Source organism: Uloborus diversus, chromosome 1 (genome assembly GCF_026930045.1).
Source record: "Uloborus diversus isolate 005 chromosome 1, Udiv.v.3.1, whole genome shotgun sequence".
NCBI classification, from domain to species: Eukaryota; Metazoa; Arthropoda; class Arachnida; order Araneae; family Uloboridae; genus Uloborus; species Uloborus diversus.
The window spans coordinates 61,026,478-61,170,656 of record NC_072731.1 but is presented as its reverse complement, the minus strand read 5'-3'; the positions used below and the strand labels follow the sequence as shown (position 1 = coordinate 61,170,656).

General features: G+C 34.0%; 1 protein-coding gene across 1 annotated transcript; it reads right to left on the bottom strand.

The window, feature by feature from the left end:
* Positions 1-59,700: 59,700 nt before the first annotated feature.
* On the bottom strand, positions 59,701-114,017 carry LOC129234602 (outer dynein arm-docking complex subunit 3-like). The gene is made up of 13 exons (XM_054868631.1): positions 113,930-114,017; positions 110,211-110,380; positions 108,462-108,583; positions 97,706-97,783; positions 94,392-94,571; positions 87,048-87,152; positions 83,698-83,928; positions 82,505-82,642; positions 71,427-71,587; positions 70,743-70,905; positions 62,280-62,423; positions 60,106-60,169; positions 59,701-59,985 (listed from the first exon to the last, which is right to left on the bottom strand). Exons 2-13 carry the CDS (start codon positions 110,335-110,337, stop codon positions 59,861-59,863), a joined length of 1,638 nt encoding a protein of 545 aa, XP_054724606.1. The 5' UTR covers positions 110,338-110,380; positions 113,930-114,017; the 3' UTR covers positions 59,701-59,860.
* Positions 114,018-144,179: the final 30,162 nt, after the last annotated feature.

Sequence of the window (144,179 nt, the reverse complement as noted above, 5' to 3'; positions counted from 1 at the left end):
GCCATAACTTTTTAATTACCGTTTGATTTGCAAATTATTTTAATTTGAGCTGGTGTGTTGGTAGGAAAAGATCAAAATAAAATATTATGCTAATCAAACAGTAAATTAAAAAGTTATGTCAAAAAAGGTCACGTTACGGACTCTACATAAATGTCAAAAATACCTTGGAATGCCCCAGTAGCTTCGCATTGGGTGCCCTTGTCTTAACTTTAAGATATTACCTCGCACTCGTTTTATAAATAATTTCGTCGCCTGATAATTCTCCAACATAAGACTAAAAAACAGAAAAATAAAATAATAGTTTAAAAAATTAAAAAAAACACGCTTTCGTATCAAAATGAACTAAAAAGTGAAAAATAATCTTTGGATGATAGTAGTTGACCAATCACTTAATTTTCATGTAATAGAAAAAAGCGTGGGGGGGGGGGGGCTTCTTATCAGTTGTCTTGAAGTTCTTCCATTTGTTGTCCATGCAAAAATGTAAATAGACAGCACCCCACGCTTTTTTGTATTACATTAAAATTAAGTGATTGGTCAACTACTATCATCCAAAGATTATTTTTCACTTTTTAGTTCATTTTGATACGAAAGCGTGTTTTTTTAGTTTTTTAAACTATTATTTTATTATTATACTCACATGTTTGCCAAAAGTAGCTGTCATTAAAAAACTTAAGTTTTTTAATCGTAGTTATTGATTTTTTTTCTATTTAACCCTCGACACACAAAGGAAAGGGGTTATAAGTTTGACGTGTCTGTGTGTCTGTCTGTGGCACTCTAGCGCCTAAACGGATGGACCGATTTTGAAAACAAAATATTTGTTCGAAAGGAGAGTTGATCGAGAGTGTTCTTAGCTAGGTTGCATCTTTGGATGACATTAATTAACGAAGATATTAATTAAAAACCTCTAAAAGGTTTTTCGCGATTTTTACAGTGAAAACATAGTTAATTTTTTTAAATTTAATACCAAAATAAAGAGAATTTTTTTCCGTGTCTGATGGAATGTGTTTGTAACTTCCATGTTTCATAGAATTCTAATTATAACGTTTTTTTAATAACGGCTAAGCCTTTATTCACGCGATTGATAACCGAATTCATTGTTGGCCGACAACATGGACTAAGCATTCCAAATCTTGCTGATGAAGAAATTGGTTCAGAGATACATCATGTGACTGGTGTGTGGCTTGACGAAAATTTTGGTAGCATGGTTGCTAGATGGCGGCTTTATCTATAGTTTGGCACTCGACATGTATTTTAAGACGTAATGAATTTTCATTATAAATCTTTTTCTAGGTGCAGAGATTGAACTGTTTTTCTTTTAGTTATGAATTATTTTGACATTAGTAATGAGTTTTACATCACAGTTTTCAATAACTTTTATTTCATTTGGAACTAATCATTTTAAGTGTAATGTTATGTGGTAACTAAAACTATTCGCCACAAACAAGTTGAAACAAATTGCCGTCTATATTGTGCTGAAACAATTACTACCTATGCTACATTTCTTGCAAAAGTGAAAGAAATTAGGGGATACTACGTTTCTAATGATTGCCGAAGGAATTTAGAATTTCAAAAGTTTGCTGTCTACGGAAGTTGTCTGCCGTAAGCTATACTAGATAGTAGCCAATTTAGAAATCAACCACTGTAGTAAACTAAACACTGAATTATTTTCCCACTTTACTTTCTTAAATCAATATGATAGAAATAAGTTGTCTTCTCAAAACGAGTTAGGTATTTCAAACTGTCTACATAACGTCAAAGTATAATTAAATGGATGTCACCACAAATTAATATGGATCAAATTTGATAATCTCGGAAATTTTAAAATTTCGACATAGAAATACTAATTATTTAAAGACGGTATGTTTACATAAAAGAGAAAACTAAAAATCAAGATTGTTTTCAGTTAAAAAGGGGATCTTTCAAATTGGCGGGAAAAATTGACGCCAACGTTAAGACTAACTTGCGACTAACTTAAAAACCTTTTCAAAATGCATTTCACTTCTCTGAGGATAAAAATACTTCCAGAAGTTAGCAAAATGGTGTATAAAATGTATTCCTATGTGTTTCACTACTAAAACTTAATATTTAATACAGATAGTTATAAACCTCACAGCAAAACACGGCTCAAAAAAGAATTGCAAAAAATTAAATAAAACCTAATATTAATAATACTGCGAACTTGTGAAATGTTACAGCTAATTCTTTTACGTATTTATGTTTGCAAGAAAATGCACAGCAATAGTGAACCATTTTTCTTACACTTGGGTATTATGAATAAGAAATTAAAACTCAGCGCTTGGCAAACATGATTTCTTAGAAATTCATGATATGGAGGACGTCGTCTGCTACGATCAATGCCCGCCGTTGATAGAATACACACCAGTCACATGGTTTGGTTTGTGAGCGTCAAAAGGGTTGCCATAGCTCGGTCTACTCTTATTATTTGTCTATGGCCGACATGGAAATAAAACGCAATGACTTAAAATTTTTATCTGTTGCCAGTTTCTATTTACTAGCAAATAAAATACCTGACATTGATTTTTAATAACATAAGGCTTTTAAAAGGATTTTCAATTTTCCCCCTTGATTCTACAGTTGCGTCTTAGTTGGGTTTTTTTTTAATTTTTAATTTTATCGTTGTTTAATATATTTTCGCGTAAAAGTAAAAGAAAGAAAAAGTATAAAAGAATGCCTAATGCATCCTAAAACTAGTATGTTGTGGCCATCACGAAACTTTCTTTCATATCTTTCTTATGAATTCTGATCCCACCCAATGCTTGACCAGAAAGCAATATTCGCAGCAAAAATAAAATTACGCACATAAAAACTTGACGACCGTCCCAATTTCCGAATTGTCGCAAAAGCAAAGCAAAGAGAGAAAATTCGCAACTCCAATAAACTATAGGGGCGTTGCAACCACTGTCTAATGGCGGATGAAAAAGGTAAAACAAATGCATGCCATAATTTATAAATTGCTTAGATGCATAATGGCAGTAATTTTTCATCGTGTTTGTGGGAAGCTTTCTTTTCTATTCTTCTGAAATTACATAGCACTACAAACTGTCTGAAGCCTGTAATTTACCCCAAAGAAAACACGTGGAATGGAATGTTTTACCCTTTTCTTTAATATTGCTTATCACCACAAGGTAGCGTATTCAAGCTCTGGAGTTACGAATTGAAAGTTATATTAAAAGCCTTGCTTGAACTAATTACAAATATTTTATTTGCTAACAAACATAAGATGGCAATAGTTCAACAGTTTAAATAAGAGAGATAATATTTCCGATCATTTCCCACACATTTATTATCATGCGAAATACGCAGACGACAGTCTATTACGATTTATCTTTCACTAGCTGCATTGCCCGGCTTTGCCCGGTCTACCTTGAAAAAAACCATTGCCTCAAGTGAAGTATCTTCAATAACCAGGATTAAATGAAAGAAGAAAAAAAATCATCATGCAAAATTTTCTAGCCAAACAATGACGACAGATACTAAAATTCTTTTAAGAAATTAAAATAAAATGAGAAAGATGGATTTAAAAGGCATAACCATGGAAACACAAAATAAAATAAGTTTAAGAATTGAAAATGAGAAAGATGGAAATAAACAATGGATTCAAAAAGCGTTACCGTGGAAACGCAAAATAAAATGGTTAAAAACTTGAATAGAGAACAGATTTTTGAACTTCATTTAATTCGCTTGTAACTTTTTTTCTAATAGAGATAGAGGGTTAAACTTTCGAACTTAGGTCGAGTTAGATCTGGAGTAAAAAAATCAGCTCTTTCCAATGCTTTCAAAAAGAAAACTGTGGGACAATTCCTTTATTTTTTATTGATGGATTTAATGAAGAAAATATTGCCTAAATTTCAGCTAAGCCTAAAAAAATTCGAACTAAAAACGCAAAAAACTATTGCTATAATATTACTATTTGCGAGTAATTTTTCACCCCCCATATTCGGGAATTTATGTGAAAATTGGGCCTAAATTGGAATTAAAAAAAAAACTATTCATCGAATTGTTTTCGAACTAATCTGCAAACCTTTTCAGGACTTAAAGGAACAAACTGTGAAATTTTCAGCTAAATCGGCCGGGTAGTTCTCGAGTTTTGTGAGTTAAAACACACAGACGCTTTTTGGAGACTGCATTTTATACTATGTAGAGATATTGTTGCATTATAATAGTAAAACTATTTTTTTCGCACAAGAAAAATTAGCCCTCCTTGGAGCGATTGGCACTAAAATTGAACCAATGCCTGTTTACATATAAGTTCACATGTATTCCAAATTTAATCCAGAACGAAGCATTAGTTTTTGAGAAATAGTACTCGCAATGAAAACGAGAGAACATTCGATTGTACCACCTCCTTTTCAGCTATTGACGTAAAAATAGTATCAGCTCTGGTACCCTCTGAGGGCTACTTGTAGAAAAATTTTGGTTTAATTCCGTTTATTACTTCTTGAGACATAGCAGTCACAAGTGACGACAAAAAACGTTCTATAGCTCATACCCTGTTTAAGCTATTGATACTAAAATTGAATCAGCGCCTGTACATCATAGAGCTAACATATGGACCAAATTTAGTTTGATTGAGCCAGTAACTTTCTGGGGAATAGCAGGCATGCATAACTCAAGAAACGTCCCATTGCTCCACCTTCCGTGGAGGAATTCGCGTCAAAAACCAATGGGCACAAGTTCACATAGCGGAACATATGTGTATCAAATTTCGTTCGATTTCATGCGGTAGTTTTTGCTGTAGAGCAGCCACAAAAAACTGTTCACACACATACAGACACACACACTTACGGACTCACAGACAGACAGACATTTTCCAACTAGTATGTTGTGGCCATCACGAAACTTTCTTCTATATTTTTCTTTTTTTTTTTTTTTTTCTGATCCCTCCCCATGCTTGACGAGGAAGCAATATTCCCAACAAAAACAAAATGACACATGCAAAAACTTGACGACTATCCCAATGTCTGAATTACTGCAAAAGCAAAGCAAAGAGCGAAAATTGAAAGTTATTTTAAAAGCCTTGCTTGAATGAATTACAAATATTTTATTTGTTAACAAACATAAAATGGCAACAGTTAAAAATTTTAAATCATTGAGATAATATTTCCTATCATTTCCATACAATTAAAATCACGAGAAATACGCAGACGACAATCTATTACGATTTATCTTTCTTATTGTTGCATTAATAAAAATATTTTTATTCGCAAAAAAAAAAAAAAAAAATCAACACCTCTTGGAGCGATCGGCGTCAAAATAGAACCAAAGCCTGTTTACATATGGATTCACATATATTCCAAATTTCAACCAGAACGTAGCATTACTTCTTGAGATAGGGCACTCAAAATGGAAAAAAAGAACGGATGATTGCGCTACCCCCCTTTTTAGCTGTTGACACAAAAATAAAATCAGTTCTTATACCCACTAAGGGCTACTTGCCGATAAATTTTTCTTTCATTCCGTTCATTATTTCTTGAGATACAGCAGTCACAATTGACGACAAAAAAAAACGTTCTATAGCTCAACCCCCGTTTGAGTTATTGACACCAAAATTGAATCAGCACCTGTTCCTGTTAATACCAACATAAAACCAAATTTTGTTTGATTCCGCCAGTAACTTCCTGAGGAATAGCAAGCACGCGTAACTCGAAAAACGTCCCATTGCTCCACCCCCCTTGGAGGAATTCGCGCCAAAAACTAATGGGCACAAGTTCACATAGGGGCACATATGTGTACTAAATTTCGTTCGATTTCATGCGGTAGTTTTTGTTGTAGAGCGGCCACAAAAAACTGGTCACACACAGACGTGACACACATACATACACACACACAGACAGACAGACAGACATTTTCCAAAAATGGTCGAAATGGACTCAGCACACCTCAAAACGTTCGAATCCGTCAAAATTAGAAATTCGAAAATTTGCACGAATCCAATACGGATCATTCCATAGAAATGTCAACCTCAACCTCAGAAATTTTTTTTCCACAAAGCCGTAATTGTGAACTATCATTTCATTCAGCGTACTTTCTAGGACATGAATCCAGTAACAGTTTGCAAAAATTTTATTCGGTGATTTTCTTCTGGCTCTAAACGTGCGATGTTGTAGAAAAGGCTTAGCATAGGCAAAAAACATGCGTCTAAGTTTTCTTGTGTAATGTAAAAAATTTTGAAAATTTTTAAAGGAACTATATTTATTCTAAAAGATTAGATGTCGGCCTAATGAAATTGACTGCTCTTTTTGCATACATTATAAGATAAGTATTTTAATTAGTTTGGTTATTTCACTGAAAATATTTACGTTACGTTAGTCACGAAAATGTACTATTTTCTGCTTAAAAACTAAACCAGATGATTGAACTGAACAGCATTTTTTATTTTCTTACATCTGTGTCATATACACTTAAAAAGTGAAAAATATTTATTTTAGTATCAGTAGATACAAAATAATTAGTGTGACTAACGTAACATTTGAGCTGTGACTAACGTAACAGTTTGCATGTGACCAACGTAACATTTTAGAAATAACTGCTAATGTTTAAACCTTATTTAATTTAATGTATATTTTCATTAACAATTTTGTATAATTAGACATTCTATATTGATTAAAATTATAAAGGTTGAAAAATGCCAGTAATATTACATTGTAGACCTTCTGTCTGCTTAGAAAAATACTTTTTTAAAGGTAAAAAGATACTTTCAATTTAAATAATTATTATTAAAAAAAAGTGAGTAAATCAAAATTAGTACTCTGTTGAATGTGCATTCAACACAAGAATCCAAGCTAAAGAATTGACAAAAATAGAAAGACAGTCTAACAAAGGAAAATGTCTCTATTTTTTAGAAAATACAACTCCACCTATTATTAAAATGAAGTAACGGCAGCTCGTTGGAAAACATTTGAAAATGTTACATGATACAGTGACAATAGGAGCTAATGCCATACATTTCAGAAAATGCAAGAATGATCATTTTCAAATTCAAACATTTGCGGAGAAATCTGGAATTAAACTGCGTTCTGCAAAAATGTTCGAATGTTTTTTTTTTTTCAATATTACATTTTAATTCAGGATGTACAATACTATTCGTTCGATGAATCAGTAAACCTTAAAAAATAATATGCCGTTGAAAAGTACAACGGAGTTTCTTATGACGATAACTAGTATATCGGCAGAATACTAGAATTTGGTGAAACTATCAACTTGTATAAAGTTAACTTTTTAAAACAGAGATATTTAAGATTTAACTAGCCCAAAAAAGGTGTTATTCAGTTAGTAAAAGCATTTTTTTATTTGTTTATTTATTTAATTTTTTTCGCACATTAAAGTTGAGTTAATTGAACTGAATTCTTCCATTCAATTTCTTACACAAATATAGAAAAAAAAAAACATAATGCAACATAAAGAAAGTTCCTAAAAAGTGTAAAAGTAATATAAGAGCAAAAGATTAATTACAAAAAGTTTTTTATATGCATTCATTGCTTATTATTCGATGGTTACGTTAGTCACGTTACGTTAGTCACACACAGTTTTTCGTAAAAGTACCATTAAGGGCCTAAAAAGATTCATTTGTAATAAATCTGTAGTATATTTTTAAAAATAGACTGTTTACCTCTTACAAATATATCGGCCAATTTTAAATGCCTGCGTAAGTTTCAGAAAAATTTGCCCCGTAACATAAGCATTGTTTTTCAGGGTTGCAAAAATGTTACGTTAGTCACGATGCCTTTTTTGGTGACAAAATACCTGCCAGCGCTTATTTTGCTTCAAATTCTTGGTGGAAATGAAAAATAGTCACCTTTTACATTTTAAATCTGTATATTAAACCAAAAAAACGTTAATTTTCACTCCTGGTGCAAGTAAAAAGAATAAGAAAATCAGCTGCGAATGTTACGTTAGTCACTATGGAATGACCCATACTTTCTTCTATATATTAGATATAGAAGAAAGTAAAAATGGTTGAAATGGACTAAGCACACCTCAAAACACCTCAAAACAATCAAATCCGTCAAATTTCGAAATTCAAAAAGTTTCACGAATCCAATACTATTTTTATAGTATAACAGATATATATGAAAGTAAAAACAAAACAAAAAAGTTAAAAATAAATAAAATTACTAAATAATTATCGAAAAAGTAAGAAATTGGAAAGTAGGGTATTTAAATGGAGAAAATGTGTCTGTCGGTCTGTACCCCCCAACCCCAATAACTTTTGATTGCATTGTAATGATTCGAATAATTCTTTTTTTTTTTTTTTTTTGAAAGATCTCATTAAAGACAAATCTTTCACGAATTCTAATTTTTGATTTGAACAATATTTTGCTCGATTTTTGAACAGTTTAACATTAGCGCCTAAGTGGAAACTTAAGGCCGCTATAGATTCCGAATTTAAAAGCAAATTTGCGTCAAACAAACTTTGTTTGAAAAGCTCTTGATGGAAAATATACAGAAAAGGTCATTTAAATTCAGCTATTTTAAAAATAGTTTTTGATCAATTAAGAAGTTTTTAGCATTAACGAAACTAAAAATTATTTTTTGAACCAAAAAGTTTTAAAAAATTATGCACAGAACTTTTTGGACAGAACGTTTCGTAAAATTTAATTTTAGGCTTTCACTTCTCAAGCCTTTTGCATTATCTGAAGTTTCAGATCTCTATGATTCGTATTTCTAAAGTTCCACTGAATTTTTGAAAATTTTATAATTTCTCTTTTTTACTGCTTTAAAATATGACAATCTCTCCTTACACAGTCTTTTTATTACACAATAGAACTTGTATTAGGTCAACAAAATGCGTAGCCGATTTCATTCTTCAACAACGCGGAGAGCTATCAAATTAAAGCAATAACTGAAGTGCTCCCTTGATTACGTGTTCGATCTAGTCAATTGTCGATGCTCTGACCAGTTTGTTCTTTGTTTGAGTAGCTTTCAGTTGACGTGTTTGGGTTGCCAAAAAATTATTCTAACTATACTTGGGGCAATCCTAACCTGGCAGTGTCGTACTGCTGTGAATAGGATTTGCGCAGCCATCACAATACTGTCAGGTTAGATTTGCCTCAAATTTAGTTATGCAACTATTTTCAAAAGTGTGCTACTTTCTGTGAATAATAATTGTCGATATTATTAATGTTTGGAATGTTGAAATAACGTGGTGTAACCATTAAGTGAGCCATTGAGAGCTCGAGAGTGTGTAATAAAATCATACGGAACCAATGACGTCAGAAAAAAAAGAATCAGCAACAAAGATTCTATCATCGTCACAGTCGGTATGAAATCGGCATTATAGCTACGTTTTTCTAAACTCTGTGATGGAGGTGGGAAGACTCTTTTAACTTTTTTACAGAAAAAAACATAACTTTTTTTAGTATGAGTTTAAAGTATTGCAACTAATTTTATTATTATTATTATTATTATTATTATTATTATTATTATTATTATTATTATTATTATTTTAACTGCAATGAATATTTTTAAATAATTTTAGCAGAGCTGCTTTGAGGGAATACTTTTATGTCGCACATTTTCATGCGGATATGATTCATGTAATTTTGTGTTATAATACATTGCAAATTATAATTTACTCCAGTAGAACTTTTCAACTTTTTGCAAAGATTTTGAAACACAGACCAACAAATCGGGAAAAAATATTGATCAATATGTTGCAAATACTTGAGTCTCCAAATCATTAAAGTTTTACAGACGTCAAAGTTTTACAAACGCACACACCTGTGAAGATTTTTGAGCAAGCTGTAAACAGCGAAACACTTTCAAAAAATTTTGAGCAATGAATGCATTTTAACAATCAATCGAACGATCTGGCGCAGCAAAGCCTAACAAGGCTCTTACTCCAAAAAAACCCAACAGAACCAACCAATCGAATCATCTATATGGTTAGCTTATGATAATACATCTTAATACAGTGGCTCCCAAAAGTGTTTGTACACTTTGAAATTTTTTAGTAAAACCAAAATAACTCAAAACTGATTTCGAATATAAAGTCCAATATTTTTTCACATCATTCCTATGTCATTCTAAATATAACCTACTGGTTTTTTTCAAAATATTGACGGATCTTCTTTTTGAAATGGGTCAGAAAACGAAGAGACAGAGAAATAACACGCCACAAAAGTCATCGTACACTCAAATATTTTCGAATAAATTCATGATTAAAATTATCATATGCCGTTTTATTAGTATTTTTGCATTGTGTTTACCCTTATAAGTCATTTGGATTTAACTTTTTGTTTATTTATTCCATAATATATTGCTTATTACTATAAAATGGCTGGTATTCGTAAAAAACAGCAAACGCCATTAAAATTTGAATTTTTTCCCCACAGTAGTGGTAAATTGGTTTGAAATGTCTCTAAATCAGTTAGTTTATTTGTTTATATGGTAAAGTGCTTGATAAAATGCTTTAAAGAAAGAAATCGGACCGAAAACAAGGTAAGAAAATGTCAACCGGAAAAGTTGACAAAACGTGATTGTAGATTTAAAGTTAAAAAATTTATGAAAAATACACATTTGAGTACTGTAAAAGTTTCTGCAGGGTTAAATGAAACATTTTACGTTTAATTTTCACCTAAAATTGTTCGCCGAGTTCTTTGATTAGCTGGATTAAATAGGACCTCTTCCCGCAAAAATTTTCTTGGTCGTGCGAAAAACAGAAAGCTTACGCTTTCCGTCCCAAAATCAATGATAAATAAGCTAAAAACAGTTTAGAATCATGTTTTACTTTCAGATAAAAAGTAATTCAACATTTTTGGTTAAATTGTTGTATAACTGTAAGTAGAAGAAAAAATTAGGAACTTAATCTTAAAAATTTAGTTGGATCAGTTAATCAGGACGGTGAAGGTGTTTTAGTGTGAGGTGTTTAGTGCATAGCAGCATCAGGACTTGGTAGTTTGTAATTTTTTGATGGAATAATGATTTATGCTGTCCCTTTAAATATTTTAAAAATCAATTTTGAATTCTTAGCCAAAAATTTGGTTATTGGAAACAACTTTGTGTTTTATCAAGATAACGATAAGAAGCACACGGTTTTCAACGTTTGCGTCTAGTGCCTCGAAAATTGTCCTAAATTTTAGAAAATACCACCTCAATCTCTAGATTGTAACTTAATGTAACGTATTTAGAGATATCTGGAGGTTAGATTACGAAAATAGGGCTTTAAAACGAAAATAGAGTTAGAAATAGTAATACTCGAAGTGTGGTAGAACACTTATTCAGAAATTACACTAAAAAAAGAAAGAAAAAAATGAAATCTATTCCCAGACGTTTAAAAGGTGTTATGAATACTGTATGATATTCTACTAATTAATAACTTAATCAAAAGTTAGATTATTCACTAATATATAGACATTTTATAAAGTGTACGAAGACTTTTGTGAGATAAAATTTCCGGCACTTTTCGGTTTTTGATTTTTAAAAATTAAGTTTTAATATTTTTTGAAAACTTTTCATGCAGTTTTGTTAAAAATTGATCATAGATCTTATAATTAAATACCTATTCCGAAATATTAATTCTAACCAATAATTTGGGGCCTATTTCGTTGAAAGTCGTAGGTGTACGAAGACTTTTGGGAGCCACTGTATATAAAAATCAATGTCCTGAGATAACATATATATATCAACGCACAGCCAATACTGTTGAAACCTCAGACTTGAAATTTCGCAGGCATGTCCACATGATTACGAAAGTATCCACTAAGAAAGGATTTTTCGAACTATCAATTAGTTCGGGAGAAACTAATTAAAATCCCTTAATTTCTGTGAAATTAAAACCTGTCATTGAAATTTAAATCCCTTATTTTCGAAGGCTTTCCTCCATTCAAATCATTATTTAGTACTTCATCTCAACTTTTTGTCGATAGCGAATATTAGTTTTATTTCTTACGTGATTGATTCTTCGAGGCTTTTCTCAAGTCAAATAATAATGTTGCTGTCTTTTGCTTTCATTTTTTTCAACATTGGAAACGAAGTTTTTAAGAACGACATTACAGACAAACTATCCTTTTGAATTGAGAAGAGTGCAGTTTCCTGTAAAAGTTTGCTTTACAATAACCGTTAATAAGTCACAAGAACAGACATTAAAAGTTGCAGGGATCTATTTAAGAGAAGACTGTTTACACGGACAATTTAATGTAGCTTGCTCCAGAGTGAGTTCATCAAGCAGCATAATAATTTTAGCACAAAAAAAATGTTGTAAACAAAAAAGTTCTTGCTTTAATATAGGTATAACAATAAAATGTGGATGACCTGCGTTTGTAAAGAAAATTAATACTTTAAAAGGATCGTTAATGACAGTTAAAGAATCGGTTAAGGACAAGGGCATATATATATAAGGAGTCCAGGGTCCCTGGGACCCTCCCACATTAGAAAAAATTATAGGTAACAAGTAATTATTAAAGGGATTTTCTTAACTAGGTGCACCCAAGCACTGTTATCCCCAACTAATTGATTACCCGAGCAATGCCGGGTACAGGAATGCTAGTTAGATATATTTCTCTCTATAGAAGCAGGGCATTTTTATAATGCACCCTACCATATCCAGACAATTTGTAACTTCTCCATTTTTAATTAATGCTTTTAAATTAAAAGAATATATATGCTTCAAAGTCTTATCCTCATATAAATAATAGCCAATGATCGAGTAACCCGCGAGTTTAGAAAATGAAACTCGCGCCACGGGATGATAATTTGACAATATGTTTTAGTGATGTTAAACATGCAGGGAAGGCTTTATTGTGACAAGGCTGAACTCGATCCGGAAACTTTACAGTTTTACTGGAAAGACTGTCATTTCAGGAGAATGAAGAAACGAAAACAATTGACGATATCTACTGGAGTTATGGGTAAAATTTCAAATATCAAAATATCACCAAACAGGCAATTGCTTCGTTCAAATGTAGAAGAGTAGAAGCAGTTTTCACCCGTCATGCCTTGACGGTGACTTTCTAGTTAGATAATAAATTATCAAAATTTACCTTGCCTTTTATACGCTTCAGGTCTTCCAACACTGATGACTCGCTTAGATGAAGATTATCTGTCAGGGAATCTGTTATGAGTTTTTCATCATCCTAAGGAACATCATTATTAAGTTTTGTTTAAAAATTTTAGCTACTTAATATATTACAATTTTATGAATTTTTGTGACGAGGGTCGTTCTATAGAAATGTCAACCTCGGCCTCAGAGTTTTTTTTTCACAAAGCCCTAACTGTGACCTATCATTTCATTCAGCATAATTTCTAATATATAAATCCAGTAGCCGTTTGTAAAAAAATCCATTCGGTTCTTTTCTTTTGGCTCTAAACGTGCAAGGTTGCAGAAAAGGCTTTAGCATACGCAAAAAACATATCTCTAAGTTTTCTTGCGTAATGTAAAATTTTTGCAAATTTTTAAAAGAGCTATGATAATTTTAAAAGATTAGATAGTGACCCAATAAATTTGACTGTTCTTTTTAGATGCATCATAACACAAGTATTTTAATTAGTTTGATTATTTCACTGAGAATATTTGCGTTACGTTAGTCCACAAAAATGTACTATTTTCTGTTTGAAAACTAAATCAGATAATTCTACCAGTCGCAGCCAATACTTTTTATTTTCTTACATCCGTGTCATATCGACTTAAAAAGTGCAAAATATTTATACAGAAGATATAAAATAATTAGTGTGACTAACGTAACACTTTAGCTGTGACTAACGTAACATTTGAAAAATGATTGCTATCATTTAAAACTTATTTAGTTTAATGTATATTTTCATTAACAATTTTGAATAAGTAGACATTCTAAATTGGTTAAAAATATTTAGGGTGAAAAATACCTCTAGAAATGTTAAATATTCTGTCTACTTAAAAAGGCTTTTTAAATGTCTTCTTTAAAAAGAAAACAGTTCCATTTAAAGATGAACTATTATTTTTTTAAAAAGAAGGGTGGGTAAAGCAAAATGAGTTCTCTGTTGAACATACATTCAACACAAGAATCCAAACTGAAGAATTAAGAAAATAAAAAGACAGTCTTAACAAAAGAGAATGTTTATTTTTTTCGAAAATATCTCCGCTGATTATTAAAATGAAGAAATGGCAGCTCGTTGGGAAACATACAGTAACAGTAAACGCTGCTGTAGCATATTACAGAAAATGCATAAATGATGATTTAGAAATGTAAACATTTGCGGTGACATCTGGAATTAAAGTGCATTTTGCAAAGACGTTTGAACATTTTTTTTTTTTTCAAGATGTACAACACTATTCGTTCGATGAATCAGTAAACCTTGAAGAATAATATGTCGTTGAAAAGTGCTACGGAGTTTCTTACGACAATAACTAGTGTATTGGCAGAATACTAGAATTTGGTGAAAATATCCCTTTGTACAAAGTTAACTTTTTAAAAGAGAGATATTTAGGATTGAATTAGTCCAAAAATGATTTTATTCAGTTAGTAAAAGTAGTTTTTTTTTCTGGCACATTCAAATTGAGTTAATTGAATTGAATCCTTCCATTTAATTTCTTGCATTAATGTAGAAATAAGAAAGAAAGAACCATAATGCAACATAAAAAAAGTTCCTAAAAAGTGTAAAAGTAAAGCAAAAAGGATTTATTGCAAAAGTTTTTTATCTGTATGCATTGCTTGTTATTCGATCGTTAAGTTAGTCACGTTACGTTAGTCACACAGTCTTTCGTAAAAGTACCACAAAGGGCCAAAAAATATCAATTGTAATAAACATGTAGGATATTTAAAAAAAAAAGACTGTTTACCTTCAACAAATATATCAGCCAATTTTTAAATACCCGCTAAACTGTCAGAAAAATTTGCCACGTAAAATAAACGTTTTTTCTCAATGCTGCAAAAATGTTACATTAGTCACAATGCCTTTTTTACTGAAAAAATAACTATCAGCGATAATTTTGCTTCAAATTCTCGGTAGAAACGAAAAATAGTCACATTGTATATTTTAAATCTGCATATTAAACAAAAAAAAAAGATTTTTTTTTTAAACTTCAAATCTTAAGTAAAAAAAAGTTAGAAAATCAGCTGCGATTGTTACGTTAGTCACTATGGAATGACCCTCGAATAAGAAATATCCTACCGATTGCCGCTTTTTTTATGTGAGCTTTCAGTTCTTCAATATCCGAGGTAAGCTGTTTTATTTCGGATGCATTTCTTGCCATCATTAACTCATCTTCATTTTTTTCGTGCTTTTTACCCGACTCTGCAAAACAAATATACATTTCTTTCCCGTCATATACAATGCAAAAACAAATGCTACATATCAGAAAGGCTTATAATACGATTATCACAGGCAAAACCATTATGTTATAAAAACTCGTAAGGGCCTCAAAATAATTAGATTGACTGTTAAATCTTCCTTGCTTACAAATGCAGTTGTGGTACCTAAATTGACGTAGCCTGGTAGAGTGATTGCATATTAAGAGGTCTCACTTTGGAAGACAAAAAAAGTAGGGTTACTAGGGAGTAATACCTTAGTATTATATTTCTGAGGGAAATAATGCTTTTTGTATATACTTCATTCAATTAATGAAAGCTGTATGCTTAAAGGGTTATATTTAAAGAAAAATAAATACTAGAGGAATAAATACTAGAGATACTGAGCACCGGGCTCCCTTTAAAGCGGACGTCCTGTCCTCTACCGATGTCAAGTGATTATGGAAGCTTTCAAACTCGCTAATGGAGCACTCATGTAATCCGCTCCACTGATATTTTTTTTCGAATGGTGGCTTTTTTTTTTGTTCAATATAGTATTAAAACTGTGATGTAATTTTGGATTTTTACCCCTAGATACTCGGTAATTAACTCGGAAGCCGTCAAAATAGATATTTCGGGCGTCCATATGTTCTTAGGCATGTATATTCACTTGCGCTCGGATCCAAAAAACAACTTGACATTCATTCGGGGATGAGTAAAAATGGAAGTTTAGGCCGAAATTTAAAGGAACATTTTTTCGCGAATCCAATACTCACTTTATACCCCTCCCCCTCCTATGTAAAAGAAAGTAATACAAAATAATTATTAAATAATAAAGAAAAAAAAAACGACTGCATAAAAACCATATAAACTAAAATGACAAAAATATAAGCCCAGTAGTTTAGAATGTTATTAATTACTACAGAATAACTACACAATTGAAATAGTTTTATAATCGATACACACATAAGACAAATCATAAATTCAAAAGCAGAATAGAATGTTCAACAGTTGGGACCCATTCAAATTTTATGGGGTTCCTTGATTGGTCAAAAAGGAAAAGGCCCCGACTGTTGATCCCTCTATTCTGCTTTTGAATTTATGATTTGTCTTATGTGTGTATATCGATTATAAAACTATTTCAATGGTGTAGTTACAAATTTTGCAGCGCACCCCCCTCCCTTAAAATAGGGAAACCCCAGAAAAATGAGAGTAAATACACGTTCGAGAACCGCCATGAAACTTTTCAACTGCGCATTCTGCTTCATGAATCCCCCCCTTTTTCCCCCGTCTTCGCCGCCATTTTTGGGCACTAATGCTCTTTAGCCATTATTATTGAAATAACGTCTTCGAATGGTTTTCGAGATGGCCGACTGCTGATCTCTACTACGTGTCTTAATATTCAGAAACATTAGGAAAGGTGTTCTCCCCCCCCCCCCCCAGAAACTGGTGACTCCCCCCAAATTTTGCAGCCCCACCCCCCTTTAAAATAAGGAAACATCAGAAAAATGACAGTAAATCCACGTTTAAGAACAGCCATGAAACTTTTAAAAGGCGCATTCTGCGTCATGAACTCCCCCCGTCCCTTCGCCGCCATTTTTGGACACTAATGCTCTTCAGCCATTATTATTGAAATAACGTGCTTAAATGTTTTTCTAGATGGCCGATTGCTGATCTCGACTACGTTCTTAATAGTCAGAAACTTTAGGGAGGGGTTCTCCCCCCCCAGAAAATGGTGACTCGCTGCAAAATTTAGGGGGGGGAGTAAACTTTCCTTAAGTTTCTGAACATTAAGACACCTAGTAGAGATCAGCCATCGGCCATCTCGAAAAAAATTCGAGTCCGTTATATCAATAATAATGGCTAAAGAGCATTAGAGCCCAAAAATGGCGGGAAAGATGGGGGAAAGGGGGGGGGGTTATGACGCAGAATGCGCAGTTGGAAAGTTTCATGGCGGTTCTCGAACGTGGATTTACTCTCATTTTTCAAAGGTTTCTTTATTTTAGGGGGGAGCGGGAGCGCTGAAAATTAAGGGGGGAGTACCCTTTCCTTAAGTTTCTGATTATTAAGACATGTAGTAGAAATTAGCAGCTATCGGCCGTTTCGAAAAAAAAAATCGAGCGCGTTATTTCAATAATAATAGCTAAAGAGCATTAGCGCCCAAAAAGGGCGGCGAAGACGGGGAAAGGGGGAGAGAGGTTCATGACGCAGAATGCGCAGTTGAAAAGTTTAATAACGGTTCTCGAACGTGAATTTACTCTTATTTTTCTGGGGTTTCCTTATTTTAAGGAAGGGGGGGGGGGGTTCGCTGCAAAATTTTGGGGCACAATTTTCTAAGGGGGTTTACCCCTTCCTAAAGTTTCTGAATACTAAGACACGTAGTAGATATCAACCATCGGTCGTCTTGAAAAACATTCGAGCACGCTGTTTCAATAATAATGGCTAAAAAGCATTAGTGCCCAAAAATGGCGGAGAAGACGGGGAAAGGGAAGGGGGTCATGACGCAGAATGCGCTGTTTTTATTTTTGAATCTGATTTTCTAACGTGCTTTTAGTCACGCTTTTAGAGGGTCTTTCTTTTTTGAGGAAGGGAAGGGGGGGGGGGTTTGCTATGCAACATTTAGGGGTGGGTGCCATTGGGGGGGGAGAAACCTCTGGCTAAAGTGTTCAATTATTACTACGCGCAAAAGAGACTAGCCACCTGTCATCTAGAAAATCATTCCAGCATTTTTTTTTCTAAAATCCACAGCTTAATCAGTGGCGGCCTTTATGGTTCAAAATCACCCCCCCCCCTCCCATACAGATCACCCCTTGTTCTGAAAAACAGGAAGAAACACTGTCATGTACGTGTACTACGTACTCGCCCACATATGTAATCTCATGACATAACTGTAACTAAAATACATGTATCTAAACACATCAATGCAAATGCAACTAGTGTAATCAAATCAGTACCACATTTTGTTTTGCGCGAAAATGCCTTATTTTAAACGGGAATAGCAAATGTGCTGCGTTTTCCTCACAAAATCTGCCGAAGTTCACTTGCAGAAATTTTAAAGAATTCTGCAGATGTTTAAAGGATTTGAGGCTTTACCTTCAGAAAAACTGCAGTTTTCATGCAGATACCTGCAGTTTTCCTGCTGAAAATTGGTGATATTTGATACCCCGACAACCCGCCCGGTCCCTTACCCGCCCTGGCAGACCAAGCGATAAATGCTTGGTTATGTATGTACTTTCATTCCATACAGAAATTTTTAATGTATACCTTATGCGTACTTTTTTTGTGTAGCCAGCTCTTAGTCTACAATGGCGATTCTCGAAAAAATGTCCCGCGCGTAACGCTAAGTTTTTTATTTCAAGTAACTATTAACTAAATATGGGATTAACTGTTATGCTTTGATAGTATAATAAAGCATGTATTATTCCCCAATAGCATTATTTTTAAAGAACTGCTAACTAATGAGCTGAACTGCTTATGAATGAAGATTAGATAGCGTACAGATGCCGTTCTGAGAGTTCCGTGAGTTTCCAAACAATTGTATGGGCTTCATAATTGTTTGAAGATGACACTATGAAATAAGTTGTTGTCGAAGGTTACTAAAGTCATTTATTCATGAATTTCACCATCCCAGCTAATTTTGACGTTCAATTTTGGTGTTTCCATCTGCTGCATAAATGCTGTACTGTGAGGTAAATGAAAACAACTAAATTAGTCATTCTTCCTTTTTTGGGTGATTAAATTTTGAAGTAAATTACACTTCTGTGGGCATTATAAATCAATTCAATATGTAATTAAAAAATTTCTATGATTTTTCTTTTAGATGATTGCAGATTACATTTGGGGTCACGTGCGACATATGGGCCGCGAATTATGTGTTGTTTCTGTAGAACTTCTTAAGTTTTTTAACTGATTGTGTACAGAGTAAATACCTGTCAACATAAACCCCATAAGGAAAGAAATCAGTCTGCACTTACTCCCTAGTTTCTCGGGTTAATGGGAACACTCTGGGGTAAATGCAAACATGATTTCGTGCGTTTTCAAACAATCATTAAGTCAAAAATTTCCTACGCTCTTACTCTAATCTTGGGCACACTGCTCTAAATTTTACCTCTCAGTTGATCCAAAAGAAATTAGAGAATAAAACTTCATGATTAAAAAAAATAATAATAAAAAGAAATATTTTATATGCTTACCAGAAAAACGGTAATTTTTCTCCACAGAATCAATACTACTTTCAAGCTTTTTGAGTTCTATTTCGAGTTTTGCCGTGTAAGGATAGCGGTCATCCGAATCGGACGAGACAGACATTTTCTATACAACTTGAGAAATTTCAATACGAATTACCACCTGTCAAAAATTAAGATTAAGAGGTATACACACACTGAGAAGACAAAAGTCATGGGATACCTCCCCAATATCGTGTCGGACCCCTTTTCTCCTCGAAGAAATGCAACTCAAAGTGGCAATGACTCTTGGAAGTTCCCTACCGAAATATTGAGCTATACTGTCGTGACAGGTAAACAGCAGTATCTGCAGAAATGAGTTTTCGAAAGGTTTGAAAAAACGTTCGGAGCGTTCTTTTTTTTTTTTTTTTCTTTTTCTTTTTTTTTTTTTTTTGCAATTTCGAATTAGGGTTGTTGTTTTTTTTTTTTTTTTGAATTAATAAACTTTAGTTATAATTAGCAAAAATACCTGGCGTTGCCTGGGTCAGTAATAATTATGAGAAACAATCGTTACTTGCCCTTGTTTTCTGTTTTAAGCGAAAGAATTTAAAGCAAACCTTTTTGACGTGATTAAAAATCGAGCTTCTTCCTTACTCATTAAACTAAAATAGCAATAAGTATAAAGAACAAAATAGTATTCAATTAGAAACGAAAGCACGACATTTAAGCGTATACAAATTTGAAGAATTTCCGAAATCCTTTATATGTTTAAAAAGATTTATCTGTTAGTACTTTTTTTTTTTTAATCTAAAACCTTCTCTGTATGGCTATTGATGTACGAACTGTTTTAAAAAATGTAGCCGCCCGTGTTCTCCTTATACTTCCTTTAGTTATTTTGGGAAATTTCAATTTTTGTGGGCACTTGGTGCGGTTTAAAATCTTACCAAATTTGCGAGAATCATTTTGGGACACTTTCGATAATACTCCCCCTCCTTACTAATTTTTATTATAGAAATATTGTTGCCAGATGCTGAGATACTTTAGGTCAAAAAAAAAAAAAGGCGCTAAACGGTTTCATCCGAAATGTTTCCAAAATAAGTAGTAAAATTTGGCGATTGTTTAAAATCATACAAAAAGAAAAATTAATGGAAGTTTTTGTGCGGTTTATGGATTTGCCTAATTTAGTTGTTGAATTATTTTACACAGTATTTTTTTTCTTTCAAGTATCTTTGATTGGCGATATTTTGTTTATATGGTGAAAGCTGAGAAACATTATTAAATAGTCTTTGGGCTCAAAAACAGCAACAATGGAAAAAACTACCAAATGCATCAGCTACTGAAATCTTTCTGAAAAATTTCTGGCGATATTTCTGCTGGTTGTTTGGATATAGTGAGCAAGTGTCCAATCAGCATAAATAATAATAATAAACCATTAATTACATAAGTTCCTTTTAAAAGTAAAATGATCAGCCAAATCCATTTATTTTTAGCCAATCTTGTGGAAAAACGTTACTTTAAGATGTGACTTGAGAAAAGCCTCAAAAAGTCAGACGAAACGCAAACAATACAACAATTCTTGGGAGTTGAGATGACACACTAAATAATGACTTGGGTTGATGAAAGCCTTCGAACAGGGAACAAAAAAGCTCATAACTCATCTTTTATACAACTTAGAAACTTCGAACAGATGCTATCTTCAGCAGAAAAATTGGCGCTTTCGATGGACATATAATGTTAATATGTGCACGTGTTTTCCATCCCCATAGTGGGGCATTTATGCGAAAATTGGGACTAAAATTGAAATAAAAAGGGAACTATCAATCGGATTTTTTTCGAACTGGTCTGTAAACCTTCCCAGTACCAAACTGAACAAACGGTGAAAGTTTCAGCCAAATCTACTGAGTAGTTTCTGAGATCTTAGGGAACAAATTTACCAAACTCCATTTTTATATATATAGATTTGTACAAATTGCCTATTAAAAGGTTGAGTATTTCCAACACCCCTTAACATTCTATGCCACTCGAAAGCTTTCTTTCCTGCATCAGATCAAGCTTGTTCAGGTTTTCTGATTTCTCATATGAGGCAGTGAGAAGCAAAGGGATGCAAGTGGACATTTTCAAGTTTTGAGTAAAACACGCTTAAAGATTAGCTCCTAGATAGGCTTCCATTGAAATTTTTTTTCTAAATCATGATGTATAGCAGCAACTACCAGGGCTACTAGTACCATCTCTTGCCCCAAGACAGAGGAGAGGTTCACCTACCATGTGTACTCAAAATTTTTAATTTTGCCATTTACATCCCTTTGCTTCTCACTGCTTCACATATCCTCATATAAATAATAACTGATGATAAAGTAACCCGCGTGTTTAAACACTGAAACTCGCTCCACGGCATGATAATTTGATTATGCGTTTTGGTAATGTTTAACATGCAGGGAAATGCTTTATCGTGACAAGGCTAAACTCGATCCGGTGACTAAGCTGCTTTACTGGTAAAACTGTCATTTTAGGAGAATAAAGAAACGTAAAAATGATCGACAATGACCGCCATCTACTGGAGTTAATGTTTAATCCACTGGAGTTATGGTTAAACTGCAACATTTAACTTAAACTACCAAAATATCACCAAACAGGCAATCGCTGCGTTCAAATGCACATAGAAACAAATTTTCACCCGTCATACCATGACGGGCGACTTTCTAGTATAAATATAATAGTCAATGATCGAGTATCGCTCCTGACGTCTTCAACAATTAAACGCGCGCCACTGCATGATAATTTAATAATATGTTTTGATTGGTTGGTTGGTTGTATTAGTTTTAATGGCGCAAGAGCCTTAATAAGCTATACTGCAACATATGTTTTGTATTCATGATTGGCAACGCTTGCCTACTTGCCATGCTCGTTGTTTTAACATGCACGTGTAGTGTGCTTCGATTCTGGCCATTTTAATAAAATTTGTTAAGTTAAAAAATTTGCTGTTGTGCATTACTGATATCTATATACTGATATAATAATATGAAACAAGACAATACTGCGCCAAACGGTAGTATTAAAGATCTAAGAGAGTGAAAAAAATGCACAAAGTGTAAAATTACTTGAACTGTAAAAGACCTAAAACTTCTTTAATTTATAAGGGAATTTCCGAAAGAAACAAGAACAAAGTTTTAAATTTTGAAAAATAAGCCGAAATAATCAACTGTAAAAGAATCTTACTACTATTATATATGCGAAAGTTTGTCTAGATGTATGGATGTTTGTTACTCTTTCACGCAAAAACTATTCAACGGATTTTGATGAAACTTTACAATAATATAAGCCTTTGCATCAGAATAACACATAGAGTAGTTTTCGTCCCGATATGGGGGGACAAAACCCAGGTAGAATTACGGTAGCCGGGTCGTGGCGATAAATGTTTCATTCTGGCAACCAGCTACCTCAGTTGGCGACAGAGCAATTTTAGCAACCCATAACGAAACTGGTTCGCCATTCGTCTGGCCAATCGGCGATACACAAAATTGTAATTGATTTGTCTCATATATATATATATATATATATATATATATATATATATATATATATATATATATATATATATATTTAATTCTATAGAATTATATTTTTTAATTTCTGAAAATTGATTTTTTTCTAAAAATTGTCAACTTAAACTGTATTTTTTCAATTTTTAGATAGTCGAAATATTTTATCAAATTTTACATCGTGGAATGTTTTTCACTCTTAACTATTTTAAGTTGTTGATTTCAAAATTAGTCATTCATATATTTTGGATACTTTTTTTTTAAAGTTTTTGCTCGCCGTAAGTACTTTCCTTCATGTTTTATTGTTCCATCATGAATTTAAAATTTATAAATTATTTTAATTATTCAGTAAGGAAGAATCAAAATTTGCAATTATGATAACGTTCTCTGACTGGATCTTTTCGTTCGGTTTAATTTATCTTTCGTTTTGCTATTACACTTTAATTGTACTTAATCAGCTCTTTCTGTTTACTTCACGATTTATTTCATACTTAATTGTCGTTTTCGATCCAACTTTTAATCTTGTCAAATTTTGTTAGAGTTTATGTTATATTTTTTTTTTTTTGTTCCTTAGAATTTCTTTTAATGTGTTATGGTAGAGTAATTTAAATTTAATGGAGTTGTTTAATCATTTAATTAGAACGTTATTTTACATTTTTAACAAACGTCATTTTGTAGTATTTTCAATTTATTTAGCTTTTTTTTTTTTTTTTTTTTTTTGAATTTTAACATAATGTTACATATTGTTTCCTTTCCTTTTTACTCATTTCGCTAATTGCTAGTTATGTATTTTGTTCGAATAAAATGTGCACACTAGCCAAGAAGAGCTTAAGTTAATTTTTTTGCATTAAATGTTTTTGACAACTATCAATTATCTGTTCCAAACATCCACTCCCCACCCTTTTTTTTCTTTCAAGTATTTAATTGCTTTCCCTCTTTAAAAAAAATGCTAGCTATGCTCTATGATATCCAAAATTAGATTTAATAATATGTTTCTTTGTATATTTTGTTACATTATCATCATTTAAAAGAGGAAAAAGAATTTTTTGCGGTTACAATCAGAGGAAGAAAAAACTTAACAGACTCTTTGTTACCAAGGTGATAGTTTGAGTTGTCCGGAGCTCCTCCTATTTTCTTTGGGTCTATTCGTATTGGTGGATTTCCTTTGTTTACATTGAAATACTTTGTTTACATTGACTCGTAGGTGCCAAATTTGGCTGTTTTTGAAAAAATCCGCCAACGCGACCCTGTTACCATAATTCTACCAAAACCCCCTTAGGGGGGCAATAAAACACAATTTTCGTACAAATTCTCTAATATGGGGATGAAAAAATACTTGCACATATTTACATTACATGTCCATCGAAAGCTCTGATTTTTCTGCTGAAGATGGCAAATGTTCGAAATTTCTAAGTAGAATAAAAAATGAGTTATGAGCATTATTTATTTATTTATTTGTGTTGACTGGGTATTTAATCGATCAGCAGGAATCTAGCCGAACTTTTTTTGTGGAATCATTTCAATAGCTAAGGCATTTGGAAATTTTTACTTTCTTCTATATCTAATATATACACTGTAAAAAAATTCCGAAACGTTACTGGGTATTTCCGTGTCACGTTTCGGGATTTTAATGGTTTTATCCACTTCTGGAAAAATTAAGTATTCTTGACAAAAAGTTTCCTGAATTGCTACAAGTCGCAAGAATGCATACTTTTCACTGTTGTGAAAAATAATTTTATCTCCCAGTTTAAAGATTAACTGAGCGTGTTTATAAAGTGTATCGGCTTTGTTTATGTTCGGCCCGTCTGTGCTAATTAAGCTCCCAAAGGGAGCGAAAAAGTGTGGACTGCATTGCTTTGCAAGATTTGCAGGCAAGTAAAATTCTCGTTACTTACTTGCTTATGATGACAAGATATTACTTCCACAGATACGGCTGGTTTTAAACGGGAAGATTTCTGAATTTTTCAGGAAGCTTCCAGGATAATATCAGGAAGGTAACTGAATTTTTGCGGAAAAAGTTCCTGGAATTTGCAAGATATGTTACTGGAAGATTTTGGGCACATCAGCTGCCCATTGTTTTCCAGGAACGTTTCTGAATCGTTTTTACAGTGTAGAAGAAAGTATTGGATTCGTGCAAATTTTCGAATTTCGAATTTTGACGGATTCGAACGTTTTAAGGTGTGCTGAGTCCATTTCGACTATTTTTGGAAAATGTCTGTCTGTCTGTGTGTATGTGTGTGTATGTGTGTCACGTCTGTGTGTGACCAGTTTTTTGTGGCCGCTCTACAGCAAAAACTACCGCATGAAATCGAACGAAATTTGGTACACATATGTGCCCCTATGAGAACTTGTGCCCATTGGTTTTTGGCGCGAATTCCTCCAAGGGGGGGGGGGAGGTGGAGCAATGGGACGTTTTTTGAGTTTTGCGTGACTGCTATTCCCCAGGAAGTAACTGGCGGAATCAGACAAAATTTCGTCCATATGTTGTCCCTAACGGGTACAGATCCTGATTCAATTTTGGTGTCAATAGCTCAAACGGGGGTTGAGCTATAGAACGTTTTTTGCCGTCAATTGTGACTGCTGTATCTCAATAAATAATGAACGTAATCAAACAAAAATTTATCGACAAGTAGCCCTTAGAGGGTACAAGAAATGATTCTATTTTGGTGTCAACAGCTAAAAAGGGGGGTGGCGCAATCGAACGTTCTTTTTTTCCATTGTGAGTGCAAGAAGTAATGCTACGTTCTGGATGAAATTGGGAATAAATATGAATCCATATTTAAACAGGCGTTGGTTTAATTTTGGCGCCAATCGCTCCATGGGGGGGCTGATTTTTTTTTATTTGTGTGAATAAAAATAGCTTTTTAATTGCAACAATAAGAAAAATAAATCGTGACAGACTGTCGTCTGCGTTCAGCTCGTGCTTTTAATTGCATGGAAATGATCCGAAATATTATCTCAATGATTTAAAATTTTTAATTGTTGCCTTCTTGTGTCTGTTTACAGATAAATGTTTGTAATTATTTTAAGCAAGGTTTTTAAAATAATTTTCAATTTTCATTCTTTGCTTTGCTTTTGAGATAAATCAGGAATTGGGATGGTCATCAAGTTTTGGCATGTGTAATTTTGTTTTCGTTGGGAATATTGCTTCCTCGTTAAGCATGGGGAGGGATCAGAATTATAAGAAAGATATAGAAGAAAGTTTCGTGATGGCCACAACATACTAATTTCAACTGTCGCCGTTTGTGAAGCTAAAGAGTACGTAATACTGTTTCTCGGTTTTCACCATGTAACCAAATATCGCCATTTCTTTAATATTTCTTTCTTTAAATTTGTTAACGCGTAAAATTATTCGCCAACTAAATCAAGCAAATCCATAAACAGCACAAAAATTAAATTAATTTGTCTTTGCGCACAATTTCAAACAATTGCCAAATTTTTACTATTTATTGAAAACATTTCGGGTAGCAACATTTTATAATCACCAGGAGTATCTCAGTATTTGGCGACACTATCTCTTCGATGAAAATGAGTAACACACAGTTTTACAAAGTATTGAGGGGGCGCCTCATTTAAGGTATCCCAATACGATTAATGCAAATTTAATAACATTTTAAATCGCAGTAAGGGATTACGGGCGGCTAAGTTTTTTAAAAGGTTTTACTTCAATAGCAATATAGAAAAAGTTTTAGCCTATGTTCGAAAAAAAAAGATAAATCTTTTTAAACAAATGAAAATTAATTTTATATTTTGAAAATTGCTCAAATTTGTATATGCTTAAGTATCGTTTTTTCGTTTCTAAAAGAGTACTATTTTGTTCTTCATATTTATTGCCATTTTACTTTTATGGGTTAAGAAGAAGCTCTATTTTTAAACATGTCAAAGCGGTGTGTTTTGAGTTATTTCAGTTACAGCAGAGAACGAATAAAAGTAGCGATTGTTTCTCATAATTTTTACAGACCCAGGCAACGCGGGGTATTTTTACTACGTACCATTATCTGGTAACTAAATAAAGTTATAAAATAGAGTCTGCCCCCCTACCCCCAGTTACCGTCGAAAAAAGATTTATTTTTCGCCAGGAACGGCCAAATACATGCAAACATTTCCTTTATAGCATCTTCTGTTCGGAATTAAAAATAATATCTTATGAATATAGATTAACCAAACATTTTAAGCAGTTTCATAAACTTGGCAAGTCTTAGCCGAATGTATGGTACTGTGGTCCTTTGGCGATTAATAATGGATTTGGATTTATTATTTTACATTTTAATAAAATATACAATGAAACTAAACAAAATGACATTTTAAAAACTTATTTGATAGGAAGAGTTATGATAACATGTTCGGGATATCGCTACAGCCATTGCAAAAGTTGCAATAAAATGTAAAAATTCCGCCAAATTAATTTTGGTAAAAAGACCATTAAGTACTATGAGATATTGAGGTTAAAATTAATTCGCCAAATTAGTGCAACAACACTCTTAAATAACATTAAAACTACTATTAAAATGTAAATTAATCCACCAAATTCATTTTTTATCTCCAGTCTTACCAGACGACTAAGTTAGTGCATTGGCGAATTATTTAAAATTTTGATGAAACTTTTCTTTTTTTGTGTGTGTATTTTTAAGGCTTAATGATACTAATTAGGATTTTGTGGAATTAATGTCCCTATTTTAATGGCGACAATGGAGAATATTGTTCTTTCTTTCTCTCTTTTATTTTGTTTTTGTTTTTTTATTTGTTTTTTATCATATCGGACCTGTACTGATGAAGATTTTTGGAAATAATCATGACTGAGATCATCAGAGGGAAATGTTATTTGAAAACACTGATAGAGACCATTCTAATAGAGGCTTTTGGGAATTTTTCTCTTTGCAAAATGGTTTTTTTTTTGTACTATTGTCCTCATTTAAATGAGAACTTAAAAAAAAAAAAAAAATGTTGTCCTTACTCTGATTTTAATGGTATTTTCACTCTGAACTTTTTGGTATTGTAATCAGGACCGTTTACGTTATTTAAAAACAGTTGATTTCCTTCTGATGGGGATTTTAAAGGTTTGATGTTCTCACTCTAAAGGGACATTATTAGAATCAGGATTTGTAGTGATTGTTGACCCTATTTTGGGACGGTATGTCCGGTAAGAATCTATACATTATACAATATTTTAGATAGCCGGTGTAGCGCTGGATATTATTTAACGGAGATCGGAATTATAAGGGAACTGTTTCACTTTATTTAAGAATAGTTAACCTCATTTGAACTAGATTTTTTGGGAAATTTACCCAAACTAACTTCTTTAGAACTCTTGAACGTTTTCGTGATTTATTTTGTGTGATTTTTTGGGTGTCTTCCCAGTTTCGCCGACATTTTATTTCCCCCCCCCTTCCCCCTGATTTTTAGTTTTAATCATACCTTTTGATACATTTAAAGGGGCAGGCAATTTGAAATGTCAGCGAAACTGGAGACAAACCATTTTTTGGTAACTATTTGACCGCTGCCTGTGTTGACCGTTAACTTGAATCGATTGAAAAAAACTACATCAACGTGAGCGAAGCCGCGGGTAAAAGCTAGTTTTGAATAAATTCGCAACTCCAGCGCTCGAATACGCTACCTTTCGGTGATTTACAAAATTAAAGAAAAAGGCAAAACATTGCGTTCCACGTGTGTCTGTTGGTAAACATAAGCAGTTTGCTATGAGTTTTTCTTAACGCATTCGATGTGTCTTACATTGCTTTCAGCAACAGAAATTGTTTCGTCCCTTCCTGGTATTCTCGAGCTTCTCAAAATAATGTTAGTTTTCATTATTTCCCTCAAAAAATGGAGTTGATTGTCGTAAATCGCTAAAGCGTAAACATAAGAAAACTCAGGGTTGATAAACTTCGCACGTCCGTTCGAAGCTTCTTTTTTTTAAAAAGAGGATAACGTTATACCAGGTAAAAAATTTTATTGTTTTGTGTGAATTTGTAGAAATATGGGTTTTTTTTTCTTAATATTTTAAACTCCAAAGAAGGATTTGATAACATTAGCTGAAGAATTAGGGCTTTCATCTCCGCCTAATTTAAAAATAATTAATTTAACTAACCTTACTTTACTTCGGCATTTAACTGGAATGGACAGTATGAAAAACATTTTCTTCAATATATTTTGATCACCAAAATAGTGCGCCAACTTTACTTTATTGCTTGCATTATCAGCTGAAGAGTTTCACCAAAAATTTGTCTAGAGTTATAGTTTTAGTACTGTGCGGGCAAAGAACCCTTGGCAAGATTTTGCATGCCAGTTATACCATTTTAATTTTTTATCATGAGTGTATTAAAATGGTAGAAAGAAAACAGAATTCGATAAGTGAAACAATGGAAGATCAGTTAAAAAGAAAACTACCACCACATATCCGTGAGAATTTTATTGATGATTTTCACTGAATGACAGAATTAAATCATAATTTAGAAATTAAACATACGAAACAGAAAAAATTAAAATTAACCGGTTAGGCAATTTGAGAAATAACTCAGCTACAAATGTAAATCAATAAGCGCTAGCCAAACATGACAAAGAAACGTCATCTTCCTCTTTTGATAATCAATCGTAATGTTATATAATTAAACTAGAAGAAATACCCGGCGTTGCCTGGGTTAGCAATAATTGTGAGAAACAATCGTTACTTGCATTTGTTTTCTGTTTTAAGTGAAAGAACTTAAAACACACCTTTTTGACATGATTTAAAATCTAGCTTCTTCCTTACTCATAAAACTAAAGTAGCAGTAAGTAAAAAGAGCAAAATAGTATTCATTTAGAAACGAAAACACGAAATTTAAGCGTATACAAATGTTAAGAATTTCCGAAATATGGAATTAAACTTCATATTTTTAAAAAGATTTATCAGTTAATATGTATTATTATTTTTTTTTACATTGAGCCTTATCTTCTCTGTATGTCTATTGAAGAATGAACTGTTTAAAAAAATGTAGCCGCACGCCCGTAATCCCCTTAAACTTGCTTTAGTTATTTTGGAAAATTTCAATTATTGTGGGTTCTTGGTGCGATTTAAAATATTACCGAATTTGCGGAAATCGTTTCGTGATACCTTGGGTAATGCTCCTCCTCCTTACTTTGTAAAACGGTATGTTTCTAATTTTTGTTAAATAGATATTGTCGCCATATGCTAAAATACTTTTGGTCACCATAAAATGGCGCTAAACAATTTCATCCGTAATGTTTCCAAAATAAGTAGTAAAATTTGGCGTTGGTTTGAATTTGTGCACAAAGTCACATTAATGGAAGTTTTTGTGCTGTTTGTGGATTTACCTAATTTAGTTGCTGGATCATTTTACAGTAAAAAAAGTTTTTAAAGATTCTTTGATAGGCGATATTTTGTTTACATTCTGAAAGCTGACAAACATTATTACATAGTCTTTGGCTTCAAAAACCGCAGCAGTTGAAAAAACTGCCAAATGCATCCGCTACTGAAATCTTTCTACATAAATTTTGGCGAGGTTTCTGCTGTTAGATTGGATAATGATTAGGTGTCCAATCAGCACAAATAATTATAAAAAAAACAGTAATTACAATTGAAGTTCCGTTTAAATGGAAAATAATCAGCCAAATCTAGTTATTATTAGCCAATCTTGGGGAAAAAACGTTACTTTAAGATTTGACTTGAGAAAAGCCTCAAAAAGTCAGACGAAACCATAGACTAATAATAAGAGTAGACCGAGCTATGGCAACCCTTTTGCTGCTCATAAACCAAACCATGTGACTGGTGGATATCCTAGCAACAGCGGGCGTTAATCGTAGCAGACGATCGACGCCAGCGCGAAATAAAATAAATAGAAATGATGGAACACGGAAGAATGATCTTTTATGGAGTCCGATTTGTAAATTTGTTATTCTAAGTTGTAAATATTTTGCTAATATAGTGAGTTTTTCGTTTAGATAGTATTGTGCATTTTCTTTAGTCAATTTCAATAACTCTCTAAGCAATAAAAGATGCAAGCGACCAAGAGGAATCAGCAAACGGTAAGATTTTTACCTACAGTTTCAATTTAAGATACCGATTAGTACATTTTTGCGTTAACGCAAAACGTTTACGCCATTTCGTTCACGCCAACTCTGACAGCTCCAAAAGAAATAAAAGTTACCGAAAACTGATCAAAAACTATTACTAATGTCAAAATAATGCATAACTAAAAGAAAAACAGTTCAATCTCTGCACCTGGAAGTTTTTTTTTAATGAAAACACATTGTCTTAAAATACATGTCGAGTGCCAAACTATAGATAATGCTGCCATCTAGCAACCATGCTGCCAAAGTCTTCGCCAAGCCCTTCCACTAGTCACATGATACATCTATGAACCAATTTTCTTTATCAGCAAGAATGAGAAAGCTCGGTTTACTCTTATTATTAGTCTATGGACGAAACACAAAAATATTCAACAATTCTAGCTTTGAACTGGGAGTTGAGATGATACACTAAAAAATGAATTGTATTGAGGAAAGCCTCCGAACATGAAACAAAAAAAGCCCATAACTCGTTTTTCATACAACTTAGAACTTTCTAACAGATGCCATCTTCAGCAGAAAAATAAGCGCTTTCGATGGACACATAATTTTAATAGTGCACGTATTTTTTAATCGTCATATTGGGGCATTTATGCGAAAATTTGGACAAATTAGAATAAAAAAGGAACTATCAATCGGATTTTTATCGAACTGGTCTACAAACCTCCCCAGTACCAAAAAGAACAAACGGTGAAAGTTTCAGCCAAATCTGCGGGGTAGTTTCTGAGATCTTAGGGAACAAATTTACCAAACTCCAAATTTATATATTACTAGCAAAAATACCCGGCGTTGCCTTGGTCAGTAATAATTATGAGAAACAACCATTACTTGCCCTTGTTTTCTGTTTTAAGAGAAAGAATTTAAAGCAAACCTTTTTGAAGTGATTAAAAATCGAGCTTCTTCCTTACTCATTAAACTAAAATAGCAATAAGTATAAAGAACAAAATAGTATTCAATTAGAAACGGAAGCACGACATTTAAGCATATATACAAATTTGAAGAATTTCCGAAATATGAAATTAAACTTTACAAGTTTAAAAAGATTTATCTGTTAGTACTTTTTTTTTTTTAATCTAAAACCTTCTCTGTGTATGGCTATTGATGTACGAACTGTTTTAAAAAATGTAGCCGCCCGTGTTCCCCTTACGCTTGCTTTAGTTATTTTGGGAAATTTCAATTTTTGTGGGCACATGGTGCGGTTTAAAATCTTACCAAATTTGCGAGAATCATTTCGGGACACTTTCGATAATACTCCCCCTCCTTACTAATTTTTATTATAGAAATATTGTTGCCAGATGCTGAGATACTTTTGGTCAAAAAAAAAAAAAAAAAAAAAATGGCGCTAAACGGTTTCATCGAAATGTTTCCAAAATAAGTAGTAAAATTTGGCGATTGTTTGAAATCGTGCATCAGCTACTGAAATCTTTCTGAAAAAATTCTGGCGATATTTCTGCTGGTTGGTTGGATATAGTGAGCAAGTGTCCAATCAGCATTAATAATAATAATAAGCCATTGATTACATAAGTTCCTTTTAAAAGTAAAATGATCAGCCAAATCCATTTATTTTTAGCCAATCTTGTGGGAAAACGTTACTTTAAGGTTTGACTTGAGAAAAGCCTCAAAAAGTCAGACGAAACGCAAACAATACAACAATTCTTGGGAATTGAGATGACACACTAAATAATGACTTGGGTTGATGAAAGCCTTCGAACAGGGAACAAAAAAGCTCATAACTCGTTTTTTATACAACTCAGAAACTTCGAACAGATGCTATCTTCAGCGCTTTCGATGGACATGTAATGTTAATATGTGCACGTTTTTTTCCACCCCCATGTTGGGGCATTTATGCGAAAATTGGGACTAAAATAGGAATAAAAAGGGAACTATGAATCGGATTGTTTTCGAACTGATCTATAAACCTTCCCAGTACCAAACTGAACAAACGGTGAAAGTTTCAGTCAAATCTGCCGGGTAGTTTCTGAGATCTTAGGGAACAAATTTACCAAACTCCATTGTTATATATATAGATAAGATATAGATAATTAAATTATCTTGCATTAAACTTCATTCTTCTCAGTCTTATGGCCACAATGAAAATGTAAATCCATCAAGAATTGATCAATATCAAATTCAACATCGAGGAAATGGCTGCTTAGAACTACGAACTACGTAATTTGGATTAATTTCTGGCGTTTAGTAATGCTTCTTGAATTCTCATTTCTTTCTACATGGACCAGAATATCCACAAGACTTAAAAATTAATTTCAAAAGAATAAAACAAGAAAAACATACATTCAAACAAAAATTCTTAGGCTTATTAGCATTTCTATACGCTACGACGGCATGCGTTTCTTTTACCTTTTTCATCCGCCATTAGACGATGCTGCAGTGCCCCTTATTCGGAACTCCAGCGCTCGAATACGCTACCTTGCGGTGATTTACAAAACTGCAAATGAAACTAAAACATTGCCACGTTGCGTTCCACGTGTGTCTGTTGACGTAAACACAGGCAGTTTGTTCTGAGTATTTATTAACGCAATCGATGTGTCTTAGTTTGCTTTCAGGTACAGAAATTAATTCGTCCCTTAGTAGTATTCTCGAGCTTCTCAAAATAATGTTAGTTTTCATTACTTCCTTAATAATTGGTGAAAGCGAAAATTCTGGATTAACAAACTTGGATAACGTTATACAAGGTAAAAATTTTTATTGTTTTGTATGAATTTTTAAGAATATGGGGGGTTTTTTTAATCTTAAATTAATTAAACTTACCATATTTTACAGCAGCATTTAGTTGGAATGGACAGTATGCAAAATATTTTCTTGAATATATTATCGTAGAACAAAATGAATAACCGAGAAAGAATTTACTTTATTCCTTTTATTCTCAGCTGAAAGGTTTCGCCAAATTTGTTTAGGGTTATAGTTTTAGTATAGTGCGAGCAAAGTAGCCTTTGCGAGATTTCGCGTTTTTAGTTAAACCATTTTTAATTTTTATCACGAGTGGAATAAAATGGTAGTAAGAATATAGAATTCGATAAGTGAAAAGAAATAATGGTCAATCAACTGAAAAGAAAACTACCACCATATATCCGTGAGAATTTTGTTGATGATTTGCATAACATGACACAATTAAATCGTAACTCAGAAATTAGAAAAATCTAAACAGAAAATTTTTAAATTAACTGATTCGGGAATTCGAGAGAAATAACTCAGCTACGAATGGAAAACAATAAGCGCTAGCCAAGCAAGGCAAAAAAGTATAATCTTCTTTCGATAATAATTTGTAATGTCATATTGAGTTTTCTAGCATTAATTGTTATTCTTGTCAGGCCACAATTATTATTTAGTTTTATCAAGAATTGATAAATATCGAATTCAACATCGTGGAAATAGCTGCTTAGAACCACGAACTACGTAGTTTGCATTAATGTTTGACGTTTAGTAATGCTTCTTGAATTCTCATTTCGTTCTACGTGGGCCAGAATATCCATAAGACTTTGAAAATTAATTTAAAAAGAATAAAGCGAAAAAATCATACGTACGAACAAAAATCACAACACTTTTAGCATTTTCTTCGTTACCATGTGCGTTTGTTTTAGTTTTTAAGTCCGCCATTAGACAGTGACTTCAGTGCCCCCTATAGTTCGTTGGAGTTGCGAATAGTTTGTTGGAGTTGCGAATATCTTTTAGTAATGTTTAAAATGCAAGAAAAGGCTTTATCGTGACAAGGCTGAACTGGATCCGGTAACTCACACAACTGTTTTACTGTTAAAACTCTCATTTCAGAAGAATGAAGAAACGAAAAAGTGGTCAACAATTCGCAACTCCAGCGCTCGAATACGCTACCTTGCGGTTATTTACAAAATTAAAGAAAAAGGTAAAACATTGCCTCCCACGTGTGTCTGTTGGTAAACATAGGCAGTTTGTTTATGAGTATTTATTAGCGCATTCAATGTGTCTTAGATTGCTTTCAGCAACAGAAATTGTTTCCTCCCGTAATGGTACTATTGAGCTTCTCAAAAGAATGTTAGTTTTCATTATTTTTCTCTAAATATTGAATTTATTGTCGTAAATGGCGAAATCCTAAACACAAGAAAGCTCTGGATTAACACGAATTTGCATGAAATTAAAAACAAATATGCTATTCGAAGTTTTTTTTTTCTTTTGAAAGAGGATAACGTTATACTAGGTTAAAAATTTTTAATTTTTTGTGTGAATTTGTAAGAATATGTTTTTTTTTTCACTTAAGCTCGAAAGAAGGATTTAATAACATTAGCGGAAGAATTTGGGCTTTCATCTCCACCTACTTTAAAAATAATTAATTTAACTAACCTATTTTTTTTGCAGCATTTGGTTGGAATGGACAGTATGCAAAATATTTTCTTGAATATGTTATCGTAGAACGAAATGAAAAAGGTTTAACCGAGAAAGAAATTTGAAACAAAAACAAAAGCCGAGAATTTTCATCGCCAAAATAATGTGTCAACTTTACTTTATTGCTTTCATTCTCAGATAAAGAGTTTCAAAGAAAATTTGTTTAGGGTTATAGTTTTAGCATTCTGCGAGCAAAGAACCTTTGGCGAGATTTCGCATGTCAGTTAAACCATTTTAATTTTTTATCATGAGTGGAATAAAATGGTAGAAGGATTGCAGAATTCTATAAGTTAAAAGAAATAGTGGTAGATCAATTAAAAAGAAACTACCACCGTGAGAATTTTGTTAATGATTTGGATAGCAAGACAGAATTAAATCATAATTCAGAAAATAGAAATATACGAAGCAGAAAATTTTTAAAGTAACCGATTCGGCAATTTGAGAAAAATAACTCAGCTACAAATGCAAAACAATTAGCGGTAGCCAAGCAAGGCAAAGAAGTATCATCTTCTTTTGATAATAATTCGTAATGGCATATAATTAAATTATCTAGCAATTATTGTTATTCTTGTCAGTCTTAGGGCCACACGAAAATGTAGTTCCATCAAGAATTGATCAATATGGAATTCAACATCGTGGAAATGGCTGCTTAGAACTACGAACTACGTAATTTGTATTAATTTCTGACGATTAGTAATGCTTCTTGAATTCTTATTTCTTTCTACGTGGGCCAGAATATCCACAAGACTTTAAAAATTAATTTAAAAAGAATAAAGCAGAAAAATCATGCATACAAACAAAAATTACTAGGCTTATTAGCATTTTCTACGATACGGCATGCGTTTGTTTTATCTTTTTCATCCGCCATTAGAAGGTGTCTGCACTTCCGTTGTTCGAGTTGTGAATGAACGCTATTAACTAATGTTTAGAGGGAATCTACTGGAGTTAGGGTTAAAATTTCAACAATCAAAATATTACCAGACAGGCAATGGCTTCGTTCAAATCTAGAAGCAATTTTCATCCCTCATATCTTGGCGGGTGATTTCTTAGTTACTATTTAGAATAACCGATGTAAAGATTTTAGCGAAAGTCCTAGGCTAAACTCAATTCAAGAATGGAGCTAAAGTGCAAACTTCTCAAATGTTCAAAACTGCTGTTTTGCAATGTTCAGGAGTCCCTTAGCATCTATAGCTGGTCTAGTCTAAGGCGTATATATATACGAGCCGACGCATCAGCTTAAGATTAGCCATTTTGGATCGTAGCGCGTGTTTGAGCGGTTGTCTTTTCTGGCGAGTTATCGCGTTTGGTGATTGTTCACTGTGGGCAATTATCAGCGGCACGTGAAATAAAATATTATTTTCGACGAATTTGGCGAAATCCGAAACTTTGCTGTGGTAACTTCTAGCAGTGCAACAATAAAAAATTCGATCTAAAATGGCTAAACTTAAGCTGATGCGCCGGCCTATCTACAGTGGCTCCCAAAAGTGTTCGTACACTTTGAAATTTTTTAGTAAAACCAAAATAACTCGAAACTGAATTCGAATATGAAGTCTAATATTTTTTCACATCATTCCTATGTCATTCTAAATACAACCCATTGGTTTTTTCAAAATATTGACGGATCTTCTTTTTGAAATGGGTTAGAAAACGAAGAGACAGAGAAATAACACGCCACAAAAGTCATCGTACACTCAAATATTTTCGTTAAACATTCATGATTAAAGTTATCATGTGCCGTTTTATTAATATTTTTGCATTGTGTTGACCCTTATAAGTCATTTGGCTTTAATGCTTTGCTTATTTATTCCATAATATTGTGCTTATTGCTGTAAAATGGTTGGTATTCGTAAAAAACCGAAAAAAAAACATTCAAAATTTGTAATTTTTTCCCACAGTAGTGGTAAATTGGTTAGAAATGTCTCTAAATTAGTTAATTTATTTGTTTGTATAGTAAAGTGCTTGAAAAAATGCTTTAAAGAAAGCAATCGGACCAAAAACAAGGTAAGAAAATGTCAACCGGCAAAGTTGACAAAACGTGATCGGAGATTTAAAGTTAAAAAATTTATGAAAAATACACATTTGCGTGCTGTAAAAGTTTCTAAAGAGTTAAATGAAACATTTTACATTAAACAATTTTCACCTAAAATTGTTCGCCAAGTTTTATGTGATTAGCTGGATTAAATGGGGCCTCTTCCCGCAGAAATTTTCTTGGTCGTGCGAAAAACAGAAAGCTTACGCTTTTCGTCGCAAAATCAATGATAAATAAGCTAAAAACGTTTTAGAATCACGTCTTACTTACAGATCAAAATTAATTCAACATTTTTGGTTAAATTGTTGTATAACTGTAAGTAGAAGAAAAAAATAGGAACTTAATCTTAAGAACTTATTTGGATCAGTTAATCAGGACGGAGGAGGTGTTCAAGTGTGAGGGTGCAATATCAGCATCAGGACTTGGTAGTTTGTAATTTTTTGATGAAATAATAAATTATGCTGTTCCTTTAAATATTTTAAAAACAAATTTTGAACTTTTAGCCTAAAATTTGGTTATTGGAAACAACTTTGTTTTTTATGAAGATAACGATAAGAAGCAAACGGTTTTCAACGTTTGCGTCTTGTGCTTCGAAAATTGTCCTAAATCTTAGAAAATACTCCCTCAATCTCCAGATTTTAACTTAATGTTTCGTATTTAGAGAAATCTGGAGGCTAGATTACGAAAATAGGGCTTTAAAACGAAAATAGAGCTAGAAACAGTAAGACTCGAAGTGTGGTTGAACACTTATTCTGAAATTACGCAAAAAAAAAGAAAGAAAAAGAATGAAATTATTTATAGACGTTTAAAAGATGTTATGAATACTGTATATTCTACTAACTCATAACTTAATCAAAAGTTAGATTATTCAATAATATATAGACATTTTATAAAGTGTACAAAGACTTTTGTGAGATAAAATTTCCGGAACTTTTTAGTTTTTGATTTTTTAAAAATTAAGTTTTAATATTTTTTAAAAAAATTTCATGTAGTTTTGTTAAAAATTGATCATAGATCTTATAATTTAATACCTATTTCGAAATATTAATTCTAACCAATGGATTGGGGCCTATTTCGTTGAAAGTCATAGGTGTACGAAGACTTTTGGGAGCCACTGTATATAGCGGCTCTAGGTTAGTCAGTACAGGTGGTTAGTTTAAAACCCGGGGTAGGGGGATGCTCTTCAAAGTTCTTTTTTTTTTAAGAAACACTTGGTTATGCGTATTTCCATCTTCCAAAAAAAAAAAAAAAAAACCGGGAGCCTCTTATTTTCAGGTTTTATGTTCATGCGTGGAAAAACTAAAATTTAGTCTGATATAAAAACTGGAGGAATTGTCATTACGCGGAATACTTGGCAAGAAATGTTGCTGAATTTTGAAATTAAATCTTTAATTTTAAATAAAGCAAGCCATTGAAAAAAGCATTGAAATGAAAAATAATCCGCCAAATAAATATCTTAATTCATTGAAAAATAATATTTCCATTGAAATGTAAGATTAAAGCATGAGAAGTGAAAATAGCTATTTCAGCACCGGGAAATCTTTTCGCCAATTTATCATGTTCCACATAATAATAATAATGATAGCCGAAATTGGCTATATTGGGAAGATTTCGATAGTTGAGAGTTTGGCGATCTTTATCCATTGGCGTTAAACTTTCGGCGCCTATGCCAGCCATGATGAATTGAGGTGGTAAACGCCACCGCAGCAGAAGTTACGCTAATGCGCCACTTGTTGTTCGCAGGCGCAAGCAGTTATCTTTTGCATTCCTTGATACCTTGTTTTGGCAACCCGCCAAATATTATCAAAACCGCCAAATCTGTACCTGCGGTAGCGTTAATACGCAAGTATGAATGTGATTAATGTGATTAACATGATGCAATGGAATTTATCCTACTAAAACTATAACAGAATCAATCTAATTAACGGAAAAAGCAACGGTTTGTAAATTAAATTGTCTTCGCCAAAAAACTGACGACCGCGCCAAACACCAAATTATCAAAAATCTCCAGCGTTTGTTTTGCTTAACGGAAAAGGTTGACACAGAAACAAGCAAATACTAAGATTAGCTTTGTAGTAGTAGCATATAAATAGTGAATCATTAATATATAATTAAGTAAACGTATCTTTTAATTGTTGGTTTGATTATAATATAAAAGCAGCTTATAGAAAAAAGCAAAATGTATCAAAACTTACAATATTCAATTACATAAAGGTAAACGACATTAATAAGAAGTAGAGAAAACTATTAGCATTTTACATTCCATTAATACTGTTTGTGAATTCAGTTGCCAGATTTGTGAAACGCAATTTAGAGCCCGGACCTGGCTGCAATGGCGGAGTCTTGTGCAATAGGTGTATTTGGGGACCTCGAACACAGTGCGCCGTCATCTTCCTATTTATAGACTACTAGTGGTACCCACACGACTTTGCCCGTAATCCACTATAATATTAAAATCTGTTCGCGTCCGTCTGTCTGTCTGTCTGTCTGAAGATCGATCTTCTCGAGAACCACTGCGAATCGGGAGTCAAACGAGATACCGATCAATTCGAAATTTTCCAAAGAAAACAATAGGACCAATCTCATAATTGTACGACTTTAATTAGCGGAGATATTAATTAAAACGTTAATTAACATAACGCTATTCAGGAATTTTTATTTCTTTCCTGTTGCCATTTTGCATATGGGTGAGCAAATAAAATTCTAATAATTGTGTCAAAAGAGATTTTTTTGGCTGCTGTCCAAATCTTAAAACAACGTTTCCATCTAGAATTTCATTTTTAATTAGTTTAAAATTGGTTGCTCTATTCGGACATTTATCGTCTGTCCTTTCTTATTTTTTCACATTCAACGTTCTTAACTCTTTTCAGCATATGAAAAATGTTTCTTTAGTAATGTTTACTGATTGAAGTGTAAGTTTATCATTCACCGGCCTCATATTTGGGTACATTTAGGATGTGCGACTAATTATTTTTATTTTGTTGAACTTTTTTCCGTCACATGGGTGAGTTTTCGAATTGTAATAAATCTCTTTTTCCTTCCTGTTTCGATTTTTGCAATACAGTTTGTATCGTTAAAAGAACACGTTAAATTAAGATTGTTTGGATTTCTTTAAGTGAAACAGAGTTGAACAAAAAAGATTGTTTTTAAGGATTTTAACTAAAGCTTAATTAGAATCTGATGGCTTGATATTAAATTAATGCTTATTGGTATTTAATAAGTCTTGGTACTTTAGTTTCACGTAATCAACAAAAAAGTGTGTGTCATTTTATGTAAAAAGCTGATTGTAATTGTACATAAATATTTCAAATATATTCTATCAGATTTAATTCAGTTTAAAGTGAGCACATATTATATTTGAGAATGCATATATTTTCATCTTTTGTGCTAATTGAAAATACTCATAACTTGTATTATTGATAAATATGATTAACGTTAAAGAGGTTTTTGCCAAAAATATGCTCTACTGGTGTTTTGCAAACCTTGCATTACGCGTAATTATTTACTCCTTAGCGCTTTAGAAACTGATGTCAGAATAATACAAAAACATCAATTGAACAGCTCTTTCATTTTTTAAGTAGCCCGTGCAACGCCGGGCACGCAGGCTAGTAGGAAATTAAAAGGTGTTTTGCTTTGCCTGTATATTTACAAATAATGTATGGTGAATTTTCTCGCCAATTGGCTTGTGCCCATGTTACGGTTCCACGTAGTGATAATTTCGTAATTTACTTGTCCATCTTATGAGAATTTTGTTCTTAAAATTGGAATAAAAAAGAACCACATCGAATTTTCGAAAAATCGCTTCGAAGTGCACACCCCCATGCTACAAACTATGTGCCAAATTTCATGAAAATCGGCCCAACGGTCTAGGCGCTATGCGCGTCACAGAGATCCTGACAGACAGAGGGACTTTCAGCTTTATTATTAGTAAAGATGCCATGGAGATGAAATCACAGAGTTTACCCTGTACAGTCAACGCCCACGTAATACCAACGCCCCCATAATACTAAATGCCTATCGCTTTCTCGCTCTTAGCATGAAGCAAAAATGAACTCAAAACGAGGGAACGAAGACCAGTCAATGTTAGTACAGAGACCACTGCCATCTGTCGAAAGTATTTGAAGTTAATAACGAAGAAATTAACTACTGGTTAATTTCTAAATTTAAACTTAGAAACTAACCAATTAAAAATCTGATTTGAATTGTTCGGATCCATCGCCATAGCAACGCCTTTGTTGAATGGCCGCTGGGTTGTGCTGTATTAAGAACTATTACCATATATGAATAGAGACAGGAGGTGAATGTTTGCATCTATTGCCATAGCAACACCGTCGTTGAATTGCCATTAGGTAGCGCTGTCCTCCGTTCCGGACGTCAACACGAGCGTTGACAGAAGTTCACTTTTTGAAGGAAATGTGATAGGCATTTGTGTTACGGGTTCTCTCGGGTATTGCAAAATCTAAAGTATTAAAATATCTCATCGATCATCACTAAGAGATTAATTAGCCTCTAATGATTTTTTTAAACAAAAGCAAAATTATTATGCAACAAATTTGTGTAACAATGAGCATTATTCTAATCTACTTTAAACTATTCGAAAATCCAATAAACTATAAGGGGCACTGCAGCCACTGTCTAATGGCGGATGAAAAAGGTAAAACAAACAATGCCGTAACTTATAACTTGCTTTGACGCTTAGTGAATGACAGCAATTTTTCATCGTGTTTGTGGGAAGCTTTCTTTTCTATTCTTCTGAAATTACATTACACCACAAACTGTCTGAAGCCTGTAATTTACCTCCCCCCCCCCAAAAAAAACACGTGGAATATAATGTTTTACCTTTTTTTAAGCATTGTTAATCACCGCAAGGTAGCGTATTCGAGCTCTAGAGTTGCGAATAGCGTTTCATCTATTTAAGCCTTTGCATAAAATGTTACATGTCACTGTCCAACCCCTAATAATTGTTCAACAAAATGTTCAAATGTGGGTGAAAAAATACACATAAATGGGAGTGGAGAAACTCGATCCCCCAGGAGATTTGCCCCCCCCCCCCCTCTCTCGAACCTTGACACAGCTTTAACGCACAATTTCAATGCTGTCAGCATTACTGAGCCACCATGGTAGGTTTACATCCCAAGTGTCACACGACTCGTTTTGCGCATGCTTTTGAGATTGTGTGTCATTGTCAGTTTTCAGCGAAGAGATTTTTTTTTTGGAATGTGGATTAAAATGTCGCTAGCTTTTATAAAGGTGCTACTGTCCAACCACGGATTGAATGGGATTGGCAAACGTCCATTTGAGATGAGTCTATCTGAATGAGGGGGAGGAGTAAAAATTTGACGTGCGTTTTCCGCTCATTTGAATGAAACTCTGCTTATTTTAGAAGCTAACATACATCTGCAAACTCTGGCATCCCTAAAAATTAATAAATGCGTCCGTTTCCGCCTGTAAACTGAATGTTTTCCTTTCCATACGATCCGTTGTCAGTAAGCAGTATACATTGTTTTTATAACATGGTAGAGATAGAATATTCTAAAAGATGTTAAAGTGTCAGAAGTACGAATTTAGCTTTTTTTGCTATAATTTTGAAATATGTTCGAAAATGGGGAAGCGGATACTTGATCCTGTCGAACCACGGACATTTGATCCAGGATCAAGTGTCCTTTAAATGAACTTTCATAAATTATATGCTATTTATTCTACTTTTTGTTTAACAGAAATACTGCAGCGTTACAAAATATAGACTACAACTTAAATAAATCCCCCTTTACAGCGAAAGCTGAAAGAAAACTGTTTTGGGGTGTTATGTTGCCATATTAAAAAAAAAAAAAAAGATTAATTTGAATTTTGACATCTTGAATTCAAATTATGTTTTTCGCAATCACGAGTTTGTGTATGTAGGCGTGTGTGTTTGTGTGTGGAGGGTATGCGTGTTGTGTGTAGGGGTATGTGTATGTGTGTTTGTGCCTGTGTGCAGGCATAAGTGTGTGAGTAGTTGTGTGTATGAATGTGTATGTGGGGGGGGGGGGTATGTGTATATGTGTATGTGTGTGTAGGCATATGTGTTTGTGACTGCGTGCAAAATTGTTTAAAACTTCATCTTTAGGGATTCAATTTCAAGAAATATCAGATGCAGAATCTTCGAGCTTAAACCGTTCATAAAAATTTCTGAATCTCTCTTTTTCCTCCTAACCTCACTAGATTTCGTGTAAACTGCAATTTTAGAACTTCAATTTCGAACATTTTCCGGGTTAAGACCTTCGCGTATGTTACATTTGCGACTATAGGTTCATAATTTTAACTATATTTCTTCACTTTTATAACCCACTAGAGGACCCGACAGACGTTGTTCTGTTCAAACTTTGCAAATTGAAAAGTTAAAAAATTTCAATAAACTATCTAGTGTTTGAACCGTTTTGTTGAAAAAAATAAGTAAAAAGAAAATGATTTAAGCTGCTTGTTGTCAGAAAATGCGTATATTTATTACAACTTGATTTATCTAATGCCCACTGAGCAGTTGTTTTATTAACTACTAGCAGTACCCGCACAGCGATGCCCGTGCTAAAAATTTAATGGAAGTCCGTTGAATAAAAAAAATTGACGCCCCCTCCCCCTCTGATGTAAAATGATAATATTTCTTTGTATAAAATGCGTACACACCATTTCAAAAAAAAAAAAAAACCTATTAAAGTTTTTTTGGAATTTAAAACTTTTCGTCAAATCATTAAATTATATTTACAGTTACTTTAAAACTCTATTTAGCGAGCGAAGCGGTTTTTACTGCAATTTAAAATATTTCGCCAAAAAAGCAAAAAAAGACATGAAATAATATTTTTCAAATGTAAAAATAGTTCCGCAACTCTATTGTTTATCGCCAAACTCGCCCAGCAACTACTATCTCATAATCCATCCGTCTTAACGAAAAAAAAAAGAAAAAAAAAAAAACATCCAGTTTAACATTTAAAAATCATCGTCAGAAAAAAAGAAGAAAATGTCGTACATTTCACTCGGACAAAAGCAAATCAAAAGTTTATTTTCTTCCAAAACAAATCGCCAAAACAATGAATTACATTTACGGTTGCTTTAAAGCAATAATCCTGGACTGAACTGCTCAGCGGCTAACGCGCCCAGTGACCACGCTACCGGAACCAAGACCTTTTGCAAGTGAAGCGGATGTTTTTTCTTTGGCAAAGAAAAATGTAAACTTTATCACTCATTATGCCTCATTCATTATGCGTTGGGGGCTTTCGTGGCTTTGTGGTAGAAACTTCGCTTCAAATGCCGGTAAACGTGGTTCGATAACCTCGGATGCTCTGAGTGGTGTATTTCATTCTTTACGCTGAAAATCTTTCTCATGTTGTCTTATATGCGAATAAATAAAAAAGTCCAAAATCTCGAGGCAATGGCCCTCAATCCTTCCATGGTTATTAACTGGGGTTTGGCGCTATCGTCAATTATGGGCTATAATTATTTGCTTTTGTCACTATCAGCAAGGCCATGACCGAAGTACATTAGCCCTTGGTCTTTGGCGTCCACAAATTTGGCGACAATTGGAAAAACTGATAAGACTCCTAGTTTTCAAACTCTTCCCGCAATTTCTACATTGTTTGGGGGAATTTATCATAACGTAGATCGTAAAATATGCAGAATTGGCGAAAACATTTCCCCATTGCTTATAATTCCGCGGCGCCAAGTTTGTGGACCTTTAAGAAATTAAAATGAAGCGAAGCTAAAAGACGTAACCATGGCAATGCGAAACAAAACATCGGTAATTTTAATGGAGATTAGATTTATTCGAACTTTATTTTTAACGGCTTGTAACTTTTTTTCCTTTGGAGATAGAAGGTTATTTTTCCGACCATAGGTCGAGATATTTCTGGAGTAAAAAATGTCGCTTTTTCCGACAGTGTCAAAAAGAAAACTGTGGGACGATTCCTTCACTTTTTATTGATAGATTTAATGTAGAAAGTATTGCTAAAATTTCAGCTAAGCCTAAAATGATCGAGATAAAAACGCAAATTGCTCCCGTCGTAATGACGTTAGAGCATTGAAACAAATTGCTTAGAACGCGGAAAATTCTACCCTTTTCAACGATATATAATATTAATATGTGCAAGTAATTTTTCACCCCTTTAATAGCCAATAATAGGCAATTTACGTGAAATTTGGGCCTCAATTTTTGTAAAAAAGAACTAATTATCGGATTTTTTTCGAATTATAGCCTATGTTACTCAGTAAGAAAGCACCTTCCATATAGTGAAAGAATTTTTCAAATAGGTGCAGTGGTTCCGGAGATTACCTTGAACATATAAACACACAAAAATCCACCCTCTCTCTTTATAATATTAGTAAAGATTTCTCTTAATTTGATTGCTCATATGCTAGTAATGACACCCAGCCCTACAAGCAAAATTCTGGACTCTCCTTCTTCCTCTCTAGCTATACATAAATTTGAAAAGTATTGATGACTATCAAACCCACTTCTCGCAAGTTTTTGGCCTCGCGACGGCCTTGTTGAAAGAAAATGCATTCATTTACTTCAATGAAAGTTGGAAAACTAAGACTATATAAGATTGTCATAACCTCAGCTCCTCCAAATAGCAAATCCTGCATTCGCCGCTGCTAAGGCGCAAGACTTTTCAAAGTGTCGAAATGCATGTTCAATATTGTAGTGACTATGTTTTTTTTTTTTTTTTTTCATTTTTACAATCATTGTGTTTTACTCATAAATAATAAAATAACTCAAACTTCTTGAGTTATTATGTAAAATATACTGTTACAAATCCTGTAAATAGTAATTATTGTAGTAACGTAACCTGTAAATAGTTTCCCGTAATGAATATACAACCCCTTAACATTCGGCCGAAGTACACAACCCCTCTATTCTTTTTTTTTTCTTATTTCATTCACTGATTTTATCAATGAAAGTGTAGTTGTAGAACGTTGTAGCATTTTCTGGAATCTTTGAGATTTCTTTTCGGTGTGTATATATAAGCCGTTAGCGATGGATAAAAAGTTCAGTTTCGATTGAGAATTTGTTCTGAGAGTGTATTAGCTCTGTTTATTGCGAGGCATTTCGCTGTGTTGTTTTCGTATTTGGAAGTAAATACGTGTGTAAACGTTGAGTTTACGGTGTTGTGTGATAATTGCTTAATTGCTGATGAATAATTTAGCAGTTGTTAACGATTTCTCCTGTACATAGTGTAAATAAAGCTCCTGTGTTTTTATCAAGAACTGTGTCGTCCTTTCGAGAAGTTGGAAGCCTCACCGAATCCGTTACAATTTGGCGCCCAACGTGGGGCTACTTTAGGACTTTCTTGGAGTAAGTGTGACTTTGGACATTTTTTCATAAAAACTTTTTGAATTTGGACTTTAATTTTATGGTGATTACTAGCGCAATGGATGAACAATTAAAACAACTTCTTGATGCAATCAACTCTGTTAAAAATGAATTGGCGGCTAATCAAGACCAATTAAAAAGTGATTTGACTGCAAGTTTTACTGCAAATCAAGAACAATTAAAAAATGATATGGCGGCTAATCAAGAACAATTAAAAAATGATATGGCGGCTAATCAAGAACAATTAAAAAATGATATGGCGGCTAATCAAGAACAATTAAAAAATGATACGGCGGCAAATCAAGAACAATTAAAAAGTGATCTGACTGCAAGTATGTTGGCAAATCAAGACCAGTTAAAAAGCGATTTAACGGTGCTGAAAAAGGACTTAACGTCTAACCAAGAAGAAATTAAAAACGACCTTATTTCGGTAAAGACTGTGATGGAAAATAAATTTAATGACATAGAGCATCGAGTTGATGCTATTGAAGAAAAATTTGATAACGTTGAAAGCCGATTCAATGCTGTAGAAAATAAATTTGAAGAAGAAGATAGAAGATTTCATCTACTTAAAGAAGAGATCTTTAAGTAGTCGATGAGAGAAGATATAGCCGTTTTCCCCGCAGAAAGTGATGTAAAATCCGCTCATCAAATAATAGCCCAAACAGATTTATCGATTCCCTCAAGGTCAGAATCATTAATACCTGGCTCCATTGAAGAAAGCAATAGTTTTCGATTTGGACTCATTGAATACCCCAACCTAAACAATAACCTAAAAGGAGTGCTGGTAGCATCTACGCTTGTGGACCTTTCTAAGGATGTAATTCCTGTGAGAGTCGCCAACGTGAGTGAAAGACCAAGGAATATCCGAAAAGGTGAAGTGTTGGCAACTTGTACTCCAGTAAACTGCATCATTAGAAGAATCAATTCCCCCGAGACTGTGTCTTCAGAGTCCTTGACATCGAAGTTAATTGGGAAAGCGCCATTATCGAAAGATCAAAGAACTGCTGCGGAACAATTGGTGGACGACTTCAAGCATCTGTTTTCATCTACATCGGAGGATGTGGGCCGGACGAATTTAACGCAGCATAGGATCTACACTGGAGAACACCTCCCTATTAAACAGCATCTAAGACGACTACCGTTCGCCAAGAAAGAAGAGGTTGAGACCCTCCTGAAAGAGATGAAGGAGAACGATGTCATCGAACCTCCGTCCAGTCCTTGGGCCTCTCCCATCGTCTTGGTCCGAAAGAAAGATGGCTCCACCAGATTTTGTGTCGATTACCGGCGGCTGAATGAAATCACCAAGAAAGACAGTTACCCTCTTCCACGGATAGACGACACCTTGGACACTCTTTCCGGACACAAGTGGTTTTCGACCCTGGACTTGGAAGAGCGGCTACTGGCAGGTTGAGATACACCCTGATGACCGAGAGAAGACAGCGTTTACAACTGTACAAGGCTTATGGCAGTTCAAAGTGATGCCCTTCGGCCTCTGCAATGCACCAGCTACGTTCGAGCATCTTATGGAGACAGTGTTAAGAGGACTTTCCTACGAATCCTGTCTGGTCTACTTAGACGATATCATCATCGTGGGACGTAGTTTCGAAGAACATCTGGCAAATCTTAGGAAGGTGCTGCAGAAGCTTAAGGAAGCCAATCTGAAGTTAAGCCCGTCCAAATATAATTTGTTCCGCCGGGAAGTGAACTACCTTGGTCACATCATCTCTTCTGAAGGTGTACAAACCGATCCAGAGAAGGTATCTGCGGTCAAGAGTTGGAGTCGTCCCGAAAACATCCATCAGCTGCGAAGTTTCCTGGGGCTCTGCACGTACTACAGGAAGTTTGTAAAGGGTTTTTCCAACATTGCACGACCTTTGCATAAGCTGACGGAGAGCAAGCAAAAGTTTGAATGGTCCAAAGAATGCGAAGATGCATTTCTACGACTGAAGGAGGCTTTAACATCAACGCCTATTCTCTCATTTCCTCAGCCTGGAAAATCCTTCATCCTAGACACTGTTGCGAGCCAGGAGGGCATCGGAGCTGTTTTATCCCAAGAAATTGACGGCAATGAACATGTCATCGCTTACTGGAGCAAATGCTTATCAAAGTCGGAGCGAAATTACTGCGTCACCACAAAGGAGTTACTGGCCATAGTGAAAGCTGTAGAGCACTTCCATCATTACCTCTACGGCCGAAAGTTTCTGCTTCGGACAGATCATGCCTCGTTCACTTGGCTTTTGAACTTCAAGAATCCAGAAGGCCAGATAGCCAGGTGGATACAGCGGCTCCAGGAATATGACATGGAGATCAAGCACCGAAAAGGGTTGTCTCACGGTAATGCAGACGCTTTATCAAGGAGACCCTGTCCTGAGAACTGCAATTATTGTTCCCGAATCGAGAAACAGTATGGAACGACTAGCCCTACTGCCTATCAGGTAACAGTGACTCCAACATCATCAGAACCTGATCCATGGATTGATGACCAAGTTCGAAAAGATCAACTTGAAGACCCCGACATAAAACCAATTTTGGAGTTCATGGAAAGTGACAGTCGACGCCCTAGCTGGCAGGACGTTTCCATCTTCAGTCCTGCAACAAAAAGATACTGGGCTTTATGGAACTCACTCCATTTACGGAACGGCGTACTGTACCGAAAATGGGAATCTGATGACGGCAAAGCATCTAGGTGGCAGTTACTACTTCCCCGATTAAGGATTTCAGATGTTCTGAAAGAAATACATAGTAGTGCGACTGGGGGACATTTTGGTGTCTTGAAAACCCTCAATAAAGTTCGGGAGCGCTTCTTCTGGAGCAAGGCGAAGGATGACGTGGAGAAGTGGTGCCATTCTTGTGACGCCTGTGCTGCTCGTAAAGGACCGAAGAAAAGAAGCAGAGGGAAGCTACATCTGTACAACGTTGAAGCTCCTTTCGAACGAATTGGGATCGACATCCTGCGTCCTCTACCAAGAACTGCTGATGGGAACAAATACATTCTTTTGTTTCCATCGACTATTTCCGCAAATGGCCCGAAGCGTATCCCATTCCAGATCAAGAAGCTACAGACTCTAGTCCAACATTGGATCTCGAGATATGGAACACCTTTGCAGATTCATTCCGATCAAGGGAGGAATTTCATCTCTGCTGTGTTTAAGGGCCTATGCCAAATTTTCGGAATTGAGAAAACTAGGACAACACCACTACACCCACAATCGGACGGCATGGTGGAGAGATTTAACCGCACAATCCTGAACAATCTCTCGCTTATGGTATCCAGAAATCAACAGGATTGGGACAAGAAGCTACCGTTCTTCCTGCTGGCCTACCGCAGTGCTGTCCACGAGACTACCAGATTTGCCCCATCTCAGATGCTCTTCGGATGAGAGCTTCGGCTACCTTGTGATCTCGTCTTCGGTCGTCCTCCGGATGCGCCTGCATCGCCTGAGGAGTACATCCAGGACCTCCAGGCCCGGTTGGAAGACGTTCATAACTTCGCACGAGAGCGAATCAACATCGCGGCGGAGAAGATGAAGACCCGATACGACACAAGGTCTACTGGACATGAATTCAACGCAGGCGACAAGGTTTGGTTGTGGAATCCCATCCGACGGAAAGGTCTGTCACCCAAATTGCAGTCGCATTGGGATGGACCCTACAAAGTCCTTAACCGACTAAATGACGTCGTAGTGAGGATCCAAAAATCACCTAATGCAAAACCTAGGTTTGTACATTATGATCGGTTAGCCCCATACTATGGCCATTGTTCATGAGTATTAAGTAAACAACCATTGTTGATAACATAAAAGTTGTAGATAATTTTTGCTTTTAATGTTTAGTAATATTTCTTGTTATTATTGTGTTTTCTGTATCTGTTAGTTATTAATTAATGTGTATATTTGTAAACTTGTGATAGAAGTTTGGCACCCTTTCTGGGGATCGTACTGCCCGGGACGTGCAGTCCTTGGGAAGGGGGCAATGCTACAAATCCTGTAAATAGTAATTATTGTAGTAACGTAACCTGTAAATAGTTTCCCGTAATGAATATACAACCCCTTAACATTCGGCCGAAGTATACAACCCCTCTATTCTTTTTTTTTCTTATTTCATTCACTGATTTTATCAATGAAAGTGTAGTTGTAGAACGTTGTAGCATTTTCTGGAATCTTTGAGATTTCTTTTCGGTGTGTATATATAAGCCGTTAGCGATGGATAAAAAGTTCAGTTTCGATTGAGAATTTGTTCTGAGAGTGTATTAGCTCTGTTTATTGCGAGGCATTTCGCTGTGTTGTTTTCGTATTTGGAAGTAAATACGTGTGTAAACGTTGAGTTTACGGTGTTGTGTGATAATTGCTTAATTGCTGATGAATAATTTAGCAGTTGTTAACGATTTCTCCTGTACATAGTGTAAATAAAGCTCCTGTGTTTTTATCAAGAACTGTGTCGTCCTTTCGAGAAGTTGGAAGCCTCACCGAATCCGTTACAATACATACACAATGTCTACTCATACAAGCACACACACACACACACACACAGATATATAGTATAAACATTGGAAGAGGATATATAGGGGGTCACGGGTTTTTTAGTTGCCGAAAAAGGGGTCGCAACGTAAAAAAGGTTGGGAACCATTGCTCTAAAGTGGTCTAGTTGCTGAGATATAAGTACAAGAAGTTCTGTCTAGAACTAGACGAGCCTACTTTCCCGTATACCCATACTAATTTCTAGTACCTGATCAATATTCTCAAAAATAGCTAAAATTGCAAATTTTTTCAAACATATTTTTAAAATACTTTAAGCTGATTTCTAGGAATAAAATATCCTCACTCATCTAAAAAAATTAGATGCGTAAAAAAAAGCAGCTAATACACTTTTTGCCATTAAAAAAATCTTTAACAGCTTTCAAATTAAAAAAATAATAATTAAAATTAATAAGCTCATTAAAATAAATTCATCATATCAAAAAAAAAATCGTTTCTTTTTCCCCTGTTGCCAAAAACAATTTTTTAAATGATGAATTAATGCACTCACCAAAATAAATTAAAACAAAAAAATGTCACCTTAAAGAAATAATTTTCATTGTCAAAAAAAAAAAAAAAAAATCGTCTGCGCATATCTTTATGTAGAAACATAAATGACTTCGAGTTTATTCGCCAAAAACTGAATACCTAAATTAAAACTTTAGCGTAAAAATAAAAACAAGTCAGATCAACAATAATTATTTCACAGTCAAAACCATAGCTGCGGAGTCGGAGTCAACCTCATTTTGGAGTAAAAGAGTCGGAGTCGAATATCTAAGAATCGGAGTCTGTCATTTGTCCTCCGTGTATAAAATTTTGCCAAAGCTACGAAGTCAGAGTCGAAGTCGGGGAGTCGGAGTCCGATTAATTGTCGGGCACAGGAGTCGGAGTCGGGGTCAAGTGCCCTAAAATTCTCGGAGTCGAAGTCTGGAGTTTGGCGTCAAGAGCTATTTCCAACAAAATTTGTTTGAAGTAAATCCGCCTTCAAGTACGGAATCTACATTGACTTTCAGTTTCCCCATAGACGCTAATGTTAAGGGATTTGAACTGTTCAAAATTGAACGGAAAATTGTTCAAATCAAAAAGATATTTTACATACAAGTTTTTCATCAAACGCTTTTTCCTACAAAGTTTGTTTGAAGCAAATTCGCCTCACAGTTCGGAATTGCCTTGAATTTTCCCGTAGGCGCTAATGTTAAGTTTTTTTGAACTGTTTAAAATTGAACAAAAAATGGTTCAAATCAAAAAGTGAAAAATGAGAATGAGATGTCCTCGCCGAGATCTTTCGAACAAAAAAAAGTTTGTTCGAATCGGACTGATCATTCGAAAGTTATTAGGGGGGGACAGACAGACAGACCGACAGACATTTTTCCCCATCTCAATACCCTACTTTCCAATTTTTAATTTTCGATATTTATTCAATTATTTTATTTATTTTTGACTTTTTTTTTGTTTTCTGCGATATTTTTAAGATGCATTAAGCCTTCTTTCATGCTTTTTTCTTCTTTTTCTGACTTTTACTGGGAAAGTAGGCTAAAAAGCAGTGGCGGCTAGTGCCTTGAAAAAGTGAGCGGGCCAGATCATGGGGCACTCGCTCCCACTCCCCTGTTTTTGAAAAAATATATAATTTTTTTAAATATGTTTTTAACATTTAAACTTTCTTAAAATAATCATTTGTGTTAAAAATATAAAATTACTAGCAAAAATACCCGGCGTTGCCTGGGTCAGTAATAATTATTAGAAAAAATCGTTACTTGCTTTTGTTTTCTGTTTTAAGTGAAAGAATTTAAAACACATCTTTTTGACGTGATTAAAAATCGAGTTTCTTCCTTATCATAAAACTAAAATAGCAATAAGTATAAAGAACAAAGTAGTATTGATTTAGAAACGAAAGCACTATATTTAAGCATATACAAATTTAAAAAACATGAAATTAATCTTCTCATATTTAAAAAGATTAATCTGTTGGTACTTTTTTTTTAACATGGAGTCTAAAACCTTCTCTGTATGGCTAATGAAGTACGAAGTGATTAAAAAAAAGTAACTGCGCTCGTAATCCCCTTATACTTGCTTTAGTTATTTCGGGAAATTTCAATCATTGTGGCTCTTGGTGCGATTTTACCGAATTTGCGAAAGTCGTTTCCTTCGATGATGCTCCCCCATACAAAGTAAGCTTACTTTGTAAAACGATATGATATTAAATTTCGTTACAGAGATATCGTCGCCAGATGCTGAGATACTTTTGGTCACCATAAAATGGCGCTAAACAGTTTCATCCGAAATGTTACCAAAATAAGTAATACAATTTGGTGATTGTTTGAAATTGTGCAAAAAGGAAAATTAATGGAAGTTTTTGTGCTGTTTATGGATTTGCCTAATTTAGTTGCTGGATTATTTAACACAGTAAAAAAAGCCTTTTGAAAATTCTTTGATTGGCGATATTTTGTTTACATGGTGAAAGCTGAGAAACATTATGATGTAGTCTTCGGCTTCAAAAACAGCAACGTTGAAAAAACTGCCAAATGCATCAGCTACGGAAATCTTTCTGCAAAAATTTTGGCGATCTGCTGGTTGTTTGGATAATGAGTAAGTGTTCAATCAGCATAAATAATAATAAAAACCATTAATTACATTAAAGTTCCGTTTAAATGGAAAATCATCAGCCAAATCATGTATTATTTGCCAATCTTGTGCAAAAATCTTACTTCATGATTTGACTTGAGAAAAGCCTTGAACAATCATGAAAAGCAAAGAAAGTCAACAATACAAAAATTGTCGCTATCGACAGGGAGTTGAGATGATACACTAAATACTGTATTGAGTTGAGGAAAGCCTTCGAACATGGATCTAAAAAGCTCATAACTCGTTTTTTATTCTACTTAGAAATTTCGAACAGGTGCCATCTTCAGCAGAAAAATCAGAGCTTTCGATGGACTTATAATGTAAATATGTGCAAGTATTTTTTCATCCCAATATTAGAGAATTTATACAAAAATTGTGTTTTATTGCCCCCCTAAGGGGGTTTTGCCCCCCATAACGGGACAAAAACTACCCTATGTGTTATTCTGATGCATAAGCTATATTATTGTAAAGTTTCATCAAAATCCGTTCAGTAGTTTTTGCGTGAAAGAGTAACAAACATCCATACATCCATACAGACAAACTTTCGCATATATAATATTAGTAAGAAACTCATTTTCAGCACAGGAAGTGTACAAAATACTTATTAAACTACTAAGTAAATTACGAAAGATATTTATCTCATGTTTATGTCCATGATTGCCGGCAGGGTGGGGTACTTTCACCCCCTGATTTTCAAAAATAAAATTTAATTAACCAGATAGGGAAAAGCTACAAAATACATGACGAAATTCATGAAAAAAAAATCTTATCAATTTGATTTCATTTACTCATCAAATCTCTCAATTTTGAAACGTGTAGTTTTAAAAACATAATTTTAGGCGGTCTTTGGTGATGTTAGGAGAAAGAACGGTAGAGGGAACTCCGCGGAAATTTGTAGAAATTTAAGCCTTAAAACACGGTTACAGGCCATATTTATTGATGTTAGGATAAGGGATGGAGCTCCGGGACTTTCCCCGATTTTTTTTTTTTTTTTTTTTTGAAAAATAAATATACATCAATTCCCCCCCCCCCCTTGCAATTTTTTGAAATTGCAGTTCCAAAAACGCAATTGTAGACAAACTTTGAAGATTTTTACGGGAAGGGGTTCTGTCGTTCTGGATCTCCCCCCTCGATTTTTTTTTTCAAAATATAAGTCCTAAAATCGGCTTGAAGAAAAAAAATCTTCGTATAATCCGCGGATAATACGATGGAAAAAAAAAAGAGAAAAAAAATTAAGAAAAATGAAGCTTTGATTTAACACACAATTTTAGCAACTAAATTAAAAACGGGAAGAAGTAATTACTTTTGAGGTATATTCAAAACTAATATAAAAAAATAATCTAAAAAGTATAGTTTTCTTCTCTAAATTGTTATTATAGTATGCTAATTACTTAAAGACAAAAAGGAGTCAAGAAAGAACCAAACGTTCTAATCTTGTGCAAATAAAGGCTTCTTCCTTTACTGCATGTTGTTTATTTTACCTAGCTTACATCGCGTCAGAAGAATATTAAAGCTATGTAAAATAAGCAAGATATAGGCAAAAAAAAAAAAGAAACACATACACAAATAATCCGCGGCAGCGTATTATCCGCACCTGATTCATTTTACTTTTTTTAACAGGTAATCTTGGATTATAAGCAGGAAAACACGGCACGATCGATTTTTTTTTAAATTTCTAGAAAGTACGCATGAAAAAAAAAGGAAAATAAATTAAAGTTAGAAATTATTGTCGGAAAAAAGTGAGGGGGTCCCGGCCTCCTCTGGCCCCTCTCACGAGCCGCCACTGAGTAAAAGAATTGTCCACAGTGAACAAGTTACTTGTGTTAAAGATCCTAGTATGTCTCTTTACTTAACCCCGTTATCGATTATTGACATAGATGAGGATAAAGATTCCAAGAAAGGAATGTCAGTGAATAAATTTCATTCTTGCTCCAGAGAAGCCTTGATTCAAAATTTTCATTATGATTACTATTAGCATTACATTTGCAAGGTAACAAAATTTGTAACAATGGCGTTTATATTTAATCGTTTAATAGGGAAATTACATGAAATTTCCTATTTTCCATCTTAACCGAAATAATAATTTTATTTCAGAACTAGCAAAATTACCCGGCGTTGCCTGGGTCAGAAATAATTATTAGAAAAAATCGTTACTTGCTTTTGTTTTCTGTTTTAAGTGAAAAAATTTAAAACACATCTTTTTGACGTGATTAAAAATCGAGTTTCTTTCTTACCCATAAAACTAAAATAGCAATAAGTATAAAGAACAAAGTAGTATTGATTTAGAAACGAAAGCACTATATTTAAGCATATACAAATTTAAGAAACATGAAATTAATCTTCTCATATTTAAAAAGATTAATCTGTTGATACTTTTTTTTAAACATGGAATCTAAAACCTTCTCTGTATGGCTAATGAAGTACGAAGTGATTAAAAAAAAGTAACTGCGCTCGTAATCCCCTTATACTTGCTTTAGTTATTTCGGGAAATTTCAATCATTGTGGCTCTTGGTGCGATTTTACCGAATTTGCAAAAGTCGTTTCGGGGTACCTTCGATGATGCTCCCCCATTCTTTCCTTACTTTGTAAAACGATATGATATTAATTTTCGTTACAGAGATATCGTCGCCAGATGCTGAGATATTTTTGGTCACCATAAAATGGCGCTAAACAGTTTCATCCGAAATGTTACCAAAATAAGTAATGCAATTTGGTGATTGTTTGAAATTGTGCAAAAAGGAAAATTAATGGAAGTTTTTGTGCTGTTTATGGATTTGCCTAATTTAGTTGCTGGATTATTTAACCCAGTAAAAAAAGTCTTTTGAAAATTCCTTGATTGCGGATATTTTGTTTACATGGTGAAAGCTGAGAAACATTATGACGTAGTCTTCGGCTTCAAAAGCAGTAACGTTGAAAAAACTGCCAAATGCATCAGCTACGGAAATCTTTCTACAAAAATTTTGGCGATCTGCTGGTTGTTTGGATAATGAGTAAGTGTTCAATCAGCATAAATAATAATAAAAACCATTAACTACATTAAAGTTCCGTTTAAATGGAAAATCATCAGCCAAATCATGTATTATTTGCCAATCTTGTGCAAAAAACTTACTTCAAGATTTGACTTGAGAAAAGCCTTGAACAATCACGAAAAGCAAAGAAAGTCAACAATACAAAAATTGTCGCTATCGACAGGGAGTTGAGATAATACACTAAATACTGTATTGAGTTGAGGAAAGCCTTCAAACATGGATCTAAAAAGCTCATAACTCGTTTTTTATTCTGCTTAGAAATTTCGAACAGGTGCCATCTTCAGCAGAAAAATCAGAGCTTTCGATGGACATATAATGTAAACATGTGCAAGTATTTTTTCATCCCAATATTAGAGAATTTATACAAAAATTGTGTTTTATTGCCCCCCATAACGGGACGAAAACTACCCTATGTGTTATTCTGATGCATAAGCTATATTATTGTAAAGTTTCATCAAAATCCGTTCAGTAGGTTTTGCGTGAAAGAGTAACAAACATCCATACATCCATACATCCATACAGACAAACTTTCGCATATATAATATTAGTAAGATTTTAATTCTTCAGCGTTAAGTTGTACCTTAAGAATAAGCAAATCATTTAGTGAAATCCAGAAGTCTCTAAGTGATCTAGTCGCTGAAATATAAGCAAAAGCAGGCCTTAGATTACTTCATGACAAGCAGGACAAGTATAATAAAAGTGCTTAGTAATAAACTGCTTTTTTTTTTTTTTTTTTTTTTTTTGCCCACTTTCCCAGTAAGTCAGAGAAAGGAAAAAAAAGCTTGAAAGAAAGCTTAATGCATCTTTCGCTAAAAACAAAAAAAAAAGTCAAAAATAAATAAAATAATTAAATAAATATCGAAAAATTAAGAATTGGAAAGTAGGGTGTTGAGATGGGGAAAATGTGTCGGTCGGTCGGTCGGTCTGTCTGCCCCCCCCCCCCTAATTACTTTTGAGTGAAAAGTCAGAGTCGATTTTTTCGAAGATCTCGGAGAGGACAACTTATTCACATTTTTCTCATTTATGGTTTGAACGATTTTTCTTTAAATTTTGAACAGTTCAAAAAAACTTAACATAAGCGCCTCCGAGGAAATTCAAGGCAAATATCAATCCCACACTAAGAGGCGAATTTTCATCAAACAAAATTTGTTGAAAAAGCTCCTGATGATGAACATATATAAAAAAAATTTTCTTTCTTATTCGAACAATTTTTCGTTCAATTTTCTCAGTTCAAATCCCTTAACATAAGCGCCAAGGGGGAAAATGAAGATCTCGAACCAATGAAGATCTCGAACTTAGAGGCGGATTTGCTTCAAACAAACTTAGTCGGAAATAGCTCTTGATGACCAACTCTCGAGTCCGACTCCTAGAATTTTAGGGCCGTCTAGTCCGATTCCGACTCCTAAATCTAAAAATTAGTCGGTCTCCAACTCTGACTCCGTAGCGAAGTTCAGACACAGAGAGAAAATGACTGACTCTGACTCTTGGATCTTTAAAGTCCTTGACTCGGACTCTGACTCCTTTACCCCAAAATAAGTCCGACTCCGAAAACATCGGCAGAGTTACGGACTTTGACGGAAAATGACTGACTCCGAGTCTTTGAATTTAAAACCTTCGACTCCTGACCCATTTGCCCCAAAATCAGTTCTACTCCACAGCTCTGTTTTTCTGTGAAATAATTATGGTTGATATGTGATTCGTTTTTATTTTCACTCCTAAAAATTAGTTTATGAACTCTAGCTTTGGCAGCGGCCAATGAAGCGAAATTTTGAGGCATATATTTGAGTTCTTCATATTTTAATTAAAGAAGCTGCTGAGACGATAGTTTTTCCTTTCTTTGATGATGAAAATTATTTCTTTACTAGCGGTACCCGCACGGCTTTGCCCGTAGTAGAAAACTAAAGGGTCATTTGGTCGCCTGTATATTTACAAATTATGGATGATGAATTTCTCGTCAACATACTATGTTAATTTGTTAATCCTTGTTATGGTAATTTGCTCGTCCATATTATCGTAATTTACTCGTCCGTGTAATGGTAATTCCCTCGGTGCAGAGGAATTAAATCCACCAATGGTGGTAAAAATTAAATCATAGGAAAAGAACAAAATCGAATTTTCGAAAAATCGCTTCGAGATGCCCCCCCCCCATGCTACGAACTAATTTTGTGCCGAATTTTAAGAAAATCGGCCGAACGGTCTAGGCCAGGTATTATGCGCGTGACATACATCCAGAGACACAGACTTTCAGCTTTGTTATAAAAAAAAATAAAGAAGTTTCATTTTATTGTTTTTCATTTAGTTTTTAATAGTATATTTATTTATTTTTGAAATTATTTTTTGGAAACGGGGCAAAACAAATATATATATATATATATATATATATATATATATATATATATATATATATATATATATATAATGTATTTATTTTAATGCGCTTATTATTTTTAATTCTTTTTTCTTTCTTCTTCTTCGAAGCGATTAAAGATTTTTGTTTTTTACGTATGTATTTCTTAAATGAGCGAGGCACAAGGTTCAGCAAATATATAGAATATTGATTACATACTAGAAAGTCGAAGTTGGTATACGGGATAGTAGGCTCGTTTACTTCCAGACGGAACTTCTTGTTTTAATACTTGTTGTTTTTTATTCTTGCTTTTAAAATTAAAAAGGAAGAAAAGAAAAATAATTATTTTTTTTAAATTTCTCATTATTAAAAATTAGAAATAAAAGCAACGTATTACAAATAAATTTGAAATGTTTCTGAATACAATTGCACTATTTTGATTACCTGTTGAATTTCCAAAAAGCATTTTTAACATAAAAGAGAGTACATTTCTTTCTTGAAGAATCACATTAATTACAAAAAAACTCATAAAATACTAAATGAAATTTTTGCGATCAGCGCAAGTCATGTTTTTGCTGTGATTAATAGCAATCCGCAGCGAAAGAGTAAGAAGTCTCAGAGCATCATCATTCTTCCTCTGCCTTGCTGTTTCTTTTTCATTTCTGCATATATCTGCGCTTCTTTTTTCAGATTTGACCTCTTCTTCTCGAAATCTTCGTCATCGCTAGATTCTTCTTCTTCTGCAAGAAAAAAAAACAAAGAAAAATTAAAAACAGCATTGACATTAAAATTAAATTTACACTTTTGCAAGCGTGTTTAAGAAATCTCAAGGCAAGAAATAATATGAAATGAACTCCTACCAGCTGCTTTGATCCTTCTACCAGGTGTAGGTAAAAGTTTCACGGTTTCCACTTTTTGAAGGAACTAGAAGGAGGGAAAAAAAAACTCTTAAAAAATCGCAACGCAGGAAAAAGGAGAAAACTTTGATGTTCACTTGTCAAAGTGCAAAAATGTTAGAACTGTCAACAGAAAATGAACCAACTGTGGGATCTCCAGTTTAGTTTGAATCCTTTTAATTTATTTCAGTTTTCTAATTTTATTTATACTTAGCAATAGAAGAAAATATTACTGTCTGACCACGGATTGTATGAAAAGGCAAACATCCGTTATACAGGCGGAAATGGACGCATCTTTAAGTTTTCAGGTATGTCAGCTTTTGCAGATGCATTTTAGCCTTTAAATTAAGCAGAGTCATTTTAAATTGAAGAAGAACGCGCATCAAATTTTTATTTTCCCCCCTCATTGAGATGAACTTGTCTTAACTGGACGTTTGCCAATTCCATATAATCCGTGGTTAAACAGTATTACTTTCACTTTACCGTTCTTAAGATTTTCAATTGAAAAAGCTACGATTTTTACGATATACTATACGTTACGTTGGATAAGAACAGTTAAGTTACCATTTATAACCAATCATTTGTATATAAACTTATCTGTAAATATGCATATTCATTAGTCTGTTTTCAGCATTAAAATAAATTAGTATAAAAAATAAGTTTTACTAGTTTCAACAGAACAGATAAGTATTTTAATGATATGAAGAAAACTTAGAAAGTTACACTTTTATCGTTTTCGTGTTAACAAACTCATTCTAATATTTTCTGTGGATCTATTATTGTTACTAAATTATTTTATTTTTTACTTTGCCCCATGGGGGGAAGAAGTGAGAATTTTCTACTCTATTTTTAAGGAAGAAATTCATTGTCAAAACTGAAAAATGATAGTTCAGTGCAAGTTTTAATGTAAAATACATTGTTCTTTCTTTATATACTGTAGTTTTAAAAGAAATTTTCAATTTGTTCATTCTGAAAAAGGTAAGTATATGGAAACAAGCTAAACTTTGAGGATGATTTACGGCTGTATTTGTGACCAAATTAGATATAAACATTGATGAACTTTTTAAAAATGAGCAAGAGTGGATTTCATATTAACTACTTCAGAAGGCGTTTTTAATTTTACACCTGATTAATAAAACCTTTGTATTCAAATGTCCATTGAAACAAAATTTCTTCTTTTCAATCTAAATTACTTATTCGTGATCAAAACCAGGGCTGCGGAATCGGAGTCAGAGTCAAAGGGTTGGGTTCGGAATGATTTTGGGGTAAAAGAGTCGGAGTCGAGAGTCGAAGGTTTGAAATTTAAAGAGTCGGTGTACATCATTTTTCTCAAAATCCGCAACGCTGCCAATGCCTACGGAGTTAGTCTGATTTTATGGTAAAGGAGTCGGAATCAGGGTCGAAGGCTCTAAAATTCCCGGAGTTTTAGTTGATCATTTTTCCTTCGACTCCGCAGCCCTGATTATAACTTCGCAGTTTCATTTTAACTAAGATAACATTTTAACAATGCTAAAGGGGTTTTTTAAGGGAGGAGGGAGGAAATATAGGAAAGGAACACAAAAAGGTTTACGTGGGTTGACCCTTGATTTAAGAAAACAATGATATTGTAAATTAAAATCTTCAATTTTCGCGACTGCAGTTCTAATTGTGCAATTTTTCATGAATTAGGGAATAACGAAAAATATTGAAAAAGGTAGAAATCGAAGGGGCATATTGAGGAATGTTTAGACTTTAAAATTATTTGCCCTCGTGCCCCCGTTATCGAGATGTAAGGTGTTTAAGTCTGCCGAAATTTTAAGAAAAGCGTCAAATTTAAGGACTTAGCGAGAAATTGAAGCTACGCAATTTCGTCGTTTGCGTGTACAAAGCGAGTGAAAAATATCTTCCATTACTCACCGAAACTCGCGAAATTTGGCAATTTTTCTTTAAATTTTGCATACTTTAAGACTTCACATTTCGATAACCGGGACACGAGGGCAACTAATTTATTCGTCTTGAATCATATTTTACTATGCTCTTTCAATTGCTACGTGTTTATTTTATTTATTTATTTTATTTATTTATTTTTTCAGTTTCACACTATCGTATGGTTTCCAAGTAAGAATAAAAATTAAAATAATGGATGTAAAATTACTCACTTGCTCCTCTGCAAGTTTCTTCTTCAACTCTTCTATATCTTCACCTTTTAGCTTTTCTTGCATCACTTCCAACATGGCCTCCATTTTCGTTACGATACCAAGCACTTCCGTATCCGGAGGCGTGGTTACAATCGTTTCTTCATCCTAAAAAAATGATAGTACAGTGCATTAATTATTTTCTGAAAGCGATTGAGCTCAGAGGATAAGCAAAAATAACTTTTCGTATTGTAAAATAGAAATGAGTACGTGAATTCATTTTCGTGGCCAGATAAATTTGTTTTGCCGAATGATGGTAATTTTGCCGAATGGAACTCCGAATTTCGTCTACACAGAAGAAACTTCAAATTTTTGCCAAATCATGATAATTTTGCTGAATTGTCAGACAAAATTTCCCGAAAAAAGAAATTTCCTGGGGAGTCACAGTAACCTCTTGTAACCTCCCATTCTATGCCTCTCCCCCCCCCCCCCCCCCCCCCATGACGGCACTGTACGCGGCTGGAAATAACGCTTCTTAAATTCAAAAAGTTAATTAGGATGAAAGTACATTTTTAACATCCAAACACAATTGGGCGTGTAATGCACGTGAATGTCACAATGCGCCATGAAGTGACTCTTTGATCACATTTTCTGGCAAAGAACAATCTTCTCTGCATAGTATAAAATGAAGTCTCCAAAAAGCGTCTGTTTGTTTGAACTCCCAAAACTCGAGAACTATACTTGGACGAGTTCGCTGAAATTTTCAATTTGTTTTTTTTAAGTCCTGAAAAGGTTTGCAGACCAGTTAGAAAATAATTCGATGAATACTTCTTTTTTTTAATTACAATTTAGGCCCAATTTTCACATACATTCCTGAACATGGAGGTGAAAAATTACTTGCATATATATTATCCGATATACAAATAAGTTTTAAATGATTTTTTTTCAAGTTTGACGCTTTATTGTGAAAAATTTGTTTCATGTTCATTTTTCAAAGCATTGTCCACAGTTGGCCACTACTTTTTTCCATCTTTCTGGCCAATTTTTGAACCCCATCTCGAAAAAACGATGCGTCTTTTAATGCGATCCGCGAATCGGTCCAATTTTGGACTTCTTCAAAAGAGAGGAAGCTATGATCCTCAAGAGCATGCGTCATCGACGAAAACAAATAGTAGTCTGAAGGTGCAATGTCTAGGCTATATGGCGGGTGGGGTAGGACTTCACATTTCAACGTATCAAGGTATGTTTTGACCGGCTATGCAACATTCGGCCGAGCGCTATCATGTTGAAAAATTACCTTGTCGTGCCTTTCCTTATATTGTGGTCGTTTGTCCAGCAGTGCTCTGTCAAACGCATTGAGTTCGGTTAGGTTGTTTTGTACTAGTCTTTGTCCAATATAGCCTCCAATTCAGCATCCTACAACTTTTGTGGTTGTCCACCGCGCTTTTTGCCACTGATATTAAAATTACCAATTCTAAAACGTTTATGCCAAAACTCACATGTGAAAACGATGAAGCATGTTCCCTAGGGTGGTTCAAAAAAGCTTTTTTTTTTTTTTTAGCTAGAGTCCAGGACACCCCCTATTTTTTTAAACTTAACGACTTAACCAATAGTATTATGCTTTAAAAGTTTTAGCTTCTTGCTCAAATTTTAAGACGGTGCTCAATGACCCCTTAATTTAGCATTAGCCGTAGCTCAGAAAATGCTACAAATTGAGAAATACTTAATTTCTCCAGCTGTTTTTTAGTAAATAATTATTTCATTGCAATGTACATGCATTTTTCTAGAGTATATTATAATATGTAGCATTGTTTCTTCAGTTCGATGTATTTTTTAACCCCCCTCCCCATGCTATTGAAGTTTGGGGGAGGGGTTGAGCACCCTCTTTCAGTTGAAATAGGAAGCTAAAATTCTTCCAGTATATTGCTATCCACAAGTTTAAAAATATTGAGGGGTATCCCATTATCTGGAAGAAACTTTTTTTCACATGTATTTTTGAACCACCCTAATGTTCCCGTAAGCTTCTGCAGCATTCGGTGGACTTCAGCCGCACTTTTCTTCAAATGGGGGGCAGAAAAGTAAACTTACCCGCAAATTGTGTTTTGTTGCCATATTCAGAGCACACAAAAACTATATTGTTTCAACTTCAGCGAAATGTCACGTACTGAAAAGGAAAGCCTAACGATGAAGTTATAAAATGAAGTTAGTTGAATGAAATGAATTGAATTGTCCGTTTCGATTTAATACTTGTGATGCCATCTCTTTAAAACTTATTTGTACACCAGATAATATTATGTATCGTTGGAAAGAGTAGAATTTCTCGCGTTTTACGCAATTTGTTTCAATGCTCTAACCTACTAACGGCGGGAGTTATTAGCTTTTTTTAGCTCGAATTTGTTTAGACTTAGCTAAAATTTGGGCACTACTTTCTTCATTAAATCTTTCAATAAAAAGTGAGGGAATTGTCCCACAGTTTTCTTTTTGACACCATTGAAAAAAAGCGACAATTTTTATCTCCAGATCTAACTCAACCCTAGGTCCCCAAAGAACCAAACTTCTATCTCCCCCAGAAAAAAAATTTACTGACCGTTTTAATTGAAGCTCAAAAATCTGTTCTGCATTCAAGTTATTGACGTTTTATTTCGCACTAGTGGCAGCCGCACGGCTTTGCCTGTAGTAGAAACTTAAAAGGTCTTTTGGTTCACCAGTATATTTACAAATAATGTATGATGAAATTCTCGCCAATTGGCTTGCCCATGTTACGGTTACACGTTATCATAATTTTGTAATTTACTCGTCCATCTTATGATAATTTTGGTCCGAAAAATGTTCTTAAAATTGAAATAGAAAAAGAACAAAATCGAATTTTCAGAAAATCGCTTCGAGGTACACACCCCCATGCTACAAACTAACTTTGTGCCAAATTTCATGAAAATCGGCAGAACGGTCTAGGCGCTATGCGCGTCACAGAGATCCAGACATCCTCCAGACATCCAGACAGAGAGACTTACAGATTTGTTATTAGTAAAGAAGATTGCCATGGTTACGTCTTTTAACTTTTTCCTTTCTCATTTGAATTTTCTAATTCACAAATTTGGCGACGCATCTGTCAGCAGCGTGTGCACGAACCATTTGAAGCTATATTCGACCCTGTCAACTATATAAGGAAGTCGAGTCCCGACTTACGCGAGGGATGCGTTCCCAGACCACTCGCGTAAGTCGAAATTTCGCGTTGTGGAAAAGGGTATGTGTAAAAACTTTTATAAACATACCCAATTACTTAATACACTTGTGAATGCCACCTCAAACCTTTAAAAACTATTTCTGAACTATACATTACTGTTTCTTACATAAAAAACTGAATTTTTATTCATATTGTAAATAAAAAAAAAACTGTTTTATTCAACATAAAATACTGCTACGATGCACAAAAAAAAAAAAAAAAAAAAAAAAAGATCAATGCGGAAAGAAAGACATAAAATAAACCAGTACGGTACGTACAGTTTGTAGTAAGAAAAACAAATGCTCGATGGTTTTACTGTACAGAAGATCCAGTAATGATATTTGTAATTTAAAAAGATGAAGATGATTATGATTTATGCTGCGTGATCAAACCGTTACTTATCTATTTTTAAATACACAATACAGTTGCTTCACTAGTTCTTTTACAACGTTTCAACATGGCAACACCCATCTTCCTGGTTTCATAAGATTCACAATACAGGAGCAGCTTCCATTTTCAAAATTTTTGGTGAAATTTTACGGATTTCCTTTTCTTGACTTTTAATTGTACATATGGAAGATTCACTCATACCTAATTATCGTGCTACCTTCGACGCATTTTATAGTTGTTCAAGCACATAATCTTTAGCTTTTCTTTAATTGTCAGAAACTTTCTCTTTTCCTTTCGATCTTCACAAGGTGAAACATCGCTCTTAGGTATGATTATATTGCAACAAACTTTCACATTTAAAATCATAAAAATGGAAAATGAGGAGTAATTATTTGTATAAACGATGTACCTGACTAGTACGGTGTGGGAACTTCCGCTCTCAGTGATGCTAAAGGTGCATTCACGAAAAAAAAAAAAGTCAATAACAAAGTTGATACTTACAGACCGCGATTCCCTTCCGAAAATTTGCGTGTTGCGGACGAGAAATTCGCGTTACGTCTAAAAATTTTTACTGGTGAAAAGATTCGCGTTAAAGCCGTTTCGCGTAAGTCGGATCGCGTTGTAGCGGGAGTCGACTCTACCTGCTTTATTGAGGCAATACTTTTAACTGGCTGTGGTGCTGGAGAAGTTGTTTTAATACCAAGAATCCCGGCTTATTCCGACAGTTTTACCGTTTACTTTTAAGCGCCTCCAATTTCCAGTTAGACTCTGTTTCGGAATGATAGTAAATAAAGCTCAAGGACAAATATTTCATTGCTGGAATCGACTTAATCATAGAATGTTTTTCTCATGGACAACTGTATGTGGCACTATCAAAAGTAACCTCCAAACAAAATCTTTATGTGTTGTCACCAGGAGGAAAAACGTCCAATGTTCTTTATAAAGAAATATTATGAAGTGTACACACTTTATTTTCATGTCACATTCTCTCTTTTGCATGTTTAGCGTATCTATGAATGTATATGACTTACTGAATGATTTACCTCAGTATTATTGCCAATGTCTTAGTATACCTGCCTGCGATGTAAGAAATGTCTCTTTGTAAGTTTCTACCAATATTTAAAATGAAATGGCATGCTTTTGAATTATGTATCAATTAGATATTCTTCGAAGGAAAGTTACGGTAGCTTGATCTCGACGCATTTTCATAAATTTTGGAACCACAGTCACTTCAAATAGTTTAAACGGTCCATTAAAATACAAAACATACACTAAATAAATAAAATAAGTGACTAAAGCCTTTTAAAAAATGCATTAAAATTTAAAACAATCCGCTAGGAAAATAAAACATGTCTTAAATTACCCTAAAAGTTTCCTTAAAATGTAAAAATACAAGCCAACTGAATCAAGCAATATTAAAAACCCCATTATTAATTTTCAAACTCGCCAAGAGACCAAGTTATCCTAACAACTTGTTTGGCTTTCTGATTTGAAGTTAAGTTGATTAATTTTCTCTACTCTTACTTTTCGATTTGTATTGTTCACTTAAACTGCGGCATTAATCTTTTACGCTAAATTAAAATTAGAATTGTGAGTTTTCTTCTTTTTTGGATTGTGTTCTTTTGATTTATCATATCGTGAATAGAACGAGTTTTCAAGTATGCTTTTTCTTCTCCCCTTTCTTTACATGCACGAGAAAAGCCGTGCGGGTACTGCTAGTTTAGTGATAAGGTGAAATAGAATGATATTAAGGGAAATACAGGGTATCCGAAAAGTCCCTGACACATTTTAAAAATTCATATAAAGCTAACAATTGTTCTATGAATATACGATCTTCACAGATTCAAGATTTTTTTATGAGATCGTGTAAAAAAAGAAAAAAGTAATTATAAGTAATTTACATTGATGGCTGAGTCGTCACAGTATGAAAAACCAATTCTTACTCTGACGATACAGCGATTACTTGTACAGTAGGGGACTCCAAATCCGGGAGGCTCGGGACCGCGACCTTTCCAGATTTTGGGTTGTGACTCAAAAATAGTGATATAAAAATAGTGAAGTGACAAAAAATAGTAGTATTATGACTCAAAACATTCCTGTCGTGCGGTATATGTCATGTTTTTACTGGTTTCGCTAATGTTTGCACCAAATTTCTTTTATTTCTTGAACAATCTGAATGAAAGTATACTTCTCTATGCTAAAACAAAAGTCGGAGATAATTTGCTGCGTATAGTCCGCGGATGTTGCTTGTCATTATTATGCAATGTGCCGATCGATACAATAAATAAATCATATTTTTACTACAGATCACTTTGTACTTTTGTTCAATAGGCTCCGTACTGCCTACTTATGAGAAGAAAAAAATAATTATAGTTAACCGAAAGTGGATGCCAAAAGATTGCTGCACTATTAAAGCAAAACGCTTATTTACGCATAACACGTATAATCGAAAAAACGTTAAAAATTTTTTGAAAAAAGCTAAACTGAAGGTACTGTATTTTTAACTAGTAATTGCCGAACGCTTACAAATTTGTACTTTTCAAAGTGAAAAAAAAAAGAAAAATATATTTTTTTGTATACTTTAATTTAAATTATTATTATTATTTTTAACACTATACGAAAAAAGTTCCGAGTTTTGAGTCTTCTGGATTTCGGGATTCCGAAACTGGGATCTCATACTGTAGCTATTTTTTTTTCTTTTATCTTTCACGAAGTCATAAAAAATTCTTGAACCTATGAAGTAATATGGCGCAAACCGTATATTTATGCGACAATTTGTTGTTTTTTTATGAATTTTTGAAATGTGTCGCTGATTGTTCGGTCACCCTGTAGAACCAGTTGTATACCCCCTTCTAAAAAAATAAGAAATAGCGTCTTTAGATTTGAAGAAAATCTAAAGAAACGAAATTCAGAAAATTTTGCTTTGCTGACCAAAAAGAAAAAAAAAAACAGCTGTTGATAATATAAATTGAGTAAAAAGTAGAGTACCAATAGGTATAAGGAATGACATTTGCAAATATAAAAAAGAATAACATTTTGTGTTCAAGTACAGTGTCTAAAACAATACTAAACTGGAACAAAAATACAAAACGAAAATATTTAAGATAAAACGAGGAACATTGAAAGTATCTTCTCCCATATTTTTTTCGTATAAAGTTAATGCGTATTAAATGTTGATAGTGACACAGGGAAACAAAAAATAGTCAATGTTTTTTGTTGTAGTCTAGAATCTGAAAATTTTAATAACAATAACTAAATGGAATGCATGAAAGGAGCGTCTAGCTCATACTGCTTTTGTCATCACATATTTAGTGTTAAGTTTGGAGAAATATTTTAAGGTTTTTTTTTTTTGTTACGTCTTACATTTACGTTGAAGTTTTGCATCAGCAAAAAGAAATGTAACTTCATAAAGTAAGCAATAAGAATTTCATAAAATTTTTTTGTGTATGTTGAAGATTTTGCTGGTTTTTCAACAGATTGTTCAGATGTTAATGCAGTTAAAATTACTGCGCACGAAAATATTTTGAGTTGCCACTTTGAGTTGATATCGTGATGTCCAAACATAATCAGCTATTATCTTTATTTTTTCTTCCAACATAAAGCCTTATTATTGAAGAGGACAGTCAACAGTATTCATTGACAAAGTTTCACATGATTTCAAGTGGTTAAAAGTTTCACATGATTTCAAGTAAACTTTCCTGCCCCCCCCCCCCTCTCCCCCAGGAAAGTTCACTAGAAATCATGAAATTTTCATGAATTCTGAAAATTTTCATATGAAAAAGTATTTTAGATTGAGGCAAAATTCATGAATTCAGGTGAAATAAAATTAGGTGATTATTTTGCCATTTTGAGGACAAAGGCACTAAGCGTAAAATATTCACCAGAGCATAACTATTTTCTATTGGCCCATTTTGTTGATATTTAATAAATAATTAATGAACTTTCTTTTGTGATATTTAATGGTCTAAAATTCAGTTCAAAAATGTATTACTTTAATTTTTCAAGGGAGGTTTTTGGAAGTGCACTGTCCAAAAACTAGCATTTTGTAGTCATTGTCGTTTGCTATAAAGTAACTACGTATTAGAAATTGGTTATAAAAGGATATTTTCATTGCAAGGTATTCAGTAAATATGCAGGTATGTAGAACCACAAAACTTTAGCCCAAACCGATGACTATTTATTATTTTTCTACCGATATTCAATACGAAGCTTGATTACTCTACTGAATAGGCCAACTAGGCTGTAGACTATGGCCCCTGCTTTTAATTGGTCCCTAAATGGCTAACATTGTTTTAGCCAATGCAGGCCCGAATCTATACATTTTGGGCCCCCGGCAACAAAATCTGTAGGGCTTCTCCCCAGAGGCCAGCAGTGTATATTTGTAACGTTGATAAGTCTTAGTGCTAGTTTTTTTTTTCTTTTTCTTTTTTCAATTTTTTGGGCCATTGGGCCTTTTAGGAACGTGAACCTCCTCCCCTCCCCTTCGCAATGCGAGGTCTGCGGGTACGCAGATCCGGCCTGAACCAATAGCTAAAATTGTTTTTGCAAAATAAGTTGCTGTTCTGATCAACAGCTAAAATTGTATAAGGTTTGACTACAAGGGGGCCGGCCCAGGAAGAGATTTTGGCCCTCCGATATTAATCGAGCTCTGATTAACCCCTTGAGAAACAACTTCTGCCTTCGTTCTAAACGATTTCTAGTATTTGATCAAAAATGATCAACGCTTTAGTGTTAACCGGAACTATAGTGCCTTTCTACACAAGACGGATTATCTCATTTGACTTCTCCAATTTGAGGATTTGCTTTACATACATTTAACATACACATAAGCAGAAGGAAATTGTCTTTATTTGATCAGTAGGAGAAATACCTACCTCTCGCATGTACTTTTCCATGAGTTGCAGCTGATACCACAATCCTGATTTTATGTCAGCTGACAGCTTTATTATTCTTTCTAGCTCTGTTTCTGCAGCTCTCTTGCGACGTTGTTGCTCCTCTTGCTTCAACTTTGCCTTCTCGAGTTCTTCTTCTAAAATACTAGAAAAAAATATGAAAAATGAGTTAATATGCTAATCCTTAAACTTCCAGTACAAATTTTTTTTTCTTTTCTTTTTTTCTCTCTCTTTTTTTTCTTTTTTTTTTAGTAAATATTGTTTTGCTTTTGGAAATGGTTGCTGAGAATAAAACTATAGTATTTGATGGTACCTCCACTTTATGGTATAGAATTTGTTAGCTGTTTTTACTGATAATGACAGGGTCACATTAAATATGTCGCGGTCACAAGGACCTCACGTGAATCAATATCTGTAGGGGTGCTGTGATAGGAGTTGTTCAGCTTCTGGTTTTGTTCTAAATTTCGAAACGTTAATTGTTCGTGCTTCCATCTATCGTGTGCTGTCTGAGCCAATTCGGACTTCCACCTAAATGGTGCTCGTTAAAACGGAAGCCGTCCTTCACTGCCTTAAATCGACTAGCAACTGCTACTCGGGCTCGGTTTACCGAGTGGTATTAGTAACGACAACCATAATCACATGCTTCACTCAACAATACATACTTACACTTGTGGTGCAGCCAGTTCTGCTCCACGTAAGCTTTCGTTTCTAGATTGCAATTCTTTTGTTTCCTCTCTCATTTCTTCCAGTCTTTTTTCGGCTCTCTTTACTAGTTCATTTAATTCTTCTTGAGTATTCTTTTGAGTTATGAAACGCTCTTCTGCATCCTACGGGACAAATTAAAGAAATTGGTTCTGCTTCAAAAATTAAACTTAGTTTCATTAAGCTTATGCTTCCAAATGTGACGTAAAATTAAGTATCATTCGACTGTGGTATTATAAATTTCAAAGCTCTATTACTTAATATAAGGCACATTTTTAAGTTAAAAACCGAGAGTTGCCCAAATTAAACATAGATTTCTGTCGGTTCTGATAAATTAGTAGTTTCGCTTTATATTACCTTAAAAAAAAGATATTGTTACGAATTCTGTAAATCGTAATTATTGTAGTAACATAACCTGTAAATAGTTTCTTGTAATGAATATACAACCCCTTTACATTCGGTAGAAGTATACGACCCCATTATTTCTTTTTTTTTTTCATTGATAAAATTTGATAACGGTCTACGCATTTCGAGAAGCATTTCGAATCGTGTGGAATATTTGAGAGCTCTCTTTTCGGTGTGTATATAAGCCGTTACGCTGGATAAAAAGTTTAGTTTCGATTGAGAATTTGTTCTGAGAGTGTATTAGCTCTGTTTATTGCGAGGGAATTTCGCTGTGTTGTTTTCGTATTTGGAAGTAAATACGTGTGTAACCGTTGAATTTACGGTTTGAGTGATATTTGTTTAATTGAATAGGTCGGCTATTGAAAAATGCATTTTTCAAGCCCTTTCAGTTCTAGTTTGCAGGTTTTGAAGAGAAGCACGTACTTCGTCTATGACACCTGTGACACTTCTGTCGCTGTCTTCGAATTTTATTCCTATCAACGACTTTAGAGCGATAATTATTTGACGCAGTACCAAAATCCTGTAATGTTTCTGAAGCAATTGCTGCAGCACATCACACATCTGTCAGAAATGCCCTACTGATAACACACTCCTGAATGCGTTGGCAGAGAAAGCCTCATTTGTTCCACATTTGAAGTGACATCAACACCAAAAAAAGGGTGATGGCTCTGTTGGCGGGAGTATAGCCGTTGCAAATTTTTCTTCTTCTGGAATTGAAACAAAACTTTGCGGTTCCTCATCAGTGTTATTACAGCATCTCGTTACGTAAGTGAAAATCTGAAAAAATTATTGATCCTGTCATTCAACGAAATGCCTATTTTTGCCACTCAGAAAATATTCTTTTAACAGTGATCACTGATGAACGAAGTACATCAGAGAACTGGCTTTGCGAAGATTTTGAAGGCCAGACAAGTGGCTTCTGTTCATCAAAAAATAAGAGAATTCTATAATTCAAGGATTAACTTTAACGCATCAGACTACTCTGATGTTATCAACCGGCAAGAATGTGTAATAACTGCCACCCCTCTCCTATTTTAGCTGGAATATCTAATGAAAGTCTTCAACAATAAATTGAAAACATCAACGCCAGTTTTGTGTTCGTTTAGTTCTCCTGTCACACTCAGGTGGTGGAACGCTGTGCTAATATGGTGACAGAAGTTTCTTTGTTTTTTGATTAGTCAATCGGCAAAAGATGGCTTCATAAGAGCAAAAATCAAATCTCGAAGTATCATGTCATCGTTTGAATCAAAAAATGATTTCAAAGAGGTTTCATGAATGGATGTGACGAACTGACTATTTTCTGTGGCTTTAACTAACTGATACTTTTTCAAGTCCCTTATTTTGTGAAATATTGATGCTTATATGTCAGCGTGTGAGTAAAGACATTCTTTGTAACCAATGCACTTCTCTCTATGTTTTTTTAGTTAATACAACTAAATCATTTTGTTAGTTAACTTTTAATGTAAAATGAGTAATAAATTTATACTTAATACATGTGACTCGGCAGATGGAAAAGGTAGAATGGAACTCGAAACGCAGCAACCTGTTTTTAGTGGATGCTGGGCTGTTAATGTAATTACGTTTAACTTCACTAACTTAAAACTGCATTCTGCACAGGTGTTGTAAAAAAAGAAAACTGGAATTTAAAAGAAGAATTATTGCAATGTGTAAAAAAGCTTAAAAACAGTCAGTTTTTGGTTAATTTCGCGAAACTTAACGGCTTATGTGCGAACTTAATGGTGCAAAGATTGTAAATAATTGTGAAAATACATGAAAAGAGTGTTCAAAGGAAGCATTTTAACCGTATTATAACAAAAATTTTAAACACTAGTATTGTCATAAAAATTTTGGAAAATCATCCATTTTTTCTATTTTTGGAGAAATTCAAGCCTTGGTAGGACCCTCAAAGAGTTGTTCAAACTTGATAATATTTTGCATGTGTGTTATACTTACACATGCACAGCTTTTGGCAGGTATTCCAAATTAAGATTCAAAATTTCGTTTTTTTCGATCCACCCTAATGAACATGTCATCGCTTACTGGAGCAAATGATTATCAATGTCGGAGCGAAATTACTGCGTCACCAGAAAGGAGTTACTGGCCATAGTGAAAGCTGTAGAACACTTCCATCATTACCTCTACGGCCGAAAGTTTCTGCTTCGGACAGATCATGCCTCATTAACTTGGCTTTTGAATTTCAAGAATCCAGAAGGCCAGATAGCCAGGTGGATACAGCGGCTCCAGGAATATGACATGGAGATCAAGCACCGAAAAGGGTTGTCTCACGGTAATGCAGATGCTTTATCAATGAGACCCTGTCCTGAGAACTGCAATTATTGTTCCCGAATCGAGAAACAGTATGGAACGACTAGCCTTACTGCCTATCAGGTGACAGTGACTTCAACATCATCAGAACCTGATCCATGGAGTGACGATCAGGTTCGAAAAGATCAACTTGAAGACCGCGACATAAAACCAATTTTGGAGTTCATGGAAAGTGACAGTCGGCGACCTAGCTGGCAGGACGTTTCCATCTTTAGTCCTGCAACAAAAAGATACTGGGCTTTGTGGAATTCACTCCATTTACGGAACGGCGTACTGTACCGAAAATGGGAATCTGATGACGGCAAAACATCTAGGTGGCAGTTACTACTTCCCCGATCAAGTATTTCAGATGTTCTGAAAGAAATACATAGTAGTGCGACTGGAGGACATTTTGGTGTCTTGAAAACCCTCAATAAAGTTCGCGGGTGCTTCCTTTGGAGCAAGGCGAATGATGACGTGGAGAAGTGGTGCCATTCTTGTGACGCCTGTGCTGCTCGTAAAGGACCGAAGAAGAGAAGCAGAGGGAAGCTACATCTGTACAACGTTGGAGCTCCTTTCGAACGAATTGGGATCGACATCCTGGGTCCTCTACCAAGAACTGCTGATGGGAACAAATACATTCTTTTGTTTCCATCGACTATTTCACCAAATGGCCCGAAGCGTATCCCATTCCAGATCAAGAAGCTACAGACTCTAGTCCAACATTGGATCTCGAGATATGGAACACCTTTGCAGATTCATTCCGATCAAGGGAGGAATTTCATCTCTGCTGTGTTTAAGGGCCTATGTCAAATTTTCGGAATTGAGAAAACTAGGACAACACCACTACACCCACAATCGGACAGCATGGTGGAGAGATTTAACCGCACAATCCTGATTAATCTCTCGCTTATGGTGTCCAGAAATCAACAGGATTGGGACAAGAAGCTACCTTTGTTCCTGCTGGCCTACCGCAGTGCTGTCCACGAGACTACCGGATATGCCCCATCTCAGATGCTCTTCGGACGAGAGCTTCGACTACCTTGTGATCTCGTCTTCGGTCGTCCTCCGGATGCGCCTGCATCGCCTGAGGAGTACATCCAGGACAGGGGCAGCATTTCAACATTTCATTTGGGGGGTCGAGTTTTTTAAATGTGAGTTACCTCAGTTTGGATTAAAATACATATTGGTTAACAGGATAGGATCATAAAATGGATTAAATATTTATACAAGACTAGCTGCTTTGCCCGGTCTGCTTGAAAATAACCATTGTGTCAAGTGAAGTATATTCAGTAACAGGCTTAAATGAAAGAAAAAAAAAACATCATGAAAAATTTTCGTTTCAGACAATGATGACAGATATTAAAACACTTTTAAGAAATTAAAATAAAATGAGACAGATGGATTTAAAAAGCGTAACCATGGAAACACAAAGTAAAATAAGTTTAAGAATTGAAAATGAGAAAGATGAAATAAACAATGGATTCAAAAAGCGTTACCGTGGAAACGCAAAATGAAATGGTTACAAACTTAAACAAATTCGAGCTAAAAAAGCAAATAACTCCCGCCGTAAGTTGGTTAGAGCGTTGAGACGAATTACGTAAAACGTGGGAAATTCTATTCTTTCCAACGATATATAATATTAATATATGCAAGTAATTTTTCACCCCCATATTCGGGATTTTATGTGAAAATTGGGCCTAAATTGGAATAAAAAAAGAACTATTTATCTAAATTGTTTCAAACTGGTCTGCAAATCTTTTCAGGACTTAAAGGAACAAATTGTGAAAATTTCACTGAAATCGGCCGTGTAGTTCTCGAGTTTTGCGAGTTCAAACGCACAGACGCTTTTTGGGGACTTCATTTTATACTATGTAGAGATAAGACTATTAAAAGAGTATAAATATTAATTAATATGGTTTTATTTGATCATAAATTATTCAACAAAATATTTTGATATTACAGTTTTTACCTTTCAGAAAGTTTTAATGTACGATTTTTAGAATCTGGAAATCTCGTTACTTTCTTCCATCAATATGGAATGTCGTACATTTTTATCAGTATAACTAAAGATGAAAGTCTCTTTTGGTCCCATTGTGCTCCGAAGATAATTCTCTAGCCTCCTAACGCACAAAAATTATCTTTCACAACATCACAACTAGCTGAGCCAATTGGAATAGTTGAAAAACAGTTGAAGCAACAAAGTTAAGTTAGAAAACACATCTCTTAGATTTTTCTCTTTAAAATAACCCAGGTAACTTTGAATATTGTGCTATTCTTCGTTTTTCATTATTGAATAGTATAGTGGATATTTGCAAAACAATTCTTCTTGCTCAGTGCTATAAATTTTACTTATAATTGAAACATTTCATTTCTTCTTTTCAATAACCTATCACTATAACCTTGAGCTTAAGGCCAACAATACAGATAAACTTTTATCATCAAATCTTATTTTAATTTTATTACAAACTGAATCTATTATCTGATACAAAATATTAATTCAATTTTATGACTTTATATCATCATGTTGATTTTTGGCACCTTCTAAATTCATTTGGATTTTTTTTCGCCGTATTAAAATTGGCGTGCATTAAGATTTTTTTTAAGTTTCGCTCTTGGTTGAAATATACATCCAAACAAAATTTATAAACTGTTTCGACTGTAGATTTAGCTGAAGCATGGACAGTCCGAAAATTAAGGTTAGCGGATTGAAAATGTTTTGATAAGTGCAGAATTTTTTAAAAACTCTCCACAATACAAAAAAAGCGAATAAACATTCAAACATAGTCATACATGTAAAAGGGCGTCGGCTTTTCCGCCATTGAAAAAGTCACTTTCAAACAGTTCAAAATAAACAAGGAGGACTTTTATAATTTTAACTTTTGAAGAATATCTTGTGTTACTCAGAAATGACAAAGTTAAAGAGTAACCAGAAAAGGCATTTGTTGATGTTTGACTTTTTTCAAAAATAGCGTATCTTTTGTAAGAATTTTCTATGAATGTATATAAAGCATTGGGTTGCTGAAATGTTTTTCTACCAAAAGGAATCGGTGTTCTCTCACTAACTAAATATACATTTAAAATATGAGCGTAACAACCTACGCAAAATATCAAGGAATTTCTTGTAAAATTGTGCAGCCACACCACTGGTCCTCTCATAACACTGAACACATAAGTATGAAATATTTAGTCCACACGAGAAGATTATTTCTTTAGTTGAAACAAACAGACATCCTCCATCACTTTTTACTTCCTTTTACAAAAAAGGAAGTATTGTATTCGCGAAAAAATTTTCACTCAAAAATCGCCCTTAATTTCCATTTTGCTCACCCCCAAATGAATGTTGAGTTTTTTTTTCGATTCGACCACATGCGGAAAAGTGCCTAAGAATGTATAGACACGCGAAATATCCATTTTGACCATCACCGAGGTAATTACAACGACTTTTCTCGTGACGTCTGTATGTATGTGCGTATGTGCGTATGTGCGTATGTGCGTATGTATCTCGCATAACTCAAAAATGGTATGTCCTAGAAAGTTGAAATTTGGTACATAGACTCGTAGTGGGGTCTAGTTGTGCACCTCCTATTTTGGTTGCATTCGGGTGTTTCTAAAGGGGTCTTTTGCACCTTTTTGGGGGGAAATCATTGTTAATTTCGATGCAAACTCAAGTGGTGTTATAATTTGGCGGTCACTTGGCGATATATCGCCAGTCTTTTGGTTGCCAAGTTTTGTCGCCAACTTGGCGAAAAATTTGGCGATTTTTTTTTTTTTTTTTTTTAATCTGCTTTCAATGTGGCCATTGCTAGTGATATTTAAAGAGTTAGAGAGAGAATCCCATTAAAATTGCAATAATAGGGAAATAGCATTAAATTGGTGTAAAAGGAAGTCATGTGATGCACACATCAGCTCGTTTCTGTTCAAATGATTCAAAATTTTCTAAGTTACATCCCAATTGCAAAATCCGCTTGTGTTATAGAAATGTCTCAAGATTCATTCACTATTATCGAGAATCAGTGGGCGTGTTTTGTAAAAAAAAAACTTTTGACATATCTCAGAGTAACAGTAGGATATCTTAGTGTTATTTCTGGGATTAAATGTCTTAGTTTTGCTCTGAGGCGACGATATGGTCGCCGATTTGCGATTTACGTAAACTGAATTTGCCCGTTTCTTATCATTCTGTGCAAAAAATTTGGGGGTGCAACTGCCCCCTCTCGCTCCCCCTATTTGCCGCCCCTGATCCAGGATCTCCAGGTCCGGTTGGAAGACGTCCATAACTTCGCATGAGAGCGAATCAACATCGCGGCGGGGAAGATGAAGACCCGATACGACACAAGGTCTACTGGACATGAATTCAACGAAGGCGACAAGGTTTGGTTATGGAATCCCATCCGACGGAAAGGTCTTTCACCCAAATTGCAGTCGCATTGGGATGGACCCTACAAAGTCCTTAACCGACTGAATGACGTCGTAGTGAGGATCCAAAAATCACCTAATGCAAAACCTAGGGTTGTACATTATGATCGGTTAGCCCTATACTATGGCCATAGTTCATGAGTATTACGTAAACAACCATGGATGATAACACAAAAGTTGTAGATAATTTTTTTGCTTTTAATGTTTAGTAATATTTCTTGTTATTATTGTGTTTCCTATGAATTATTGGTTATTATTTAATGTGTGTATTTGTGAACTTGTGATAGAAGTTTGGCACCCTTTCTGGGGATTGTACTGCCCGGGACGTGCAGTCCTTAGGAAAGGGGCAATGTTACGAATTCTTTAAATAGTAATTATTGTAGTAACGTAACCTGTAAATAGTTTCTTGTAATGAATATACAACCCATTTACATTCGGATGAAGTATACGACCCCCCTATTTCTTTTTTTTTTTTTTCATTGATAAAATTTGATAACGGCCTACGCATTTCGAGAAGCATTTCGAATCTTGTGGAATATTTGAGAGCTCTCTTTTCAGTGTGTATATAAGCCGTTACGCTGGATAAAAAGTTTAGTTTCGATTGAGAATTTGTTCTGAGAGTGTATTAGCTCTGTTTATTGCGAGGCATTTCGCTGTGTTGTTTTCGTATTTGGAAGTAAATACGTGTGTAACCGTTGAGTTTACGGTGTTGAGTGATATTTGTTTAATTGCTGATGATTAATTTAGCAGTTGTTAACGATTTCTTCTGTACATAGTGTAAATAAAGCTCCTGTGTTTTTATCAAGAACTGTGTCGTCCTTTCAAGAAAGTTAGAAGTCGCGCCGGATCCGTTACAATATGTTTTCTCCCACACAAGTTAACTTTGATTACATCAGGGGCGCACCTAGGATTGTTTCCTGGGAGGAGCTAGAAGTTTCGCGAGGAGCTCCGATAAGGGTGCATTCGGAAACGCGGATCGGTCGCCTCGATGCAACCGCAAGCGTTCGGAAACGCTTGCGGTGGAACCGGTGACGTCACTTAACCGCGTTCGGAAACACTGCGGTTGTTTTCTGGCGGTCGACTTGGTAGCAACCTGTGGCACCGCTGTCTGGAAGCGGTTAGCGAGATCACAAACGTCACAAAGTCTGTGTTAGCCAATCCGGTCGTGTTTCATGTTTTGATCGTAACGCACGTGACTTGCCTATTATGAAAGTTACGCGTTGATTGGAGTGTCGTTTGCTGCTGAACTAGAACTACCGCGGTTTAACCACGAGCGTTCGGAAACACAGCTGTTCTACCGGAATTCCTAGAGAAATTCCAAATACGTCATAACCACACCGGACTAACCACGCGGTGTAACCGGTGGATCGTTTCCGAACGCAGCCTAAGTGAAGTCAAAGACAAAATCAATGAAGCTTCAAAAGGCCCTCCCCCGAAATAAAAGTTAAAGTCTAAAAAACATTAAAAGTCTCAAAAAGAACCTAATTTCAGGGAGTCCTTAGTGACTTCAGGGAATAGACGGAGGTGAGCGTTTTGTGATAACTGCCACGAAAAATTTCGGAAGTGAAGCCTTAAAAATGACATTTTAGGGGTGTTAAGGGAAGATGAGGAGGCTTTCCCTCTGGAGAACATTGCTAAATTGAAATTTCAAAATTCCGAAATTTATTTGAAAATTGAAGATTTATGCAATTGTGGTGACGTGAAAATGGGGTTAGGGGGCTCTAAAACGGAAATTTTTTGAAATTTAAGTCTTAAAAACGTATTTTTGGCTATCTTTGATGGTACTAAGAGAAGTGGATCAGAGTTCCGGGGCTCTGTACAGAAATGTTTTGATATTGAAGTTATAGAAACGCAAATATAGCTTATTTGCTGAGATATTAGGAGATTGAGAGGGGAAGGGTTACTCTCGGTAATGCTTCGAAATTGAAACACAAAAAATACATTTTCATGCTATGTTTGGTGATTTCTGGGGTTCTCCTAAAAACTTTTTCGACATAGATGATCTAAAAACACAATTGTAAATTATTTTTGGTGTGCAAAGGGGTACAAGATGAAAGATTCGGGAGTTCTCCGATTTAAAAGATTTTGCAGCCATCTTTTAGAGATGATACGCAAAGGATGGAATTGCGGAAATTCCGTGGTGGAAATACTTTGAAAATAAAGTTCCCAAAACTCACTTTAGGCTATATTAGTACCAGTTAGATGAAAAGGAGAGGTTAGGTAGCTGTCCCTCAAAAATTTGTCGAATTTAAAGTCTTTGAAAAAAATTAAAGTTTTCTTTGGAGAAATTATGATGGGAATTGGAGATTGAGTGCTCTCTCCCGAAAATTTTCGAAACCTCAAGGCCAAAAAATGCAATTGTAGGCTCTCTTTGGTCAAGGGGGTTCGTCTTCATGCTTCTGGGAGAGGCTTAAGCCCCTTAGCTCCCCCCGTGGGTGCGCCACTGGATTACATGCAGGATTTTGTATAGGATCGAAGATAATTTTCCTTTAATAAATATAGCTGGATCCATTTAAAGAAGTATTCTTCTACGCATGCATTAAAATTACACTTTAAACTGTTTTACAATGAACAGGAGACATGATTAATATCAGCTCCACTGACTAATAAAAGAATCCTAACTGGGTTCTCTGCTAGCATCTACTGCTATATAGTATTAACCGTATTTAATTCCTACCGTATTTGATTTCATACAGTCCTACTTTGTTTAATAGTATTGACATGATTTAATGACAAGTATTGTGTATATGAACTGACGCAAATTCCTAATGCTCATAACATATGTACCAAAAAACAGGAAATTTTGTCTCTAAATATCAGTGACCTGCCTGAAATTAGCCTGGAATCCATCTGAGAAATTTAGAAACCTTCCCATTAAAAGAAATAAATGTTTCTGGAATAGATCAGGAACCTTCAGAGAAAATTTAGATATGTTTGAAGTACTACCTTCCTGTTTAACCAAGAATGCTTCATGACATAAGCTAAGACAGAATTGAACAACTTTTGTAGTTTATATTTGCGGTTCTTGACCCAGAGACTGCATTTTGCCCTTCTTTGGGAATTAGTCGATCTGCAAGTGGAAGACGAGACTTCTATGAAAGGAGCTGAATATATTTTCACAGTGGTAGCTAAAAATATTTTTCACAACAGAAATCTGCATTCATGACACTTCTTTCGATTCAGGACACTTTTTCTCATAAATTTTTGCTTTTCCACATGAAACTGGTGTATACCCGTGAAATACCGAAGCGTTACACGGAAATAACCTGTGACGTTTCGGAATTTTGTTACAGTGTGACTATAAATTAATTTCTAACATTTTTTCTTACAATCTACGTTTGTGATAAGTTTGTTAATGAACCATACGTATACAACAAAACAACTGTTGAAAATTGAATAATTTTCCAATAATTGGAGTTGTGTTGCAAATGCAAGCGACGTGTGCAGCTTTCGTGTGATCCGAACCACAAAGCTCTGTTTAAAGCGGGGGTTCCCAAACTTTTCCTATTCGAGGCAGCGGCACTCTTTGAAGAATTAAAATGATTTCATGGCACCCTAATCCATTTTTTATGAATATATATATTGCTGTGAATAGTCCGAAATCTAGTAAATGTCGACATTAGCCGCTGATTATCAACATTCACATATCAAAAGCTTTGACGAGAGACCGAATATTTCCACCGGTGAAAGTCGACATTCCCCGATCTTGGTGTTTCACAGTAACACATTTATTGATTCTGTGAGCATCCTCCCTTTGTGGCACCCCTAGGATGCCTGGTGCCACGGCCCTCATTTTAGGAACCCTTGATGATTTAAAGTATTTACTAGTTCACTTCTTAAATCCAAACATGAATTTAAATCAAAAGGTCAATTGCCGAAATGTATTCAAATAGGAATTTGGCAAAGCAATTACTTACATTTATGTCAGAAATTCCGATTGCTTCTTTAATTTTTTCGAACGCCTCGTGAAATTTCTTAAGTTCTTTTTCTTGCTCCTCACGTAAATTTCTCCACCCTTCCGCTGCTGTTGTATCTCTTAACTCCACTGATTTACGCTGGTAAAAATAAATAACAGTCCTGTTCACTTTTTATTTTTAAGTATTCAATCAACGTTAACAACCATAAAATAATATCGAAGAAGTTAAACTTAGATAAAATGCCTTTCATTAACTTCACATACAGATGCTGAATGAGGCCAAAAAAAAATCTTAGTGTAAATTGTGAACTCTGAAATGAAGCATTTATCGATGTTTAAAAATATGGAAAACAGTTCCGAACTTTTAACGAGGTTTATGGAATTTATTCCTTAAGAGTTTTCATGTGTGTTCCAGAATATGACTTTCCGTCTCTTCAGCATTGTTTTATTATCAAATTATTGCAAACTAGCTGATCCGTGATAAACATTCGTGCTAAACAGAAAAAATGTAAAAACCCAGTTTTTAAGTGATTTCTGAATGACAGCAAAAAACGTGACTTTTTTGTTTATTTTTCTCTAATAACAGTGAAAATATCTTTAAAATGATGACTTACTTTTAAAGTATTAAAGAAGTTATGGCGTACTTACAAAAAATATCTTTGAGAAAATATATATTATATGGTAATTTATTTTACCGTATTAAAATAAAGCTTTTTTCTGATTATAATGCAACAACACAACTGTATAACGAATAAATAACTTTGTGCTGAAAATTAAAATAATCAGTTATCCAACGTTTTGAAGCCCCCCCCCCAAATGCAAATTACTGCAGACACGTGTTTTGGTGTTACAAGGAACACCTTTTTCAATGCAAAGAAGTGTGAGCTTCTGGATGAAAAGTCATCCGAGAAAAGCATCACGGTGGAACAGGAGATAGTATAAATACCAAAAAATAGAAATTAAACAAAACAAAAAAGGTAAAATGACACCTGGAGCCAAAATTTACTGTATAATTCCATCAGGGAAAAAACCGTTAAGTAATAAATTTCCAAGAAAACCCATTATTGAATACCCATTATTTCCAAGAAAAAACATCTATTGTTAATTTATTCAGAGTGGTTTCATTTTTGAACTATTTGTACTGTTTATGCTAAGGTTAGTTTTATTGCTAAAGTTGAACTTATATATATATACTTCAGTCGACATCTGCTTAGGTTTGAGAGCTTTATTGAACTCGGCAATGATGCGCTCTTTTTCTTGGCGAGCTTTTAGAGCCTGCGATTCGATCACAGACAGCTCCTTTCTGGCCCGCTCCCTTCGTTCCTGAGCTTTTTCTTCGCTAGCTACCAGTCTTTCAATATCAGTCCGTTGTTCTCGGTACTCGTTTTCAAGCTCCTCTAGTAGAGTTGGATATGCATCTAATTCCTGGGAAAAAGAAAAGGATCTTCATTTTGAATATGATTTTTCAAAAATGAATTAATTGATCTAAAAAAAGGCATCTAGCTCCTGTATTGAATTTGAATTTTGACAACTTGAATTCATATTATGTTTCCGGCAATCACGAACTGTGATAACACCGTACTTATAGGGTTTCTCGTTTTTACAAAAGGCTCCTTACATAGTCCGTGACTGCGAAAAACATAATTTGAATTCAAGATGTCAAAATTCAAATGAATGCCAGGGGCTAGATGCTGTGTGCGGGATGCTGTTTTTGCCTAAAGTGGGTTGTGTAAAGTCGAGAAGGTCGGGTAGAAATAAAGTCGATTCTGGGGCCTTCCGACGAGAACGAAGAGCCGTTGTGTCTCCGCCCAAGAGGGGCACCTGTGCCCAGAGGTTGATGGACTTCAGAAAGGATTGAATGCCAACTACGGTCAAGTGAAAACTATAAGCAATAGAGATTTTTTAAAAAAAACTTGCGTTGAGGAAAAAATAAAGACACTACTGAAATTGAATAACAAAATAAGTAACTTATCTACAGGTTGAAGCTGGAAAAGTGGCCAAAATATTAAGTACACCTTGATGATTTGGAAACACAAGGCATTCATTAAACGCATAAATGCATTCCTCATGCAATAGAGGGCAAGCTACGGGAGACTGACAGTACGTTCGATAGTTTCTCAAAGTATAGTGCATGCAATGAAATAGCTGCTTTAAGATGATAAAATCATCGTTATTAAAAATTAGAAATTGAAAATTGTAGAGAGCACATCTTTAATGGTTTCAAGAAATCCCTTTTGAAATGCAGAAAAAAGCTCGAGCTTGCGGTGCTAAAACAAAACTACTAAAGAGGCCAGTTTTTTTTTTTTTTTTGCTACTCTAAAGAGGATTGTTTCTTTACATTTGTATTGTTGAACAAAACACTGAAATATGAATGTACTAAAACAAGCCTTATTTTTACGCATTCAGTACCTAAAGAGAGAACTTCAGCTCTTTTGAACTTACGTAGATCATCCTCCACATCCATTGCCCGATTAACCTCTGAAGTTAGGGGATGCTCAGTCTCAATTCGAGACCCTCCATTTTTTGTTTAGGGAAATTTTTCTAAAAATTCTATGTACGTTGGAAAAAGAAAAAAAAAGCTTACTTATGCCACAAGTAGGGTAGACTGGGGTACGTTTACGCATGGGGCACGTCTACGCAGTGCCCTTTTTTCAAAATGGTCAATAACTGAAGAGTCAACAGCCATAACAGATTAGTGCCGCTCTCTAGCACATATTCGCACAAGTTTTTGAGCATCAGTCGAGCTGCGGTCTAGCATGCTGAAATAAAAATCTGTTTTTTACCAAGTTGAGTAAGTTTTGTGTTGAACGCTTTTGAAGCTTATAGGGAGTAAATAATACTTAGTTAAGAAAGAACAAATGTATAACAATTAGCAGAATTTTATCCTTTTCTGAGAATTGTATTTGTCTGAACTGAAATGTTATTATTATTTTTTTTTTTTTTTCACGTTAAAAATAAATTCAAACTTGGCGACGGGGCAAGTTTACGCGTTGAAGTCGGAGCACCTTTAGCACGTTCTTACGGTGTCCTACTTCTAAAAATGCCCTGACCTTTCTTCGTTCCGAACTGTCTCAAACCTTTTTAGTATTTTCAGGCTATTTAATTTTTGAAACTCACCATTTATTTTTAAATTAAGTTATAAATACGTATCTTATAGATTACAATCATGTAGTGCTGTCTTCATGCCCATTCAGCTTTTATTTTATTCACTATTCAGTCTGTGATAAATTTGCTTTATTTTAACTATGGTAAGACATTATGTTCAAAATACTAACAGAACCGCGTTAGGTGTCAAAATAAATATGCGTACTTGCCCCGTGTCCGGGGCAAGTTTACGCAACCGACTTGGAGTCAAAAATATTTTTTTTTAACGGTTAAAAACACAAACTGAGCAACAACTGAATTTACCCATTTTCACTCCATTAACTATTTCATAAAACTGCAGTGTCAAAAAGTTCCCAAGATAAAACATAAACATGAGAAAATTCATTGAAAAAAATCCTCGTAAACGTGCCCCGGTCTACCTTATCATTTCTAAAAGTGTTTCATCAGAATTCAGATTAAAGTTTATCCCCTCCCCTCTCTCGATGTACAGATATTTTGTACGTTACATAGGTTTGCACTATAATTCCCTGTATTATTTGCTGGGAATTATGGGGTGGTTAATTCTTGAGTCAGATTTATCACTTCACTAAATTGCTATAAAACTTTAATTTGAACTCACACTACATATTGGTAAAAGAGACCTAATTTTGCGTCTATACTGTTTTTTGACTGCCATCTGTTTATAACTACGAGAGAAGCACGATGTGTAACATTCATCCCGTATGCGGTAACTCTCTCGGATTTATCCTAAACGGTAAAATTCTATTATACGTATAGCGATTTTTCTGATAGGTAGAAATTTTTAGGTTCGCCCGAAAAGTGGAGCTATCCTGAATAATGAAGCACGTAATACTATGTCAAAGCACATAACATCCGTTAGTATAGTGTTTGGCATGGCACCGCAGAACTTTTGTTATTGCATTTTCACTACAATAATATGATGCACGAGAAATCGTTTTTTTTAAATCGTTTTAACAAGCTTCACAACGATCTTTCATACTGTTTATGAAGGTGTTAAATGCTTGGGGCAACTAAGTTCATTCTTCCGAAAGCGGCGGTTTTAAACTCTTTGAGGTTACTAACAGGATAGTTACGCTGTGCAATGGCTCTTCCTAGACCATGCCAAACATGTTCAATGGGATTGAGATCCGAAGATCTCGAGGGTCAGTTCGTACGTCGAATACTCTCTTTCTTAACATGTTTGTGACCTTAACTTTAGACATTACTGTATTTAATGCTATCAGGTTCAATTTGTTTCAAGTGCAAAAACTTAAATACCTGGAAAATACATCTTTTTAGAACTTTCCATGCATTGATCGTCAGAAAGAGTTACTTGATCAAACATGCGAATAATATACTATTACATAAAGTTTAATATTACTGCATTTTTAACCAGATGATGCATGCACGGCAATTTTACAAAAGGTGAGAGATCCTACCCTTTTTAACTGCTCCTGAATGGCCTTATACTTTCCATTTGTTACTTGACACTCCATCAAATTCTTTTCCACTTTCTGGTATTCGTTTTCCAATTCTCTTATTCGCTATTGAAAAAGAAAGTTAAAATCACTCTTGGAGCACATTTTTTAAGCATAAAACTGTGTTTCTTTACTGCGAATAAATATTTAACAAGCCAAGATGTTTCGAAAAGCTGATATCCTCCAGTAATGCTATTGAATCACTTCTTATTCTGTTTCTTTCTAAGATTACTTTGTTTCAAGAATAAAAAAAATCAGAGTAGACAAGAGCAGGTCTGATTAACCTATGAAGTTAAGGGAAGTTCAGTCTCGTTCTCGTCCTAGGGCCCCCCGCTTTTTGGGGGGTGGGGGAATTGTTTTTGAATTCTATACACATTAAAGCAGAACTCATATTGCAGTTTAATTTCTGACACATACAAATTTTGCTGGCATATGTATGAATGAAATAAAAATGTGTATACCAAAATGATATAGATGTAGAGAAAGAATATTGTGGTTGAGGAAATACACTGCTTGACAATTGCTAAGGAACAAGTGATTTATGCAAATTTGTACCTCAACCACCTGGCCAATAGAAATAAATTCAAGTTCAGATGACGTAGTAGACCAAGACTCGTTATCTGTATAAAAGACAGTGCTCACACGCTCAAGATTCGTACCAAAATTCACGCTGTTTGGTTTTTAACAAAAATAGTGCTGGATGTTAAAAAAGGTTTTTCTCTGAAATTCTGTTTGGTTCTTGAAATACTTAAGAGTAAAATGTCAGCAAGACATAATTTTAGTGACTACGATCGTGGACGAGCGGTTGGACGACTGGAAGCAGGTCAAAGTGTCACCACTGTGACTGCTGCAATGGGTGTATCAAAAAGGGTCATCTCCCGATTAAAGAAGGCCGCTGAAGGTGGAAATGTTTTGCAAAAGCATGCCGGGGTCGTGGTAGGAGCTCCACACCTTCAGAGGATCGCTATGTAGCCCTCGTAGCAAAAAGGAACAGGAATTTCACTCTTGGACAGATAACTGCAAATCTAACAACCGCTACCGGTACGCATGTTTCTGCAAGAACCATCTCACGGCGAGTAAATAATGTCGGTTTGTATGCACGGAAGTCTGTACGTTGCATCCAAGTTCAACCACAGTTTCAGTGTGACAAGTGATTCTGGTCACCAACTACAGTGGAGAGAGCGTGGAACACGTTATGCACAAAAATTTGTTTGCGAACGTAATCGGAACGGCCCCGGCGCACAGTGGGGCAGCCTAATGTTAATTTTGGACATTGGGCGGAAAATTAAACCATTTAGTTTCGCATTTTTACTGTTGTATTGATAAACTAAGAACATATTCCCACTAATCTTACTAGTTTTTAACATTATTACCCGAAGATAATACCTTGAATTCGAAGAATTAACTAGCTACTTCGTTAGAAGACAATTTAGTAAACAGTAGATAACTTGTTTAAGAACTGTTCAAATTTAATAGTGTGATGTGCTGGGCTTTATGCACTCGTAATAAATAAGAAAAACATCCAAAAACGTTTCTTAGAAAATACGAAAATTTTGGAGATAATTTTCAAAGTATTTTGAATGTATTTTTAAATTACGAAAATCGCTAACAAACGCTAACAAAACTATTATATCCCAAGCATTGTAGAGAGTTTCAGCTTTCATAATCCGGTTTCAGTTTTTGCCTAAACTTGCCTATTCAAAAGATATTGAAAATTAAAGATAAGTAAATATTTTACTACGAGGACGACGAAACGAATACGAAATGAACGTTGCACGAAACGTATTATTTACGTTGGTTTTTTCACTTTAGTCAAGTAAACATGTTTACAGTTTTCAGTTTGTTTACTTTTTATTGCAAATTATTTCAATTAAATACTTCGAGGAATCAGTTTCATTGTGTCATTTGTAGACTGTGGGACAAAATCATATGAGATGCTAAGAAGCATGGTTTCGTTTGCTTATTTCGGGGACTACAAAAATTGGTACTATTTTGAGTTATAAGTGACAGCAGACGAAAAAGACACAATAATCTCCCAAAAATACTTCTCATAAATTGTATGTACACAATAACAAACACATCACAAAATGAGTAAAAATGAAAGCAAGGAGCAGGCATATTTTGAAAAACTCAAAATATTATACATGTATAGCAAGAAAAGTGTTTTTCTTCAAAAAGCAAACGTTTGTCTTTAATAAACATTTAATTTCTTTTATTACATTCTATATTTGGAGAACTTACAGCAAGCTATTTACTTTTTAGAGCATTAAAAGTTATTTACTTTTGATTTTAGTCCAGCAAGTTGTCTAACAAACAAAAGTAAACACTTTAATTTAAATATCCATTTAATACTTCACCAGATTTATCCAAAATAAATTCTGAAGGAATTATCACGCCTAAAAATTTCATCTTTTATTCTGAAGTATCATCGTCAGAATCCCCGAGTTAAGCTATCCAATATCCGAAAGTAATCAGTGACGCTTCGGATTTTTTTTTTTTCGTGTATGCCAAGTTGTAAAAAGTCATTAAAAAATAATTTAAAATATCATCTGTTATTAAACAGCCATAAACGAAAAAAATAGAACATAGTGATAAAAAATGAATTTAACTTTAATTTTTAATCTATCGTCTGCTCATGCTTCATTTAATGATATTCTCTAAATAGGTCTTGGCATTAGTTAGAGTTGTTGTTTATGTTCTAAAGATTTCGCTTATCAATTATTGCTATTCAGAGATCTATAAATACGTTTTTTGTGCAGTCTAAAGTTTTGTACTTAACAATGTAATTCAACGATGACTCTAGTGTATACGAATTCTAATGTACGCTCGCTTTGGTAAGCAAACTTGAATGATATCGGTGCTTGACCCCATAGACTTGCTGGTGAAAGATGAGTTTCAAAACCAACCGTGACCTTTTTATTTTTTTAAAGACAAATTCTATTCCTTTTACCGAGTACGACCTGGCTCTGGAAAAATGGATTGACACTCTTGGTTCTGAGATTACAAATACGACAAAGACGAAATTAAGAGGCAAACCATAAGTATTTTCGATCGTATAGGGAATTGCATTCAAGGAAAACGTCCAGAATAGATAACAATAAAGACGTTTTTAATAATTTATTAATCAATTCTGATCCTCTTATCTCAAATTTGAGTCCAAAGATTTGCAGTTTGCACCACGAAATGTCACAACAAATGAAGAATTTGCTTGAAGATGATGGAATGGAAATTGGCTAAAATACTGTTACATATTTCTTTAAAAATTGTTTTTAAATGTTAATTAAATATTTTATTTTGCACTAATGACTTAGTATTTGATTATCTTTACATTTTAAACAACAAAATATTATCACATTTTTAAGTAGAAATTGGTTTTACTGAAATGTCCAAGCTCTCCGTACACTTGCGCCACTGTGCGGCGTCACGGTGTGGGCAGGCATCATGCACAATGGCAGAACACCGTTTCACATTTTTGAATAAGAAAGCGATGCGTCGCAAATGTATTGCAGAGATGTTATGCTGGACCATGTTCGTCTTTTTAGGGGGGGTGTAGGTCCAGACTTTCTCGTTACGGACGACGATACACGGCCACACTGGAGCATTGAAGTGTCAGACACACTGCTAATTGAAAAAAAATTCCGTATGCAGTGGCCTGCTTACTTTCCAGACTTAAATCCAATTGAATCTCCTGGGAGGCTCTTGGCAGACGTGTTGCACGAAGGACCGTCCCTCCCAGAACAGTACAAGAACTCAAATCCGCATTGAGAGAGCAGTGGGAAAACATCCCCCAAGCACTCCTCAATAATTAGTGGGGAGTATGGAAAACAGATGTAAATTGCGCATCAGTGTCCCTGGTAATCATACATCATATTAAGATACTCATGTCTCCATCATTCTGACCTAGATCATTTTTTTGTGGTTGTATGAAAATCATCTAACTAGGATTATTTTTTTATTTTTAAGTTTTTACTTCATTGATGCAGTAATATCTGTATTATTTTGTACTTATAATAAAGGCACATTCTCCCTACTAACTATATATTTTGTTCTGTTTCTTTAATCATTATCTATTCTAAACTATTCCAAAAAACGTAATTGTTCCTTAGCAATTGTCAAGCAGTGTATTTAAGTGCTTGATACATGATCGACAGACGTATCAGGCTATACAACTAAAGAATAACATACAAAGGCTGTTAGAAAAGTATCCGTTTGGGGGGCGGGGGTGCTGATGGATATGAATCAAATGCGCTTGCGTGAGCTGATCTTGAACCTTTGTATGCAAGAGCGATTTTTTACCCGTCTGTCAATAGTGTCAGTCGCTGTCAACACCCATTGCACACACAGTCATGTTGCTGTACAGCTAATCATCCAGTCCTTTGAGAACATCGAAAAACCAAGGTCATTGTCAACATTGATTATTGACGTCAATGCAGTCTTATAATTTAGGCATTGTAAACTTGAAGAAGTTGCTGAGAGGAAGAAGTGGACATTTGACTTTCAGCGTACATTTTCTGACTAAGACTTTTAACATATATTTTCTGGATAAGACTTTTAACATATATTTTCTGGCTCAATTTCGGAATTTTTAAGAGTTTTGCTTCACATTTAACAATAATGAACCATACTCGTAGGTCACTCTAATACAGTGGTTCTAACTCGCGGCACTAGAGTGCAGACCTTCTTTTTAAAGGGTTTTCTTCAAAACGTCGAGATGTCCTTCATTTGCTCCAGTATGAAGATAAACAGAAAAACGGGAATGGGTAGGAGGAAAGAACATTGCGCCATTTATTTTTTCTTCACTTCACATGCTTAGTTGCACTCTCACTGGGGGCATTACGGTACCTTGCTGTTTAACTTAACACAATGGTCTGTAAACATAACAGCAATGGGGACTGCTCCGGACAGTAAAAATCGAAACTGTGATGCCAGTGGCAGAGAGAAAGTGTCGTTGATAAAAAGTCGGGGATTCATAGTTCAATATATTCAAGCTGTTGACGTCAACGAACAACCTCCATTGGGAGTCATTTCATGTCTATAACCATTTCCAGTCTCCAAAGTTCAAAAAGCTGTTCTAGTTCCTGGACATCACCAGAACATTACGAAGCTCCAGTGGCTTCTACTGCTTCGGCTTGCTTTTGGTACTCTTTTATCCAAGGAACAACTCTCCAAGCTTCTGATTTGGTTGAATGACTTCGTTGAGACACCGCACTCATCGAACAGAGTGCGTGTCACATGTTGATCAGTTTTGCATTTTGTAATAAGTAAAAATCCGAATTTCATTCGTTGCATGTAAAGCGTTGTTTTTGACTTCATTCTGAAAATTTATATACTCCATAATTTCAAAAGGACGAAAATTTGCATTGGCGTCCATCTGTTTTCTATAAAAATAATTTCGCTTATATCGTTATTTTATATCAAAACTAGAGAACCCGACAGATGTTGTTCTGTTCAAACTTTGTAAATTGAAAAGTTAAAAAATTTCAATAAACTATCAAGTGTTTGAACCGTTCTGTTGAAAAAAATGAGTAAAAAAATGTTTTAAGCTGCTTTGGTGTCAGAATGCGTATATTTATTACAACTTGATTTATCTAATGCCCACTGAGCAGTTATTTTTATTAAATATTTTTTCTCCCGTACTTAATGGTTTGTTCCTTCAGCCATACTCAAAGGATAAAAAGCGTTCTCAGATATTAAGTGCAAAAATCTAACTACCCATCTAGCACAAACGGGAAATCCCCCATATGAAAAAGAATAAAACAATCGAAAGGATATCGTTTAGAAAAATGATAAAGGTAAAAACAATTTTCTGAATAAGCAAAAATCACTCGACACCATCCCCCCCCCCCCGATGTAAAATAAACATATTCTTCAACTAAAATGACTTAAAACGCTTTAAAAACGAAAAACAATTCTTTGCAATTTGAAGTATTTCGCCAAATAAACAAAAAATACAATAAATTACATTAACAGTAGCTTTAAAATGTAAACAAATGATCACACAACTCTAGTGTTTATAACCAAAGTCGTTAAGTCACCACGTTACTGTAATCCAGCCGATCAGTGAGCGAAGCCAATCCGACCGATTTGCGGTCCGATCTTTTGAACGAAAACTTTTAAAACTTCATATATTGCCGAATTTTTTCTTTCCACCAAAGATAAAGATCTTCCACTGCACTGATCTTTTGTGTACAGAACAACCCTGCTGTAATTTATGTGGACGAAAATAAAATTTGTTTCGTCTTTAACTTCCATCATCTTTTCCTTTAATAATGTACTGATTAGTTAGATAATCCTTAAAGTATTCTTGACATTGGTGCCAAAACTCAGATGGATTTCATCCGAGAAACAAATGTTGCTAGGTACGATACTTTCTGATCATTTGGTTAGGAAAACCTAAAGCACCGATCCGGTCACATGGTCCAACTACGACGACAGAATACACGTTTTGAGTGAACCTTCCAGTACTTGACTTTTAAATGTATCACGGGATCTAAAATCGTGCTTTCAAGAGAGAGAATGAGAGAAATGAAGGCTTCACCCTCTCTATCTCTACGTTTTATCTATTCTCAATTGACGTATCACAGCAGGAAATTTCACTACAAAAAGCATAACTGGCTTCCTTATTGTCCTTTGGCAACGTGTTAAGTATTTATTCCAGTTCTCGCTCAACAATAGGTTAAAATAAATATTAATCATTTGGGAGATATACCCATCCAACGTTTAAATTAATTAATTAATTAACAAAAACGTTTCCGTTCTATCCATCACGCTTCGAAACCATGCTTGCCACAACTTTATTACACACAAAAATTTTGATCAAAATCGGTCCTGCCATTTAAAAGCCTTATGGTGACAAACGTCCGCACAGAAGATTTTTATATATTAAGAAGATTACTGTATCGTTTTGTTATTTTGAGCAGCGTATTTGTTTGACAATACCATATACTATTGTATTTCTTAATCGACAAGCAAAACAAGTCAATTAAACGGAACTAAAAGCTGCATTGAAATGAAAAATAATCAATTATGCAATTAAAAAGTAAAAAAATCCACTAAATGAATTAACAAAGCATCAAATATCATGAAAATTTCAATAAAAGCACAGAATAATCAACCAGCCAAATAAAACAATTTTAAAAATTCCATTAACTAATATACTTTTCCCTCGTTGGGGCGATTTTTGAAAACGCGCCAAATGTGTATGGAAACGGTTGAAATGCTGATGACGAAATAGTTGCGTATGACCTGTATTGAATCCCCATAGAAAAGTAGGTACTAAACGTGAATTCATTGTAAAATACTCACATGCATTGTTTGAGATTCCGGCGCATCCAACTCAAACTCATTGTAAATGCTCCAGGCCATGTCTTTCGACTTCTCTTTCAAAGAAGCTAATCTCCTTTCTTTTACTTTGAGATCATGGGATAAGGCATTACTCCTCTTTATCAAATCGAGAATTTTGCCATCCAGAATCTCCACAGCCTCCTGCTCAGAAGTTGGAACCAAAAAAGAAAAGTTATGTTATAAGAAGTACTACTTAAAAGCAGTTAACTTTCAAGAAGTGTTTAAAACATTTTTTCAATAGTTATAATCTTCTTTTTTTTTTTTTTTTTTTTTCATGACAACCGATAATATTAAGTTTGCAAATCTTCCACAGTAAATGAAGAAGAAAGATCAGATAGTACAATTGTACTCCAGCTTCGAATTTCGAAAATAATCTTTTATAATGATCAAAATTAAACCTGAGCTGAAGACGAAACACCGGATAAAAAACTGAATATTTGTTCATACGGGTAGCTGAAAACGTTTTCGTAACGCTATAAAATAACGCGTTCATGAAAGTTTGTATCGATTCATGAAACTTGTTTTAGAAAGATAACTTGATTTTCGCAGGAAACTGAACTAAACGAGTGAAATCCCGGAATGGTGCCCGGAAATAATCTTGGACGTTTCGGAATTTTCTTGCAGTGCACTACAGTTTTTTTTCCCCTTACTCACTTAATTTCATCAGAGTTTACAGCTCGTTTGTAATTTTAAAACAAGCTTCTATGACAAAAAATATTTTAATATTATGTTCCGTAAGACTGCTTTAATTTACGAAATGAAGTTTCTAAATTAATTTAAACTAAATATAAACCTACAAATTTTACTTGGATACTAGAGGACCCGACAGACGTTGTTCTGTTCAAACTTTGTAAATTGAAAAGTTTAAAAATTTCAATAAAGTATCAACTGTATGCGTATATTTATTACAACTTGATTTACCTAATGCCCAATGAGCAGTTATTTATTAACTATTTTTTCTCCAGTACGTGATGGTTTGTTTCTTCAGCCATACTCAAAGGATAAAAAGCGTCATCAGGTATTAAGTGTAAAAAACTAACTACCCATTTAGAACAAACGGGAAATTCCGCTGCAACATCCTCATATGAAAAAGAATAAAACAATAAAAAGGATATCGTATAAAAATGATAAAGGTAAAAATAGTTCTCTGAATAAGCAAAAATCACTCACCCCCCCCCCCCCCTCCCGATGTAAAATAAACACATTCTTCAACTAAAATGACTAAAACATCTTTAAAAACGAAAAGCAATTCTTTGCAATTTGAAATATTTAGGCAAAAAAAACTACAATAAATTATTACATTAACAGTAGCTTTAAACTGTAGACAAATGATCACGCAACTATATTGTTAATAACCAAATCAACAAGCCATCACGCTACTGTAATCCAGCCGATCAGTGAGCGAAGCTGACTCCGACCGAGTAGCGGTCCGATCTTTTGAACAAAAACTTTTAAAACTTCATATACTGCCTAATGTTTTCTTTCCCCAAAAGATAAAAATCTTCCACTGCACTGATCTTGTGTGCACAGAACTACCCTGTTGTAATTTATATGAACGAAAATAAAACGTGTTTCGTCTTCAAATTTCATCATCTTTCCCTTTAATAATGTACTGATTAGTTTGATAATCCTTAAAGTATTCTTGACATTGGTGCCAAAACTCAGATGGATTTCAGCCGAGAAACAAATGTTGCTAGGTACGGTACTTTCTGATCATTTGGTTAGGAAAACCTAAAGCACCGATCCGGTCACATGGTTCAACTACGACGACAGAACACACGTTTTGCTTGAACCTCTTCCAGTACTTTACTTTAAAATTTATCACTGGACCTAAAATCATTGTTTTCAAGAGAAATGAAGGCTTCACTCTCTACGTTTTATCTATTCTCAATTGACATATCACAATAGGAAATTTCATTACAAAATAAAATAATAGTTTAAAAACTAAAAAAATACGCTTTCGTAGCAAAATGAACTAAAAAGTGAAAAATAATCTTTGGATGATAATAGTTGACCAATTACTTAATTTTAATGTAATACAAAAAAGCGTGGGGTGCTGTCTATTTACATTTTCGCTTGGACAACAAATGGAAGAAATTCAAGACAATTGATAAGAAGCCCCCCACGCTTTTTTGTATTACATTAAAATTAAGTGACTGGTCAACTACTATCATCCAAAGATTATTTTTCACTTTTTAGTTCATTTTGCTACGAAAGTGTGTTTTCTTAGTTTTTTAAACTATTATTTTATTTTTCTGTTTTTTAGTCTTATGTTGGAGAATTATCAGGCGAAGAAATTATTTATAAAACGAGTGCGAGGTAATATCTTAAAGTTAAGACAAGGGCATCCCGATGGGAAGCTACTGTGAGTCATCGATGTATGTTTGCGGAAATCATATTTATATTACTTTGAAAATTTGAGATGCATTTGAATAAAAGTTTTGTTCAACAATGGTTTTGTCAGCAATGAATTTCCAATTGAAGGCACACCTAAATTTTGGCATGAAATTAGTTAAAAACAAGTATATTTCATGTTCTAATTACCTTGGAACATTGGAACAAATTTGTCTGATGCAGAAAAATTAAAGGTTTTGTAGATATTTTAAAATATTTTTGCTAGCATTTTCAACGTATTTTTTAAATTTTTTCCTTTTTCACATTGTTAGATTTATGCCAAAATATTGATTAAAATTGGAGGAAATTAACAATTAAAAGAGTTAATTAACTAATTTGATTATACAATATTGCATTGTCATCGGGTCTGAGGTCACGTGCCAAATTTCAAAAGAATCCGATCGCAGGAAGTGACCGAAGTTTGAGCTGCAAGATTCCGTTAAAACGTACATACATACATACATACATACATACATACAGGTGAAGCTAATAAAAGCGTGTTAATAAAAAGCAGAGCTGGCTTTCTTATTGTCCTTCGGCAACGGGTTAAATATTTATTTCAGTTCTCGCTCAACAATAGGTTAAAATAAATATTAATCATTTGGGAGACATAACCATCCAATGTTTAAATTAATTAATTAATTAACAAAAACGTTTCCGATTCTATCCATCACGCTTCGAAACCATGCTTGCCACAACTTTATTACACACAAAAATTTTGATCAAAATCGGTCCTGCCATTTAAAAGTCTTATGGTGACAAACGTCCGCACAGAAGATTTTTATATATTAAGATATGCAACATATTTCAAAATACGTACATTTAAAAACTTCATCAAAGCATAATTAAAATTCAGCGAATATGTTTCAAATCTTACTTACTTTTCCCGACTTTCCCGCGATGATTCCGATCTCTCTGGAATGTTTCCTGAAGGCTTTTGCAATAATTCTTTCATCACCCTATAATTAATTTTCAAAGATCAGGAGAGAAGTACTACTCAAATTTCAGGCAAGTAGCAAAAATTTTAAATCCAGGCACAGTGAACAAAAAGTAATCTTTACTAATACTAAAGCTGAAAGTCTGTGTCTATGGATGTCTGTGACGCGCATATCGCCTAGACCGTTCCGCCGATTTTCATTAAATTTGGCACAGAATTAGTTCGTAGCATAGGGGTGAGCACCTCGAAGCGATTTTTAAAAAATTCAATTTGTTCTTTTCCTATTCGAATTTTAAGAACATTTTACCGGGAAAATTATCAGAACGTGGACGAGCAAATTACCGTAACGTGGACTAGCAAATTACCTTAATGTGGACGAGCAAACTTACCGTATGCGAAGATGGGCGAGCAAATGAGCGTAACAAATTGGCGAGAAATTCATCATCCATTATTTGTAAATATACAGGCGAACAAAATGTTTTAAATTTTCTACTACGGGAAAAGCCGTGCGGGTACCGCTAGTCTTACTAATATTATATATGCGAAAGTTTGTCTGTATGGATGTATGGATGTTTGTTACTCTTTCACGCAAAAACTACTAAACGGATTTTGATGAAACTTTACAATAATATAACTTATGCATCAGAATAACACATAGGGTAGTTTTCGTCCCGTTATGGGGGGCAAAACCCCCTTAGGGGAGCAATAAAATACAATTTTCGTATAAATTCTCTAATATAGGGATGAAAAAATACTTGCGATGGACATTATATGTCCATCGAAAGCTCTGATTTTTCTGCTGAAGATGGCATCTATTCGAAATTCCTAAGTAGAATAAAAAATGAGTTATGAGCTTTTTAGTTCCATGTTCGAAGGCTTTCCTAAACTCAATACAGTATTTAGTGTATCATCTCAACTCCCTGTCGATAGCGACAATTGTTGTATTGTTGACTATCTTTGCTTTTCGTGACTGTTCAAAGCTTTTCTCAAGTCAAATCTTGAAGTAAGATTTTTGCACAAGATTGGCGAATAATATATGATTTGGCTGATCATTTTCCATTTAAACGGAACTTTAATGTAATTAATGGTTTTTATTATTATTTATGCTGATTGAGCACTCACTCATTATCCAATCAACCAGCAGATCGCCAAAACTTTTGCAGAAAGATTTCCGTAGCTGATGCATTTGGCAGTTTTTTTCAACGTCGCTGTTTTTGAAGCCGAAGACTACGTCATAATGTTTTTCAGCTTTCACCATGTAAACAAAATATCGCCAATCAAATACTCTTTAAAAAACTTTTTTTACTGTGTTAAATAATCCAGCAACTAAATTAGGCAAATCCATAAACAGCACAAACACTTCCATTAATTTTCCTTTTTGCAATTTCAAACAATCGCCAAATTTTACTACTTATTTTGGAAACATTTCGGATGAAACTCTTTAGCGCCATTTTATGGTGACCAAAAGTATCTCAGCACCTGGCGATAATATCTCTGTAACGAAATATCATATTACATCATATCGTATCGATATGATATATCATTAATATCATATCGTTTTACAAAGTAAGGAAAGAAGGAGGGAGCATCATCGAAGGTATCCCAAAACGATTCCCGCAAATTCGATAAAATCGCACCAAGAGCCCACAATGATTGAAATTTCCCAAAATAACTAAAGCAAGTATAAGGGGATTACGAGCGCGGCTATATTTTTTTTTTAAACTTCGTACTTCAATAGCAATACAGAGAAGGTTTTAGACTCCATGTTAAAAAAAAAAGTATCAACAGATTAATCTTTTTAAACATGAGAAGATTAATTTCATGTTTTGGAAATTTGTATATGCTTAAATATAATGCTTTCGTTTCTAAATCAATACTATTTTGTTCTTTATACTTATTGCTATTTTAGTTTTATGGGTAAGGAAGAAACTCGATTTTTAATCACGTCAAAAAGATGTGTTTTAAATTCTTTCACTTAAACCAGAAAACAAAAGCAAGTAACGATTTTTTCTCATAATTATTACTGACCCAGGCAACGCCGGGTATTTTTGCTAGTATTTAATATATACGCACTCGCACATAAAAACCCATAAAATTAATCACCATCCATCATAAGCCTCTATCAAACATCGATTCCGTATGAAACAGAAATTAAATGTTAAGTAATAGCAATAAGATGGAAGTGATGTTCAATAGTTTCCATATCATTTACTATATTCCACACATAATTCGTGTTAATTTCAATGCACTATAATTGAGCAAACACAAATTTCTTACTATCCTCACTTGACCAAAGTTTATGTCGCTCTGATTTTTCAGTTTTTTTATGACGACGAGAATAACTCAAGCTCTTTGTTTTAAATATTTATTAAGAGGACAAATTTGACGATTTTTTTTTTAAAATCTGGTTTAAATTTGGCCACTATTGGTGATATAAAAATTGCCAATAATGGGAAAATAACATCAAATTGGAGCAAAAGGAAGTCATGTGATGCACACATCAGCTCGTTTTAAGTTGTAGATAAAGGATAACGTAAACTTCGGAATGCTTTCCTAAAAAAAAAAGTTTCCCTCGACACGTTCAGACAATCACTTCTTGAACTAAAACAAAATGGCTGAAAAAACAAACAAACAAACAAACAAACAAAGTGTTGCCATTTTAAGCACTTTTATTATCCTTGACCTGATTGTCACGGAGACATCTGGGGCCTGGTTTTGCTTATATCTCAACAACTAGACCATTTAGAGACTTCGAGATTTCACTAAATGATTTGCTTTATCTAAAGGTACAACTTAGCACTGAAAAATTAAATCTATCCTAACTGAAATAATTATTTTAGTTCTAAAATAAAATAATTATTTCAGTTTGGATGGAAAACAGCAAATTTCATGTAAGATCCCTATTAAATGTTTAAATATAAAACCTATTGTTACAAATTCTGTTGCCTTGCAACAGTAATATTAAAAGCAATCATAATGAAAATTTTGAATCAAGGCTTCGTTGAAGCAAGCATGAAATTAGCAAGCATAAATCCTAGAGAGGAACAAGGATTAAATTTTAGTGCCAACTGCTTTAGACACGCATATAGGTTTTTTCCCTTTTATACTGAGTATTTATATGAACAAATTAGGTGAAGTTTCGTGAAAGTAACATTATTCTATTTCTGAAATACATTTACACTAAAAAGAATAAAATAACAGAATTCTTTAAAAAATACTAAGCACTTTTCATAATGCACTCAAAAGGACAAAATAACTTTCCTGGGTCAGAAAGGACAATTTAAGAATTCCTGTAGTTTTCGAAAATTCCAAGAAAATGACACCACAAACGAAGAAAAGTGTGGTTCTAGTCATTTTCAAACCAAACTTTCCTAATAAGAAAAATATGCATGTTTCAACACTCGAATTTATGACTGAAAGTGATAATACAATGATTATAAATTCCTTCAAGACTTGAGCCGCACTTTTCTTCGTTTGTGGTGTCATTTTCAAGGAATTTTCGAAAACTACAAGGAATTCTTAAATTGTCCTTTCTGACCCAGAAAAGTTATTTTGTCCTTTTGAGTGCATTATGAAGAGTGCTTAGTATTTTTTTAAAAATTCTGTTATTTATGTAGAAGTATAACTTTAACATAATTTTCAGGTTTCAAATCTCTACTTAATGATTTTGGTACCTTTTTGGCAGCGGGATCATGTATCCCCAGGGATCAAGAATCTCCAGTCTCCCCTACATATTTCCTAATTACAAGAGACCCAAGCATTTCCGAAAATAAAGTACAATTTTTCGTATAAATCATCAATGATTACAAAACCTGAAGGTATGAAAGGGAAAATTGAAAATCAATATTGAAAAGGCTTAAAAACAAAAATTGTGTATATAACTTTATGAAAAATTAGCTTTTACCCGCGGCTTCGCTCACGTTCATGTAGTTTTTTTTTTTTTTTTCAATCAATTCAAGTTAACGGTCAACACAGGCAGAGGTCAAATAGTTACCAAAAAATGGTTTGTCTCCAGTTTCGCTGACATTTCAAATTGCCTGCCCCTTTAAATGTATCAAAAGGTATGACTAAAACTGAAAATCAGGGGGAAGGGGGGTAAATGAAATGTCGATGAAACTGCGAAGACACCCCAAAAAAAAAAAAAAAAACAGACAAAATAAATCACGAAAACGTTCAGGAGTTCTAAAGAAGTTGGTTTGGTTAATTCTCAAAAAATCCAATTCGAGTGAGGTCAACTATTCTTAAATAAAGTGAAACGGTTTCCTTATAATCCCGATCTCCGTCAAATACTATACAGCGCTACACCGGCTATCTAAATTATTGTATAATGTATAGCTTCTTACCGGAGATATCGCCCTAAAATAAGGTCAACAATCACTATAAATCCTGATTCTAATAATGTCCCTTTAGAGTGAAAACATCAAACTTTTAAAATCCCCATTAGAAGGAAATCAACTGTTTCTAAATAACGTAAACGATCCTGATTACAATACCAAAAAGTTCAGAGTGAAAATATCATTAAAATCAGAGTAAGGACAACAGTTTTTTTTTTAAAGTTCCCATTTAAATGAGGACAATAGTACAAAAAACTTCTCATTTCGCAAAGAGAAAAAATCACAAAAGTCTCTTTCAGAATGGTCTCTGTCAACGCTTTCAAATAACATTTCCCTCTGATGATCTCAGTCATGATTATTTTCAAAAATCTTCATCAGTACAGGTCCGATAGGATAGAAAACCAAAACAAAATGAGAGAAAGAAAGAACAATATTCTCCATTGTCGCCATTAAAATAGGGACATTAATTCCACAAAATCCTAATTAGCATCATTAACCCTTAAAAATACACACAAAAAAGAAAAAAGAAAACGAAAAGTTTCATAAAAATTTTAAATAATTCGCCAATGCACTAACGTAGTCGCCTGGTAAGACTGGAGATAAAAAATAAATTTGGTGGATTAATTTACATTTTAATAGTAGTTTTATTGTTATTTAAGAGTGTTGTTTCACTAATTTTGCGGAATGATTTTAACTTCAATGCCTCATAGTACTTAATGATCTTTTAACCAAAATTAATTTGGCGGAATTTTTACATTTTAATGCAACTTTTGTAATGGCTGTAGTGCCAAAATTTTTGAACATTCGTTCCGAACACGTTATCATAACGCTTCCTATCGAATAAGTTTTTAAAATGGCATCTTGTTTAGTTTCATTTTATATTTTTGCAATTAAAAGCAGCGTTAAAATGTAAAATAAATCAATACAAATCCATTATTAATTCCCAAAGGACCACAGTACCATACATTCACCAGAGACTTGCCAAGTTTATGAAACTGCGTAAAATGATTGGTTAATCTCTCTTCATCAGATATGACTTTTAATTCCGAACAGAAGATGCTATAAAAGAAATGTTTGTATGTATTTGGCCGTTCCTGGCGAAAAATAAATCTTTGTTCGACGGTAACTGGTGGTAGGGGGGCAGACTCTATTTCATAACTTTATTTAGTTACCAGAAAATTGTACGTAGCAAAAATACCCGGCGTTTCCTGGGTCTGTAATAATTATGAGAAACAATCACTACTTTTTTTAGTTCTCTGCTGTAACTGAAATAACTCAAAAGACACCTCTTTGACGTTATTAAAAATAGAGCTTTCTTCCTAGCCCATAAAAGTAAAATGGCAATATGTATGAAGAACAAAATTGTACTCTTTTAGAAACGAAAAAACGATATTTAAGCATATACAAATTTGAGGAATTTCCAAAATATGAAATTAAACTTCACTTGTTTAAAAAGATTTATCTTTTATTTTTCGAATAGTCTAAAACCTTCTCTCTATATTGCTATTGAAGTACAAACTTCTAAAAAAACGTAGCCGCCCGTAATCCCTTACTGCGATTTAAAATATTATTGAATTTACATTAATCATATTGGGATACCTTAATGAGGCTCTTCCTACCAACTTTGTAAAACTGTGTTACTAATTTTCATTGAAGAGATAGTGTCGCCAAATACTGAGATACTTCTAGTGATTATAAAATGTTGCTACCCGAAATGTTTCCAATAAATAGTAAAAATTTGGCATTTTTTTGATATTGTGCGCAAAGACAAATTAATGGAAGTTTTTGTGCTGTTTATGGATTTGCTTGATTTAGTTGGCGAATAATTTTACGTGTTAACAAATTTAAAGAAAGAAATATTAAAGAAGTGGTGATATTCGGTTACATGGTGAAAACCGAGAAACAGTATTGCATACTTTTAGTTTCACAAACAGCGACAGTTGAAAAGATTGCCAAATGCCTTAGCTATTGAAATAATTCCACAAAAATGTTTGGCTAGATTCCTGCTGATCGATTAAATACCCAGTCAACACAAATAAATAAAAAAAAACGCATTAATTGCCTCAAAGTTGCATTAAAATGGAAAATAATCAGCCAAATCCATGTATTATTTGCCAATCTTGTGCAAAAATCTTGCTTCAAGATTTGACTTGAGAAAAGCCTTGAACAGTCACGAAAAGCAAAGATAGTCAATAATACAACAATTTTCGCTATCGACAGAGAGTTGAGATGATACACTAAATACTGTATTGAGTTGAGGAAAGTCTTCGAACATGGAGCTAAAAAGCTCATAACTCGTTTTATATTCTACTTAGAAATTTCGAACAGGTGCCATCTTCAGCAGAAAAATCAGAGCTTTCGATGGACATATAATGTAAATATGTGCAAGTATTTTTTCATCCCCAAATTAGAGAATTTATAAGAAAATTGTGTTTTATTGCCCCCTAAGGGGGTTTTTGCCCCCCATAATAGGATGAAAACTACCCTATGTGTAATTCTGATGGATAAACTATATAATAGTAAAGTTTCATCAAAATCCGTTCAGTAGTTTTTGAGTGAAAGAGTAACAAACATCCATACATCCATATAGACAAACTTATCCATATAGACACTTCGTTCGAAAGATCGGACTACTAATCGGTCGGAGTTCGCTTCGCTCACTGATCGGCTGGATTACAGAAACGTGGTGGCTTGGCGACTTTGGCCATAAACAACAGAGTTGCGGGACTATTTGTTTGCATTTTAAAGCTACTGTTAATGTAACTTATTGTATTTTTTGTTTATTTCACAAAATATTTTAAATTGCAAAGAATTGTTTTTGGTTTTTAAAGAGTTTAGTCATGTAAGTTGAAGAATGTTTATTTTATAGAAGAAGGGGGGGGGGGTGAGTGGTTTTCGCTATTTCAGGGAACTGTTTTTAACTTTATCATTTTTTCAAATGATATCCTTTCGATTGTTTTATATTTTCTCATATGAAGGACGTTGCAGCGGGATTTGCTGTTTGTTTTAGATGGGTAGTTAGTTTTTTACATTTAATATCTGAGGACGATTTTTATCCTTTGAGTATGACTGAAGGAACAAATCATAAATTTTTTTCAAGTACACGAAAAAAAAAGTTAATAAAACAGCTGCTCAGTGGGCGTTAGATAAATCAAGTTGTAATAAATATACACATTCTAACACCAAGCAGCTTAAAACATTTTCTTTTCACTTATTTTTGTCAACAAAAAGGTTCAAACACTTGATAGTTTATGGAAATTTTTCAACTTTTCTATTTACAAAGTTTGAACAGAACAACGTCTATCAAGTCCTCTACACTGGTGTGCAAAAATTAAGGACGAGACGGTTTTTTCCATATAACTTTGTACAAAAGCTTTCCAAATCAACACATTTAATAAATGTGTGTGTGTGTTGTGTAGGTATGTGTATGCATGCGTGTGTGTTTGTGTCTGTATGCAGGCATGAGTGTGTGTGTGTATGCGTGAGTGTTTGTGTCTGTGTGCAGGCATGAGTGTGTGTGTGTGTGTGTGTGTGTGTGTGTGTGTATGTGCGTGTGTATGTGCGTGTGTGCAGGTGTGTGTATGTACACTGGTGTGCAAAAATTAAGGACTAGACGGTTTTTTCAATATAACTTTGTACAAAAGCTTTCCAAATCAACACATTTAATACCGTAAGATCCCCAATACGTAAGTACATGTGTAATGTAAGCAACACTTACTAAAAGAGAAATCAGAGGGATAAAAAGAAGCTTTATTGAAAAAGTAGCATGGAGCGCAATGCGACTGAAGGCCAAAACATCCATGTGATGGGTGTCCAGCAAGAAACATTCGGTCTTTAGTAGGGGATATGATCTCCCCCGACTGCTAGGCAGGTTTCACAGCGTCTGCCCATGCTGATAATGAGGGTGTCAATGAGTTATTGAGGCATTGCTGCCCATTCGTCTTGCAGCGCCAATCGAAGCTCCCGAATGGTTACTAGTGGTAAGGTACGAGCTGCCAAGCGTCTACCTAGAAAATCCCATACATGCTCGATGGGATTGAGATCCGGAGATCGTGCCGGCCAATCCATACGTTCAATATCCTCACTTTCTAAGAGCTGATTGGCAGCTACTGTGCGATGACATGGTGCATTGTCGTCCATGAAAAGGAGCTGCGGACCCATAGCGCCTCTAAAAAGACGCACATATGGAAGAAGAACCTCGTTACAATAACGGGTCCCGTTGACTGAACCTGCGTCGAAGATGTGAAGGTCTGTACGACTACCAAGCATGATGCCTCCCCAAACGAGAACACCGCGACCTCCATATCTGTCCCTTTCAATGATGTTCGAGGGATGATTGCGGCTTCCCCGCTCTCTCCAGATAGGTATGCGATGAGAATCGCTACTCAGACTGAATCTGCTCTCATCTGTAAAGAGTACTCGTCCCCATTCATTGTCTCTCCAATTCCGGTGCTCCCAGCACCACGCATTATGGAGGACCCAATAGACGTTGTTCTGTTCAAACTTTGTAAATTGAAAAGTTGAAAAATTTCAATAAACTATCAAGTGTTTGAACTTTTTGTTGACAAAAATAAGTGAAAAGAAAATGTTTTAAGCTGCTTGGTGTTAGAATGTGTATATTTATTACAACTTGATTTATCTAATGCCCACTGAGCAGCTGTTTTATTAACTTTTTTTTTTCGTGTACTTGAAAACAATTTATGATTTGTTCCTTCAGTCATACTCAAAGGATAAAAATCGTCCTCAGATATTAAGTGTAAAAAACTAACTACCCATCTAAAACAAACAGCAAATCCCGCTGCAACGTCCCTCATATGAGAAAATATAAAACAGTCGAAAGGATATCATTTGAAAAAATGATAAAGTTAAAAACAGTTCCCTGAAATAGCCAAAATCACTCATCCCCCCCCCCTTCTGATATAAAATAAACATTCTTCAACTTACATGACTAAACTCTTTAAAAACCAAAAACAATTCTTTGCAATTTAAAATATTTCGCGAAATAAACAAAAAATACAATACGTTACATTAACAGTAGCTTTAAAATGCAAACAAATAATCCTGCAACTCTGTTGTTTATGGCCAAAGTCGCCAAGCTACCACGTTTCTGTAATCCAGCCGATCAGTGAGCGAAGCAAATTCCGACCGATTAGCAGTCCGATCTTTCGAACGAAAACTTTTGAATCCCGCTATTTCCCTGCATGTTAAACATACCCAAAAATATTATCAAATTATCATGCTATGACGTGAGTTTTATTGCTGATGACGTCAGAGCGTTACCCAATCAGTGAATTCGCTATTATATATATGAGGATAAAAATTATATGCTACTGTCTTTTTTTTTTTTAAGAGTACGTGGAAACACGTTGGAGGTTTAATTTAGAGAAGCACGAAGTTTCAAGAACAATTTAACATAATTCTTCCCCTTAAGAAAGGTCTGGCACGAGCGAAAGATACGAGCAAATTTGCACATACACAGTGTCTCACACGGGAATCTTGTATCGTGCGTTTTTTATATTTTGAATGCCCACCTGAGATTCGTTCTAGTAAGAATAGGTGGAGTAGATTATAATTTAACTTATTTACTATTAATGGCACTACTTATGCAGATTTTTTTTTTCGTTTAAACCACGTCGTGTACTTTGATGATTAGACACATACATAAGCTTGTTAGAAATTCTGTATTATAAAGTAGTTGCTTTGTGTGGAAAAGGTTAATCTATTTTCGTTGAATTTTTAGCCACATAAAAAATCAATTTGTTTAAATTTTATTCTAATATTTTTAAATTCGAAACAAACATCCTTTACCCAACTGAAATTGGAAAAATTAGCTTACCCTATACCTATACGAGCGTAAATTTATTTTCAGTCCCCCCCCCCTTCCCAAAAAAAATTGATATTTTTTTGCCCGTTTTTCTGGAGGGGGGGGGGGGGGGAACGTGCTAAAGAGTACTTTTATTTTATGCTTTTTGAAAATTCTCTTTGCGCACACTTGTTTCATTTTTACAAAAATTGACTGGATTTTACAGAATGATGCGCCGAAATGTAATATTCTAGTTATTTATTACATAAAAAAATAAATGACTGTTTATCTGATTTACCGAAGACGGCCAATTTTATGCTTTAATATATAAAGTTTAAGTCGCTGAGATTTCTTTTTGCAAAATTTTTTGAGATATTTTGCAAGTCTCTTAGTCTCAAATACTAAAAAAAGAATCTGTGATGGTTAATAGTCAATGGACATGCCATGCATTAGTTGAAGAATTGTTTTTACTCAAGCTCATTTTGTACGTTACTGAATTTATACACCATAGTTGACACGGCTAATTAGTTAAGAAATAGAAAAATGATCAAATTTTTAGGTACCCGCAGGCCTTTGTTTTTGCTTATTTGCAGTTCCTCCAGTTGTGATTCGAGTTTCTTGATCCGATCTTTATTTTCGTTTATTTTCTTATCACATTCTTCTTTTTCAGCTCTTTCTTCCGATTCTAATAAAGGAAAAAGAAAGAATGTTTGAAACACATACTGTCAAATCTGGAATTGACAATAACCGAGATGGAGGCAGACGTGATCTCATTGAAGCTGAAAGGGCCAATAAACAGGTAGCTAAAATAAATCTAGCGCACTAGCGGACTCTCACTGGAAGAAACGAGCGGCAAGATGTATAGAGCAAGCATTGCTGAAGAGTGTATTCACTCATAAGTCACAAGTTTTTGGCTCATATTAAACCAGTTTGTGGTGAATCTAAATATACAATAGAAAGAGAGATTACCGATGCATCCCTATGGAGTAGCAAGTATCTATGAAATCTTCGATAGTAGTGAGTTGTCAATGAGCTAACAGGAACGTCATCAAATTTGAAGGTGTCATATACGTGCTGTAGGGGGGAAAACAATATAATGGTTTATATGCATACTGCATAGGAACGAATTACCTTTTAGACGCTTGACCCATTGATGGAAACACAATGAGATTCAAGACATTTTCAGGAACCATCCGCCCAAATTTACTTTTAAAAGGTTCTTTGTTCCATCTTAGCATTTATCTCTTCTGCAGTCTCAACAAGGTGCATAAAAAATTTCATGATGATCGGTTGAGTAGTTAAGGCGTTAGAGAATTACAAACAAACAAGCAAATATACAAACAAAGTCACTTTCTCATTAATAATATTAGTAAGGATTCTCTCTATGTGCAATAAATTTATATTCATACGAAAGTCGATACTTTTTTTTAAAAAATAAGGATAGGTAACAGGTAAATATGTTTTAAATTTCAAAAAGTTTCACCTCAAATAAATTTAAAAACGAAAAACTTAAAAATAAAACATAAAAAATGTTTATTTACTTATTTTTTGCTATCTAGTACATACTCTGTACAACTTTTACCTCTTAGTGCGCCCTCGCTTGTAGGTGTGCTGTTGCACCTCTTCAGAACTTGATTCGACGGTACTGCTCAAGAAGGCTTTTACGGATGCGTCTGGCCTACTGTTTGACCATCGATTACATGGAAAGGCTAATATCCAGTTTATAGGTGGAAATGGACGTATCTATTAGTTTATAGGGGTGTTAGTTGATTTGTTTCAGATGTGCACTTTTGCCTCTCTGTTATTTAGCCTTAGTTTTGTAAAAATGAAAATTTTCTCACAGCAACATTTTTCAAATCTAAATTATATTCGATCTATATTCTCAATCGCAAAAGTTAATTGATTTATTTATTTACAACAAAGTTTTGAGCTTACCATTTTGCTTTTACGTTCCTGAACGAAATGAAAATATTTCATTTTCTTTTTGTTGTTTCAATGGTAACTACTTTTGTTTCCCCTTATTTTATTTCTGAGAATGCAATAAATGAATAAGGCACTAGTGACATTATAAAACGCGTGTATCAATATCCCATCGCTATTTTCCTATCTTCCCTGCTGGATGGAATCGTCTTTACTTGGCAGATTGCCAGATTACATACAATCCGTGGTCAAACAGTACTGTCCTAAAGTTTCTAAATCGGATTGTGAGAGAGTCATCATGGTAGTTGAGGAATTTTTATAGCTGATATTGTTAGAAATGTAGTGTGCTTGTTCAGAGATATTAGCTTTATAAGCACATTCAAAATACTCACCAGATAGTTGAATCCTCTGCTTCAGGTGATGCACATCTGCTTGAAGCTTCAGGATTCGAGCTTCCGCTTCCTTCGCAGCTTGGAACGGATCCTTATCTTTGTCTTCCCTCGACTTCGGTTTGTCCATTCTTTTCTACTTTGGCAGCTCTTAGAATGAAGGGGTAAATGCTCTGAATAGCGAAAAGCGAGGAGCGAAATATTACTCAAAAAAGAATGTTTAATGAAAGGTCTATCTGCGCGAAGCAGTAGTTATGAGGTGAAACAATTACACTTAAAAATTTTCATTACTTTGAAAAGGAATAAGATTTAAAAAGTATTTTCCGGAGTAGTACGCCGCAGAACACAAAACATGTTAAAAGCTTGGATACTTTTGAAGTGGGAAAAACGTTACTTTAAGACTTGACTTGAGAAAAACCTTGAACAGTCAGACAAAAAACAGAAAGGATATGCGCAATTCTAGCTATCGACAGGCAATTGAGATGATTCACAAAATACTGAATCGGAGCTGATGAAAGCCTTTGAATATGGAACTAAAAAACTTATAACTCGTTTTTTATTCTACTTTGAAATTTCGAACAGTTCCCATCTTCAGCAGAAAAATCAGCGCTTTCAATAGACATTTAATGTTAATGTATGCAAATATTTTTTCACCCCCGTATTAGGGGGTTTATGTGAAAATTGAGTCTTAAATTGGAATACAAAAAAAAAAAAAAAAACTGCTAATCGAGTATTTTCGGACAGAGCGGAATGGTTTCCTCTGAATAAGGGAGACTCGGTTTTATTTTGGTAACATTAGGAAACTGGAGCGAAGTAACAGTAACGTGGACGTGGCGAGTTTACAAAAATCTTAGCCCACCGCTATACTAAAAGTTACGTTAAAATATAATAATTCTGCCAAAAAAAATATTTAAATCAGACCACAAGAAAGTATTAAACATTCCAGTAAAATTAGTCCGCCAAATAAATTAAAAAATCCGTTAAATAACTTTAAAAAATTCATCAAAATGTAAAATTATCCCCAAACGACAACGTTAGAAGAAACTCACAAAGCTTACATTTGTCTCTTCTGTTTTAAGATACATTTTTTTAATATCTGAAGAGAACAGATGTTCTGCGCGGATTTGGATAGTTTTATATGGATGCTTCAGTTGCCAAATCGATTAACTCTACTTTTAAAAAAAATCATCATTTCTGCTTGAATAGCGCTTAATCAATGCTTATCATGTGAATTTATATTAAAGTTTTGGTTCAGTACATTTCTGACCATGTGATGGCAGAAAATGTAACACGAGGTCCTATTTACTACTATGTATAACACCATCTTAATCACTTTTCTCAACTTTTTACTTCCTTTTGCAAAAAAAGGAAGTATTGTATTTGCGAAAAAATTTTCACTCAAAAATCAGCCTTAATTTCCATTTTTCTCACCCCCGAACGAATGTTGAGTTTTTTTTTTTTTTTTTCGATCCGACCAGACGTGGATAAGTGCCTAAGAACCTACAGACACCCGAAACATCCATTTTGATGACCCCAGAGTTAATTACAACGAATTTTCCCGTGACGTCTGTATGTACGTGCGTATGTGCGTATGTGTGTATGTATCTCGCATAACTCAAAAACGGTATGTCCTAGAAAGTTTAAATTTGGTACGTAGAATTCTAGTGGGGCCTAGTTGTGCACCTTCCCTTTTTGTTGCATTCGGATGTTCCTAAGGGGGTCTTTTACCCCTTTTTAGGGGGAAATCATCGTCAATTTCGATGTAAACTCAAGTGGTGTTATAATTTGTCGGACACTTAGCGATATATCGCCAGTCTTTTGGTCGCCAAGTTTTGTCGCCAACTTGGCGACAAATTTGGCGGATTTTTTTAAAATTTGGTTTCAATTTGGCCACTGTTGGTGATATTTAGAGAGTAAACAATTGAATCACATTAAAATAGCGAATAATGGGGAAATGACATTAAATTGGAGTAAAAGGAAGTCGTGTGATGCACACATTAGCTCGTTGTTTTATGGAGTTAATCAATTTGGGAAGTGAGACATCCATATAATGTTTGAGATAAAGTCTTGAAAAAAAAACTGAAATTTTTAAATTTGAAACGTTTTAATACCGTGTTGACACTACCACATATTAAGACACCTTTCCCAGATTTTGCAGTTTTGTTAACATTTTTATGTTTTGAGAGTCTCTACTGCTCATGGTGTTTGAAGATTTGACTGATCCTATGTGATCTACACAGATCACATGTACAGAAGAGAGTCATTGATTTGATTATAATGAGAATTGAGTAATTTATTATGTTCCAATCTTAATTTAAAGAAGAGTTATCATATTAGGATCCTTTTCTCAACATAAAAACGTTTGAAACTCTCTAGTAACAGGTTACAAACGGACTATTTAATGAAAATACTGTTACTATCTAGCCCACTTAATGGAATAGACAATAGGGAAGTTTTTGATTTTTCAATTTTATTTTTATCTGATAGAGTAACATGTATGAACATCATAGGTGAAAAAATTTTTGCGATACGATAAGTAGTGTTTTTTTTTTAAAATTAATTTTTAAAGTTCAAGCGCTTGTGACGTCAAATGGCATAGGAAGTGATATCATGCGCTCTTCCGATAGGGGAGAAACCGAAGGACGTGCATTCGACTTCGAAGACAAAACGTAAAAGGCTTTCTCCTCGCATTTAACTCATCACGTTTCTGGAACATTAAACCTCTCATCCTCTCGGAAATATTCGAATATCTCATTGGTGTAACTTGAGGAAGATTATTTAGATTGTGCTTTAACGAACCCGGCCTCCATAGTGTGTTCAAAAGGATTATTGAATTTCTAAAAAATAAAAATATCAGCGCGCTCAAAATGTCTCTAGCGAAAACAAGGGATCTTCGGCGGAAGGCTGCCCATTAATGCCCTATGACGTAAGCTCGTGACGTTTCAGAAGCGCGCACTTTTACGCGTGGATTTTTAAAAATTCATTAAAAATCAATCACGGTGTTTTAAAATTCAGCGATGGTGAATTTTTTATTTTTGAGGGTCAATTAACAATATCCAATAGCCAAAATATGAACATTTAATAGGTTGCAACTTCCCTATTTGGAACGAAAAACTATTCGAGAAACCAGTTTATTCATTATCAGTGGTCAAAATGATGAATTACAGTAATTTGGAGCATAGAAAATTTATTACATTAAGCAGGATACAATCCCATGGCATTGAAATACTATTAGCAATTTCTGGGGAGTATTTCAACAACTGAAATTTTGGCGCCGTTGGCAAATTGGTACTTTTTCGTTAAAGAAGGCACATGGCGTATTTTTTATTTTGGGCGATTTTCATTCATTTATCACTATTGCAAACTAATTATTTTTTTCTAAATTCTAGGCTGGTCATATACTTGTAGATTTGGCCAACCGCTTTAAACAATTTTTATCTTATTGGTAAGGTGAAAAGTAAAAAAGTCATCGAACTAAAAGTGACGTACCTTTAACGGAAAAGTACCGCCAATTTTTCACATTAACCAACCCAATCTCAAGGCAAAGCAGATAAACATTAGCTTAGTTGAAATCTTTCCAAGTTTTGGAAGTTGAAAAGTACCTGACTAGAAGCAGACATAACTTTTGCTTTGGCTAAAATAATATTTCATCATCGCTAACAAAAATAATTGCAATTTTATTATTGTTATACTGTATTTCACAATGTAATGAATTAACTTACCTTAGAAGAAGCTTTAGCATTTCTTGTGAAGAGCAACGTTTTCTTCGAATTAACAAATCATATTAAATGTATCTAAATGATGCCAAAACTTGATCCGCAGTTTTACTAACATCAAAATGGCATGCTACAATCACCACATAAAACAAAAGAAATGCCTGAGACTTCATAAAAAAAGAAAAGTTACACCGAATTAAAGTGGTCGTCATAGAAACAAACCTATGTTTCACTTGAGAAAGGAGGTAAGGAATATTGCTTTATGTCATATCGATTTCAAAAACTCTCATTAGGTTATAGGAGTATCGTATAGGAAGAGTATGGGCCAACTGGGGGAGGGGGGGAATCATCATAACGTTGAACGTATGACGCGATTTAAAAAAAAAAAAATCGTCTTACTCATAGCACAGACTAATGGACTACTGGTATTTTACTGCTATTTTACTACTAATGGTATTTTACTACTAAAAAGTCACTCGTCAAGAATTAACGGGTGAAAATTGCTTCTACATTTGAACTAAGCAATTGCCTATTTGATGATGTTTTGATATTTGAAATTTTAACCCTAACTCCTGTGGATTAACCCTAAACTCCAGTAGATAGTGTTAATTGTTTTCGTTTTTTCATTACCCTGAAATGAGTCTTACCAGTAAAACTGTTAAGTTACCGTATCGAGTTCAGCCTTGTCACAATAAAGCCTTTCCCTGCATGTTAAACATTACCGAAACATTTTATCAAATTATCATGTCGCGACGCGAGTTTCATAGTTGAAACACGCAGGTTACTCGATCACGGCTATTATTTATATGAGGATACTGTACTGTTTGCACCGCCTAAGAAATGATAAACAATGAGTGTCAGTGGCGGCTTGTGCCTTGAAAAAATGAAGGGGCCAAATCATGGATACACTCGTATCCCCCCCTCCCGGTTTAAAGAAATTTTTTTGAAAATATATAAACATGTTTCTTACATTTAAACTTTCTTAAAATAATTATTTGTGTTAAATGAACAAAATAAAATTCATTTTAAACACAGGACAAGATACAAAATACTTAAACTACTAACTAAATCACGAATGATATTAATCTAATGTTTTTATCCATGATTGCCGGCAGGGTGGTGCACTTTTACTCCCTGACTTTCAAAAATTAAATTTAATTAATCAGATAGGGAAAAACTACAAAATACATCACGAAAATTATTAATCTCATGTTTTTATCCAGTACGTATTCCGGCGATGCACTACGCCTCCCTTGCAGCACCGATAAGGGACAGCAGGGGAGGCACTTTCAAAAATACTTTTCAAAATAAATAAATAAACTTTAAAACGCAGTATTAATCTAATATTTTTAATAGTACTATTATTTTTAATCTTATTATAACTAATTATTTTGAATGGTGATAATTAATTTTATTTTAAGCAAGGTCAAATTACAAAAGTGCAAAACAATTGTGATCAGAGAAATATGTAAAAAACATAAATTAATTAACTTTACCAAAGATGAAAATACATCTCAGTATTCGCTTTAAAATAAATAAAATAAAAAAAGATAAGCTAAATTTTTTAAAATCTAAAAATAAATACAGTAAAAATCTAGAAAGAAAATTTTTTAGCGATTTACACGCGGGTGTACCCTTCTGCATATAAATCTGCCGGCGCCCTTGAGCCAGATTCAGAATTTTTATGCAAACAAAGAAAAACAAAATATAGGACTCTTTTTATTTTCTTCAAATTATTGATAACTTGTCACGTTCTCTTAAAAACTAGATGAGCAGTAATTTGAAACAAGTAATAATTTCTGTGCAACAACATTTTTTGAATAAAAAAAAAATATCTTGTAACGATATGCACCCACGTTCTTACAACACAACACACAACGGTGGCGCAGCAAGAAAATGATTTTTAAGGGAGAGGGGCACACCAGGAAAAAAATCTCATCAATTGATGATTTGATTTTCTCTTAAAATCTCTCAAGTTTGAAACTTGTAGTTTTAAAAACGCAATTTTAGATGTTTATCTTTTGTGAAGTTAGGGTTAAGAACGGTACAGGGGACTCATCGGACATTTTCTTCCAAAATTGAAGTCCTAAAAACTTAAGCACAGAATTCTATGATATTTCGATGTTTCACAACAAAGTTTTCATGACTTTATTTTTAAATGGGTTTTAGGTACATGAATCTACTTCTAAATACATGAATATTATGCACGAATGTGGACGGAAAACATCTTCAACGTTTCAAACCAATTAAATACTAAACCCAAAATATTGTCAACGAGATGCTATACAATGAGCGGTTTTAATTAGGAACATTGAGGGCAATGTTATTAAATAAATCCACACTTCATTTGAGTTTTGAAAAATTAATTTACATTTAAACTACAAAATATTATTTGAGTAAGAAAATCATAACTTCATAACATATAAGTTTTATTGAAGAATTTATAAATTACTAGCAAAAATACCCGGCGTTGCCTGGGTCAGTAATAATTATGAGAAAAAATCGTTACTTGCTTTTGTTTTCTGTTTTAAGTGAAAGAATTTAAAACACATCTTTTTGACGTGATTAAAAATCGAGTTTCTTCTTTACCCATAAAACTAAAATAGCAATAAGTATAAAGAACAAAATAGTACTGATTTAGAAACGAAATCACTATATTTAAGCATATACAAATTTCCAAAACATGAAATTAATCTTCTCATGTTTAAAAAGAATAATCTCTTGATACTTTTTTTTTAACATGGAGTTTAAAACCTTCTCTGTATAACTATTGAAGTACGAAGTTGTAAAAAAAATTTTAGCCGCGCTCGTAATCCCCTTATACTTGCTTTAGTTATTTTGGGAAATTTCAATCATTGTGGGCTCTTGGTGCGATTTTACTGAATTTGCTTGAATCGTTTTGGAATACCTTCGATGATGCTCCCCCCTTCTTTCCTTACTTTGTAAAACGATATGATATTAATTTTCATTGAGATATTATCGACAGGTGCTGAGATACTTTTGGTCACCATAAAATGGCGCTAAAGAGTTTCATCCAAAATTTTTCCAAAATAAGTAGCAAAATTTTAGTATTGTTTGACATTGTGCAAAAAGGAAAATTAATGAAAGTTTTTGTGCTGTTTGTGGATTTGCCTAATTTAGTTGCTGGATTATTTAACACAGTAAAAAAAGTTTTTTTTAAAGATTCTTTGATTGGCGATATTTTGTTTACATGGTGAAAGCTGAGAAACATTATGACGTAGTCTTCGGCTTCAAAAACAGCGACGTTGAAAAAAACTGCCAAGTGCATCAGCTACGGAAATCTTTCTGAAAAAATTTTGGCGATCTGCTAAAAATTTGGCGATTTGCTGATTGATTGGATAATGAGTAAGTGTTCAATCAGCATAAATAATATTAAAAACCATTAATTACATTAAAGTTCCGTTTAAATGGAAAATGATCAGCCAAATCGTGTATTATTTGCCAATCTTGTGCAAAAATCTTACTTCAAGATTTGACTTGAGAAAAGCCTTGAACAGTCACGAAAAGCAAAGATAGTCAACAATACAACATTGCCGCTATCGACAGGGAGTTGAGATGATACACTAAATACTGTATTGAGTTGAGGAAAGCCTTCGAACATGGAACTAAAAAGCTCATAACTCGTTTTTCATTCTACTTAGAAATTTCGAATAGGTGCCATTTTCAGCAGAAAAATCAGAGCTTTCGATGGACATATAATGTAAATATGTGCAAGTATTTTTTCATCCCTATATTAGAGAATTTATACGAAAATTGTATTTTATTGCCCCTCTAAGGGTGTTTTGAAGCCCATAACGGGACGAAAACTACCCTATGTGTTATTCTGATGCATAAGCTATATTATTGTAAAGTTTCATCAAAATCCGTTCAGTAGTTTTTGCGTGAAAGAGTAACAAACATCCATACATCCATACAGACGAACTTTCGCATATATAATAGTAGTAAGATTTCTGTGTGAATTTCAAAGCAGTTGCTGATTTGTTTTTAAAGCCATGACACAGTTGAGATAACTATTGATACTACATGCCGTTTCCATTAATAATCATGGTTTTTCCAAGAACCTACCATATGATTTCTTTCATTTTGCATTTTTTATAAGCTGAAAATGAAATCTATTATTTCGCAAATAGCTTCTGGGTCAAAATGACTCTTTTATGCTCGCTTACGCATTTTCAAAAATATGTTAATTATTGATTCCATCAAAGAAGAATTAGTAGACGAATGGCGATAATACGTTCTCTTGAATTCGAAACCAGTGGGTTTAATGTATTCTGCTACTCTGGGCATCTGACTCCAATATTACTTCTTTAGCAAACAGAAATGCTTTTATTCAAAATATGCTGTGTGTGTTTGGTGTCACTTTTAATAACCTGTAGAAAAAAAATGCAAAAAAGAAGTCAATTAAAAATAATAAATAGTTTAATTAATTCATCCTTTTGGGGTGTGGGCCCCCTCCTCCCCTAAAATCCGCTACTGTTGAGGGGCTCTTGCCCGAAAACTCATTGAAAATGAAGTCTTAAAAACGCGATTGTAAGATCATATTTGGCAACACCCGGAACAGCATAGCTTTCGAAATTGAAGCTCCAAAAACGCAATTTTAAGCGGTTTTCGAAAGCAGTTTTAAGCGATGTTGTAAGGTATTTGAAGACTTTCCCTGAAAATTTTGCGGAATTGAAGATCAGGAAATGAAAGTTGAGATGTTCCGTAATGTTTTTTAAAGGAGAGGGGGAAACTCGGAGCTGAGACGCTTTTATTTTCAGATGAACTTGGAAAAAAAAAAGAAGGAAGAAATGGGACGGGGGCGGGGGAGGGGCAACTAAGAAGCTGACCAATATAACTATTGAAAATTTTTAACTCAAAGATTTCTTTAAAAAAATAATAATAAGATTTACCCTAACATCGTTATTTTTTTCGAATTAAAATCTCTTCTGCTCTATTGTGTTTTTGAGATACGTTTTTAAAAGTTTCAATGAGCAAAAAATGCTCTTTCGCTAGAAGCAGATGTTGAAGAATGTGTAAAAAGATCTCGAAAAGCTCGGAAAGAAGATTAAAAATTGCCGAATATTCTCGTTGTTGAAAAAAGACAAGACGGCCTTCAGAATTAGAGGTAAATTCGACCCTCACCGAGTTTCAAAGGTACTTTCCGATTTTTTTTTTTTTTTTTTTTTTTTTTTTTTCCGAGTCTTAAAATTGAATAGTTATTTAAAAAACTCAACTTACCTAATAAAAGACTTTGTACGCAAATGAAAACAGTAGTTTTTAATACTAGTTGAAGGGTTCAAACTTGTTCAAATTCAGAGCTTCGAATGATAACGAACACGACTTTTTGCGATAAATTTTATAACTGGAGAAACGAGCTGATGTGTGCATCCCATGACTTCCTTTTATTCCAGTTTAATGTCATTTCCCCATTATTGGCAATTTTAATGTGATTCAATAATTTACTCTAAATATCACCAACAGTGGCCAAATTGAAACCAGATTTAAAATTTAAAAAAAATTGCCAAATTTGTCACGAAATTGGAGACAAAACTTGGCGACCAGAAGACTAGCGATATATCGCCAAGTGTCAGACAAATCATAACACCACTTGAGTTTACATCGAAATTAACAAAGATTTCCCCCAAACATGGAGCAAAAGATCCCCTTAGGAACATCCGAATGCAAGCAAAAGGGAAAATGCCCAACTAGATCCCACTAGGAGTCTACGTACCAAATTTCAACTTTCTAGGACATACCGTTTTTGAGTTATGCGAGATACATACACACATACATACGTACATACGGACGTCACGAGAAAATTCGTTGTAGTGAACTCGGGGGTCGTCAAAATGGATATTTCGGGTGTCTGTAGGTTCCTAGGTACATATCCACGTGTGGTCGGGTCGAAAAATAAACTCAACATTCATTCGAGGGTGAGAAAAATGGAAATTAAGGTCGATTTTTGAGTGAAATCTTTTTCGCGAATACAATACTTCCTTTTTACTTCCTTTTCCAAAAAAGGAAGTATTGTATTCACGAAAAATTTTTCACTCAAAATTCGGCCTTAATTTCCATTTTGCTCACCCCGGAATTAATGTTGAGTTTTTTTTTCGACCTAACCACACGTGGATATATGCCTAGAAACGTACAGACACCCGAAATATCCATTTTGACGACCCCCCAGTTAATTACAACGAATTTTCTCGTGACGTCCGTATGTACGTATGTATGTGCGTATGTATCTCGCATAACTCAAAAACAGTATGTCCTTGAAAGTTGAAATTTGGCACGTAGACTCCTAGTGGGGTCTAGTTGTGCACCTTCTCTTTTGGTTGCATTCGGATGTTCCTAAGGGGGTCTTTTGCCCTTTTTTGTGGGGAAATCATTGTTAATTTCGATGTAAACTCAAGTGGTGTTATAATTTGTCGGACACTTGGCGATATATCACCAGTTTTTTGGTCGCCAAGTTTTGTCGCCAACTTGGCGACAAATTTGGCGATTTTTTTTTTTTTTTAAATTTGATTTTACTTTATCCACTGTTGGTGATATTTAGAGAGTAAACAATTGAATTACATTAAAATTGCCAAAAATGTGGAAATGATATTAAATTGGAGTAAACGTAAGTCATGTGATGCACACATCAGCTCGTTTGTAAAAGGAAGTAAAAAGGAACGGGAAAAAATACACACACTTTTTTTTTCTTTTTCTTGGAGGAGGTAGTTCTAGAGGACGTAAAACAATACTGTCGTAGAAAACAATATCGTCTCCAACCTACCGAGGACGTTCTGTTGGGTGACCATTTCCTAACAAAGCTCTGGAGAAAAAAGTAAAACGGACAGGCCCTGGGGCAAATGTCTTGTGAGAATATTAGGATACACATTTCAGGGGGAAATGCAACAAAATAAACCTTTAAAAATATTTCCTCGCCCCCCTCCCCCTCCCCTTCCCCTCCCGTACATACTACAATCCTTTTTTTTTTTTTTTTAAATAATTTCAAGCACGTGCACACACACACACAAAAAAAGGAAATAAGTAAAAAGTTATAAATTATTGTGTAAAAAAGTGAGGGTGGGCTAGGCCCCTCCCACGAGCTGCCACTGAGGGGGTGTGGAACATCCTCAGACATGTTATTATACATTAATGCTTCAAAGGTGTGAAAATTATTAGAATAATTGCCATTTTTTTCAATTTCTCTAGAATGATTTTGTGCATACTTGCATTAATTCATGAAAGATAGCTTGTTTTGTTATTCCAATCATTTTTTCACTCCTTTAGAGTAGTTTTGGGAACATTACTTTGTTAAATGTTGGCATTCATAAAATAAAGAAACAATTGATCTAAGGTAATGAAATTGTTCGCATTACATAAAGAATATGTTGGATTAACAATCGAGTTTAAAATAAAATAAAAACTGTCAGCTTGCTGCGCTAGTGTTTTATATTATTTCCTTGGGTTGGGATCAGCAATTATTTTCGCAGTTTTAACTTATTATCGGCAGTTACTTTTTTCTTTTGTTAAAGAACTATTGCGTGATCATGAGTAGAGAAAGTGATATTCTTCCTAGAAAACTAGCTGCAATAAAGTGTCTCATCCAAGAAAATCCCTATACCCAATAAGAAATCGCTAAAAAAAAAAAAAACTAAAAACTTTGCAAGCATAGCTGTGTAGAATAAAAAGATCTTTGAATTTAAAATGTAAATCTATCAATTCCAGAGTAGGGAAACGCAGTAGAAAAGTAAATTTATTGCAAAAACAGAAAGGATATTAATTCATATTGCCAAAACTAACAGAAAAACAACTGATCATGATCTAAAAATTTCTCTATAAGCGTATGGAGATTAGCGTGCAATGTGTCTGATTCTTCTATTCGTGGAAAGTTCATCACAGTTGAACTCGATGCTCGTTATCCTTGTAAAGAGGGCTAAAATCAAATTTGCTATGGCAAAGAGACTTGCTTGGGCAAAAATTGTGCAGAAACTATTTAAGTAATTGGAACAAGGTGCGAAATATTAATTTTCCGTTAATTATTCAGTTAAAAATTCAAGTTGTTCAGTCTTTTTCCTAAAACTAAATTTATTGCATACTGACTGAAGATTTAGAAGTGTTTCTACATGTGGCTAAATCTTTCCTTATGATAATATTTCCCAACAATACGATACTTTTACCTTTTAGGTATAGTTTTCTGATAAATCAATGCTTAAAATACCCAAAGAAAACAGTCAGTATGTCAGGAGAAGTACCAGTAAAGTATTTTCCCGAGTTGCGTTACACAAACAATTAAACACCTCACAAAAGTTATGGATTGGAGCGTAATTTCCACTCAAAGTGCTGGATGTTTAAGCATTGTAGAAGACATGAGAACCATTATCAGCATGAAAAAGTGCTTGTTGTATAGGGTCTGGTGGGGTAAAGTGGTCATAAAATCGTAGGTTTTCAACTTCGGTGGATAATAAATACAACAAATTATTTAAACACTTCAACTTTTTTTGTTGTTATTTAACATTGTATTATTAAAGAACACAGTACATTGAAGTTTAGGAAAAAAAATATTGATTTAATTAGTTTTAGAGTAAGAGCCCATGGGTGCCAGACATACGTCATAGTATAAAGACCCAAAATTTTACTGCGTAAGCGCACTGGAGCAGGTATGAAGGGTTCGCTATTAGTTAAGCTGACTCGCGCTGGCTTTGGCGGGCAAGAGGTAGCAAAGGCGCGAAAAAATGGTGAACAAAAACATCATAGTATAACGCGTGATTTTTAAATATTTTATTAGGGGTACTATTACGAGTTAAACCTTACAAAGCCAGACACTTAGCACGCTGGCTTTGCGCAGCCAGAGACTTCAAAGCAGGGAAAAAATGGTGCACAAAAACATCATAGTATAAAGCGCGATTTTTTTATACATTGTAAGGGGTGCTACTAGGAGTTACGCCTTACAATGCCAGACACTTCGCACGCTGGCCTTGCGCAGCCAGACATTCACTTCAAAGTTGGGAAAAATCGTGTCCAAAAACATCATAGTATAAAGCGTGATTTTTTTATATATTGTAAGGGGTGCTACTAGGAGTTACGCCTTACAACGCCAGACACTTCGCACGCTGGCCTTACGCAGCCAGACACTTCAAAGTTGGGAAAAATCGTGTCCAAAAACATCATAGTATAAAGCGTGATTTTTTTATATATTGTAAGGGGTGCTACTAGGAGTTACGCCTTACAATGCCAAACACTTCAAAGTTGGGAAAAATCGTGTCCAAAAACATCATAGTATAAAGCGTGATTTTTTTAATATTTTGTAAGGGGTGCTACTAGGAGTTACGCCTTACAATGCCAGACACTTAGCACGCTGGCTTTACGCAGCCAGACACTTCAAAGCAGGGAAAAAATGGTGCACAAAAACATCATAGTATAAAGCGCGATTTTTTTATATATTGTAAGGGGTGCTACTAGGAGTTACGCCTTACAATGCCAGACACTTCGCACGCTGGCCTTGCGCAGCCAGACACTTCAAAGTTGGGAAAAATCGTGTCCCAAAACATCAGAGTATAAAGCGTGATTTTTTTATATTTTGTAAGGGGTGCTACTAGGAGTTACGCCTTACGATGCCAGACACTTCAAAGTTGGGAAAAATCGTGTCCAAAAACATCATAGTATAAAGCGTGATTTTTTTATATTTTGTAAGGGGTGCTACTAGGAGTTACGCCTTACAATGCCAGACACTTCGCACGCTGGCCTTGAGCAGCCAGACACTTCAAAGTAAATCGTGTCCAAAAACATCATAGTATAAAGCGTGATTTTTTTATATTTTGTAAGGGGTGCTACTAGGAGGTACGCGTTTCAATGCCCGACACTTCGCACGCTGACCTTGCGCAGCCAGGCACTTCAAAGTTGGGAAAAATCGTGTCCCAAAACATCAGAGTATAAAGCGTGATTTTTTTTTATATTTTGTAAGGGGTGCTACTAGGAGTTACGCTTTACAATGTCCGACACTTCGCACGCTGGCCTTGCGCAGCCAGACACTTCAAAGTTGGGGAAAATCGTGTCCAAAAACATCATATAGTATAAAGCGTGATTTTTTTTTATATTTTGCAAGGGGTGCTACTAGGAGTTACGCCTTACAATGCCAGACACTTCGCACGCTGGCCTTGCACAGCCAGACACTTCAAAGTAAATGGTGTCTAAAAACATCATAGTATAAAGCGTGAATTTTTTATTTTTTGTAAAGAGTGCTACTATTAGTTACGCCTTACAATGCCAGACACTTCGCACGCTGGCTTTTGCAGCCAGACGCTTCAAAGTGGGGAAAAATAGCGTCCAAAACATAATAGTATAAAGCGTGATTTTTTTATATTTTGTAAGGAGTGCTACTAGGAGTTACGCCTTACAATGTCAGACACTTCGCTCGCTGGCCTTGCGCAGCCAGACACTTCAAAGTTGGGAAAAAAGTGAGCAATTTTATGTATTTTTATGAAATGTGATAATAACACCTTTTATTTTATGGCACTAATACATTACATATTTAATCCTGTTCTAACTTGCGGGAAGAGTGCAATTACTGAGTATCTTTTTTAGTTGTATAGGTACGACTTCTGCCGTACAGGGTCGTTCCTCAATTTGTCGCACTTTTATTTAGACCTACATAGACTCTATCACATTTACGAGGAGCGACTCAGACATGAAAAATCGTATTACTGGTCAACCTTTTCGTCAGTGGCGGATACAAGGGGGGTTCATGACCCCCCCCCCCTCCAAACCCAAGACAGTTTTTGAATGTTTGCTTGAAAAAATAAAAAAATTAATCGAAATAAAAATTTCGAATTCAATTTTTTTGGGCAGAACAATGAAGGGAAGTAGATACAAGGAGCGGGTGGAAGGTCATGACGGTCGCGACCCTTTCCCTTAATCTGTGACAATACTTTGCAATCATTACAAGGTTCATTGAATTTGAGTAGTGAAAATGATTGCTTGAAAAAAAAAACCAGAACGAAACCATAAATAAAATTTTTGAATTCCTTTTTTGTCGCATCATATGTCATTTTTCTATTGATATATAGCTGCAATTGAGACAGTTTTTCTACGGCGCTGTTCTTCAGGCGCCGAAAAATGAAAAGTAACAAAGAAGTGTCTGCCATCCGATCGCTATGATAGTTATTGTAAAACTGCAGGCAATTAATTGATAAAACATTTGAGTGTGTAAATATTTTTATGTAAAGAATCTGTAAATTATTATTCCTTTCTGTTGTGACCTTTAGACAGTTTCGTTTTTGTTCGTGCTGAGTTATTTGTAAATGTGCTGTAAATAGTTAATTCAAAAAGTTTAAATCACTGTTTTGGATTTTGTGTCGTGCAAGAAATGTAAAATTTTAGTTTCGTGTTTGCGCGAAACTTCCCGTAAGTTAGCCCCTTTCATTAGACGGAAACTGTGCAGAAAAAAGCCGCGTTTTGTAAGAAAAGGACTTCCTATGACAAAACCAATGAAGCTTCGGGTGACAAAATATTGTTGTCTTTTATTGCAAAGTTAAAAAAAAACTTCTGTATCAGACTCTGAGACTGCGGCGTCTTCGTCCACCTCCGATTTTTCTGCAACTGAAAAGAATCAATCGGTGTCAACCGAATTATTCAGAAAATGTTTAATTTTTAATTAGATTTTCGCCGCATTTTTAAGTGAAGTTGTAATAGTATATTACTGCATACAAGATGGATGTGTCATTCTCAGATATATGAATGAAATGAACCTTCTTCACAGAGAAATCAGTACATAAAATATAATAAAGAGCAGTGACCATCATAAGAAGCTATTATCTTAATGTTTATTTTATTATAATTAATATGCAATATAATTTTTTAGTTACGTCAGTTGGTTAATGTTTAATTACAACTTTTATGCCAAACAATTCTTCACTTCCGGCCCAGACCTATAACTTTCAGGTTCCGCGAAAAATATCAACATGTCCTATACGTTTTATGAACTCGTATCTGAGGATCTCGATCTGAGATGCCGTTCAAAGTCGCTAAATTTGAATAGGATTAAAACTTTTTTTCAACACAAATTCAAAGTTCACCGTTAGAACAGAAAATATCATACTATTACTTCACGGCTTTTACAAGATGAATCCCAGAGGTCAGACCAAATGATTTAATTTTAGTTACTATTATTTAAATTTAATTTAACCTAGTTCAAGAAAATTGCCGTTCGTGAGACCACATTCTTAAGAATGACCCAGGGGTGTTTGTGATCCAAAAGGCGTAACTCCTAGTAGCACCCCTTACAAAATATAAAAAAATCACGCTTTATACTATGATGTTTTTGGACACGATTTTTCCCAACTTTGAAGTGTCTGGCTGCGTAAGGCCAGCGTGCGAAGTGTCTGGCATTGTAAGGCATAACTCCTAGTAGCACCCCTTACAAAATATAAAAAAATCACGCTTTATACTATGATGTTTTTGGACACGATTTTTCCCAACTTTGAAGTGTCTGGCTGCGCTAGGCCAGCGTGCGAAGTGTCTGGCATTGTAAGGCGTAACTCCAATTAGCACCCCTTACAAAATATAAAAAAATCACGCTTTATACTATGATGTTTTTGGACACGATTTTTCCCAACTTTGAAGTGTCTGGCTTCGTAAGGCCAGCGTGCGAAGTGTCTGGCATTGTAAGGCATAACTCCTAGTAGCACCCCTTACAAAATATAAAAAAATCACGCTTTATACTATGATGTTTTTGGACACGATTTTTCCCAACTTTGAAGTGTCTGGCTGCGCTAGGCCAGCGTGCGAAGTGTCTAGCATTGTAAGGCGTAACTCCTAGTAGCACCCCTTACAATATATAAAAAAATCGCGCTTTATACTATGATGTTTTTGTGCACTATTTTTTCCCTGCTTTGAAGTGTCTGGCTGCGCAAAGCCAGCGTGCTAAGTGTCTGGCTTTGTAAGGTTTAACTCGTAATAGTACCCCTAATAAAATATTAAAAAATCACGCGTTATACTATGATGTTTTTGTTCACCATTTTTTGGCGCCTTTGCTACCTCTTGCCCGCCAAAGCCAGCTTAACTAATAGCGAACCCTTCATACCTGCTCCAGTGCGCTTACGCAGGAAAATTTTGGGCCTTTATACTATGACCAGTGGCGGCTCGTGCCTTAATTTAGTGGGTGGGCCCGCAGTTATGTTTATGGGTCATTCTTCAAAAAGTGTAACTTTTCTGTCACACGGCTTTTACAGTAAAAACTTTAGGGAACAATTCATTTAACGATGATTTTTAATGTCATCAAAAATATATCTATTTAAACCTGACAACAATTTTTTAATTTTTTTTTTTAGAAAATTTTTGGTTCACAACCTTCGTGGCGTGTCATACACCTTGTGTGACTGTTTTTGTTGCTTAATAACTTGTTTATTTAAAAGCAGTGATGTTCCCATCAATTTTCCTGAGGGTATACTCCCAGTAATCTACTAAATACAATTTGTGTAACGTGAACATATACGTAGTATGTCATAATATGAAAATTTATGATTTTTATTTTTGTTATTTATGAGTAAAATAATTGGAACTTAGCTGGGCCATTGTTTATGGTTATTTCTAGAAGGTAACACTTTCTTGTAAGAATGAAAAAAAAAAGAAAACAAAAGGTTTCGAAATTGAAAAATATTTGCGTGCAAAAGTTACGTTTTCTGGAGAATGACCCTTATATTATATGTTTACACAGATAAAATGATGAAAACAATGGTTGGTAAACTAATGCTGAGGAACATAAAATGATACTTAAATCAGTTAATACAAACTTCAGATAGCCCTACAAAATTATACCACTTGATTTAATACTCCCAAACCTGTTTTTGTGCGGTGGATAAGAACCTCATAAAAACAAATTGTTCGTTTTAAAGATAACTTCGTTCATTTTAAAAAACATTTTGTCTGTTTCATAAATAATTTCGTCAATTGAGTCCCAATCTGATTGAAATTTTCATATATCGCGGGAAAAAGAAATCACACAAAAAAATTGTACAAAAAGAAAGACCGCACAAAAACAGGTTTGTGTGTACATAGATTATACAGGGTGTTTCGTTTTAACCAACAAGACCTTCTTTTTTGCAACTGTTTGTCCAAGATGCATACTTCTAATTGCAAAAATGTTCAAAATCAGGTGCAAGGTTAAGGAATTGAAAGTTTGAAGCAAAAATAAGAATGAGTCAAATGATACAAAATTCAATTTTTTTATACGGGCCCTAGGTTCTCCATTTTATATTCAGGGAAGTCATCACCATTAAAATGTAATTCCAACACAAAAAGTTTGACATTAGTACGACCAATGTTCACCCAGATATGAAACGCAGCGTTTCGTGACTTACACCACTTCACACTCACTGTCAATAACACCTTTTGAGGGAAAATATAGCAGTTTAAAAAGGCTTAAAATTTTTGTGTGCAAATCTGATTTTTCAAATTGATTAATGTTTTATAGTGTTTTCGCGTATCACAGCATAAAATTTGCATTTGTTTTTTAATAGCATTAAAAAACATAAATACTTTGTTTTTTTAATTTTGACAACCTATCATTCTTCTGAAAGGACGATAAGTTCCTATCTCATTTCTATCTGGTCCCTTAAAACTTTAAACTCGAATATCTCCTTGAGTTTTGCTCGCATGAATGTCAAATTGTTTCTGTTAGTAATATATTTCAATTGAGATTATTTCCCTAAATGTAAGTTAGGAGACCTAGGGTCAGTATAAAAAGTTATTTTTAGTTCTTGACTCTTTTTTTTCGCTTTAAACTTTTAGTATCTTAACTCAGCATCTGATTTTGAACATTTCTGCAATTGGAAGTATGCACCTTGAACAAACAGTTGCGAAAATGAAGGTCTTATTGGTTAAAACGGAACAACCTGCATATTTTAAATGAAACACTCGGCTTCCCTTAAGCGATCGAATTGATAATAATATTAACAGCAGTAATAATAATAATATGTTGTAATAAAAATATTAATCTCATCAACTGTGCCATTCCCCTCCCTCCAAGAGGGGTGGCACACCGTGAAACATTAAGGAACCAGACTCTCAAAAAGAGAAAGACCCCTTACCACTAAAAACACCCCCGTGAAAAATGGTTCTGCTTGGTGAATTAAATTATTTTCAGGACAGGCATAAAAAGGTATTCAACAATATTAAAAAAAATATACTTTAATTGCAGTATACGCATCTTGACATAACAATTCAAGCAACTTTAAAATTAAAACATGGATAACTGATAAATAGCATCTAAAAGGTCCGTCTGAACAACAACAAAAATAAGTAAATGAAATAAAAGAAATAAACATAATATTTCTATTGCTGCATTTTTTACTAATCGACTTTCAAATTTAACTTATGTTTTATCATCATTATTAAATAATAATTTTGAGTAAGAGTGGTTGAAAAATTAATTACGGTCACACATATACCCTTAACAAAATATTTAATCGACTAGTTATAGGCACATTAGCTTGAAAGGATCTTAAATATTTTAATTAATGTCAAAACTATACCTATCCTATATGATAGAAAAGAAAGCTAAGGTACGTACCAATAGAACTGCGATCTGATGAAAAAGAGTAATGTAATTTCTACAGTGTCTCTCGACCTTTTTTGACATGCGGGCCTGCAAAAGCTTTTCAAAAAAATTCACGCAGACTTGTGCTGTTTTCTTGTTAACTTGTAAAAAAAAATGTTCTCGAACCATTAAAAACTAATGAAAAAAAAAATTACGAACGGCTGAAGTTTTTCCCCCCTTCCTTTTTTTACAAAGTAATAATAATAATAAATGAATAAGTAAATATATAAATAAAACTCTATTAAATAACTGCTTCACAAGTATTTAAATATTAAGACAAGAAGTAACTATGGTCAAAAAAATGGACACAATTTTTAAAAAAGCTACTGAGAAATCATAGAAAATTACGAAAATTAATCTTAAAACTGACGTAAAAGATCAAGTGTTGGATAATATTATCATTAGGTAATATGGAGTTTCCTTTCTTCTCCTATTTTTTTATTTTTTGCGTGGACGACCAAAAAAATCTGAGGATCAGCCTTTTTTTTTTTTCGCCGGTGCGTCAGACACCGGGCTGCTCTACTATTCGAAAAGAAAGTCCTTACACAGAAATTTTGAGAATAAGCATCTCTAACTCCAAAAACAAACAAATAACTAAAAAAATTATGCATGCGTTGTAAAACAAATGTACGGAATCTCATGAAACCGGCAATCTCCATGCCTTATATATATATATATATATATATATATATATATATATATATATATATATATATATATATATATATATATATATATATATATATATATATATATATATAGTAATAGCTGTTGAAAAGGAAAAAATTAATACAAAAAAAAAAGAAAAAAACAGAAGCGGAACGGTATGATAAAAGGTTTTCCCTGACACATGGGCATGGGCAGCCGATTCTCTGCCCTTTTACATGTTATTCTAGTGAGCGACGTTTCTAGACTCTTCTCCGCTGACCTCCACTCTTCCCTCCAAACCGCTATAGACAACTACGATTTCGTTTGGGCTCGGCGAATTTTGCCCACCCTTGAGTTGCAATGAATTCCTTCGGGTGTTATCACCCGCCGTTTTTCGCTTTCTGATTCAGTCATTGCGATTGGCTAAGGGCAGAGGCGTGACTCTTAGTTTCGGGGGCAGCTTCACGCGAGCCCGCAGCTCCCAAAACTGTGCACAGCGCTAAAATTAATGGGATTTTAAAACTTTCTGGTTATGTTTAGAGATATGCGGAGAGGGGGGTGGGCTAGATGTTTGAAATCTGTTGTGCGCCTTACTTTTTACTTTTTTTAACTGAAACACAAAACGATATTTTTGTTAATAATGTATTTTATCAATTACAATTTTTTGGGTGGGCCGGGCCCACCCTGCCCATAGCGACGAGCCGCCCCTGAATACACCGCCAGCTGAGTTATTCTATTCCGAGGACTGCAGTTTCGTGCTTTTAGCTCTTATCAGCCCGAAATAGGAAGTAAATGAGCTGGAGTCGGAAAACCTCTAAAAAAGGAGCCAAGGGAGCCAAACACGCAGCAATGGTGCTGTTCAACTCAAAGATTTTAAGCAATACTAGGTATAGAAGACTGGAAAGCTAGGGTTGGGATAACTGAGCTGGCTGTGTATTTTATTTATTTCTGCCTTAGGGCGGTAACATACATAGTTGTACTACTTGCTCTTCACACAATGACCTCGAGCAGTTTCTTTGTAATTGAAGATTTTTCGTAGACATTATTGTCCTTTGTTTTTCGATAGAAAAAAATGAGTTCTAGCTTATTTTTATATTGGGTATCAGTTTTGCATTATTTATTATTCAATTCATGATTTTGAACCTTGAGAAACATGTAAACTGAGCATTACAAATGGTCTCCGCTCTTAATTAACTGTGCTTGTTATGAAGGGGTATAGTCCAGTATACTCGCATAACTTTCTAAATTCATGCTGTCCTAAAACTATTGGTTAGCACTAAAACTATTGGTTAGTTTCTGTTCGCAGCGAAACCTCCCCAGACAATTACTGTGCTCCCTCCAAATGTACCTCTGGGAAAAACTATTTTTTCTATACAGAGATGGCACCAGAAGTAGCAAAAGCCATTTAGTCCAAATTAAACTTTTTATAGTCAGAAAGATTACATTACTCAACCTCTCATCTTTAGTAACATGTTTTGTGAATATTTGCCGGGACATTTATAAAATGACCGATATTCAGCTATTCAGATTTGATTAAATTTGACCTGAAATTTTTGAAGCCACTTTATGAAGTACTTTTTCTTTTTTCCAAATTCTGAAAATTAAATAGCTGGCGGTATGACCTCAAAAGTAAAATACGACGTCCACAATCGCTTACTAAGATCTGTATCTATGAATTACGAATACCGCAGTAAATACGCATCGATTAGGTTGCACGCCTTTAGCTTTAGCATAATTTTGGACTGTTTAAGACAGTTTCGGACACTTTGGGACGGTAAAAACCAACTGTCCTGACCTAAACCAGTTTCGAATAGTCCAAAACCCAACCCTGTTTTAAATGCTGCTTTACTCCACAAATAAAAAAAAAAAAGATCGTCATCATTTTTTCTCAGGATTTATGACTCATCACTAACTTTCGGATGACTTCAGAGAGTCAGAGGATTTTTTCCGAGGAAGAATAAGGGGAGCTGGAATTCATATTAATAAAAAAATAATAACCAAAATTTTGCTCGCTTTAAGCGGAGTTTGCTCGCTTAAAGCGAGTTATGCTCCTATAGCTTTTACATTGTATCAACCAAATATTTCGGATTTCCTCGCTAGATCCAGGTTCTCGTTAAATCAGGGTTCATTATAAGCTAGTTTCACTGTATAACAACTGGGACCCAGGCTCACGACACGTTGCTCTGCTAGGCTTTATCTTCTAACATAGACGTACCTTGATCTGTCCTAACCACAAGGTCGACTGTACTGTGAATCCGTTTACTTTTCACCTGACTTTACTTTTTAAATGTTTTTTAGGTTCCCTTAAAGTCAATTAATCTACTTTTAAATAGGGGATTGAGGGGCAGAGTAAAATGGTTAAGATGACTGAGTTTTTTCAAAATGAACAAATCGGAAATTCGTTTTAAAACTTACAGTACATAAAGAGCTTTTGAAAAAAAAAAAAAAACTTGCGTTGAAACAGTATTTTTTATTTTTGGCTGCAAATTTGAGTCTTCAAAAAAAAAAAAAAAAAAAAAAAAAAAGTGGAAAACTTTCATTTTCTTTTTCTATGGGGCAAAGTGAAAAATAGGATATTTTTCTAATGAAATATTTTTTTTTTTTTTTTTGATTACAATGCATAAATGAATAAATCAATTGATATATGAAGCAAATAAATCTAGCGAGTAAAAGAAAGAATGATGAAAAAAAGTAAATGAATGAATAAATAAGTGAATTACTAAATGAAGGAATGTAAGTAAATCAATTAATAAATGAAAATGCAGATGATTTAGATTAAATGATTGGGTGAGTAAATGAAACAAACTATTTCACTTTGCACCGTATGTACTTGACTAATTGCAACATTTATTCAAAATACAAATAAGCTCAATATTAACTTAGTTTTTGCTGCATTGAACATTAGGAGATCTAAATTAAGACTTAAAATACTAATAGCAAAGAACTTTATCATTTTAAAGCAACAAAAATAATTTTTGACTTACAAGAAAATATTACAATATGAGTACCAATTTCTTAAAATTGCCTGTCTTATCAAATGCTTTAATCTTCGGTGGTATTTCTTTCCTGAGTGGAATAGACTATATATGGTACTACGTATTTAAAATAATACCAGACAGGTGGAGTTAAAATAAGAGTAAATATTTCACCATTTCACTTTGCCCCATATTCCCCAGCATAAATATTATTCACTGGTATACTTTGAACGGGGCCGTAAAATATTTTCAACATTTCACAGTACTGAAAACTTCTGAAAACGAATTCAGCCATACTTTTGCGTCAAGCAGAGTAGTTTTCAATTTCGGATGCACGCCATTGAAATTGACGCACAACCACAACAAAATGCTCGGCTCTGGATTTTAAAACTTTTGAAATGAAACGGGTCTTTCAAATTCCCTGGCTCTGTCAATTGAAGTTAGTCCGTGAAGAGAAGGCGGTTGACCTTGAAGCAAAAGCATCATATTTATTGTTTGTAATAGGTTGATTGTTATTATTTTGTAATAGATAGGATCGGTGGGGACGAGTCTTACTTTTAGGAGCTTCATGACTGATTCTGCCTATTACAAATGAGACAAAATAAGGTTTCGCTCAAGACCAACTTACATAGATATGACCTTTCCCATTAGCAGTATACCATTAGACACTTGCCTTGGAAAATGCCGATAGATGTCGCTATATTTCAGCTGCACTTTCATCTGTTTGCGCGCTATTTCAATACAAAATGCGGATATTTATAAATGGCCGTTACTATTTTTATAGTTTTTTATGATATAATTGTGATTTAATATTATAACATGGTTTCTTGTTGTGTGCCCTGAAGTGGTTCACAAAAGAATAAAGGGTCTAAAGAGCTTAGAATATCCCTGAACTGCAATGTGATAGCTTACTCAAATCGAAATAGATCAACAACATATCGAAACTTAATTTGTAGATAATAAATTATTTTCTATAAAATCGTATTTTTCGATGCTTATTTTATACCTGAATCTAACTTTAAACTCATACTAGGTATATTTGACAGAAGTAATTAGTAGTTTTTTGATAATTTTACCTCTATCAAATCCTTACCTCATAATGTCAACAATCTAAACATTTCAAAATAGTTCATGTAGTATTAAATTTTAGAGTATAATATTTTTTATGCATTCGCCTGTCACGTTATGATGCTAATCTTTAAATGCTGCCGACCTTTAAATTATAGGAACTTGGGAACAGCTGAGAGTATTGATTCTTTATATATTGAAATAAGATCTGACAAATTAATCATTCCACATCCAGATTTGATCAAAACTATAGATGGGTTAAAATATTTCTGTCTCCTCATCTGATTGTAATGAAAAGCTGTATTATATATAAAGAGAGTCTTTGCTGGATGTTTTTGTACTTTTACAGTAATTTTTATTTAAGTGTATACCATTGTATTCTGGATTGTAAGAATTTAAATCCACGGTGGTGTTAAACGCACAATTAAAATATGAAAATAAACAAAAAAAAAAAAAAAAGAAAGAAATGTTTTAAACTTCTCTCTTTACCTCAATTCAAAAGATTTCAGAATTTTGTATCATTCAATTTTTAAAAATTACCTTGCACCACTTCGTATTTAAATCCATAAGCAGAAAAATCGAAATTTCAGTTACAATTTAGGGGGGAAAAAGCCATTTTTACTTTCAAAGAAAAAGTTGTTCTAAACACTTAAAATCTATTTTGCAATTTTTTTAAACATGTTTTGCATTTTACGCCAACTCGAAACGATTTTTTTTTTTTTTTTTTTTGGAATAAAAACAGGGATACCTTTTTTTTTTTTAATGTTAAAGTTATGATAAAATGCATTGTTATTTCTTTACAAAAAATGTTTAAAGTATTAGTTTAAATATATCTGAAAAACATGAAGTATTACTTTTATCAAACCATACTCATTCAAATTTCATTAAATAAAATTATCAATATACCTAAATAGAATATAACATATTTATTGTTTCAAAATGCAGTAAACTTGTATAGTGAACATGTTTATTCTTAAGATAAATAAATACCTTTGTGCTGAACAGTAAAGTAAGACAAAACAACGTTAGAAGAAGCACAAATTTGTAAATTACAGCAGACACGTGTTTCGGCGTTATAGGGAACGCCTTTTTCAGTGCAAAAAATAATGAGCTTCTTTTATCGGATGTCTTTTCATCCATAAGCTCATTATTTTTTGCATTGAAAAAGGCGTTCCCTGTAACGCCGAAACACGTGTCTGCTGTAATTTACAAAAGCTCATTATTTTTTGCACTGAAAAAGGCGTTCCCTATAACGCCGAAACACGTGTCTGCTGTAATTTACAAATTTGTGCTTCTTCTAACGTTGTTTTGTCTTACTTTAATGTTTATTCTTGTTCAAAATACAAAACAAATAAATTATTGATAGTTAACAAATTTGATCAAAAGAGTTTTAATTTTAACTTTGCCAATTTAAATGAAAGAAAAGTTGAAATCCAAATCCAGTTGAAAAGTTATCAAAAATGTTTGAAATACATTATAATATTTAACGTAACGCACATTGTAAAATACATTAAATGTGTATTGTTTCTACAGTAATAGATCAATTATTTTAGGAAATTTTTAGAAACCCAATTTTTAAAAAAAGAAATAAAAAAGCATAAGAATTAATTTTTCTTTCCAAAAATAATCGATGAATTTTGGAAGGTTTTAAAGCACTTATATAACTAGTTTCTATTAATACTATATACTTATTTTTTTTTATTTTGAAGAATAAATTTTAAGGTTCTGCAAAATAGAAATAAAAAAACTTTTTGAAGACAAATACTATTTTAAGATCATTTTTTAAAAAAATGATGAATTGAAGAGCTCGGGGTAGAAACGTGACAAGCCAGAAGGAGTGACTTTTCAATCAAAATTTTTGTCTCTCATAACTAGAAATTTAAAATTTTCGGAAAAATTGGAAAAAATAAAAAAATTGACTTATTTATGAATAAAAAGAAGGTTTTTTTTTACAGCTATAGGTTTCTTAGAACATATAAAAAGGGTTAAGCATTAAAAAATATATGCAATCCACACATCTTCTTTTTCTGCTTGACAGAAATACAGACAAAGGTAAGTTTAATTAGGAAGAAAAAACTTTTTGTTTTAAAACAAAGAGCTTTCTTGGTCAAACACCAGAAATAAGTCAAGTCGTCGTTCAACCAATAATATTGGGTAAGGTGTGTCTAATCATAACAATTACATTTTCCATTTTAGATTGCCTTTGAAACTTGAAATAATAATTGTAATTTTTGACTTTCAAACATGATTGATATTGTTTTAAAGAAAAATAAGTATGATTTCCCTTCCTTTCTATGTAACTTTACTGTCAAAAAATGATAGCTGATTGTTTGAATGTTGAAATGTTTTGATCTTTTCCAATCCATTCCAAGTCAAAATAAAAACTAATTTTTTTTTCTTTTTCTTTCCGACCGAATCCCCAAACCAAAACTGCGTAATTGTTTCTAAAGCTGAACCAAAACTTAAACTGGAGTTTCAGTTTATTCATATGGCCGTGCTAAGCACAGTAGCAAAAGTAGATATACCTGCACATCTGAAAAAAACTGAGTTATTATAACCAAGTTTTTCTTTATTTCGTATTTTACTTAATGAATAAAATGTTTTAGGGTCATTTGATCAGAAACTATTTATTTTTTTAAATTCTTTAAAAAAAAAGAAAAAAAAAAGACATCTAAATCAAATATATGGAAGAGTCAAACTATAAAACACAATATCTCAGTTTGAGCTCAACTGCAGATTCAAATTTTGTGCTTAGCACAGCAGTATACAGGGATCGGGGGAAAAAAACTCTAAAAAAGATTGTATCATCGAATGGAAGTAAAGTAATTTAATTTTAATGAGAGTCTTACTTATTTTTGCTTATCACTTTATTCGAAAATAATTTGCAATATATCTCTTAGTTTATGCATAGGTTTTCGGTTTTCTTACAATTTTAAGCAAAAGACCTGCTATTTTAAAGTTGTTTAACCAAGTAGAACGACAGTTCGTTTGCTTGTTGTGCCTCGGCAAACAGTATTTGATGCGGTATGCCGCTTCAAGTGGCTTTGAAATGATAGTCAATGTCCGGGCAGTGAACAAAACCGAACAGTAAACATTTCAGTTAATCGTCAGGTCATCCAAAAGTGAGTTCAATGAAGTGTTTGGGCTTCCACGAGAGAAGTCGTTCGTACGATGGGAATTTGTGATCGAGAAGTGCGACGAAGGACAAAAACAGCTCAAGCAGAAGTTTTACGAGTTCCAAAAAGTTCAGGCACTCGTATGAGTCCAACGTTTGAGACGGGCCGCAAGTCCAGGCTGGAAGAGGATAACTTTCACTGATTTACCATTCAACCACCTCATAGCCCCCAGAAACAACAGGATTTGGTCTGTAGACACTCCAACCACCTCAGAAAATGTTGATCATCGCCAAAATCCGAAGTCAGGCTTTGTCTCTGATGGAATCAACTCAAGCGGCAAAAAAACTCTGTTTATTTATTTATTTTTTGTGGATGAGGTCCGTAAAGTGAATCAAAAAGTGTACCAAAAGGGCATTTTAGAAGCTTTTGTGCTTCTGTGGACCTAACAGCACTTCAGCACAGCAGTGTAGACTAGACATTTTAATTTTACTCCACACCAGTTCATACGGCCAAAAGGAAAAAAAGGCGTATTGTTTTTGACATGATATCATCTTTAGAGTGGACGCTCTACTCGTTAGACCTCAATCCCATTTATTACACTGTATGGCATGTTTTAGAGTCAAAAGTGTACCCTAAACTATACATGAGTTTGGACTCTCTAAACTGATTGCTTTATAGGGAATAGGATTGATTAAAGTACTTGCAGCCCTTGAATGAAAATTTCAATAAGCAGTTGCACCTCTGTCTTACTTCAAAAGGCGTCTAGTTTGAAACCAATTAATTTATTGATTGCTAAAGGTCCTCTCATATTTTTATTTTATGCGTTTTGTTAATTAATTTATTTTTAATAAAGTTACATGGAAATTTGCTTACCCGGTTTTTTTTTTTTTTGCCGCACACTGTACATTTGGTTCATAGTTCAGTGATTAAAGCTATGCTTGTTTGTTTTATGAAGAAGGGAAATAAATTCGCCACTAAGGATATTGGTTTAATTTTTTTTTTTTTTTTTTTTTTGCAAAAAGCATTAAATGTTTTTTATGCAAATTATATTATCATACAACAACTTGCATTATCAGAGTAAGACAGTATTTTAACATACAAGGAGGGGGGGGGGGAGCAAATTGCATCAGAATTTAAGTATGAGAAATTTCTAATCACTTTTTGCTGAAAATTTCTAATAAAAATTCCTGAAAAGTTGAAAAAAATTATTTTTTCAATTTTTCCGGAGTGAAAAAAAACCACTTCGACAAAAAAAAAAACGGTTTTTTTTCGAAATTTTCCGTTTTTTTTCCGACTGTTTTCATCTCTTCTCATAACTAAAATTGAAATAAACATGACAATGGATTATGTCTTTTGGATAAAAACATGTCTGGCTTTAGTATTGCAGAATATAGAATGCAATGCCAGTGAAAAATTCTACTAACATCTTTTATTAGATGGAAGTTGGCCTGCTGAAAAATTCACATTGTGTGGTACATTACATTCTTGCCCCGAGCCTTTCAGTTGAAAATTATAGTTTTCCAGTCAAACAATTATAGTTCTTAAAAACTACTGTATAGTTTTTTTACATAATTTAAAAGTTGAATTATGTATTTTATTTATGTCTTTTTAGCGGAAAAAAGATTTGAAAATTTTTTTCTGTAAAGAAATTCTTCCAAATCAACCCAAAATGTTAAGTTTGCTCATTTAAAATTATTTCCAAAAAAATTAGTTTCCATTGTTTCCTGAACTTTTTCTGATGTTTCCTTTCTGTTCTAATGGTAACGATACAGAATAATGATATTTTAATTCAAATTTCTTTCTCCCCTCTGCCTCCCAGCATAAAAAAAAAATCGAAATTATCAAATTCGTTAAGTTCCGATATCCGCATGATCTCGACAGTTTAGATTTCTGGGTTTAGAATTTACCAGAACCGCCAGTAGATCTCAGTGCAATTCAGCTGTAATTAAGCGTGTTCCAAGCGGATATGGAGTCTCGTAGGAGTTCGCGCGATTGCGTGGGTCATATAAGTTGGTCTTGGTTTCGCTCCAATGTCCCCAAGCTATATACTTCTACAAAAATGATATTAAAAAGTATCCCAAGCCCATTTACGTTGGTGATGATTTAATTCAGTACTCTAAAACTGTCAAGTACTTTGGTGTCTACCTCGATAGGGGTCTCACTTTCAAACCACACATCGATAATATCATTGAAAAAGCCAACACAAAGATCGGCTACCTCTATGGATTGTTAAATAAAACCAACTCCCTTAGCACTAAAACCAGACTTTTACTATACACAACCATCATTAGATCTGTTCTCGTATACAGCATACCCGCTTGGGGGTATGCAGCTAAAACCAACATTGCCAAAATACAAACCATTCAAAACAAGATTCTAAGAAAAATATTCAAGGCTCCTTGGTACGTCTCAAACGCTACCCTTCACAATGACTCCGGAGTCAATTACATTATTGACTTTATCATTGATACCTCAACACATTTTTTCACGAAACTCGAAAACCACACCAACCCACTAATTCATGAACAGGTGTTGTACACCTTCAACTCTGGCGGAAAAAATCTTCCGTCGGACTCTATGTTCATTCCATACACACTCCATTAGTGTTCTATACTAGGACTAGCAACCCTAGTATAGTTAGTGACCTCGGTCACTAGCTCCCCTTCGTGGGAGTTGCTACAAACAGCCAGCCCCCCTGTGCTCGGCTAGTGGAGTAGAGAAACGATTATTCCCCATTTTCTAACAACCAGTTTTGAAGGAGTGGTTTACTTTTCCACCTGAGGTGTGCCCGGCTGGCAGTGGAGTGGAGATCTAGGAAGTTGGACCTAGCCCATATTTTTCTTTAGGAGGGGAAGGGTGTTGACCAATCGTGGTCGCTGAAAGTGATGTCATTCTTTTTGGAGCGCGAAAATATCCGAATCCTTTAGCGTCGCATTTTTCATTGCATTGGAATTGGAAGTTGCAACTGTTTTTTGTGAAGGGGAAATGGCAGAAACGAAGCGCGTTTCAAAAGAGCAACTCTGCATAATGCTGGATTGGATGGAAGACAATAATAAGTTATTTACTAACCAATTAACAAATGACTTCACCAATCAGGACAAAAAAAAAGATGTGGACTGCATTAACCGCCACTTTGAATGCACAAGGAGGGTGCAAAAAGAGCACAGACAAGTGGATGAGGGTAAGTACCTTAATTGTTTTCTTTTCGTTAAATTAATTGAAAATATATGTAATAGAGATTCACTGAATATTCGGCAGACAAGGCCGAATGAAAATTACAATACAGTACCACAGTAAAAAATTAATTTAAACAGTTGCTTATTAATTTTATCACATTAAAAGTAATTCTCATGTAAAAAAAAAAAAAACTCCAAAAGTTTAAAACTTGTTAAGAAACAACCTAATTTAAATTCACCATTGACTTCAAAGTTTAATAATCCTTGAATTTCATTTTTCAAAATGATGATACACATATTTATCAGTTACCAAAGAGATTAACACAGCAGAAAACCTATTGAATAATTTGCATTTTGCAAGGTCCTTCATCTGTGATATAGCATGTTTTGACCATGATTATCAGATATCAAATCATCTCTCCCGAAAGAAATTATTGTTCTACTTATGCAGCCATATTCCAAACTTAGGACAAACGTAAACTGAATTATATTTACTATGTGCATTTACTTTTTATTTTGGATGAATTTGGTTTGTGTATAACAACTACAGCAAAATTCCTCTAATGCGGACACTAACGGGACAATATTTTTTTGTCCGCAATAGAGAGGTGTCCGCAGGACAGGGGCTTAATAATGTTATTTGCATTAGAATTAAAAATTGTCTGCATAAGAGAGGTTTCACTGTATATGTAATCTACTTGAAATACACCGCTAAAATTATGAAGTTTAATAAAAAAATGTATGTATTTTTTTTAAAGTAGCCAAATAATTTATGTTTTAAATTTGGAGAAAATTCAAATATTAGTTTGAAAAAAAATTAAACAAGTATTTGGCCAAATATTCAGTTTGAATTTTACTGGAATATTCGATGTTCACTGAATCTCTACTCTGTAATAGAAATTAATCACATTATTTTTAATCACATAATAAGCTTCTATTGTTCTACATAGTCAATCATTATGTTAAAAGCTTAATAATCCTTAAATTTTATTCTTAGATTTTTAAAATGATGATACACGTACAGTGAAACCTGTGAAAAACGATAATATCTAACAAAAAATCTGTCTATAACAATATTTTTTTTTGGCCCAAGCAAAATGTCAGCATGAATAATCTAACTGTCTATAACGATAACCTGTCGATTGATAACCTGTCTATTACGATATTTTATTTAGGTCCCAACAGTATCATTGTAGACATTTTACTGTATTTATCAGTTTCCAAAGAGATTAACATAGCAGAGAACCACTTGAATAATTTGCATTCTGCAAGGTTCTTGATCTATGATATAGCATGTTTTGACCATGATTATCAGTTATCAAATCATCTATCAGGAAAGAGATTATTGTTCTGTTTATGCAACCATATTCCAAACTTACAACAAACATAAACCAAATTCTTATACAGTAGAACCTCGATTAACCGAGGTTTTTATACCAAGTTTCTATTAACCGAGATTTCCAACATCCAAGGCAGTAGTGTAGCTTGGATAATCGAGGTTCTACTGTATTTACTATGTGAATTTACTTTTGATTTCGGATGAATTTGGTTTTAATATTGTAACTATACACAATCTAGATAACATTTAATAAAAAATATATTCTTTTTTCTTAAAATAGATAAATATTTTCTATTTTAAATTTGGAAAAAATTTAAACATTAGTTTCGAAAACATTCAAACAAGTAAAGTAAGCATAAACAGTGTTGATATTGTTGACGTTGTTTATACTTTCTTTACTATTCTGCGCAAAGGTATTTATCTTATTTAAACAAGTATTAGGCCAAATATTCAGTTTGAATTTTACCTGAATATTTGGTATTTAGTGAATCTCTAATCTGTAAAAAAAAATTATTTTCACATTTATTTAAATTTATTTCACATAAATAGCTTCTATTGTTCTAAGTAGCTATTGAAAGTTGATCAGACTTAACTTCTGCTGTGCAAATGTCGACCAACAAATTTTTCAAGGCGACTTTTTTGAAACAGCTTTTACCAGCCCCCCCTTCAACGTTATACATCAATTTTCAATTTCAATAACTCTTGAAGATATCATCACGTAAATCAAATGCATTAATTGTTGAACGCATGTATATTCTTTCACCTGCAAGCGCTTGCCGTTGATAGTAATGCATTAGCACTTGCACAGGAACGGAAAAAAGCCCATTTCTCTACTGCTTCCGAGGCAGTCGGCAAGTGTAGCGACTAAAAGCAGTTCGGCCGCAAGCGCGAACAACCAATGGAGAGGAGCACACCCCCAAGTCGAGAGAGAACTGGTTAGCAGGGAAAAATAGGGAAAATTTCTCCCTTTCGGCCGATTTCTCCCGCGATATTTCCATCTCTACTAGACTTCTGTTAGGGTGTTCTGCAGAGCGCCGTGATTGGCTGACTGAACTGTCGCTCAAGTAGTTGGTGGTACCACGTGCCTACTACGGAAGTCGGTTGGTTGCAGCAAGGGTTTTTTGGCGCCATCTGTCGGAAACAAATTTAACTAAAACTAATATTTTTTAAAATCATTTTTGTTAAAATACTGGAAGAACTTTCGGCTAATAAACGTCTTTAAATTGGCAAAATTCCAGAATTTTAGTAGAAATTAAATTTTAAAATCTTAAGTCATACGAATCAAAATTTCGCTGGGTTCAATGGCAAGAAATTAAAGAGAGAGCAAGAATTAAATTATTATTTCCATACCATAAAAATATGAAAAAGAATTCCAGTTCCAAATGTATGAAAATTTATAATATTTGGTGCAAATTTAAAAAATTATTAAAATTTTAAACATGGAGCATAAGTTAAAGTCTGAAGTAAAAATTAATTTAGGCATAAAAGAATGAATAATAATTACTATTTCTCTCGGAAAATATTCATATTATCTACAAAAAAATCAAGTTTTGAAAATTGTGTTTTGCATTGAATTTTAATTACATACACTTCACATTTGAAGCTATGCTTTTCCCCCCGTTTCGAACAACACGCGCTATATTTCTTATCAACTTTAATAGACTTAAATATTTGTGGATAAAAAATTAAATTTTATCATAGTGTAAAATTAAAATGCAATGTTGTAATGAAAAATTTACTCCATGGTAGAAGAAAATGAGATGAAATAATTTTATTTGTATTAGTAGATTCAAAAGTAGTAGTTATATGTTTAATGAGGAATCAGCTGGTTTTTAATCATCAAAAGCGTATATGTGCCAGAAGATAAAAATAGTTAAATCAACAGGCTTAACTCATTTATTGAAAAAAAAACAAAAAAAAAAAATTGCCTTAAATTTCTATTACAAATAAAAAATTAATATAAGTTTTTTTAACACATACATCTAAAAAGTAATAATAAGAAATATTTCATCATTTGACAATACAACTTTTTTCTATTAAAACTTTAACAATAGAATCAGGAAATCAACTTTCTAAACAATTTATATTTGGTCAAAAAAACATTCTCGTTCGTTCCTGATTTTTTTCTTATTCAAATTTAAAGTGCCAAGTACTATACAGTAACGTAAATTTTTTATACCAATTACAGAAATTCATTCACATTAAAAAATGACACTGAAACATTTTTACAGTAAAAAATTTTACTTTTAAGTTATTTACAAGTGAAAAATCAATATCGGCTTTTTAAATACACTTGAACAAAACATATTAATCAATAAGAATTATTTGATCATTTGACAGTCAACTTTTCT

Excerpts from the sequence above, each read along its gene's own strand:
- LOC129234602 (XM_054868631.1), bottom strand. The coding sequence starts at position 110,337 with ATGGACAAACCGAAGTCGAGGGAAGACAAAGATAAGGATCCGTTCCAA. Across the intron at positions 82,643-83,697 it reads CTAAGCAGATGTCGACTGAA|CGTAAATCAGTGGAGTTAAG; the intron begins GTATATATATAT and ends TATTTTTACCAG. Across the intron at positions 60,170-62,279 it reads AGAAACTTGCAGAGGAGCAA|TTCCTTCAAAAAGTGGAAAC; the intron begins GTGAGTAATTTT and ends CCCTCCTTCTAG.